The 144,179-nt window shown below is 43.6% G+C and overlaps 1 protein-coding gene across 1 annotated transcript; it reads right to left on the bottom strand.

Annotated features, from left to right (window-relative positions):
- Positions 1-62,100: 62,100 nt before the first annotated feature.
- CDC42EP3 (CDC42 effector protein 3) lies at positions 62,101-111,991 on the bottom strand. The gene is made up of 2 exons (XM_073672551.1): positions 111,516-111,991; positions 62,101-64,357 (listed from the first exon to the last, which is right to left on the bottom strand). The coding sequence occupies exon 2, from the start codon at positions 64,121-64,123 to the stop codon at positions 63,356-63,358; it is 768 nt and encodes a 255-aa protein (XP_073528652.1). The 5' UTR covers positions 64,124-64,357; positions 111,516-111,991; the 3' UTR covers positions 62,101-63,355.
- Between the last annotated feature and the right edge of the window lie 32,188 nt (positions 111,992-144,179).

Genomic DNA, 144,179 nt, shown 5'->3' with positions numbered 1-144,179 from the left:
CAACCTAATATGAATAGACATGTATTTTAGATTACATTTACTAGTTTGGGGGTTCTGTTAAAGCTTTTGTATTGGAACCTCCTTAAAGAAGCACTCCCTTCAAAATATTTATCCTCTTAATATATTGCAATCATCATATTATATAGCACTGTGTACTTACAATTGCTCATTTTGCACTTCTTCCAAGCTAATTCTTCTGTTTTCCATTAGGTCTATGACATCACGTAATTAAAAACTGAATAGCTGAATTCTTCTAAGTTCTATGTAGAAACAGGAGGTCAATTTTTCCTTGTACCAGTCATAAGTCACTGCAAAAGTCCCTGGTAGGGGGAGGAAAGTAGTAGCTGGATCAGGAGTTAAATAGGGAAATGATAAATGCAGGGACTAGTGTTGAGCCACCCCCGTAGTGTTCGAGTTCGGTTCGGTTCGTCGAACACCCGTGTGTTCGCCGAACTGTTCGTCGAACTGTTCGTCGAACACCTTCCAACACCGTTAAAACCAATGGCAGGCAAACAAAAACACATAGAAACACATAGAAAACACCTTCAAAGGTGTCCAAAAGCTGACAAACTACTCAGAAGACACAACTAACACATGGAAAAGTGACAAGTACATATAGTCATGCGAAAAGAAAAGAGGTGGAGGAGTAAAAGGAGGAGGAGACACAGATATAGGCATGTCATGCCCTTCTAAAATCCAAAAAGTGAGAAGCCGACACGTTCAGTCCGCTCCTGCCCGTGCCACCTCCGTGTCGCCGGGTTTGTGCCAGAACCGCGGTGAACCCTGACGGCCAGCCCCCCTCTCCCAATACTGGTGCCTGTCCGCTGGTGGGTCAAGCGAGCCCCCCTGTGGTGGAGGCAGCTCTAAGCTTTTTAATTTAAATTGTCTCTCTAATTTGAATGAATACACTTTAAATCCATTGATCTATTGGAGGGCAAGTCTCATGCCAGCAGCCGCGTAATTCCAGCTCCAGTAGCGTCCACTAAAGCTGCTGCAGTTAAAAAGCTTTTATAAGGATCGAGCTCGGCTGTCCACCGCAAGGCATCCTACTGCCAGTCCCAGCCCCTATGCCTTGGGGTGCCTCCTGATGCTCTTCACTGAGTATCCCGTTGTCTCGAAGCATTTCCTTTGAAAAAATTAAGTGTCCAAACTACAGGTGGTGTAGCTTGCTTAACAGCCGGGATAATCCGCTGACTAGCAGACACTGCTACTAGGCACAAAGTATTTCCTGGGCTAGATGCAGTTAAAAATTTGTAATTAGATACTCTCGTTGGATGCTGAGAAAGCATTCCATAGAGTCTCCTGGCACGCCATATATGATTCTCTTAAAAAGCTTGGGGTAGGGGTCTAGGGGACCCTTTTATAGCCAAAATCACGGCCCTGTATCACAATACGTCACCTAGGCTGAAGATAAATGGAACTGTAGCACCCTGAGGGCTCGGTTGCTACAGAGGTATTGCACCTCACCCAGAGGTGTGATATCTCACTCTCAGGTAAGGATGGAGTGTGGATCAGGACCCGACACCTGCATGCATTACACCACATTGCCGTGGGGCAGGGCGACCAATATGCCTCTGAGATGGGCACGACAGTCCCTGTCCCTGGCTGGAGTGGGGGGAGGGAACACTAAGGAAGGGGAACCCTGTAGTGCAGGAGCAGGGAGGAAGCAGTTCCTGGGTGCATTGAGAAGGGAGTATAAAAGGTGGGCACCATCTTAGTTCAGTGCAGAGAAGTCTGAGCAGAAGTGGCAGGGAGCAGGGGCTCTGCATGAGCTCTGCTCCGGAGGCGGGCCTAGTAACAGAGGCCCAGGCCTGGAAGAGGGAGAAGGAAGGAAGAGGAGCGGAGAAGGCTCCAGGAATGAGGAATGAAGGGATCCCAGGAGTGCGGACGGGCGAGTCGCCACCGCACGCCCGAATCCACCTGCGTGGAGGGGTCAGGCCAAAGGGGGAGACCGGTCCCCGAAACTAATGGAGGCAGGAAACGACCCTCAGCTAGAAACCGGAGGCTGTGACATTTTATGTGGCGCAGCCCCTCGCTACACCCGCTAGGAAGGCACCACATAGGGTCAGGGAAACTGGCGCCAAGTTTACCAAGAGGAGGCCCGAGGCAGCCTGACAGAAGGGTTGGTAAGAAAGGCCAGACAAAGGACACACAAAGGGGGTCCTGTGAAGCGCTCCAAAGTTATCTGGGAGTTGTCTGAGACCCTCACCTGGTGAGCACAGTACGACGTGGGCAGCCGTTACCTGCAGACGTGGTCTGGATAATAAGAACTGTGAGTAAAGGCCCTGGACTGCATCACTGACTCCGTGTCGTTACTGCTGCTGCCCTGCACCATCACCCCCATCCTCCGCATACACTGCCCTGAGGCTATACTCCTCCCGTGGGGAGTTATGCTACGCTCTGCTGCACCCACAACACCAGCCTCAGCGGTCTGCCCTGCAGCGGCGGTTCACTCTGACCGCAATCCACGGGTGGCGTAGTCGGACATTTAAACATCAAAACCACATAAATAGTTCCGCCACTGGTTTGACCAGCCTGAGCCACGGAACCGGGTCGCCGCCACGAAGACTACAACCACCAGCATCCACCAAAAAGGGTCCGGCTCCGGGTGTCCCAAGGCCCAGGGGGTGCATCAGAACATTTTCATCACCTTTCACAATCACCAATAGGACAAGGCAGGGATGTCCTCTGTCCCCTCTCTTATACATCCTAGTGACGGAGCACCTGCTCTCATCAATTCGCCATAACCCCAATATTAGGTGGATTGAGGTGGGAGGCACCGAGTACAAGTGCTCTCTATTTGCTGATGATGTCCTAGTATATATCACTCAATCACATATATCCATCCATGCTGTTATGGCTGAAATAGATCACTTTGTTACATGGTCAAATTTTAAAATCAATGCAGCGAAGTCTGAGGCCCTCGATGTCTCCCTCCCCAAATCCATATAGGATTCCATCCAGTCCAACTTTCCCTTTGCCTGGCCCTCACAGGGTATTAAATACTAAGGAATTCCTATTCATAGAGACCTCTCCCATCTATGTTATCTTAATTTTGGGCCCTTTATTGAACAACTCCATACAGACCACGGTTGGCAAGTTAGAACTGTAAGATTCACTACGTGAACCACTGGTGTTTTGTGGAAAAGCACATGTACACTGTGTTCCAAATTATTATGCAAAAAGTGTTTAGGAGTGATAAGGGAAGAATTTGTTTGTCAGTTAAACTCATTGATGGTGATGTGTGTCAGGGCTCTTTATATCACTGTAAGCAATTGCAGACACCTGTGCTAATTAGTTTGGCAGGCGTGTCCAATGAAAGGCAAGACTACTTAAGAAGGCTGTCTCACATTATTAAGCAGCCTACATTTTCTGCCAAAATGGGAAAGAAAAAGGATGTGTCGGCTGCTGAGAAGCAACAAATTGTGGAGTGTTTAGGTCAAGGCATGACTACAATCAACATTGTGCGATGATCAGGATGAAGTGTCTTGGCAATCAAGAAGTATGTAGCTGATTCACAGTACACACGTGTGCGTGCTGATAAGGGCAAATTGAGGACTCTTTCCTATAGGCAATTACGTCAGGTTAAAAGAGCAGCGGCAAAAAAGCCTTGTCATAGCAGCAGACAAGTTTTTGAAGCTGCTGGTGCCTCCAACGTCCCCCGAACAACAAGATGCAGGGTCCTTCAGAGGTTTGCAGCTGTGCATACACCATCCTGTCGACCTCCTCTATCCACTTCACACAAGCAGAAACGGCTCCAGTGGGCCAAACATTACATGAAGACTGATTTCAAAACTGTTTTGTTCACGGATAAGTGCCGTGCAGCGCTCGATGGTCCAGATGGATGGAGTGGAGGATGGCTGGTTGATGGACACCCCACGCAAACAAGGCTACAGCGCCAACAAGGAGGAGGTGGAGTAATGTTTTGGGCTGGAATCATGGGGAGAGAGATTGTCGGCCCCTTTAGGATCCCTGATGGTGCTAAAGATGAACTCCATAATGTATGTGGATTTTCTCAAACAGCACTTCCTGCCATGGTTCAAGAAGAAGAACCGTGTATTTCACAGCAAGATCATTTTTTTGCATGATAATGCACCATCTCATGCTGCACATAAAACATCTGCATCTCTGGCTGATATGGGCATAAAAGGGGACAAACTTATGGTGTGACCCCCATGCTCCCCTGACCTCTACCCCATTCAGAACCTCTGGAGCATCATCAAAAGGAGTGTCTATGATGGCGGGAGGCAGTTCACATCTAAGCAACAGCTCTGGGAGGGTATTCTGTCCTCATGCAAAACAATTGAAGCAGAAACCATCCAAAACCTGACAAATTCAATGGACGAGATAGTTCAGAAGCTCCTTTCGAACAAGGGGTCCTATGTGAAAATGTAACTTCACCTAGAATAAAGTTTTGAGTTGAAAACTGTTTGATTTCAGTTTCTAATAACCTGCTAATGCTTATAATTTCAAAAATGACCATTTTTTTGGTCTTTATTAAAATGAAAAGGTTGATTGAAAAGTTTGGGGGATCTAAGAGTGTGGCAACCCAGTAGTCATGATTACTTCGAATTCTGACAATATGAGGGTCATGTTGCAGGTAGTGCAGCAAGAAGGCACTTATGTGTCTTGCGCATCTCGGAGCCCCAAAATTATTTTCCGGGCTAGATGCAGCTAAAAATTATTATTAATTTTAAATCTGGTGGAGCTTAGTATAGATGGCCTAATAGGATCAGTGCTGCACACTGCTACAAAGCCCAAATTATTTTCCAGTCAAGATACAGATAAACATGATTAGTAATTTTAAATCTGGTGGAGCTTATTATAGATGGCCTAATAGAATCAGTGCTGCACACTGCTACAAAGCCCAAATTATTTTCCAGCCAAGATACAGATAAACATGATTAGTAATTTGAAAGCTTAAAACGGTTGGTAGGGTGATTTTAACCAATCATCAAGCTTTTACTCTCCCCAGGATGACACAGGGGTAGAAAAGTCGTTTCGGATCCATGATTTGTTCATCTTTATGAACGTGAGTCTGTCTACATTATCAGTGGAGAGCCGCGTGCGCTTATCTGTCAGCACACCACCAGCAGCGCTGAACACACGTTCAGACAGAACGCTGGCTGCGGGACATGACAAGATCTCCAAGGCGTAAGTGGCTAGCTCCGGCCATTTATCCAGATTGGAAGCCCAAAAAGAGCAAGCGTCCAGTGACACAGTCATGGCTTCAATGTTTACTTGGAGATACTCCTGTACCATCGTCTCTAGGCGTTGACTATGTGTCAGACTTCTTGTCTCCTGTGGCCTTGCAAAGGATGGGCTAAAAAAGTGGTGAAATGATTCCGCAAAATTGATGTTACCAGCAGATACTGTGGTTCTGTTACGGTTTGAGTGCTGAACACTTGACGGTCCCACGGTTGGCAAGTTGGAACTGTGAGATTCACTACGTGCACCACTGGTGTTTTGTGGAAAAGCACATGTAAGATTCTGCAACAGTCTCTGCTGATACTTCTGCATGCGTGCATCCCTTTCTATGGCAGGAATAATTTCTGCAAATTTACTTTTGTACCGGGGATCTAACAGTGTGGCAACCCAGTAGTCAGGATTATTTCCACCCTCACATGCCTGCCGCCTTGGTGCTGCCGACCGTCTGGACCTTGCAGATGTTAGCCCTTCCACATACAACTCCTCCTCCTCTACTTCCTCCACCTCCTCTTGTGCCACCACCTGACTCCGAATTCTGTTTAACATGTGCTCCAGCATGTAAATCACCGGAATAGTCATGCTGATAATGGCATCGTCAGCACTAAACATCTTCATCGCCATTTCAAAACTGTGCAGAAGGGTGCATAGGTCCCTGATCTGAGACCACTCCTCCAGCGTGATTTGCCCCACCTCTGGATCTCGTTGGCCCAGGCTATACATCAGAACGTATTGCACCAGGGCTTGTCGGTGCTGCCACAGTCGCTGCAACATGTGCAGAGTTGAATTCCACCGGGTAGGCACATCGCATTTTAGCCGGTGAAGTGGCAGGCCCAACGACTTCTGTAGAGATGTAAGTCGCTGAGCTGCGGGATGCGAACGGCGGAAGTGAGCACACAGCGACCGTGCCCTCTGCAGAAGGCCATCTAGTCTGGGATAGTGGGCTAAAAATTGCTGGACAACCAGGTTCAACACGTGAGCCATACAAGGCACGTGTGTGACATTGCCCCGGCGAAGGGCCGCACCCAGGTTTGCAGCATTGTCGCACACGGCCTTCCCTGGTTTCCGGTCCAGTGGAGACAACCATTCATGAAATTGGTTCTCCAGAGCTGACCACAACTCCTCAGCTGTGTGACTCACATTTCCCAGACATTTCAAAGTAAAAACCGCCTGATGACGTTGAGCCCTACTGCCAGCATAGTAAGGAGGTGTGCAGGATCCCTTCTGCGCAGTTAGAAAGCTTGTGGCATGACCAGACAGGCTTTGGGTGCAGGTGGAAGACCGAGAGGAGGTTGAGGAGGCAGAAGCAGTGGAGGAACTTTGACATAAAGAGGATTGACGCACAACTCGTGGGGACGGCAAGACTTGGACAGCAGCCCCTTGTCCTGCTGTCACCATAGTTACCCAGTGCCCAGTCAGTGACATGTAACGCCCCTGTCCATGCCTACTCGTCCAAGTGTCTGTGGTGAAATGCACCCTGTCACACACAGAGTTTCTCAAAGAAGCGGTGATGTTGTGTGCGACATGCTGGTGGAGCGCAGGCACACCTTTCTTTGAGAAGTAGTGCCGACTGGGCATCTGGTACTGGGGCACTGCGACGGACATAAGGTCTCGAAAATCCTCTGTGTCCACCAGGCGGAAAGGCAGCATTTCTGTAGCCAAGAGCTTGCAGATGGTGAAATTCAACCTCTTAGCTTTCTCATGGCTAGGAGGAAATGGTCTTTTACTTGTCCACATCTGAGGGACCGAGGGCTGGCTATTGTGCTTAGACGGGGTTGATAAGGGTGTCCCCGGCAAACTGCCGGTCTGTGAGGAAGATGCAGGCGGACATGTTAGGTTGCCTTGATCCAAAGGTGGTGCTATCGATGTCGGACAGCGCTCAACACCAGCTGGTGTTACCACCTCCAAAGAAAATGATGACCTGCCAATCACGCTGGCTGTTGCGGGTAAAGAGGTGGCAGGTCTGCGCCCCAAAACAGGTGTGACTGCTGTCCCCCCAGTCACAGAGGATGAAGAGGCCGCGGATGCACAAGATATGGCAGACGGTGGTTGGCTCGGCCGGCTAGGCCGCATTGTAGCACACTGAGCTTCCCACTGCAACTTATGCTTCATGTCCATGTGCCGGTTCATGCATGAAGTACTCAAACTATGTATTTTTTGGCCTCTACTTAGCTTTTGCTGACAAATGTTACAGATAACACGAGTTGGGTCATCTTTATCGATCTGAAAAAATGCCCAGGCTATGCAAGGCTTAGCACCCATGCGACCTGAAGAGCCACCACGACTTTTGGTGAGAGGCAGAGTTGTGTTTGAGGATGCAGATGTTGACGTGCTTCCAGTACTACGTCTCTGTCCAGGAAGGCGCAACCTGACCTCGTCGTCACTAGCATCTTCCTCCACCTCCTCTGCTGACCTCATCTCTTGGCTGACTGTGGGTTGACAGTAAGTGGGATCTCCAACCTCATCATCATCACCCTGTGCGTTATCACACCCGTCGTCCTCAGAGCCAACCTGTTCCTGCCCTGACAAAAAACTAAAGTTGTCGCTCCAATCAGGTATTTGAGTCTCATCATCGTCTTCCTCATTGTCTCCACCAACAGGAGTTACAGTTTGGGAACGAGGGTCTACATTATGGTCAGAACCTTCTGCGTCTGGTCCTGGATCCGACTCATAAAGATTCTGGGCATCAGTGCAGATTCTGGATTCACAGAAGCGCTGGAGTCGACCTCTGATTCCCAGGCTATAGTATGAGTAAACAGCTCTGCAGACTCAACCATCTGTTCTACCTCATACTCAGACGGGCAGCTGGAGATTTGGGAGCTGTGAGGAAGCAAGTGCGATTGGGGTGACACCTTTGAGGACTGGAGTATTTGTGATGTTGAAGTTGATGTGGAGGAGAGCCCACTTAAAGGAGCACTTGATATACGTTGAAGCACCTGCTGTTTTTGTGCCTCATCTGGAATTTGTAGCGATTGGCGTGGCCGTAAGAAAGGGATCTTATTACATTGTCCGCTAAAAGAAGTAGACATTTTAGTTTGGCTGGAAGATGGTCTTTCTTCTGCAGATGTTACTGTTGCTTTAACACCTACCCCACGGACACAACCTTTTTTCCCCTTCCCAACACGCCTATTCCCCTTTCCACCAGCAGCAGGCCTTTTTCCACTCATTTTGGTGGTTAACTAATTCACAACTCTGGAGTTGTTTGCGCAAAAAAACAATGGATGGGAACCGAGCAGAGCTGAGTGGCCAAACTGTGGTATTAGGCCAAAACCATTGGCTGGGTTAGATGCAGAAAAAAATTATATTCAATTTGCAACCTGATGGAGGTCAGTATAGATGGACTAATAGAACAAGTCCCACACACAGCTAGAAGCCCAAATATTTTTTCAGAGGTAGAAGCAGAAAAAAATTGCATTCAGTTTGCAACCTGATGGAGGTCAGTATAGATGGACTAATAGAACAAGTCCTACACACAGCTAGAAGCCAAAATATTTTTTCAGAGGTAGATGCAGAAAAAAAATATATTTAGTTTGCAACCTGATGGAGGTCAGTATAGATGGACTAATAGAGAAAGTCCCACACACTGCTAGAAGGCCAAATATTTTTTCAGAGCTAGATGCAGACAAAAAATTATTTTTAATTTGCAACCTGATGGAGGTCAGTATAGATGGACTAACAGAGAAAGTCCCACACACTGCTAGAAGGCCAAATATTTTTTCAGAGCTAGATGCAGATATAAATTATTTTTAATTTGCAACCTGATGGAGGTCAGTATAGATGGACTAATAGAGAAAGTCCCACACACTGCTAGAAGGCCAAATATTTTTTCAGAGCTAGATGCAGAAAAAAATTATATTCAGTTTGCAACCTGATGGAGGTCAGTATAGATGGACTAATAGAACAAGTCCCACACACAGCTAGAAGGCCAAATATTTTTTCAGAGGTAGATGCAGATAAAAATTATTTTTAATTTGCAGCCTGATGGAGGTCAGTATAGATGGACTAATAGAGAAAGTCCCACACACTGCTAGAAGGCCAAATATTTTTTCAGAGCTAGATGCAGACAAAAAATTATTTTGAATTTGCAACCTGATGGAGGTCAGTATAGATGGACTAATAGAGAAAGTCCCACACACTGCTAGAAGGCCAAATATTTTTTCAGAGCTAGATGCAGACAAAAAATTATTTTTAATTTGCAACCTGATGGAGGTCAGTATAGATGGACTAATAGAGAAAGTCCCACACACTGCTAGAAGGCCAAATATTTTTTCAGAGCTAGATGCAGATAAAAATTATTTTTAATTTGCAACCTGATGGAGGTCAGTATAGATGGACTAATAGAGAAAGTCCCACACACTGCTAGAAGGCCAAATATTTTTTCAGAGCTAGATGCAGAAAAAAATTATATTCAGTTTGCAACCTGATGGAGGTCAGTATAGATGGACTAATAGAACAAGTTCCACACACAGCTAGAAGCCCAAATATTTTTTCAGAGGTAGATGCAGAAAAAAATTATATTCAGTTTGCAACCTGATGGAGGTCTGTATAGATGGATTAATAGAACAAGTTCCACACACAGCTTGAAGCCCAAATATTTTTTCAGAGGTAGATGCAGAAAAAAATCATATTCAGTTTGCAACCTGATGGAGGTCTGTATAGATGGATTAATAGAACAAGTCCCACACACAGCTAGAAGCCCAATATTTTTTCAGAGGTAGATACAGAAAAAAATATATTCAGTTTGCAACCTGATGGAGGTCAGTATAGATGGACTAATAGAGAAAGTCCCACACACTGCTAGAAGGCCAAATATTTTTTCAGAGCTAGATGCAGACAAAAAATTATTTTTAATTTGCAACCTGATGGAGGTCAGTATAGATGAACTAATAGAGAAAGTCCCACACACTGCTAGAAGGCCAAATATTTTTTCAGAGCTAGATGCAGATATAAATTATTTTTAATTTCCAACCTGATGGAGGACAGTATAGATGGACTAATAGAGAAAGTCCCACACTCTGCTAGAAGGCCAAATATTTTTTCAGAGCTAGATGCAGAAAAAAATTATATTCAGTTTGCAACCTGATGGAGGTCAGTATAGATGGACTAATAGAACAAGTTCCACACACAGCTAGAAGGCCAAATATTTTTTCAGAGGTAGATGCAAAAAAAAATTATATTCAGTTTGCAACCTGATGGAGGTCTGTATAGATGGATTAATAGAACAAGTCCCACACACAGCTAGAAGCCCAATATTTTTTCAGAGGTAGATGCAGAAAAAAAATATATTCAGTTTGCAACCTGATGGAGGTCAGTATAGATGGACTAATAGAGAAAGTCCCACACACTGCTAGAAGGCCAAATATTTTTTCAGAGCTAGATGCAGACAAAAAATCATTTTTAATTTGCAACCTGATGGAGGTCAGTATATATGGACTAATAGAGAAAGTCCCACACACTGCTAGAAGGCCAAATATTTTTTCAGAGCTAGATGCAGATATAAATTATTTTTAATTTGCAACCTGATGGAGGTCAGTATAGATGGACTAATAGAGAAAGTCCCACACACTGCTAGAAGACCAAATATTTTTTCAGAGCTAGATGCAGATAAAAGTTATTTTTAATTTGCAACCTGATGGAGGTCAGTATAGATGGAGTAATAGAGAAAGTCCCACACACTGCTAGAAGGCCAAATATTTTTTCAGAGGTAGATGCAGAAAAAAATTATATTCAGTTTGCAACCTGATGGAGGTCAGTATAGATGGACTAATAGAACAAGTCCCACACACTGCTAGAAGCCCAAATATTTTTTCAGAGGTAGATGCAGATAAAAAGTATTTTTAATTTGCAACCTGATGGAGGTCAGTATAGATGGACTAATAGAGAAAGTCCCACACACTGCTAGAAGGCCAAATATTTTTTCAGAGCTAGATGCAGACAAAAAATTATTTTGAATTTGCAGCGTGATGGAGGTCAGTATAGATGGACTAATAGAACAAGTCCCACACACTGCTAGAAGGCCAAATATTTTTTCAGAGCTAGATGCAGAAAAAAATTATATTTAGTTTGCAACCTGATGGAGGTCAGTATAGATGGACTAATAGAACCAGTCCCACACACTGCTAGAAGGCCAAATATTTTTTCAGAGCTAGATGCAGAAAAAAATTATATTTAGCTTGCAACCTGATGGAGGTCAGTATAGATGGACTAATAGAACAAGTCTCACACACTGCTAGAAGCCCAAATATTTTTTCAGAGCTAGATGCAGAAAAAAATTGTATTCAATTTGCAACCTGATGGAGGTCAGTATAGATGGACTAACAGAATGATGCTATGCCCAAAAGATTTTACTTCACTAGGTGCAGTAAAAAAATTGGTATTCTATACACAGGTGGTATATCTTGCAACACAGATAGGCTACTCCACTGACTAACACACTCTGCAATAGGCCAAAAAGGATTAGCTTTGCTAGATTCAGCCAAATGCTGTGAAAAAAACTTGCACAGCACTGGCACAGACCTGCCTGGCAAAAACTGATAGGAACTGATGTAACCTAGTCCTGAAAAGAACTGCAATTACAATTAGTCTTTACTCCCACAATCTATCTATTTAAGAGCACAGACCTGCCTGATAAAAGTCGTAGGAAATGCTGTAACCTAGTCCTTAAAAGGACTGCAATCACAACTATTCCCTACTCCCAAGCTATCTGGGAGAAAATTGGCTTGAAATTAACAAGGCATAGCGCACACAGCAACAGCGGTGCCGTCTAACACGCAGCTGCAGCAGTGAGAAAATGGTGGCCACGGGGAAATTGGCTTGGTCTTATAGGGCAAGGACATGTGACATACACTGCCAATGACACATGCCCTTGCTTGTGTGAAAAAAAGCACTTCGCTCCATGTGTGCGCTGCTGATAGGCTGACAGATTGCACCTCCCCACTGTAAATGCGGGAAAGAGAAAAAAAAATGGAGATCTTCATTATTCCTGCAGAGATCCATCCCCTGCCCCTCCCCCCACCCCGCTGTACACTCAAACTGCGTATTAACATTAATTTTCATCATTACTGAGAAAAAATCCAGTTATGATTTTGGTGCACGAACAGTTATCGAACATAACCTCGAACAGCCGAATTTTTCTCAAATCGTTCGTGTTCGCCGAACGGCTCGAACACCGCCCAAAACAGCTCGAATTTGAGATTGGCGAACAGTTCGAGTCGAACAACGCTCATCTCTAGCAGGGACAAGAGACTTCCTGTTTCTTCATAGAGCAGAGAAAAGAGAAGAATTAGCTGGGTAGAAAAGCAAAATGAGCAATTGTAAGTGAACAGTGTCATATAATATGATGACTGCAATATATTAAGAGGATAAAAACTTTGTTGGCAGTGCTTCTTTAATTTACACATTTGTTTGAAAGTTAAAGAAGTTGCACAGTACTTTAGATTACCCCCCCAATGTATCCCCCCGGGGCCCCTAAGACTTTTTGTAATTACCTTACGTTGCTGATAATGCCTGTGAGCGGCCCTATCGGTGGCCGCTCACAGGCATCACGTGACCCGCGCTGATGTCACTACAAGTGAGGCGTGACTCAGTGCTGCGGTCTCCGCGGTTGCTGCTGGGTTGTGGGCGGGGTTACCCCCGTGTCACACCCAGCATCCACTGCACGCTTTCCCAATGAATGGGGAGAGGCAGAGCGCGCGGTGGATGCTGGGTGTGATGCAGGGTGGTAACCCCGCCCACAGCCTGACATCCACCTGTAAAGCGGAAGACAGAGACCCCCGGCTGCTGCCAGCACTTGTCGTGACATCAGCGGATGTCAGAGCCGGCGACAGCCGGGGGTCAAGTGATGCCTGTGAGCGGCCAGTGATAGCGCCGCTCACAGGCATTATCTGCAATATAAGGTAATTACAAAAATCCTTAGGGGCCCCGGGGGGATACATTGGGGGGTAATATAAAGTACTGGACAACCCCGTTAAGTACTATTAATGTTATAAAATAATACAGTGCAACTTTAAACAACAAAATTAGTGTTCTCAGCTGGAATTAAACACTGCTGAATATTTAGCTCAGATCATGTAACTAACAAGCTCAGAGTCCATTGTAAGCCTGTTTATTATAAGAAATGATATATCCTGTATGGTAAACATATTCATAATGGAATTTCCTGAGCTTTCATAAATGGTTCTCAACATCCTTACAGTAGTGGTCTGGAAAGTGGTTGCATTAGGTTCTCATACATAACACACCTAAATTTACTAAACTTGTTTTAAATAAATTGCTCTTTCTATGAGTATAGTTGCAATAAGAAAAGGGAAAACTGTTCAAGATATTGTAAAGACAAAAGGCAATATGGTAACTCTGAGATATTTACACGCAAAAGAAACTAGGCGATGACGATAAATATTTAGTACGTATTTGATGTTGTAGATGCTGCTTTTCAGCAGAATTGTTGCACAATAAATATGTCAAGTAAAGATGAGCTATTAACTTCGACTAGAACTGAATTGTACTCAAATTTTACAAAAATCTGCATTCACGAAAATGCTAATTTTTTGCAACTCACTTCGACGTGAATTCAGCAAAATGACGGCTGATGGCCGCCACTTTTCTGAACCATAACAGGCTATCATGTTATTAAAAACTCATCCGGTCCTCACCACATCTTCTGATTGCCTATGTTCGTGCTTAAATTCCTGTGCCTCTCAAAGTAGGCTGGGACTTCTGTTTTAAAAAGGGCCCCGGAGGTTTCTGTGCAAGCATGCAAAATGTCACAACGTAATAATGCTAGAATTCCTGACCCAGCAGGTGAAGCCTGGGGATTTCAGTGCAATAGACGATAATAAAAAAGATGCACTGAGTACCAGATGGATGTTGACAATGAGTGTAGGGGCTAGAGAGGTGAGTGGTGAGTTTGATATAAGTATTTTGTTAATGTTTTTAAATATTACGTTTATTATGCTCTGGGGTCAGGAGAGACCTTAATGCATCATAAGAGACATTCAATTCACGGAGAACCTTTAGAAATACAGTGGTGTGAAAAAGTGTTTGCCCCTTTTCTGATTTCTTAATCTTTTGCATATTTGCCACACTTAAATGTTTCAGATCACAAAACAAATTTAAATATTAGTCAAAGATAACATAAGTAAACACAGAATGCAGTTATTAAACAAAAGTCTTTATTATTAATTGAAAAAGAAATCCAAGCCTACAGGACCCTGTGTAAAAAAGTGATCACCCCCTCTTAAAACATAAATTAACCATTGGTTTATCACATCTCTGGGAAGCTGAGTGCAATTTCCCTTGTCACATACAGGCCTGATTACTGCCACATCTGTTGTCAATCAAGAAATCACTTAAATAGGTCTTGCCTGACAAAGTGAAGTAGACCAAAAGATCCTCAAAACACCTATGGAGAGATCTTAAAATTGCTGTTGGGAGAAGGCTCAAATATGAGAGTCCTGGTACAGTTTGCAAAATAAGAATGGTCCAAAATTCCAGTTGAGAAGAAGCTTGTTGATGTTTAGAGGCAGCGATTGATTGCAGTTATTTATTCCAGAGGGTGTACAACTAAATTTCAAGTTGAGGGTGCCAACAATTTCATCCAGCCCAATTTTGGGATTTGTGAAATTATGTCCAATTTGCCATTTTTTCTCTTTTTTTGTGTGTTGTTCCAATACACACAAAGGAAATAAATATGTGTATAACGTGTAATGGCAATAATTTTCTGGTGGAAATACTAAATTTTCTGGAACAACTTCGGTCATAACTGTGTGTGTGTATACAGTTATATGAAAAAGTTTGGGCACCCCTATTAATCTTAAGCTTAATGGTTTATAAAAATTGGTGTTTTTGCAACAACTATTTCAGTTTGATATATGTAATAACTGTTGGACACAGTAATGTTTCTGCCTTGAAATGAGGTTTATTGTACTAACAGAAAATGTGCAATCTGCATTCAAACAAAATTTGACAGGTGCATAAGTATGGGCACCTCACCAGAAAAGTGACATTAATATTTAGTAGATCCTCCTTTTGCAAAAATAACAGCCTCTAGTCGCTTCCTGTAGCTTTTAATGAGTTCCTGGATGAAGGTATTTTTGACCATTCCTCTTTACAAAACAATTCCAGTTCAGTTAAGTTTGATGGTGGCCGAGCATGGACAGCCCTCTTCAAATGATCCCACTGATGTTCAATGATATTCAGGTCTGGGGACTGGGATGGCCATTCCAGAACATTGTAATTGTTCCTCTGCATGAATGCCTGAGTAGATTTGGAGCGGTGTTTTGGATCATTGTCTTGCTGAAAGATCCATCCCCTGCGTAACTTCAACTTTATCACTGATTCTTGAACATTATTGTCAAGAATCTGCTGATACTGAGTGGAATCCATGCGTCCCTCAACTTTAACAAGATTCCCGGTGCCGGCATTGGCCACACAGCCCCAAAGCATGATGGAACCTCCACCAAATTTTACTTTAGGTAGCAAGTGTTTTTCTTGGAATGCTGTGTTTTTTTGCCGCCATGAATAACGCCTTTTTGTATGACCAAACAACTCAATCTTGGGCTCATCAGTCCACAGGACCTTCTTCCAAAAAGAAATTGACTTCTCCAAATGTGTTTTGCATACCTCAGCCGACTCTGTTTGTGGCGTGCTTGCAGAAACGGCTTCTTTCGCATCACTCTCCCATACAGCTTCTCCTTGTGCAAAGTGCGTTGTATAGTTGACCGATGCACAGTGACACAATCTGCAGTAAGTTGATGCTGCAGCTCTCTGGAGGTGGTCTGAGGATTGTCCTTGACTGATCTCACCATTCTTCTTCTCTGCCTTTCTGATGTTTTTCTTGGCCTGCCACTTCTGGCCTTAACAAGAACTGTCCCTGTGTTCTTCCATTTCCTTACTATGTTCCTCACAGTGGAAACTGACAGGTTAAATCTCTGAGACAGCTTTTTGTATCCTTCCCCTGAACAACTATGTTGAATAATCTTTGTTTTCAGATCATTTGACAGTTGTTTTGAGGAGCCCATGATGCCACTCTTCAGAGGAGATGCAAACAGGAGAACAACTTGCAAGTGGCCACTTTAAGTAGCTTTTCTCATGATTGCATACACCTGGCTATGAAGTTCAAAGCTCAATGAGGTTACAAAACCAAAAAAGTGCTTTAGTAAGTCAGTAAAAAGTAGGTAGGAGTATTTAAAACAAGAAAATGATAAGGGTGCCCATACTTATGCACCTGTCAAATTTTGTTTGAATGTAGATTGCACATTTTCTGTTAGTACAATAAACCTCATTTCAAGGCAGAAACATTACTGTGTCCAACAGTTATTACATATATCAAACTGAAATAGCTGTTGCAAAAACACCAATTTTAAGAAAACATTAAGCTTAAGATTAATAGGGGTGCCCAAACTTTTTCATATAACTGTATATATATACACTGCTCAAAAAAATAAAGGTAACACTCAAATAACACATCCTAGATCTGAATGAATGAAATATTCTCATTGAATACTTTGTGCTGTAAAAAGTTGAATTTGCTGTCAACAAAATCACACAAAAATCATCAATGGAAATCAAATTTATTAACCAATGGGGGCCTGGATTTGGAGTCACCCCCAAAATTAAAGTGGAAAAACACACTACAGGCTGATCCAACTTTGATGTAATGTCCTTAAAGCAAATCAAAATGAGGCTCAGTATTGTGTGTGGCCTCCACGTGCCTGTATGACCTCCCTACAATGCCTGGGCATGCTCCTGATGAGGTTGTGGATGGTCTCCTGTGGGATCTCCTCCCAGACCTGGACTAAAGCATCCGCCAACTCCTGGACATTCCGTGGTGCAACGTAACATTGGTGGATGGAGCGAGACATGTTGTCGCAGATGTGCTCAATCAGATTCAGGTCTGGGGAATGGGCGGGCCAGTCCATAGCTTCAATGCCTTCATCTTGCAGGAACTGCTTACACACTCCAGTCACATGAGGTCTGGCATTGTCCTGCATTAGGAGGAACCTAGGGCCAACTGCACCAGCATATGGTCTCAAAAGGTGTCTGAGGATCTCATCTCGGTACCTAATGGCAGTCAGGCTACCTCTGGCGAGCACATGGAGGTCTCCAAAGAAATTCCACCCATCACCATTACTGACCCACTGCCAAACCCGTCATACTGAAGGATGTTGCAGGCAGAAGATCGCTCTCCATGGCGTCTCCACACTCTGTCACGTCTATCACATGTGGTCAGTGTGAACCTGCTTTCATCTGTGAAGAGCACAGGGCGCCAGTGGCGACTTTGCCAATCCTGGTGTTCTGTGGCAAATGCCAAGCGTCCTGCACGGTGTTGGGCTGTCAGCACAACCCCCATCTGTGGATTTTGGGCGCTCATACCACCCTCATGGAGTTGGTTTCTAACCATTTGTGCAGACACATGCACATTTGTGGCCTACTGGAGGTCATTTTGCAAGGCTCTGCAGTGCTCCTTCTGTTCCTCCTTGCACAAAGGCAGAGGTAGCGGTGCTGCTGCTGGGTTATTGTCCTCCTACGGCCCCCTCCACGTCTCCTGGTGTACTGGCCTGTCTCCTGGTAGCGCCTCCAGCCTCTGGACACTACGCTGACAGACACAGCAAACCTTCTTACCATAGCTCGCATTGATGTGACATCCGGGATGAGCTGCACTACCTGAGTAACTTCTGTGGGTTGTAGAGAAATTAATTGTTAATCAGTGTTGCTTCCTAAGTGGACAGTTTGATTTCACAGAAGTTTGAATTACTTGGAGTTATATTCTGTTGTTTAAGTGTTCCCTTTATTTTTTTGAGCAGTGTATATACAGTACAGACCAAAAGTTTGGACACACCTTCTCATTTAAAGATTTTTCTGTATTTTTAAGACTATGAAAATTGTACATTCACACTGAAGGCATCAAAACTATAAATTAACACATGTGGAATTATATACTTAACAAAAAAGTGTGTGAGAAACAACTGAAAATATGTCTTATATTCTAGGTTCTTCAAAGTAGCCACCTTTTGCTTTGATGACAGCTTTGTACACTCTTGGCATTCTCTTGATGAGCTTCAAGTGGTAGTCGCCGGAAATGGTCTTCCAACAATCTTGAAGGAGTTCCCAGAGATGCTTAACACTTGTTGGCCCTTTTGCCTTCACTCTGCGGTCCAGCTCACCCCAAACCATCTCGATTGGGTTCAGGTCTGGTGACTGTGGAGGCCAGGTCATCTGGTGTGGCACCCTATCACTCTCCCTCTTGGTCAAATAGCCCTTACAAAGCCTGGAGGTGTGTTTGGGGTCATAGTCCTGTTGAAAAATAAATGATGGTCCAACTAAAAGCAAACCGGATGGAATACCATGCCGCTGCAAGATGCTGTGGTAGCCATGCTGGTTCAGTATGCCTTCAATTTTGAATAAATCCCCAACAGTGTCACCAGCAAAGCACCACCACACCATCACACCTCCTCCTCCATGCTTCACAGTGGGAACCAGGCATGTAGAGTCCATCCGTTCACCTTTTCTGCGTCGCACAAAGACACGGTGGTTGGAACCAAAGATCTCAAATTTGGACTCATCAGACCAAAGCACAGATTTCCACTGGTCTAATGTCCATTCCTTGTGTTCTTTAGCCCAAACAAGTCTCTTCTGCTTCTTGCCTGTCCTTAGCAGTAGTTTCCTAGCAGCTATTTTACCATGAAGGCCTGCTGCACAAAGTCTCCTCTTAACAGTTGTTGAAGAGATGTGTCTGCTGCTAGAACTCTGTGTGGCATTGACCTGGTCTCTAATCTGAGCTGCTGTTAACCTGCGATTTCTGAGGCTGGTGACTCAGATAAACTTATCCTCAGAAGCAGAGGTGACTCTTGGTCTTCCTTTCCTGGGGCGGTCCTCGTGTGAGCCAGTTTCTTTGTAGCGCTTGATGGTTTTTGCAACTGCACTTGGGGACACTTTCAAAGTTTTCCCAATTTTTCGGACTGACTGACCTTCATTTCTTAAAGTAATTTCTTGCCATAATACAAATTCTAACAGTCTATTCAGTAGGACTATCAGCTGTGTATCCACCAGACTTCTGCACAACACAACTGATGGTCCCAACCCCATTTATAAGGCAAGAAATCCCACTTATTAAACCTGTCAGGCAGACCTGTGAAGTGAAAACCATTTCCGGTGACTACCTCTTGAAGCTCATCAAGAGAATGCCAAGAGTGTGCAAAGCAGTCATCAAAGCAAAAGGTGGCTACTTTGAAGAACCTAGAACATAGGACATATTTTCAGTTGTTTCACACTTTTTTGTTAAGTATATAATTCCACATGTGTTAATTCATAGTTTTGATGCCTTCAGTGTGAATGTACAATTTTCAAAGTCATGAAAATACAGAAAAATCTTTAAATGAGAAGGTGTGTCCAAACTTTTGGTCTGTACTGTATATACAGTGGATTGTGAAAGTATTTGGCCCCCTTTAACTTTTCTACCCTTTGCCACATTTCTGGCTTCAAACATAAAGATATAAAATTCTAATTTTTTGGGGAGGAATCAACAAGTGAGACGAAATTTATTGGATATTTTAACTTTTTTAACAAATTAAAAACTGAAAAGTGGGGTGTGCAATATTACTCAGCCCCTTTACTTTCAGTGCAGCAAACTCACGCCAGAAGTTCAGTGAGGATCTCTGAATGATCCAATGTTGTCCTAAATGACTGGTAATGATTTGTGTTGAGCGAGCACTAAAATGCTCGGGTGCTCGAAGCTCGGGCCGAGCTCGCCGTGATACTCGGGTGCTCGATCCGAGCAACGAGCCCAATGTTAGTCTATGGGAGACTCGAGCATTTTTGCGGTGGCACCCCCGGCAGTCTTTTAAAAGCCTAACAAGTGCCCAAAACGATAGTGACAGTGCTCAAATGACATGGGGACAGCATGGGGATCGCCCCAGGAAGCATTTCTGACCCCCAGGTCACTGCTGTCAACAACGTGGTCAGAGGTATTATGCCACTTTTACGGGCTCACAATAAAACGTTCAAAAACGAAAGTGAAACTTTTTTCCTGTGAAATATGTTAAGGAACATCCTTTCCAGGGAAAAGACTTGTGTATAAGTTAAAATAAATGACCAAAAACAAAAATACTCCTCCATACCTTCGGCTATGTTCACAAGTAGCATTTTTTATGCGTTTTTGCACTTTTGTAGTGCTTTCAACTATGACAAATGCATTCACCGGGAAATGTCATTTTAACATTTTACAACCTTATCTGGCCATGTGCTGTGTGACACATGCATAAAGTGCTGAAAAGACATGGGAACAGCATGGGGAAGACCCCTGGAAGCATCTCTGACTCCCAGGTCACTGTCTAAAAGTGTGCCCATCATAAGTGATCCTTGCCGCATCAGAAGATGCAGACTTGCAACTATCCCCATGCAAGTTCTAGTCCCAGGGCAGTGTTCAATTGTACCTCCCCCATTCCTTGCAATACAAGCGCAAGTATGCAGCCTGCCACCCACCCACCCCCAGGCTGCAATACCATACTGCTTCCTTGCTTGCACTTGAAATTGGGCCTTTTAGGCATGTGGAGGCGGAATCTGGCCACCACGTCATGGCTGTGTTGGCGGCCTGGAATCCATACTCAGTCCCCAGCCGCCCGGCGACCGGGTGTCCATACTCGGTCCCCAGCCGCCCCGCGGCCGGGTGTCCACACACGGTCCCCAGCCGCCTGGGGGCAGCCGAGTGTCCATAAACGGTCCCCAGCCGCCCCTATTTCTCCTTGGAACATCCCCCCACACACTTTTCTTAGCCCGGCCTGCTTTAGACGAGCCCACCAGAGAACCAGACTCATCCGGTGGGCCCTGACTTCTCCTTCGGTGGAGTTGAGAGTGCCAAGGTGAGGAGCATGATGATGATCTGCTATGTTTTCTTTTAATGCAAGTGTAAGTGTGCAGCCTGCCACCCACCCACCCACAGACTGCAATTCCATACTGCTAGCTTGCACTTGAAATGGGGCCTTTTAGTTTGGAGGAGGCCGAAGCTGGCCACTACCTCATGGCTGCTTCGGCAGCGAGGTATCCATACTCAGTCCCCAGCCGCCCCTATTTGTCCTGGTGTGCCTTATACATAAGATTAAGCGCGTATACCAAAACATTACCTGTGCCCTCCCCAGTGCATTTAATGGGAAGGAGAGCCTATTCCGCTGTAGTGTGTGCATGCCAAACCCCTGTTCATGGTACATGCGAAGATGCCTCCCATCTTGCACCTGTCGTTGCAGACTTGCAACTATCCCCATTCAAGTCCTTGTCCCAGGGCAGTGTTCAATTGTACCTCTCCCATTCCTTGCAATGCAAGCGCAAGTATGCAGCCTGCCACCCACCCACCCCCAGGCTGCAATACCATACTGCTTGCTTGCTTGCACTTTAAATTGGGCCTTTTAGGCATGTGGAGGCGGAATCTGGCCACCACGCCATGGCTGTATCGGCGGCCTGGTATCCATACTCAGTCCCCAGCCGCCTGGTGGCCGGGTGTCCCCGCTTGCTCCCCAGCCTCCAGGGGGTGGCCGGGTGTCCATACTCGGTCCCCAACCACCCCTATTTGTCCCGGTAACCTTTCCCACACTTTTCTTAGCCTGGCCTGCTTTAGGGCAGCATTGGCCGAGCCCACCGGACTATCAGACTCCTCCGGTGGGCCCTGGCTTCTCCATCAGGGGAGTTGAGAGTGCCAAGGTGAGGAGCATGATGAGGATGATAGAAGTTAGCATCTGCTTTGTTTTGTTGTAATGCAAGCGCATGTATGTAGTAGCGGCTAGGCCTGAGGTGGTCAGCGTTTTGGCGCATATCCTACCTCCTCCGAGGATTGCTGGATGTTTTCCTGCTACTATCCAAGTTCTATGACTCCCGTTAAAACAAAGCTTCAGGTGATAAATGATGGATGAGGTAGTGGCAAAGGAGAAAGAGCAGGAGGAACAGGGACCATTCACATCAATATCAGGCCAGTCAACCAGAGATGTCTTGTAGGATATGTTTCTGTAACAAAAGGAGCAGTTCGGCTACACAGTTATAGGGCATACAGTGAGTGCAATGCCTACCAAAAATTTCGAGGCACTCCAATGTCCCTTGGAAATGACATAGAGGTCAGAGGGCGTTAACTAAACCTTTTTTTCCATTTATAGCAACTGGGTCTCCTGTGCACTGTTGGCCTAAGCAGTGAATGGAAGGCTTTCCAAAAATTATGAGGAACTGCAATGCCCCTTACAAGAGCCATGTGTGGCACCCCAGGGGTCTGGTCACCACAGTAATAGAGATATTATGTCGGAGAGCAAGTGGGAGGTTTCCTGGTCAGGATCACTTAAACATGCAACATCCTCCTGCCCCGGTCCTGGGAGGGGAGAATTCTGCCCTTATAAACTGGATCTGGGGTGGGGTTGAGTGAGTCAGAGAACAGTCAGAGTCAGAGTGAGAGCAAGGGAAAGTATCAGCAAGGAGCTCTGTAGGAGCTAGGAGCTAAAGACCGGGGGCTGGAAGCTGAGCAGAGCTCGCCCTGGCAGAAGACAATAGGAACCGGACACAGGAGTCCGAGGCTGTGAGGACTTATATATTCAGCAGCAGAAACCAGCCGGCAGGGGATTTCAGGTCCTCTGGCCATAGAAGCCTGGAGGCTCAGTCACAAGCAAGGGACCAGCACCGCCGTCGTGGAGCGGAGGCTAACAGAAGGCCCCAAGTCACCAGCCATACGGGTGAGCACTACACGGTACACTCAGGGACGTGGGCTACTTCTACCTGCTTACAGCAAGGTAGCCAGGAAGAGTGCAGACAGACGGGGAGGCCTACAACTCCACCTGGCCAGGGGAACTCCTGCTTGCTCACAGACTGACCAGGCCTCTTATGCTAGCCAGTACTCCCGGGAGGGTCTACCTTATAATCATCAGTAAAGACCCTGAACTGCACTGCAAAGACTCTGAGTCGTTCCTGCTGCGCTCGTGCACCATCACCCCCATCATCCACACTCACTGCCCTGAGGCTATACTCCTCCCGTGGGGAGTTATCCCATTCTCTGCTGCGCACACAACACCAGCCTCAGCGGTCTGCCTCGCAGCGGTGGTACTCCCTGACCGCAATCCAAAGGTGGCGCAGTCGGACAATTAACCTCAAAACCTAAGAAAGACTGCCACTGGTTTGACCAGCCTGAGCCACGGGACCGAGTCACCGCCACGGAGACTACAGACCCCAGAGACCCGGCACCGGGTATCCCACACACGTGTACACACAGCCCAGGGGGCGCGTCACATGCAGTACAGCATATTACAAACATAAGTCCCATTATTGGGGAGTGGGTGTCCCATAGTATTTGCTTATGCCTTGCAAGCAAAAGCTGCCAAAAATTAGGACGGAGCAACTTGCAATGCCCCTTACAAGAGCCATGCAGTACAGCATATTACAAACATAAGTCCCATTATTGGGGAGTGGGTCTCCCATAGTATTTGCTTATGCCTTGCAAGCAAAAGCTGCCAAAAGTTAGGACGGAGCAACTTGCAATGCTCCTTACAAGAGCCATGCAGTACAGCATATTACAAACATAAGTCCCATTATTGGGGAGTGGGTCTCCCATAGTATTTGCTTATGCCTTGCAAGCAAAAGCTGCCAAAAATTAGGACGGAGCAACTTGCAATGCCCCTTACAAGAGCCATGCAGTACAGCATATTACAAACATAAGTCCCATTATTGGGGAGTGGGTCTCCCATAGTATTTGCTTATGCTTTCCAAGCAAAAGCTGCCAAAAATTAGGACGGAGCAACTTGCAATGCCCCTTACAAGAGCCATGCAGTACAGCATATTACAAACATAAGTCCCATTATTGGGGAGTGGGTGTCCCATAGTATTTGCTTATGCCTTGCAAGCAAAAGCTGCCAATAATTAGGACGGAGCAAGTTGCAATGCCCCTTACAAGAGCCATGCAGTACAGCATATTACAAACATAAGTCCCATTATTGGGGAGTGGGTCTCCCATAGTATTTGCTTATGCTTTCCAAGCAAAAGCTGCCAAAAATTAGGACGGAGCAACTTGCAATGCCCCTTACAAGAGCCATACAGTACAGCATATTACAAACATAAGTCCCATTATTGGGGAGTGGGTGTCCCATAGTATTTGCTTATGCCTTGCAAGCAAAAGCTGCCAAAAATTAGGATGGAGCAACTTGCAATGCCCCTTACAAGAGCCATGCAGTACAGCATATTACAAACATAAGTCCCATTATTGGGGAGTGGGTCTCCCATAGTATTTGCTTATGCTTTCCAAGCAAAAGCTGCCAAAAATTAGGACGGAGCAACTTGCAATGCCCCTTACAAGAGCCATGCAGTACAGCATATTACAAACATAAGTCCCATTATTGGGGAGTGGGTGTCCCATAGTATTTGCTAATGCCTTGCAAGCAAAAGCTGCCAAAAATAAGGACGTAGGAACTTGCAATGCTGGCACCCTGGTGGTATAGTGGTGGTGGGGGCTGAGGATAAGGAGAAGAAGATAAAACAGCCGAAACGAGGAAGAGTATACCCATGTGTGGGTGTGAAGCGGTGCATGTGAATACACCTCCCGAAATAACACAGTGGATTTGACTTTATGTTACTCTGCTGTCATTTGGTGGTGATGAGAAGTCTGGCCCAATCCAGCCCTTGTTCATTTTGATAAGAATCAGCCTGTCAGCATTGTCAGTTGACAGGCGAGTGCGCTTATCAGTTATAATTCCCCCAGCAGCACTAAAAACACGCTCCGATAACACGCTAGCGGCAGGGCAGGCCAGGACCTCCAAGGCGTACAGAGCGAGTTCATTCCAAGTGTCCAGCTTGGATACCCAATAATTAAAAGGCACAGAGGAATCACGGAGGACGCTGGTACGGTCGGCAAGGTACTCCCTCACCATCTTTTGAAACTTTCCACTTCTTGTGAGAGTACCCCACGCCTCAGGGCCTGTAAGCTGGGCGGGTGTCAGAAAACTGTCCCAGAACGTTGACAGTGTTCCCCTGCCTCTGCTGGATTGGAGTTGCATCTCTCTCGCCTGTACGCCTTGGTTGGGCAACGAACTGTGACCTCTGCCGCTAGCGTGTTCAGATGGGAATTTTTTTAAGAGTTCTGCAGCAAGGGCCTTCTGGTACTGCCCCATTTTTGTAGACCTCTCCACCTCAGGAATAAGAGAGTGAAAGTTCTCCTTGTAGCGGGGGTCTACAAGTGTCACCAACCAGTAATGACTGTCACCTAACATTTTGACAAAGCGAGGGTCACGGTTAAGGCAGCGTAACATAAAGTCAGCCATGCGTGCCAGACTGGTAATGGGCAAGATTTCCGTGGCCTCACCAAGATGACGACTGACCATGCTCTCCTCCTCCTCTTCCTCCTCCCCCCTGTCCTCAGGCCACCCACGCTGAACCGACGGTATGACACTTGTACAGGTACTACCGTCTACAACGCATGATAGCAGCTCCTGTTCTTCCTCCTCCTCCTCCTCCTCCTCCTCCTCTCCCTCATTGTCCCCCAATGCACGTTGGGATGAGATGAGGCTGGGCTGTGTGTAATCGCCCGCTACGGCTTCTTGATCCATCTCATCATACTCTGGCTGCAATGCCTCCTCTTTAATTCTCTGCAGAGAGCGTTGCAAAAGACAGACAAGTGGGATGCTGACACTAATGATGGCGTCATCGCCACTCACCATCTTGGTGGCCTCCTCAAAGTTTGTCAGGATGGTACATATGTCAGACATTCAGGTCCACTCCTGAGGTCTTATGTGTGGAGTCTGACCTGAATATCGACGGCCTTGTTGCAGCTGGTACTCCACAACTGCTCTCTTCTGCTCACAAATCCTTTTCAACATGTGGAGGGTAGAGTTCCAACGTGTGGGGACATCCTACACCAGTCGGTGTGCCGGAAGCTGCAAACGCTGCTGCAACACAGCAAGGGCGGCGGAAGCTGCAGCCGACTTGCAAAAATGAGCTGACAGGCGGCGTACTTTCACGAGCAGATCTGGCAACTCGGGGTACGATTTAAGAAACCGCTGAACCACGAGGTTAAGCACATGAGCCAGGCATGGTACGTGTGTGATCTCACCTCGCCTCAGAGCCGCCACCAGGTTACGGCCATTGTCACACACAACCATGCCGGGATGTAGGTTCAGCGGTCTCAGCCACAGATCTGCCTGCTCTTTCACAGCAGTCCACAACTCACAAGCAGTGTGAGGTTTATCACCTAAGCTTATGAGTTTCAGCACAGCCTGTTGCCGCTTGGCGGAGGCAGTACTGCAATGCTTCCAGCTTGTAACTGATGTGGTGATATCTGAGATGGAGGCTGAACATGAGGAGGAGGAGGAGGATGTGCAGGAGCTGTACACTGTGGGGGCAACTCTGACTGACATAGGGCCCGCAATCCTCGGTGTGGGGAGGATGTGTTTCGTCCCAAGGTCCAACTGGGTCCCGGCTTCCACTATGTTTACCCAGTGTGCCGTCAGAGAGATGTACCGTCCCTGGCCACAAGCACTTGTCCACGTGTCCGTTGTCAGGTGGACTCTCCCAGTAACTGCGTTGTTGAGGGCACGGCAGATGCTTTGGGACACGTGCTTGTGTAGTGCGGGGATGGCACACCGGGCAAAATAGTGTCGGCTGGGGACAGAGTACCGAGGGACGGACCCGCCATAAGATTGCGGAAGGATTCCGTCTCCACCAGCCTAAAAGGCAGCATTTCCAACGCAAGCAGTCGTGAAATGTGCGAATTTAGGACTGTGGCCTGTGGGGCGTTAGCTGCGAATTTCCGCTTTCGTTCAAAGGTCTGGGATATGGACAATTGATATGGACAATTGAACGCTGCGGTGGGACGTGGACGTGGACGTTGATGCTGTTTCTTGAGAACTGCCATAACAAGTGAAGACTGAGAGGAGGGGGCATCTTTACATGCAGTATGGACAGGGGATTGCCTTGCACACACAACAGGGGGTTCTATTGCACGCACAACAGTGGAAGAAGCAGTGGTGACACCCGCTGACACTGGTCGTGGACCCTGGGTTTCGCCCCACAAAGTCGGGTGCTTTGCTGCCATGTGCCTGATCATGCTGGTGGTGGTCAGGCTGGTAGTTTTGTCACCCCTACTGATGCTGGCATGGCAGGTGGAACATATGGCCTTTTTGGGGTTATCAGCAGAGTCTTTAAAAAAATTCCAGACTCTGGAAGACCTACTGCTTGTACTGGCAACGTCCCTCGTGTTGGTGTTACGGGGAATGGTTGCCTGCCTTCTGTCTGCGGCCACCACACTGCTTCTTCCTGCCTGTTGGGGTACTCTGCCTCCCTCCCCCTGTGTGCTGCTGGCCTCACTCTGCATGTCCTCCTTCCACGTTGGGTCAGTTACTAGATCATCCACCACCTCCTCCTCTTCCACTTGCGCACCACGATCCTCCTCCTCACTTCCTGGCAATTGTGCCTCGTCATCGTCCACCTCTTGTGATAGATTGCCAACGTCGACGTCCTGTAGCCGTGGCTGTTCAAATATTTGGGCATCGCAACATGGGATCTCCTCTTCCACCACTTCAAGCGTATCAGGCGAGGGGCCCAAATATGGAAATGGACCAGTGAACAGCTCTTCAGAGTGTCCAAGTGTGGGATCACTTGCTGTCTGACGACACTCGGCATGGTGGGAGGAAGGAGGAGTATGCGGTCGAGACTCACGGCTACTAAGAGTTGACCGTGTGGAAGACAGACCGGAGGTGGTGGTGCCCAGGTAACTGGAAGTATTATCTGCTATCCAATTAATAACCTGTTCACACTGATCAGTTCTCAATACTGGTGTTGTTCTGTGCTTCCCTAGTAATTCGGTCAAGAAGTGGGAGCGAGAAGATGTGGCTGTTGGTTGTGGCACATTTTCACCTTGGCCACGGCCCCGTCCTCTGCACGAACCATCACCAGAACGTCCACTTCCACGTCCCTTGCCACGCGCCTTGCCCATTGTAAATTAAGTAAAATAGCTTACACTTGCACTATCAATGCAAAAAGGGTAATAAAGAGTAGATTAGAACCGTGGAAGAGGAAAACCACAGTTATTTAGAATGGAGGTTCTTAGCGCATAAATTGGCCAATTCATGTGTGCCCATCAACCGCTGCAAGGTGACCTCCCATCTGATGGGTACTACTCTGCCTACATGCATAAGTAAAGCTTATTGAGTAATAACACAGTTTAAATTAAATGGTTTTATTGTCTTTATGTATCTTGGCCATAATGGAGTGCTGCTGCGCTTTCTTTTTATATATCTTGTGCAGTTTCTGCAGCTTGCACCTGTTCACATTTGGGATGTGCTGATCAGTTTTTTTGACATATTACTATAGGAGGTGGGAACTGCCTCCTGTTTGACCTTGCACTCCCCCCATTTAACCAGCAGGTGATGTATATTCTATTCTACCAGCCCATTTAAATTGTAGGTGTTTTAGCCCAGAAGTGACATGTTCTGTCCAGAGTTATAGGCTTGTAGCCCAAGAGAGGCATGTAGGCAGAGTAGTACCCATCAGATGGGAGGTCACCTTGCAGCGGGTGATGGGCACACATGAATTGGCCAATTTATGCGCTAAGAACCTCCATTTTTTGTAAGTAAAGCTTATTGAGTAATAACACAGTTTAAATTAAATGGTTTTATTGTCTTTATGTATCTTGGCCATAATGGAGTGCTGCTGCGCTTTCTTTTTATATATATATATATGTATAGTTTTATATAGTAATAGGAAATACAGTTGTGTTCTTTCAGCTGGGGTGTGTTACATAACATTAGTGCCCATACGTGATTTTTAATCATGCTAAAACAAGGAATTTGGATATTGTGAAAGGGGGAAAGACTTCTATTACCAAGGGGATTTGGAATTCAATCATCTGTATGAAATGCTTGGAATGCTGTGCTGGTACCAGACCTGTGGTCAGATTCTAGAGAAATGCAGCCCTCATCAGTTGACTGATTTTGTAATCTCACTTAGCTTGTCCCCAAACATAGACAACAGATCAACTACATCAGAGAAACATACACCTTTGTATAAAAAAAAAAGGCCACATGTGAGTTATCAGATATTGGGTCTAGTTTAAAATAACAAGTAAAAACTTGAATCGTTTGCCCTCTTCTTCCAAAGACTCTTTGCAAATAGTTTTGCTCTAAAAATGAAAAAAATATTTCTCAGTGAGTATTCTAATTTAATTTCGCAAAACAAAAGAAAATAAAAGCTCAAAATTAAAAAGTGTTCTATTCAGAAATAAAAAAAAATTGGCTTGGTTGCTTTAAAATTGAACAGAGGGCAACAGTAATGCCTCCATAAATGGTATTTGGGATTCATTTCATGGCTCTCAAATATAGTGATTTCAATGAGGCTATGCATACTACTGTGTAAAAACAATGTGACATACATTTTTTTTATTTATTTGCAGAGTATGCATATTAAAGGTTAGTCCCATCTTTTAAGTTTGATATAAATACTTAGTGCTTATAAAGTTCAGAATAAGCAAGTTTGCAAATATTTTTTAATTAAAGCACCACTCCAGCATTTTTTTATATTTCATCGCTGGAGTGGTGCTACTAATTTAAGATCTTTGCATCTAGTATTATACTCACCACCTGCCGTCTTCAGCACTTCCCAGTGAACCTCTGGTTGAGCGCCAGAGGTAACGGTCACAAGCTCTCAATACAAGTCTATGAGAGTCAGATCAAGGCTCTCCTAGACCTCGTAGTGACCTCCAGCTCGCTCCAGCAAACACTGGAGCGATCTGGCACGAGTGGTGTGGATAAAAGATGAACACAGCGATGGGTAAGTATGGGACTAAGTGCAAGGATCTTACATTTGTACCATTCCAGCACTGTAATAAAAAAATGTTAGAGTGGTGCTTTGCGTTAAAATTTTCCTCCCGTCTATTGTTAACACAACTTTAAAACTTTATTCATAGTTCATAGTCAAGGGGACCAGTTAGTGCCACAGTCTAGCAGCAGCGAATGAGCATGGGCAATGTAAAGAGCTTGTAAGTCTAGTCAGTTTATAGCTCATAATCCAAGCCAGGGCCGGCTCCAGGTTTTCGTGGGCCCTGGGTGAAAGAGTTTCAGTGGGTCCCTTTAACACATACCACACTTCATGATGCATAGATATGGCAGAGAAATCGAGATGACGCGCCCCCAGGGCAATGGGGTACTCGGTGTCCGGGCCTAAGGATGCTGGGGGGGAATATGTCACGTCACAGTGGCTGGCCCGGTCCGTGGCCCAGGGCGGTCAACAAAAAGGGGATAGTTTATATGGGATTTGTAGTTTGATCGTGATGCCACCTGTGGTTTCTGGTAATTTGTACCAGCGCTGCTGCAGACCTCTGAGGCAGTTGATAGGCAGCTAGGATGGAACAGCTCCCCACAGGTGGAGCGGGCCTCAGGGCAGTGTAGAGTTTGACGGTGGGTGGTGAGGCTGGGGCTTGTAGTGCAGTCGGGATGGTGCAGCAGGAGGAGTAACTGACAGAGACAGGGAATTCGCTTCAATACCTTTACTGGTGCGGATGTCAGGTACGGTCCAGGGTACTCGGTAGGAAGGGTGCACTTCAGGACTTCTCCCCAGTGAGCGGGTATAAGGCCTACTGGTCCCTGTCTCCCTCTTTCAGAGCTCCTGGCCAGCCTGCAACTGGGCCTAGCTTCTGTGTCGTGTTGCTCTCTTTACCTGTCGCTTGGTAGTAGGACCTTTTTCTGGCAACCACTATCCCTGGACGCCGGAGCCTTCGTGGTTCCTGGTCCTGTAATGGGTTTAGCTTCAGGTCAGCCAGGGACTTGTAGTCCTCCTGGTATGCCGGTGATCCCTACTGGGTATAGAGGACCCTGTAGGTGCGGACCCGGTGTCCGGTTCGTGTCTTGGGGTGAGCCTATAATGCTCCTCTGCCCCCTCAACTCCATTCTCCTCTCCTTACTGCCTCTGGCCACACTCGGGGCCCTCAAATACAGCAGCAGACTTGCTGCATCTTCGCTGCTCTCAGCGTCAGCACGCTCTCTCTCAGACTGAGAGACTGACTGACTGCCTGGCTCCACCCTCCATATATATATCCCTAACGGGCTCCCTCTGGTGGTATGAGGTGGAAGGGTGGAGGTGTTTGTATGTAATGAGGGCCTCTTGTGGAGAAGTCTGTCCATGCACCCTTTTGAGTCCTGTGGTACCTGTGAACAGCAGGGTGCCACATTCCCCCCTAGTACAATTCAGTACTCCTGGACAGAAGCATTTTTTTTCAAAACAGGTAACAACAATAACAGTAATTATAATAATAATAATAAAGTTACAGTAAGTCCCGTAACCCGGTGTCCATTTCACCGAAGAAAGTGCGAAAATGAGTAACATGAGGGACCCGCCTGAAAACCCTCAACGTTGACCCTGGGCGTGGCTACAGAGCATAAGTGATCCAGGTGCTGGACCACGTCTTCGGCCACGCCAAACGGGTTTTTGTTCTGTGGTCTTATAAGGGGGCACTTTTGATGAGTGCAACTATTTACAGGGACAGTTTTTGGCTGCTCACAGTCCTCAGCCTACAAGTCTCTGTACCCTGACGGGTAACTACAGGCACACATTAATTTCAGTTTACACAATAAACAATAGGCAATACCCAACTATTTATAATGTAGGCACTTTGTGTTTATTCCCTAAATCTGGCAGGGATTTGTCCTTGTGTGCTGCGTGTGGATCTTCGTAGCACTGGGGTGATACTGGTGTCTGTGCATGCACTCTCTGCTAATCTATCAGGTGTACATGCTGGTAGATTATAAAACTGCCTCAATCTCTCTATGGGACTGGCAAGTGCACTGATTACTGGGCCTTCAGGCTCTGCTTAAACGGGTGACCCTCCTCTGACTGGGGACTCTTCCTGTTCCTGAGCAGGTTCCTCCAGGGCGCTCATAGGTTCTTCTTGTGGTTGATAGAAGTGTATTACTGGTATAATCACTGCTCCATCAAGTTGAGGCCAGTCCGCAGGGAAATCTCCTAGAACTGTGTGAAGCACATCTTCTTTGGGTTCTTCCGGTGCTATAGGAGGTACTTCTTCCTCCGTTGTCTTCAGTAGACCTGGGCACACCTTCAAGTGGTCTCTTGAGACTGTTGCGGTCGTTTTACCTCCATCTTTACTGATCAGGCAGGTTTTACTGTTGTCAAATCTGGAGTTTAGCACAGTGTAGGGCTCTCTTTCCCACTGGTCATCGATCTTGTGACCTCTTCTTTTCAGCTTTAGCACTATCTCTCCAGGTGCCAAGGGTTCTGATGGTGCATGTTTATTGTACTGTTCTTCTTGTTTTTGCCTTACTCTGTTTAGACTGTCTTCGACACAGGCCTGTACTCTCCTGTACTGCTCTTGCCGATTTGTATCCCAGTCTTCAGTGGACATATCTGCTGCAGGTTGTACCACTCCGAGTTCCAGGTCTATGGGCAACTTTACGGGTCTTGCTCTCATGACGTAGGCAGGGGTACAATTAGTAGAACTCACAGGTATGTGATTGTACAGATCTACAAGGTCAGGTAGTTTGTCTGGCCACTGGTTCCTTTCTTCCAAGGGTAAGGTTTTCAGCAGGTCTATGACGATGTTGTTCATTTTCTGACACAAACCATTGGTCTGAGGGTGATATGGCGTAGTCCGGATCTTCTTGCACCCATACAGATGACAGAATTCTTTAAACAGCTCGGCTTCGAAGGCAGGGCCTTGATCCATCAGCACTTTGTCCGGGTATCCATGGGGCTTGCAGAAGTATGCTTGGAACGTTCTTGCTGCAGTTTCTGCTGTCAGATCCTTGACAGGGGCTACCACCAGGAACCGGAAATAATGATCCACCATGGTCAGTGCATAGGAATAGCCTGACCTGCTGGGTGACAGCTTGACGTGATCCAGAGCGACAATCTCCAGGGACTGGGTTGTTTTGATGGACTGCAAGAGTGCTTTCTGGCTGCCGTAGTCTTTCCTTCTGAGGCTACAGGGCCCACAATTCCGGCACCACGTCTCTATAGAGCTCCGCATTCCAACCCAATAGAACCGGTCCTTCAGCAGGGTTTCCAACTTCTTCCAGCCAAAATGACCTGCTTGATCGTGGTAGGCCTGTAACACCATCTGGATATCTGTCCTGGGTACAACAATCTGCCACACCATTTCATGGGTCTTGGGGTTGACATACCTCCTGCACAGCTTCTCTCTGTAGATGAACAGCCAGCTTCTCTCATTCCACAGGTGTTTAGCTTATGGGGGAGCATCCTTCTCCAGGTGAGAACCTTCTTAGGTTATCAGTCTTTTGATGAGGCTGACAACCGGGTCACTGTCTTGAGTCTCCTTCCAACTGTGGTGGGGTAGAGGATTCAGCATCCTTCCATGATGTCTTCTGGAGGCGTGTTGCTCGTGGACCACTCCGCTTCTGTGGAAGGCAGGTAATTCAACTTCCTCTAAATCATCCACTTCATCCTCGGTGTCTGACTGGTGGGGCATCCTTGACAGGGCATCGGCATTGGTGTTCTTGTGACCTGCCCGATACTTGATGGTGAACTGATAATTCGACAGTCTGGCCACAGGGATTATTGTCAGTAAAGGCTGTGAATTTCGTTGAGGCTAGGTAATGCTTGAACCTTTCAGTGGTAGCCCAGACCAAGGCCAGGAACTCCAGCTTGAAGGAAGTGTAATTCTCCGGGTTCCTCTCAGTAGGGCGAAGCTTCCTACTGGCATACGCAATTACCTTTTCTCTGCCATTTTGCTTCTGGGACAACACAGCTCCCAGTCCCTCGTTGCTGGCGTCGGTGTACAGCAGAAAAGGCTGGCTGTAGTCAGGGTAAGCCAGGATTTCTTCACCAGTTAGGACTTCCTTCATTGATGCAAAGGACTCAGTCTACTCTTTGCCCCACTGGAATGTTCGACTCTTTCCTCTTTTGGACTGTCCTACCAGGAGGTCTTGTAGAGGTGCTACCTTTTTGGTATAGTCCTTTATGAACCTCCTGACTGACTGCCTGGCTCCACCCTCCATATATATATATCCCTAAAGGGCTCCCTCTGGTGGTATGAGGTGGAAGGGTGGAGGTGTTTGTATGTAATGAGGGCCTCTTGTGGAGAAGTCCGCCATGTACCCTTTTGGGTCCTGTGGTACCTGTGAACAGCAGGGTGCCACATAGGTATAGTACAAGGCCTAAGATTTCACTTACTTCATACATTACATGAGTGATATCTATTGTAAATTCTACAATAGCTCAGAAACCGGTGAATCCTCGCAGAGCGTGCCCCGGAGGAATTTAAAAGTTTTCATTTTAGACCGGACAGTATAGTACTCTATACAGTATTATGGGCACTTCATAGTTCTCCATACAGTATAATGAGCCCCATATATTGCTCCATACAGTATAATGAACCCCATATAATGCTCTGTACAGAATAATGGACCCCATATGATACTCCATACAGAATAATGTACCCCATATCATGCTCCATACAGAATAATGAGCCCCATATATTGCTCCATATAGAATAATGAGCCCTATACATTGCTCCATAAAGTATAATGTACCCCATATAATGTTCCATACAGAATAATGGGCCCCATATTATGCTGCATACAGATTAATGGACCTCATATAATGCTCCATACAGAATAATGGGCCCCATATACCGCTCCATACAGAATAGTGGACCCCATATATTGATCCATGTAGAATAATGGGCCCCATATACCTCTCCATACAGAATAATGGGCCACATATAATGCTGCATACAGAATAATGGACCCCATGTAATGCTCCATACAGAACAATGGGCCTCATATAATGCTCCATACAGAATAATGGACTCCATATAATGCTCCATACAGAATAATGAGCCCCATATAATGCTCCACAGAGAATGGGCCCCATATATAACTCCATTCAGTATGGGCTTAATATAATGCTCCATACAGTATGGGCCCTAAATAATGATCCATAGAGAATAGGCCCCATATTAGGCTCCATACAGTATGGGCCCTAAATAATGCTCCATAGAGAATGGGGCCCATATTATGCTCCATTGATAATGGGCCCCATTTAATGCACCATACAGAAGGGGCCCCATATAATCCTCCATACAGAATGGGCCCCATTTTATGCTCTATAGAGAATGGGTCCCATATTATGCTCCATAGAGAATGGGTCCCATATTGTGCTCCATAGAGAATGGGCCCCATATTATGCTTCATAGAGAATGGGCCCCATATTATGATCCATAGATAATAGGCCCCATATATTGCTCCATACATTTAAAAAAAAAATATCAAATACTCACCTCTCCCTGATGTCAGCAGGTCAGGACTCCTCAGCATCTTCCGGCTCTCTGCACTGTCAGAGCAGAGGGCGCACTGTACTGACATCATAGCGCCCTTTACCACTGACACGTCACAGTGTCAGAAGACATGGAAGACACGGGAGCTGTGGAGGATCAAGGAGAGGTAAGTTTAAGTACTGCGCTCTCCCGACTCACCAGCCACATAGCGTGCCAGGGTCGTCGACAGCGAGTGGGCCCCTGCTTGCTTAGGGCCCCGGCACGGCACTTGCCCGTGTGCACCAGGTGCTGACACTGGTCCTGATCCCAGCCACATCTCTCCAGCTCCACTGGGCTTCCCATGCTGCAGAAGCAATGTTGCCTCATGTAGTAACATCGCGAGATCCCATAGTTCAGGACAGTAGCATCACAAAGCTGTTGACCTGAACTGTCACTCATGCAGGAATGCCCAACCGCCCAGCAACTAAAAAGTCATATGGCATATATAATATGCAGTCAACAATCCTGTAGGAAGAGTGGGAAGGAAAGGAAAGAGTGGGATGTAGCGCTGGTTCTCTTCCTTAGTGAATCTGAGATTGCATGCTGTAGGGGAGTAGAAAAAAAAGCAAGAGGATAAATTTGGTTAGTACAGAGCACAAAGCACAGTTTTAACATCACACCAGGAAAAGCCTGTACAGTCAGAAGGTATTTACAGAAACCAGCAGTCGGAAGGAAAGTGACCCAAAATATACATGTAACAAACAACATTTCTGTCTGTGCTACATTTGTGTATACACTTGTAGAAAAAAATAATAATTACATTTTTTTGTACCGTTACCTACAAGTGCTTCTCACTAAATTAGAATATCATCAAAAAGTTAGTTTATTTCAGTTCTTCAATACAAAAAGTGAAACTTATATATTATATAGAGTCATTACAAACAGAGTGATCTATTTCAATGTTTATTTCTGTTAATGTTGATGAGTATGGCTTATAGCCAATGAAAACACAAAAGTCATTATCTCAGTCTGCAAAGGCTTCCGATGCGTTTAAAAAGCTCCCTTAGTCTGTTTCAGTAGGCTCCACAATCATGGGGAAGGCTGCTGACTTGACAGATGTCCATAAGGCAGTCATTGACACACTCCACAAGAGGGTAAGCCACAAAAGGTCATTGCTAAAGAAGCTGGCTGTTCACGGAGTGCTGTATTCAAGCATATTAATGGATAGTTGAATGAAAGGAAAAAGTGTGGTAGAAAAAGGTGCGTAAGCAACCGGGATAACCGCAGCCTTGAAAGAATTGTTAAGAAAAGGCCATTCAAAAATTTGGGGGAGATTTACAAGGAGTGGTCTGCTGCTGGAGTCATTGCTTCAAAAGCCACCACACACAGACGTATCCAGGACATGGGGTACAAGTGTGGCATTCCTTGTGTCAAGCCACTCATGACCAATAGACAGCGCCAGAAGCGTCTTACCTGGGCCAAAGAGAAAAAGACCTGGACTGTTGCTCAGTGGTCCAAGGTGTTGTTTTCAGATGAAAGTAAATTTTGCATTTCAATTGGAAATCAAGGTCCCAGAGTCTGGAGGAAGAGTGGAGAGGCACCCAATCCAAGCTGCTTGAGGCCTAGTGTAAAGTTTCCACAATCAGTGATGGTTTGGGGAGTCATGCCATCAGCTGGTGTAGGTCCACTGTGTATTATCAAGACGAAAGTCAGCACAGCCGTCTACCAGGGAATTTTAGAGCACTTCATGCTTCCCTCTGCCGCCAAGCTTTTTTGGAGATGGAAATTTCATTCTCCAGCAGGACTTGGCACCTGTCCACACTGCCAAAGGTACCAATACCTGGTTTAAAAACAACAGTATCACTGTGTTTGATTGGCCAGCAAACTCGCCTGACCTTAACCCCATAGAGAATCTATGGGGTATTGTCAAGAGGAAGATGAGAGACACCAGACTCAACAATGCAGACAAGCTGAAGGCTGCTATCAAAGCAACCTGGGCTTCCACAACACCTTAGCAGTGCCACAGGCTGATCGCCTCCATGCCACGCCGCATTGATGCAGTAATTGATGTAAAAGGAGCCCTGACCAAGTATTGAGTGCATTTACTGAACATACATTTCAGCAGGCCAACATTTCGGATTTTAAAAACATTTTTCAAGCTTGTGTTATAAAGTATTCTAATTTATTGAGATAATGACTTTTGTGTTTTCATTGGCTGTAAACCACAATCATCAACTTTAACAGAAATAAACACTTGAATTAGACCACTCTGTTTTAATGGCTCTATATAATATATGAGTTTCACTTTTTGTATTGAAGAACTGAAATAAATTAACTTTTTGATGATATTCTAATTTAGTGAGAAGCACTTGTACACAAGAATGCTTCACATGAAAAATACTTGAATTAGGGTATGTGCCCACGTTGCAGAAATGAAGCAGAAAATTTCTGCTTCATTTCCGCATGTCCTCTCCCGGAAAAACGCTTGCAGAAATTGGCAAGCGTTTTTCGTGCGTTTATGATGCGTTTGGGACATGCGGAATTGCCTTGCGTTTTTTATTGCATTGACAAGGCAATGCCGCATGCGTGTCCACAAAATTAATGGACATGCTGCGGATTTTTGAGCGCAGCATAAAAGCTGCAGAAAAATCTGCAGCATGGGTATCGAAATTGCGGATTCTCATTGGGGACCATGGGGGACGGATTAACAAGCGTTTCACAAGCGTTTACGCTGCGGAAATTCCGCAGCATATATGCTTGTAAAACGCTACGTGGGCACATACCCTAACATAGCTCAGATACATGAGAATTATACTACATGTAAAATAGTCAAAGATTCCACAAGGTTCTAGATCTTAGGGGAAAAAGGACATTTATTTACACAATTTGTTCTTCTCTAGATAGGCGTGTACATTACAGAACACATGTTTTTTTTTATACTACACTGTGGTCCAAATTATTCAAATAATATTTTCTCAGATTTTCCCAAATTACCTATATGAATTGCAGCCATTGTAATTTTCCAGTCAAATAACTATTATAGTACAATTGAAAGGTTTTTGTACAAACTGCCTATGATAACAGTATATTTTTAAAAAAATAAAAAACTCAAACTGCACTCAAAATGCATGTTCCAAATTATTATGCACAGCAGAGTTTTCAACCTTTTCATTTTAATAAACAACAAAAAAATGGTCATTTTTGAAATTATAAGCATTAGCAGGTTATTACAAACTGAAATCAAACAGTTTTCAACTCAAAACTTTATTCTAGGTGATGTTACATTTGCACATAGGACCCCTTGTTCGAAAGGAGCTTCTGAACTCTCTTGTCCATTGAATTTGTCAGGTTTTGGATGGTTTCTGCTTCAATTGTTTTGTATGAGGACAGAATACCCTCCCAGAGCTGTTGCTTAGATGTGAACTGCCTCCCGCCATCATAAACACTCCTTTTGATGATGCTCCAGAGGTTCTCAATGGGGTTGAGGTCAGGGGAGCATGGGTGCCACACCATAAGTTTGTCCCCTTTTATGTCCATAGCAGCCAGAGATGCAGATGTGTTATGTGCAGCATGAGACGGGGCATTATCATGCATGAAATGATCTCGATGGTCCAGATGGATGGAGTGGAGGATGGCTGGTTGATGGACACCCCATGCAAACACGGATACGGCGCTAACAAGGAGGAGGTGGAATAATGTTTTGGGCTGGAATCATGGGGAGAGAGATTGTCGGCCCTTTTAGGATCCCTGAAGGGGTAAAGATGAACTCCATAATGTATGTTGAGTTTCTCAAACAGCACTTCCTTCCATGGTTCAAGAAGAAGAACCGTGCATTCCGCAGCAAGATCATTTTCATGCATGATAATGCACCGTCTCATGCTGCACATAACACATCTGCATCTCTGGCTGCTATGGGCATAAAAGGGGACAAACTTATGGTGTGGCACCCATGCTCCCCTGACCTCAACCCCATTGAGAACCTCTGGAGCATCATCAAAAGGAGTGTCTATGATGGCGGGAGGCAGTTCACATCTAAGCAACAGCTCTGGGAGGGTAATCTGTCCTCATGCAAAACAATTAAAGCAGAAACCATCCAAAACCTGACAAATTCAATGGACGAGAGAATTCAGAAGCTGCTTTCGAACAAGGGGTCCTACATGCAAATGTAACATCACCTAGAATAAAGTTTTGAGTTGAAAACTGTTTGATTTCAGTTTGTAATAACCTGCTAATGCTTATAATTTCAAAAATGACCATTTTTTTGTTGTTTATTAAAATGAAAAGGTTGAAAACTCTGCTGTGCATAATAATTTGGAACATGCATTTTGAGTGCAGTTTGAGTTTTTTATTTTTTTAAAAATATACTGTTATCATAGGCAGTTTGTACAAAAACCTTTCAATTGTTCTCTAATAGTTATTTGGCTGGAAAATTACAATGACTGCAATTCATATAGGTAATTTGGGAAAATCTGAGAAAATATTATTTGCATAATAATTTGAAACACAGTGTAGTAATTGAAAGATTTTTAGTATAGTGTGATTGATCATAGACATTAAATGTAGAGCTGAGGAGGCAGAGGGTGAGACACAACAGAGCACACACTATTTTGTTTTATATAAATGTAGAAATTCTACAACTTTAGAGATTGCTTGACCTTACTAGTCCATCAGTGTCCTTTATAACTTAAACACATGAGGCCAAGTTGGCAGTATGTATGTCTGGAGACATTATAATATACAGAAACGGTAACAGTTTAATCTCTCAATGTATACACAATTAGCTTCAGAAATCTAAATAGCAGAAACAGATCCTAGCCATAAAGCTGAGGTACTTACCAAAACTGTTCCATGATGTCATTATCTAATAATGCAGATATATACCTATATTAGTACTGTTTAGTGAGTGTCTCAGCACTTGGTAGAATAGACACAATGGATACAGCACTTGGTAGTATAGATAAAGTACATTACAGGTTCATTTTTGTAACATTAACTCCTATAATGTTTATTGAAACTCAGAACTTTTTAGTCATCAAAGAAAAACTCTACAGTACTTTTAAGATATTATCATAATTATTTTATGTATCCTTTTGTTATTTTTTTTTCACTTTTCGTAAATCTGGAAACCATAGATGAACTGCTGTTAACCCCTTTCTGATGTGGAGCGTAATAGTACGCCCCACGTCAGATCCCCCTGTTTGGTGTGGGCTCCGGTGCTGAGCCCGCACCTTTCCAGGCACATGTCAGCTGATCTATACAGCTGACATGTGCCCGCTACAGTCGCAGGTGGAATCGCAATCCACCCACGGCTGTTAACTAGTTAAATGCCGCTGTCAATCTCTGAAAGCGGCATTTAACTCGTGCTTCCGGGAAGCGCACCATAGGCCCTGACCATCGGCGACCCCATCATATGATTGTAGGTCGCCGATGGGTAGGCATGACAACCCCGGGTCTGCAGGAGACCCCTGTGGTTGTCACTGCCAGATTGCTATGAGCGCCACCCAGCGGTCGGCGCTCATAGCAAGTGAGCAAATCTGATACACACAGGCAATCTGGTCATCTCCTGTGTGTAGCAGAGGGGATCAGATAACTGCCGATTCTACTCTCCTATGGAGACTATTGAAGCATGCAAAAAGTGTAAAAACATATATAAAAGTTTAAATCACCCCGCTTTCACCCTATTCAAAATAAAACAGTTAAAAAAAAAACACACATACACATATTTAGTATCGTCATGTTCAGAATCGCCTGATCTATCAATATAAGAAAATAATTAATCTGATCGGTACACGGCGTAATGAGAAAAAAATTCTAAACGCCAGAATTACGTTTCTTTTGGTTGCCGCAACATTGCATTAAAATGCAATAATGTGTGATCAAAACATTGTATTTAACCCAAAATGGTATCAATAAAAACGTCAGCTCGGCACGCAAAAAATAAGCTCTCAGCCAGCCCCAGATCACGCAACAAATTTTTTTTAGCAAACTTTGGATTTTTTTTGCAGCACTTAAATAAAAAAGAACCTATACATGTTTGGTATTTATAAACTCGTAATGACCTGGAGAATAATAATGGCAGGTCAGTTTAAACATTCAGTGAACGTGGTAACAAAAAAAAAAAACAACTGTGGAATTGCACTTTTTTTTCAATTTCACTTGAACTTGGAATTTTTCTCCCATTTTCCAGTACATGATATGGTAAAACCAATGGGGTTGTTCAAAAGTACAACTTGTCCTGCAAAAAATAAGCCCTCACATGGCCATATTGACAGAAAAATAAAAAAGTTATGGCTCTGGGAAGAAGGGGAACAAAAAACTAAAACACGAAAATGGAAAATGCTCCGGTCATGAAGGGCTTAAGTGCATTATTATTTTTATTGGTCAGTGAAGCTGATTAATACTTAACGGGAGTCTGCCATCCTCGAAATATTTTTAGACTAACCATATAGTGGACTTCACTCATAAAAATCATACTAGCAATATACCTGTTACTGGTAAAGCGCTTGTGAAAATAACTTTTATCCATATCCAAGTAAGAGGGCTTTGGTGAACCCATGGTGTGGCCATGATCTGGATACACCGGTATGCCCCTTCAATTTTGTCTTGATGACTGCTCTAGCTTGTGATAGACAGGACTCATTCCTCAAGTGTATGCTGTCCTGAATGCGCACTGATAATGGCATATTGAATTGATTTAGATTTCTGTTTTGTTTATTCATTTTATTCATTGATAGAAATGAACTATTAACACATACAAGCATTCTTACTTTGCTGCATTTTTTCTACTCCTGCCTACAACTTTTACACAGAAGTTTATATGCTTGCAAAGTCATGTCTAATTTGTGACCAAAAATCCAAAAGTTTTTTTTTAACCAGTGTTATGGCACAGCCCATCCATATTTTTTTTTACAGTGGAGCTTCGATTTCAGATGTATGTAACTTTATGGTATGCATATGTTTGGGCTATACATGTGGAATGAACAGAGCCTCAGACAAACAGTAGAAAGCATAGGGTGACACAACAACAATGTAAACTAGAATATACAGTATAGAACTGCATCTACATGTTAGCTTCATTATACTTTCATTTGACTTGCATATAAGTTACCTTTGAAGGTGTTCTGTGTATGTATGAAGTAAAATTGGAAGGATCTGACCTGTTACAAAGTTGGTGCGTAGTCTAAAGTAAAGTACAGTTAGGTCCATATATATTTGGACAGAGACTACATTTTTCTAATTTTTGTTCTAGACATTACCACAATGAATTTTAAACAAAACAATTCAGATGCAGTTGAAGTTCAGACTTTCAGCTTTCATTTGAGGGTATCCACATTAAAACTCGATGAAGGGTTTAGGAGTTTCAGCTCCTTAACATGTGCCACCCTGTTTTTAAAGGGACCAAAAGTAATTGGACAATTGACTCCAAGGCTATTTCATGGACAGGTGTGGGCAATCCCTTCGTTATGTCATTCTCAATTAAGCAGATAAAAGCCCTAGAGTTGATTTGCGGTGTGGTGCTTGCATTTGGAAGGTTTTGCTGTGAAGTAAACATGCGGTCAAAGGAGCTCTCCATGCAGGTGAAACAAGCCATCCTTAAGCTGCAAAAACAGAAAAAACCCATCCGAGAAATTGCTACAATATTAGGAGTGGCAAAATCTACAGCTTGGTACATCCTGAGAAAGAAAGAAAGCACTGGTGAACTCATCAATGCAAAAAGACCTGGGCGCCCACGGAAGACAACAGTGGTGGATGATCGCAGAATAATCTCCATGGTGAAGAAAAACCCCTTCACAACAGCCAACCAAGTGAACAACACTCTCCAGGAGGTAGGCGTATCAATATCCAAATCTACCATAAAGAGAAGACTGCATGAAAGTAAATACAGAGGGTTCACTGCACGGTGTAAGCCACTCATAAGCATCAAGAATAAAAAGGCTAGGCTGGACTTTGCTAAAAAACATCTAAAAAAGCCAGCACAGTTCTGGAAGAACATTCTTTGGACAGATGAAACCAAGATCAACCTCTACCAGAATGATGGAAAGAGAAAAGTATGGCAAAGGTGTGGTACAGCTCATGATCCAAAGCATACCACATCACATCTAAAACACGGCGGAGGCAGTGTGATGGCTTGGGCATGCATGGCTGCCAGTGGCACTGGGTCACTAGTGTTTATTGATGATTTGACACAGGACAGAAGCAGCCGAATGAATTCTGATGTATTCAGAGCCATACTGTGTGCTCAGATCCAGCCAAAGGCAGCCAAACTGATTGGTCGTCGTTTCATACTACAGATGGACAATGACCCAAAACATAAAGCCAAAGCAACCCAGGAGTTTATTAAAGCAAAGAAGTGGAATATTCTTGAATGGCCAAGTCAGTCACCTGATCTCAACCCAATTGAGCATGCATTTCACTTGTTAAAGACTAAACTTCAGACAGAAAGGCCCACAAACAAACAGCAACTGAAAACCACCGCAGTGAAGGCCTGGCAGAGCATCAAAAAGGAGGAAATACAGCGACTGGTGATGTCAATGAGTTCAAGACTTCAGGCAGTCATTGCAAACAAAGGGTTTTCAATCAAGTACTAGAAATGAACATTTTATTTAAAATTATTTCATCTGTCCAATTACTTTAGGTCCCTTTAAAAACAGGGTGGTACATGTTAAGGAGCTGAAACTCCTAAACCCTTCATCCAATTTTAATGTGGATACCCTCAAATGAAAGCTGAAAGTCTGAACTTCTACTGCATCTGAATTGTTTTGTTTAAAATTCATTGTGGTAATGTCTAGAACCAAAATTAGAAAAATGTTGTCTCTGTCCAAATATATATGGACCTAACTGTATGTAATTCCCTAAACAATAAATGGAGTGGTGGTCGATCATGTGCACCTTTATCTTATTTAACCCCTTCACCCCCAAGTCTGTTTTCACTTTCTTCACCAGTTTCAGTTTAAGCGGTAATAACACTGGAATGTTTCAAGATATATTGTACTACAGGATAGTGGTAAAATGTCTTCGATATGACTTGCGTTTATTTTTGAAAAAATCGAAAATTTTGAAAATTTTGCAATTTTCAAACTCTGAATTTTTTATGCCCTGAAATGAGAAAGATTTGTCACACTGAATAGTTAATAAATAACATTTCCCACATGTCTACTTAACATCAGCATAATTTTTGAAACATCATTTTTTTTTTGTTAGGAAGTTAAAAGGGTTAATAGTTGACCAGCGATTTCTAATTTTTCCAACAAAATTTACAAAACCTTTTTTTTTAGGGATCACATCAGATTTGACGTAACTTTGGGGGCCTATATGACAGAAAATACCAAAAAGTGACACCATTCTAAAAACTGCACCCCTCAAGGTACTCAAAACCACATTCAAGAAGTTTATTAATCCTTCAGGTGCTTCACAAAAATTTTTTCACAAAAATGTTAATTTAGACACAATTTTTTATACTTTCACAAGGGTAACAGGAGAAAATGGACCCCAAAATATATTGTGCAATTTCTTCTGAGCACAACGATACTCCATATGTGGAAGAAAACCACAGTTTGGGACATGGCAGGGCTTGGAAGGGAAGGAGCGCTATTTGACTTTTTGAATGCAAAATTTGCTGGAATAATTAGCAGACACCATGTCGCATTTGAAAAGCCCCTGATGTGCCTAAACAGTGGAAAACCCCAACAAGTGACACCATTTTGGAAACTAGACCCCTCAGGGAACTTATCTAGATGTGTAGTGAGTACCTTGAACCCCCAGGTGCTTCACAGAAGTTTATAATGTTGAGCCATGAAAATACAAAAATCACATTTTTCCCACAAAAATTTTTTAGCTCTAAATTTTGCAATTATACAAGGGTAACAAGAGAAATTGCAACATACAATTTTTTGTGCAATTTCTCCTGAATACGCCAATACCCCATATATGGGGGAAAACTACTGTTTGGGCTCACAGCAGGGCTTGGAAGGGATGGAGCACCATTTCACTTTTTGAATGTCAAATTTGCTGGAATAATTAGCAGATGCAATGTTGCGTTTGAAGAGCCCCTTAGGCGCCTAAACAGTGGAAACCCCTCACAAGTGATACCGTTCTGGAAACTAGACCCCTCAGGGAACATATCTAGATGTGTCATGAGCACCTTGAGCCTCCAGGTGTTTCACAGAACTTTATAATGTTGAGCCAAGAAAATAAAAAAATCACATTTTTACCCCAAGGTTTTTTAGCCCCAAATTTTGCAATTTCACAAGGGTAATAGGAGAAATTGCACCATACAATATATTGTGCAATTTCTCCTGAGTACACCGATACCCAGTATATGGAGAAAAACTAGTGTTTGGGCGCACAGCAGGGCTTGGAAGGGAAGGAGTGCCATTTGAAGATTTGAATGCAAAATTTGCTGGAATAATTACCGGACAGCATGTCACGTTTGCAGTGGAAACCCCCCAAAAGTGACATTTTGGAAACTAGACTCCTCAAGGAATTTATCTGGATGTGTGATGAGCACCTTGAACCCACAGGTGTTTTACAGAATTTTACAACGTTGATCTGTGAAATTAAAAAATATATATTTTTCCCAAAAAATGTTGTTTCAGCCCCAAATGTTTTCATTTTCACGAGGATAACAGGAGAAAATGGACCCCAAAATTTGTTATGCAATTTCTCCTGAGTACGCCGATACCCCATATGTACTTGAAAACTACTTTTGAGGCACAGTGCAAAGCTCACAAGGGAAGAAGAGCCATATTTTGCTGAATTGGCTTGAAGGTGCCCTGTCCCCTTAGCAGAGCCCCTGAGGTGCCAGAACAACAGAACCCCCTATAAGAGACCCCATTTTACAAGCTAAACTTCTCAATGAATTCATCTAGGGGTGCAGAGATCATATTGACACCACAGGAGAGTCACAGAGTTTTATACCATTGGGCAGTAAAGAAAAAAATAATTACATTTTACCACCAAAATTTTGCTTTAGCCCCAGATTTTACATTTTCCCACTGGGAAATGGGTAAAAATGGCACCAAAATTTGTCCCACAATTTCTGCTGAATGTAGAAATACCCCATATGTGGCTATACAGTACGGCTCAGCCACACGGCAAGACTCGGGAGAGACGGAGCGCTATTTGCTCCTGGAGCTCAGATTTTTCTAGAATAGTTAGCAGGCTCCTTATACAGAGCCCCTAAGTGATAGAAGAATTCCCCCTCAATTGACCCCATTTTAGAAATTATACCCCTTTGGGAATTTATCTACAGGTGTATTGACGATATTGACTCCATGGGTGTTTTCCAGAAACTAGCAGCAGTGGATGTTGCTGAGTGAAAATTGCAAACTGCTGTTGTAGTGACCAGTACTTTGAAGTGATCAGTTCATAGTAGTGACCAGTACTTTGTAGTGACCAGTACGTTGTAGTGACCAGTATGTTGTGCCCAGCTCATGTTTCTGGAGATATGCACCTGTAAATTAGGTGGGCTCTCATCGCTACAGAAATGCCAAACACGTGGATGCTAACTGCAGTTTAGGTACGCTGGTGCTCAGAAGGGAGGTGGCATTCAGATTTGGGAGTGCAGAATTCTCTGAAATTCTTTTGGAGGGAGAGGAGCGATTTCCCTTTTCCAGAGCCTTTGTGCTCCAAGTGTTGTGGAAGCTCCCTATATTTCCAATAACAGATGATGGACCTGAGTGGGGGCTTTTTTTGTGGATTGAGTTGAAGCTTTTATTGGTAACATTTTACATAACGTTTGGGATCACATTTATCCTGCATTCCATGTTGAGCACTTGCATTGTGGTTTCCACCTAAATCTCAGAGTGACGTGACGGATACATTGACTATAATGAGGCAGCAGAGCTACTCTGGAATCCATCTGGCCTCTGTTCAGCGGTGCCATTTTTTTCAGAGGTGCACAAAACTGTAGCCAACTGCGCTTTTATGCATGCCTAAAAAGACGGACACCGCCGGATCAAAGGCCAGACGAAATCCAAAGTGCACAGTCCACAGTGTCCTCCATCTGCCTCATTATAGGGAATCTTCCACCTGGAGTTCTATCTGAATCATGGATTTCAGAGATATACACAGAAAGCCAGGCGTAAGCGCTCAGCGTAGAACGCAGGGTAAATGTGAGCCGAGCATTACTGCGATCTTTGGTAGGCAGAATGAACAAATCAACAACAGGTGAGGAATTGGTTTTACTTATTTTTTGCACCATTCCTTGTGAGGTATAAGTGATTAGGTGACTTTATTCTTCGGGTCGGTGTAATTACAGCGATACCAGATTTATATCAAGTTTTTATGTTTGGCAACTGTCACACACTAAAAGTTTAGTTTAGTTTTTGCATCGCCATATTTTGATAGCTATAATTTTTCCATATTTCGGCAGACAGAGTCATGTCAGGGATTGTTTTTTGTGTGACAAGGTGACATTTTTATTGGTACAATTTTCAGGCATATGACATTTTTTGATCACTTTCTATTTCAATTTTTGGGAGGCAGAATGAACAAAAACCAGCAATTTGGAATTGTTTTTGTTTGTTTTTTATATCGTTCCATGTGTGGTAAAATTGATAAGACAGCTTTATTGTTCGGGTCAGTACAATTACAACGATACCACATTTATGTCTTTTTTATGTTTTGATGTTTTTATGTAATAAAAACTATTGTATAGGAAAAATAATTAATATTATATTATTTTTATTCCACTTTTTGTTCAGCGGTATGATGATAAAGCATCGTTTTTGCCTTGTTTATTTTTATTTTTTTTAACGTGTTCACTAAAGGGATTAACTAGTGGAAGTTCAATAGGTCGGGTCATTCTGGACGCGATACTAAATATGTGTATTTTTTATTTATATTTTTTTTCCATAAAAATAATTATCTATGGGTACAATATATATATATTTTTTTATTATTTTTTTAATATTTATTTTTTATATTTTTACAATTTTTTTTCACTTTTTTAAAAAAATGTTTTACTTTGTCCCACTGTAAGACTTTCCCTTTCTGTAGGCTGATCACTTGCATAGCAGGAGCATTCCTATGCTTTACAAACTGTCAGCGCTGCACTGACAGACAACCTTGTTGCATCATGACTGAGCATGATCCAGCAAGTTTGCTAGTTTTGGTGACCTGGATGTCGTCATGATGACATCGGGTAACTATAGCAACAATCAGGCCCTCACGATGACGTCGCGGGGTGCCGATCCAAGGGCAGAGGGGGCTTTCTCCCTCTGTCTGCCCTCTAAATGCTGTGATTGATTGATTACAGCTATTGGTAAGAATCGCATGCTATCATATCCCATTTCTCAAGCTCATTATAACACAGAAGAGACGCTGAATCCAACGATGTATCACTTAGTTTACTTGGTGCAGCGGTTCTAACACAATCAGAGCTTTTGGATTTAGCAATGCAGCACAGCTGAGAAAGCTAACCTTGCCCACACCAGGCTCTATGTGTACATAGCTAAAGACAGTGAGCTGCTTATCAGAGGAGGGGGTGGGGTCAGACTACCAGGCATGCACTGCTGTGTCCAGTAATGATTAGCTCCTGGTGCTAAGACAATCATTGCAAGTAAAAAAAACAAAGCTTGATAAGAGAGACATGGCTGAAATCTTTGTTTTAACCCCTACCTCAGGCTGTCTTCAAATTACATAGCAAAAAACTGCTGACAGATTCCCTTTAAATGCAAAGACTTGCAGTCATGCAATTCTGTTTTGCAGGGAGTCTACATTACAACACTATGAAGGAGTAATGTAATGCAAACATAGCTCTAAGACAGTAGTCACCAATCTGTGGTATACCAGCTTACAAACTACAGCTCCAAAGAGTATGTTGTCAACCGGATCTCCTGCTGTTGCAAAACTACAAGTACTGGAATGCCCTGACAGTAGGATATTGATAGGTCATGCTGGGTGTGACATACTGGAATAGATTTTACAGGTTGTTGACCACTGCTCTAAACTAACTTTCCTGTAGTAGACAAATAGATTAATGTACCATCCGTGTCAGACACAGAGAGGAGGGCCCCTGTGCAAGAATAGTAAGTATATGGGCTGTTTGCAGTCCATTATGTATCTCTGACAGAAGCTGCTTTGGAGGTGAAAATGGGCCCCCTTGCCTCTTGGGCCCCTGTGTACATCAATGTAATCCTGTGCTAGTGACACATATAGTAGAAATAACCGTTTGCATTGGTTTCAGTTGCTAGCAAGAATTATCCAATGTTTTAGATTTATTGGTAAAATAAATACAGAAAGTAACAAAATAAACATTATGTAGACAGTGGTTGTTGGAAACTTTATGAGTCTCTTCAGCTATTGCATTGTCTCTCTTCTAGATCAGAATGTCTTAACTATTACTTTCTCTGCAAGAGCATGTGGCAGTGTGTGGGATATAGCACTATAAAAGGTATGCTTATGGAGCACATTCCACTAACTCCACAATGTTCGCTTTCTTTTTACTATATGGCTTTACCTTTGAACAAAATTAGCATTTTATTGTGTCACCCCACAACAAACTCTTTTAGGCTAAGTTCACACGAACATATAAAAAAAAAAGATGATTTTTCCTCTGTTTGCAATCCGTCTGGCATTCGTTTTTACACATCGATAGTGAAAATTTACAAGACCAAAACAGTTTCCTAGGTTAATAATGTTAATAATGGCAATGTATCTGTAAAAATCGGACACTATATAGTTAATCCGTATGGGATATGATTTGTTTTGTGCACACATACACTCGAATAGGCAAGTCTCATCCAAAAAATGGAAGAAACTTGTGCATTCTGAGCTTTTTTTCACCTGGACATTAGGTCAGTGTAAAAAAAGTAATCTGAAAAGTCCAATTGAATAACATTAATTCGTGTGATGTTTTTATTATTACTATAGCGCTATTTATTCCATGGCATTGTACATGTGAAGTCAGTTTTTTCCACAGACAGCACTAGGATTGAAAATACAGTCATGTGAACATAGTCTCAGATTGTAAGTTCTTATGAACATGGTGTCCTCATCTCTGGAATCTTTGTGTACAAAATCTATGTGTTTACTATGACTATACATGTACATTATGTATCAGACCATCATCTTTTGGCAGACAACTGGCCTAAGAATTTTTCATGCCCATTTAATAAAAAATTAGATTTTCAGAATGCATAAACTTAACGCACTTTGAATGCACCTTTGCCTTTGTTACGAGCACGCTGCCTAAGTTTAGATAGGGCCGAGACCGATTTCATGAATTCTTTGGAATCCTGGGGGAACCGTTACTCAGGGCGACCATATACTGCAACTTCTCTCAGGCACATGATGGATTCACTTGCTGACCAAACGCATCTGACAAGAGTCTTCATGAACAGTTGAACAGTAGAGTTTAATCTAACACAGCCAGTACAATTTAACTCTTTGAAGCAACAGGCTTCCCAACAGTATAGTCTCTTAAAGCAGGCACAGTAACAACAGTCTATTCAGTAGCACAGTTCAGCACAGATCAAATCTCTTAGTAGCTCAATTCTATTCATACACAATAGCAGTGTTTCCACCAGCAGTCCCCGGTCCACAGTGTCACAGGCTTTACCTTCTAGTGCAGCTAGCTACGAGGGGGGGTTAGAACGGAAGGATGAGTCCAGTTCTCAGATGTGGTGTTCAATCCTTGCTTCTGCTAAACAACAGTTAACTCCTTTTCCCACTACTTTCTCCTGTAGATACCACTAGCAACCAAGCGGCAGTTGCAGTGAGAGAGTCACAGGGCCCTCATCAGCCTGGGGAAGAGGTCTTCATCCTTTAACCCCTTAACGACCTTGGGTCTTTCTGTTTTTGTGTTTTCATTTATTGCTCCCCTTCTTCCCAGAGCCAGAACTTTTTTAATTTTCATTCAATATGGCCGTGTGAGGGCTTATTTTTTGCGGGACGAGTTGTACTTTTAAACGCCATCACTGGTTTTACCATATCGTGTGCTGGAAAACGGGAAAAAAATTCCAAATGTGGTGAAACTTAAAAAAAAATGCAATTCCACAGTTGTTTTTTGGGTCCTTTTTTACCACATTCACTGATTGCTAAAAATGACCTACCATCACTATTCTTCAGGTCATTACGAGTTCGTAGACACCAAACATGTATAGGTTCTTTTTTATTTAAGTGGTGAAAAAAAATCCAAAATTTGCTAAAAAAAAAAAAAAAAAAAGACGCATTTTCCGAGACCCATAGCGGCTCTATTTTTCGGGATCTGAGGCTGGGTGAGGGCTTATTTTTTGCGCGCCGGGCTGGTGTTTTTATTGATACCATTTTGGGGTAGATCCAATGTTTAGATCGCCCGTTATTGCATTTTATTGCAATGTTGCAGAGACCAAAAAAACGTAATTCTAGCGTTTAGAATTTTTTTCTCGTTACGTCGTTTACTGATTGGATTAATTCTTCTTTTATATTGATAGATTGGGCGATTCTGAACGCGGCGATACCAAATATGTGTATGTCTTATTTTTTTATATATATATATTTTATTTTGAATAGGGCGAAAGGGGGGTGATTTAAACTTTTATATATATATATATATTTTTTTATATTTTTAAAAACTTTCTTTTTACACTTTCTGCTTGCTTCTATAGTCTCCATAGGAGACTAGAAGCAGCAGTTGTCTGATTGCTTCTACTGCATACAAGGGATGAGCAGATCGCTTGTATGCAGGAGAAATGCTCACTTGCTATGAGCGCTGACCACTTGGTGGCGCTCATAGCAATTGAGACATGACAACCACAGGCGTCTGCTGCAGACCCTGGGTTGTCATGCCCACCCATTGGTGACCCGCGATCACATGATGGGGTCACCGATGGGCGGGGCTTAGGAGTTAAGTGCCGCTGTCAGGGATTGACAGCGGCATTTAACATGTTAACAGCCGCGGGTGGATCGAGATTCCACCCGCGGCTGTTGCGGGCACATGTCAGCTGTAATAATCAGCTGACATGTGCTCGGTTCAGTGCGGGCTCACCGCTGGAGCCCCCGCTGAACCGGCCTTCCCGACCTGGTGCGTACTATTACTGACCAGGTCGGAAAGGGGTTAAGCTCGCTCTCCTACTCAGAACTGACACTACCCAGTCTCTCTGAAGCAGGCCTGGCCACTCACTCCTAGCTGCACCCTGTTAACCTTTCTAGTTGCTAGATACTTAACAACACCATGTGTGCTATCTACCCGTCACACTCTTCCCTCCTTTTTGAATGTCGTCCTCGACATTTGCCTTCTACCTGGTTACTTTAACCAGCCCCTTGAAGTTGTAGTAGTTCTCCCCTAACTATCCTTGGATAGTGTTCCCTTTAATTAAAGGTGAGGTGGTTGGACACTCTGGACACTCTTTTTAGCACTTTACAAAAGCAACACATTTACCCTATATAACTCTCTTGTTGGTCGTCCTCCTGCAAAGAAAAAGCATTTATAACCACAATTTAAACCAACAGTCGCTTCTTCAGCCAGAGCTTTTCGTACATCTTCAACCAGCTCTCCCTAACTACTGCTAAATATCCTTATCAATTTCAAGTAAAAAACAGTTCAAGTATAAACATTTGAAGGCTGCAACAGTTTTAAAATTAAGTGGCAGTCAACAAACACATATCAATACATTCAATGTTCCTGAGAAGGGTTGTGCCACTTAAGAACACAGTCCTTTGTTTCCTAAGGCACGGGGTCCTCGGTCCTTTTAGATAAGGACCCTGGAACAGGCAAAAGGGACAGTCCTTTAAAATAGGGGCAGAAACAATGCCCGTTTCTTGTAAACTATTAAGGCACAGTCCATAAAGTGCAATTGGAAAAACAGTTCCTGGACAAGATACGGCACAGTCCATAAGTTGAGAGTGAGGACTCCACAACTCACCTGAGGTGCCCGCATATCCAACAGGAGCAAATAAAAAAATAAGGCAAACAAAAATAAATTGTAGCTTGTCCAGCTATTTAAATAGTACTTTTCACACAAGGGCCTTTCCAGCCCAACAGGGAAACAAGAACAAAGCAACAACAATCGTCCCGTAACTGTAACAGTCCTTGATGGCTTACCAGCCTTTGAAGAAAGACCACACCCATGGACTAGGACCTGGTCACTTCCTGGGACAGGGAACTATCCCTTTTAACACGGCGTGCAACCAGCACAACTATGTGACCTACAGGAAGGGCTCAACTGTCTCAGGGAGAAGTCCCACAGTCTCTGTCCGTTTTCTCTTTTTTTTCTGGGGTTGGTACCACCCCACAATAAATGGAAATGGGGCTGCAGGTGGCATTAATAGTGGAGAGCTGCACTGAGGCTGAAGGAGATTCCTCTTTTCCGCAGAGGCAGCTGTCCCCTGGGGTGTTGCCTGTGGGGCAGATTCATTTTCCCAGACAGGCCGGGTCCCGAATCGGGGCCCAGTAGGGGTGAGGAAGAGCCCCCTTACCTGGCCCATGGCCCTTGGGTACTCCGTGTCTACCCAGTCGTCGGGGCAGTATTTTTCCATCTTGACTATGCGGGAAATGGATATAGCATACCAGCCCCGAGGTCTCCACATTTTCAAAAACTGCACCCTGTCTCCTGGCCAGAGACTCCGGGTTCGTCCAAAGGAGTAATCCCTGTCCACTGATTTCCGATTGACAAAAATGTCCAGACTATTACCTGGTTCCTGGATGAAGCCAAATCCTTTGGTTTGGTCAAAATTAATGACCCTTCCCTGGATCATACGGTCCTCCAGGCATTCCCTTCCGGGATACTCCCTCCAGTCCTTAGCATACTCTTCCACCCGTCTCTTGGTGGACCTGTTCCTTCCACGTGGCCAGGCGCTGTTGAAATTGTTGCTCCCTCTCCTCTTGAGATAGGGGAGTATCAGAAATTGCTTCCACCTGGCCAGGCTGAATGGCAACGGCAGCAGGTGGGGTAGGTGCTGCAAGTGGATAGGTGGCAGAACAGACACTGGTTCCCTGGTTTTTAGGACAGGGGGAATGCGAATGACTTCGGCTCCTTCCAGGCCCCCATCCTTTCACGGCCGTGGTAGTAGCCTCCAGCGAAGCAGGCAAGGTCGCAGTCGAGGTACCTATTGGTCGCGGCTCCTCCGGTAAGTCCGGCGCAGGACTGGGTGACGTGGTAGCAGGTGGTGCGGCGACCGTCGGAGCTCCCGATGTCAGTTACTGGTCCCGAGGTGATGATAGGATGGGTGCAGAATTCAACGCCGTACCTTGGCCTCCGATGTTGGAGAGGCCGCAGTATCATGCTGAGGTGTGGTCGCGTCCCAGTTGGACTCGAAATTCCTCGGTACCATGCCGCTGCAGATGAGAGGATGCCGGCCTGCGTCCGCAGCTGTTCCTCCGCTTGCTGCACACCACTGGGCCACTGCACCCTTTCTTGGCTCTGACATTTTGGCTGACACTGTGACTCACACTGCTCTCTTCTTGCCACTCCAGACTAGAATGGTGTTCTTCTGGCAAGAGAAGCTCTGGCTCACTTTTACTCCTTCCCCTCTGGGACACTACCTCACTGGCCATTGGTCTAGCATCTTGGTGGGTGAGATGTCTTTTCTCTGAAGGCAGCTTTCTCCAGTTTGTTCCACTGCCGGGGGCTTGCCCCTATTTGGCGCTCTTTTATCATACACTCCTACAAAATGGGATGTCTTTTTTCTTCCCTGCTGTGCTCTAGGGTGCCGTTTTAGCAAAGACAGTCGCCATTTATCTGTACATGTGCCAAATCTTGCATTTTTGCAGGTGCCTGGTTTTCTGTATTTTATCTCCTTATTTCTTCCCAGCCAACGCTGGCTGTCTTCCCTTTTCACTGGTATAGCAGGGTTAGATTGAGATGCTGTGCTGCTGTGTTTTTCAAGACACTTTGCCTCTTCTCCCTCTACATGCTAATTTCAGCTCAGGATTCCCCGTATGGGCCACCAATGTTATAATTTAGATAGGGGTGAGACAGGTTTCATGAATTCTTTGGAATCCTGGGGGAACCGTTACTCAGAGCGGCCATATACTGCAACTTCTTTCAGGCACATGATGGATTCACTTGCTGACCAAATGCATCTGTCAAGTCTTCATGAACAGTTGAACAGTAGAGTTTAATCTAGCACGGCCAGTACAATTTAACTCTTTGAAGCAACAGGCTTCCCAACAGTACAGTCTCTTAAAGCATGCACAGTAGTCGGCCCCTTTAATTTTTTCTTGGTCTGCGAGCACGCAGACGCAGCTTCTACTCTGCACGTGCAATGAAAGATTACATGTTCACACTGGCCAGTGCGTCAGGATGTACTTTGTGGGCCCTCTTCTCACAGAAGACAGCTTCGTCAGCCCCAGCCCCACCTGTAATCTCTATACCGCAGCCCCAGAGTCTTCTGTCATGACTATACCGCAGTCACAGCGTCTCCTATGATGACTATACCGCTGTCCCAGCATCTCCTGTGATGACTAGACCATAGCTCAATGTCTCCTGTGATGTCTATGCTGCAGTTCCATGTCTCCTGTGATGTCTATGCCGCAGCCCCATGTCTCCTGTGATGTATATAGTGCATGCCCCATGTTTCTTGAGCTGTATATACTGCATCCCCCATGTCTCCTGTGATGTATATACAACAACTCCAGTGTCTCCTACGTGAGGTATATACAACCGTCTCGGTGCCTCCTATGTGTTGTATATACAGCAGTTTTGGTGTCTCCTATGTGTTGTATATACAGCAGTCTCGGTGTGTCCTATGTGATGTATATACAGCAGCCTCGGTGTCTCCTATGTGATGTATACTGTAGATCTCCCACTGCTTGAGTTCTATAAATGTAACATGAGCAGCGATGGATTTCCCACTGTGAGGAGACTTGCAGTATAAAAAAAGATCAGTGTTCAGTACGACTTACTACTGCAACTTCTTTACAAAACTTATCACAAAGAGTCGCCTGTGCTCCAGACCAACAGAAATGTGGAAAAGCAGTTACGAGTAGCAACATCATCCATACCACCTAAAATCACAGCCGCACCAAAGAGAAGCAGTTCCAGCAATCACATTAGGGGGAGTTAATTAAATGTTTGACCAAATATAGCAGGGTAATTTTAAGTTCATAATTTTGTACGACCCCCGAAGAATATTATAAATATCCAAATGGCTCTTGGCAGAAAAAAGGTTCCCCACTCCTGTCCTATGTGATAGGAACTGGTGTAAAAACAGCACAAAGAAGACACAGGACTGATGTACATATGTGCCTCCTATGTGATGTATATATACCAGTCTCAGTGTCTCATATGTGATGTATGCACACTGATCCCAGCATATCCTGTGTGATGTACATACAGCAATCCCAGTGTCTCCTATGTGATATATATACAACAGACCGGTGTCTCCTATGTGATGTATGTACACCGGTCCCAGTATATCCTGTGTGATGTACATACAGCAGTCCCAGTGTCTTCTATGTGATATATATACATCAGCCTCGATGTCCCGTATTTGATGTATATTCAGCAGTCTCAGTGTCTGCTATGTGAATATACCGCAGTCTCGGTGTCTCCTAAGTCATGTATTTACAACAATTTCAGCGTCTATGTGATGTTTACACAGAAATATTAGTGTGATCCTGTAATTATACAGCAGTCTCTGTGCCTCCTATGTGATGTACAGTACAGACCAAAAGTTTGGACACACCTTCTCATTTAAAGATTTTTCTGTATTTTCATTGCTATGAAAATTGTACATTCACACTGAAGGCATCAAAACTATGAATTAACACATGTGGAATTATCTAAAAAAGTGTGAAACAGCTGAAAATATGTATTATATTCTAGGTTCTTCAAAGTAGCCACCTTTTGCTTTGATGACTACTTTGCACACTCTTGGCATACTCTTGATGAGCTTCAAGAGGTAGTCACCGGAAATGGTTTTCACTTCACAGGTGTGCCCTGTCAGGTTTAATAATTGGGATTTCTTGCCTTATAAATGGGGTTGGGACCATCAGTTGCGTTGTGCAGAAGTCAGGTGGATACACAGCTGATAGTCCTACTGAATAGACTGTTAGAATTTGTATTATGGCAAGGAAAGCAGCTAAGTTAAGAAAAACAAGTGGCCATCATTAAATTAAGAAATGAAGGTCTGTCAGTGCGAAAAATTAGGAAAACTCTGAAAGTGTCCCCAAGTGCAGTTGCAAAAACCATCAAGCGCTACAAAGAAACTGGCTCACATTTTGACCACACCAGGAAAGGAAGACCAAGAGTCACCTCTGCTTCTGAGGATAAGTTTATCCGAGTCACCAGCCTCAGAAATCGCAGGTTAAGAGCAGCTCAGATTAGAGACCAGGTCAATGCCACACAGAGTTCTAGCAGCAGACACATCTCTTCAACAACTGGTAAGAGGAGACTTTGTGCAGCAGGCCTTCATGGTAAAATAGCTGCTAGGAAACCACTGCTAAGGACAGGCAACAAGCAGAAGAGACTTGTTTGGGCTAAAGAACACAAGGAATGGACATTAGACCAGTGGAAATCTGTGCTTTGGTCTGATGAGTCCAAATTTGAGATCTTTGGTTCCAACCACCGTGTCTTTGAGCAACCCAGAAAAGGTGAATGGATGGACTCTACATGCCTGGTTCCCACCGTGAAGCATGGAGGAGGAGGTTTGATGGTGTGGGGGTGCTTTGCTGGTGACACTGTTGGGGATTTATTCAAAATTGAAGGCATACTGAACCAGCATGGCTACCACAGCATCTTGCAGCGGCATGCTATTCCATCCGGTTTGCGTTTAGTTGGACCATCATTTATTTTTCAACAGGACAATGACCCCAAACACACCTGCAGGCTGTGTAAGGGCTATTTGACCAAGAAGGAGAGTGATGAGGTGCTACGCCAGATGACCTGGCCTCCACAGTCATCAGACCTGAACCCAATCAAGATGGTTTGGGGACAGCTGGACCGCAGAGTGAAGTCAAAAGGGCCAACAAGTGCTAAGCATCTCTGGGAACTCCTTCAAGATTGTTGGAAGACCATTTCCGGTGACCTCTTGAAGCTCATCAAGAGAATGCCAAGAGTGTGCAAAGCAGTCATCAAAGCAAAAGGTGGCTGCTTTGAAGAACCTAGAATATAAGACCTATTTTCAGCTGTTTCACACTTTTTTGTTAAGTATATAATTCCACATATGTTAATTCATAGTTTTGATGCCTTCAGTGCAAATGTACAATTTTCATAGTCATGAAAATACAGAAAAATCTTTAAATGAGAAGGTGTGTCTAAACTTTTGGTCTGTACTGTACATACAAAAATGTATCCTAGTTTTATGTTACATGAGAAGTTACATAAATTCTATGTTACATGAGAAGAGATATGTAGTGTAATATACTGTACATCTGTGTTTGGAACAAGTTACTGCAGGTAGATGTTTTTTACAAAACTTTTAATCACACAGAGTCGACTGTGCTCCAGACCAAAGCATATCAGGAAAAGCAGTTAGTAGCAACATCTTCAACACCCCACCTTACATCACATTCCTCACTAAAGAGAAGCAGTTCCAGCCGTCACATTCAGACTTAACTGAATGTTTGACCAAATATAGCAGGATCATTTTTAAGTTGATAATTATGTATGGCCCCGAATGATGGTATAAATATACAAATGAGTATTGGCCAAAAAAAAGGTTTTCCACATCTGCTCTGCAGTATCTCTGAACAGTGCTCTCATCCCATTGCCATGAATTAACCCTTTCCTATTGCTGGAATGGTAACACATTTTTCCAGCTACAAAAAGCTATGGTCTATTTAAAAATAAAACAAAAACAAAAAACAAATAACCTACACCCTTAAATTTGGTTACAACTTTATTAAAAAGACTGTGTGCAACGGCATTCTTCATGTCAAACTTTTCTTATTTCCCTGATTTTCAATTCTGTTTGCATATATTGATTTGTACTTTCTTCACATTCTAGATTTTCCTAAGAAATGTTATGGGTCGTTTATCATAGCATCCTCACAAGTATGGTGCCTTTTGTTGCATGGGGGTCAGTGTATGGACAGAATATGCAGCACAAATACATTGGTCTTGGCCCATAAAATGATGTCTACACCTTCTCAGTTTCAGGGCAGAGTATAGTATTACATGAAAGAAGATAAGTCAATTTACAAGGGTCATTTATGCAGTATTTCTCCTGATGACCTCTTTGTTCACACCTGTTTCACATAATTGATGGGGACTTACTAGTATCTAGCCTTGACATTTTGTATGTATGTTATGCCAAAGGGGACCGTACATAGTTATTTTAGACCTGAAAAGACTGCAAACGGCACATGCCAGACAAATCAGAACTGAAGGCTAGGGATTATGTTAACCTGCCACAGTATTTGAAATACTGCACATGATCAGGAATCCATAGATTTCATATGTGATACAAAATGGATGTGATATACTTGATTCAGTGGATCTTAGTTGTGGTCTCCAAGTTTTTGACACTTAAAGGATTTAGCTATAAGGCACTTGAAGTTTACAGCTAAAAGACACTTTACACTTAAAAGGTTGATTTAAAAGTTTAGAAGGCTCCTTACCACTCATACTGGAAAGGAAAGAGTTAGGCTGTGTGCCCACAATGCGTTTTTTAAGCGTTTCCGCAGCGGCAAAAACGCTGCAGAAACGCTTAAAAAACGCATGGTAGAAGGCCTGCCATGTTCCCCAATGATAATTCGCATGTGCTGTGCACATGCTGCGGAAATTTCCGCTGCGGATTATCATTGCGGAAAAAAACGCAGCACTACCAATTATTTTGCGGAAGTGCTGCGTTTTCGCCGCCATTGACTTGCATTAGAATGCGTGCATTCTGCTTAACTAGATAAGCACATGCGGAATACATGCGTTCAATGTGCGGATGGTACCCAGGTCTAGAGGAGAGGAGACTCTCCTCCGGACCCGGGTACAATAGAAACTGAAAAAAAGAATAAAATAAAAAATAAAGATTATATTTACCTTCTGACGGCCCCCACTGCACTCGTCCTTTCATGGCGGCAGCTAGCGATGGACTGAAGGACCTGCGCTGACGTCATAGTCATGTGACGGGTCACGCGACGCTGACGTCGGCAGGTCCTTCAGTGTACCGGTGCTGGCAGCCAGGACGGAGGGAATCAAGACTGCGGGGGCCATCGGAAGGCAAGTATAGATTTATTTTTTTATTTTTTACCATTCTTTCGGTCACAGTATATAAATCCATGTCGTTTGCATGGATTTATATAGTGTGACCAAGTTGTCAAGCACTTTCCAAATGATGCTAAAATCGCTTGGAAAGAGCTTGTCAACCCGCATGCGGAAATGCAAGTGAGGAACGCTTCACTTCTGCATATCCCTGGCAGGAAAACGCATGTACAATCCGCATGTGTTTTTTCTGCCCGGGAGATGCAGAAACGCTCAGGAAAAAATCCGGAGCATTTCTGCATCGTGGGCACATAGCCTTAAAAAAACAACAAAGTAATAACAATAATCAATGAACCTGATATCTTTTGAACTTTTTAACTTAGTCACTTCCATAGTGCACACCCTAAAGGAAACAGTGCTCCTGAATACTGCATATGAATCCCAAAAAGTAGGGTGCAAGGCAAAATCTCAAATAGAATCACTATTCCTCCACTGCAGACAGAAACATTTAGAATAAAAGGAATAGACAAAGTTGTAATGCAATTAAATGTAAATCGTAAAAGGTAAAAAAGATAAACATACTACGTATAATATGAAGAGGATAAAAAGACAGCATTAAGAGGCAAGAACAGCACTCTTTTGAGAGTGGATTTATGATCACAAAGAAGGTCTCAAATTTTATGTAGTCATAAATCAGTTAAGAGATCAGAACAAAGAAGATAAGAGTTAAAAACTCTCTGTCAGAGCAAGCTCACAGATGAAGACTAATAGCGAAAGTGATACCATTGTTTGCTTATCTGATCCCATAGGTGCAGAAAAATTTCCGAGGCCAGATCACAACATTTGATGCAATGTTGTGATCAGGCCCTGAACCAGTGTCTACAAAAAATGGTGAAAAAGTCTGATGACAACTGATACATTTTTGCATGTTTTATCATCAACTGGAAAAAATGGTACCGATGTCATTAGTGTGTCATCAGCGTCAGGTCCGTGTATTTGTTTTTACCATCAGTGGTTTTCACAGATGGATAAATATATAAATAACAAATCTTTTTCTATCCTTTGCAATGTTAAATACGGACAGTACACAGATGCCATATTGTTGCCATCAAAAAAAAGCCATCAGCTCACCAAAAATAGTGAAATGTCCATGGATTCAAGATGTTGACCAATGCACGGATCTTCCAGACCGGTATCCATGAGAGGACAAAGAATAGGGGGAAAATTGGTGGAATCCGGCATGGAACCATTACAGATGCAATTGTGGTGTCTTTTGAGGCTGCATGTCCTACTTTGGTTCGTTTTATTCCGGTTTTTAACGTAGACCCAATAAAATTAGATTTTTAATGGTTTCGATGCTGGATTTCACAATTCCAGCCCCCTATCCGTTGTCTAACTCATTTTGCAGCCAGCAAAAATGCCCCTGATGGTGTCCATATCCTTTAAACGTTATTGCATCTTGTTTAATGATATATCAATAAGATTTTAGTCTAAAAAAAATAAATACTGTCCACACACTTTTTCTAATTTATGTAAAGGAAATTTATTTACCTTTAATATTTAACATTTCCTAAATATAAGAAATGCATTTAAAACGTTAATGGAAACAAAATGACAAGTGCTTTTTATTTGTGTTCATAAAGTGGCGGTGTAAATCCAACAAACACTGTTTATGCTATTGCAGATGAGCTACTATACATAGTATTGGTTGTATTCATAAAGGGAAACTCAACACTAAAATAAGAGGGCCTAAAAAGACACCCAATTATGTCTGATACATACAAAGTAAAATAATGTGAGAAATTATACTGGTGTGGTAGCACTTTTGATCTCATACGCAAAAATCGCAAGAAGTAATATAATATCATCAATGCAAAATATTATATTTCATTTTTTGCCCAACTATAAATTAGAGTTTAGTTTCCCTTTTACTAGCTACAATCTATAAATACTGACTTCCAACCAAGCAATTTAACTATTTATTGTAGGTACTTTATCAATGTGTTAAAACTAATGCTTCATTTACAAATGTAACATTGAAGCTTTAAGCAACTGAAGGACTTAGATAAGAAATAAAAAAAGATGCACGATTCCTTGAACACTCACAAAAATATACAATAGACCTGCAATGAAAAATCTGCAAGCAATACAAATGGTGATGTAATATCTAAAAAATACAAACTTTGCAGTAAAAATACAAAGGCACATGAAAGGATATTTGAACAGAAATAACTTATGATAATTGCAACAGTTCATGTAGCTTAAAGCTTGGCATCATAAATCCTAAACGGAAATTTAATGACACTTATTGCTAAAGCTGAATTAGCATTTGAAATATATAATAAAATGTGACATTCATTGACATGAATAGAAAAGTATAAATTAAGTAAAATTAAATGTCTGCATCTGTATGCAGATATTCAATTTTCCCCCAATTATGTTACGTTTGTAAACATATTCTTGTACAAACCTGGGGTAGAATCTTAAGATCCATAGATGTCCTTATATTGGAATAGTCCACAGAATTAAGGGATGGATAGCATTTATAGCTCTCATACAGAGGGATTAGAATATGAAAAAAGCTATGTTTCGCTGTCAAGCCCTACAAAAGTCTTGCAGCCCAGGGGATATGGAATTTTCAAACAACACATTAAAATGGGAAAACTGACCTTCGTATTTACATAAGATTTAAGAACAGAAACAGAATCTTTCACTTCAGTATTGCTACTACTAATCATGAAAAACATGCCCCGTGAAAATATATTCAAAAATGTAGACCATTATTGAAGCCTTGCTTTTTTTCTACGTATGTAGAATAATTTATATGTACCATGTGTCTGATGTACACTGCAAGTCAATTATTTCATGGTTTATTCTTGTCCATTACATGAAGAACCTCATCCAAAAGAGAAGGGCCCAAGTCAAGCTGCAGAGTTAGAAGAGATCCTGCCAAGTCAGAAAAAGATTCGTCTGATTTTAAATCAGTATTTTCAATTTCACAAGGACTATGACTATCTTCAAACAAGTCAAGCCCTTGCCAATCACTATATTGTTCAGAAAGACTAGATGAATGGCTTGACCTTCCATTTGTAGAGCATGATGCAGAGCCACTGACCTTCCATGAACTTCCACGGTCAAATTGGTGCTCACTTTCGTAAGGTTCACACTTTTCCATCAGCTTTTCCTCTAATACTGGCTCACAGCTAAGTCTGGGTGACTTAGAAGGGCTGTAAGAGTCCCTTTTTGAGTTAAAAGTCACAGCAGATAACAAAGGCAAGACCAAGGCTTGTGAACCACCAATTGTTGGTAAAGAGATTGCATTTTTAAGAACAGGTGAAGATGTGTCAGAAAATATTGAGTCACAAGTGCTGTTTGCCCTCATAAATTCATTCTGTCCATTTAAATGACTTCTTGGTCTTCCTTGGTTTCCTGGCAATAGTTCATAATTACCTTGAAGAAATGAGATATCACCAAAGACGTCATGTTGCCCATCTTTACCAATGTGTATAGTGTGCCGAAAATCTCCTAATGGGGGGCTGATCAAGTCTGAGGACAATACATCCCTCAGTTTAAATTTTTTACCCTTTTTGTTGTTTCCAGCCTTTAGATAAATGGGTGTCTTCGCAGGCATCTTGAAACGGTCTAAGGAAGCAATGCACAATAAAATGATCCAATTTAAAGTTTATGTTTCTGTAAAAAGAAGTCACATTCTTGGCCCTGCTGCTTTAGAAGACAATCTCAGCGACATACTCTAGATGTAGTTGAAATTCCGATAATCTCAGTCCTCTGGACAAGCTTGAGATCTTCTGGACACAACTGTCAGCGATATGTGTGATGTATGTGTTCTTCCGTAAATTAGAGAATCCTACAAAACACAGAAAACAATACATCAATAACACATTTTTCACAGTTCATTGATTTTCTTTCAACATATCAATTAGTGAAAAATCTGATAGTTCCACTCTGCAATTTTACTTTCTGATGTGGATTTCCTCCACTAAGCCACATGAAAGAAAATGGCACAAGGTCATGTTAGCCTATTAATGGTTTCACTGCTATATAAATCAACATTTTTTTTTTAGCTTATCAGATTATAATTTTTGTACCAAATTTTTTTTAGTATCTTGGGAGACTTTTAAATATATACAGTATGTGTGAAGTAATTACCAAAGCAATATATAGAAATGCTATATATCAAAGGGTTATTCTTGTTCTAACAAGTTATTGCTAATCCAAAGGTAGGTGATAACAACTAGATTGAGGGGGATATTATTGTTCAGACTCACACTATTCACTGGAAGGAGAACATGAATCCTACCTTTTGAATACAATGTTGATTGGTATGGTCACTACTGTTCTAGTGTAAGCAACTGGAGGAGACAGCCTGGTACTCATGCAGACCCATAAAAATTGAATAAAGGAGCATGCACAACCCCTGCCTTATTTGAACAATTGGTGGGGGTCTCAGCTATCAGACCCACAGTGATCTAGTAGTTATCACTTATCCTGTGTGTTGGTTGTAACTTGTGATACCTGGAATATTTAAGTTTGTTATATATAGGTGTTATATGTAGGTATTTATTTAATTTAAAAATTTGCAAACATAAAGAAAAATGCCATACAGATCTTTGTTGCATACCATCCAACATTCAAATGCTAAAAGTAAGTTCACAGATGCTCCAGAAACAGCACTGAGCCGTCTCATTTACGCAAATTTTAAAACATTGCCTGTTCTAAGGGATAGTTTGCAAGACGCTTGCAAAAAGTGACACTGGCTTAGTACACCCCATGCAAAAAAAGTGTCACTGGAATCCACATTATGAGCATCATGAATACATTGCTTAAAACTTTCTAGAAGCCACTGCAGAATTTTCATTTTCTAAAGATTATCACATGGAGGCACATGAAAGATCTTTGTCATTTAAAGGGGTTGTCCGGTCTTAAGCTACAAGTCTGTAGTCACTCAATGTGACTGCACATTTGTGTATCCTCACATCGTGTCAGCGCTGGGAGCAGGTGGTTATGTGACAGCAAGTATGCGATTTGAATGCTTCTGGCCACATTCCTACTACACTATATCCGGCCTCGCTAAATACACTAGCATTAAGCAAGGCCGCGCATGTCTAGACAGCACGTGACCGCATGTATGCAAATCATATACTTGCGGTCACACGCCCGCCGCGGGCACTGAGGAATCCTCACAGCATACATTATGCGCAATGTGAAAATTCACAAGTCTGCAGTCACACAGAGTGATTGCAGACTTGTAGCTTAAGACTGGATAACCTCTTTAACCAAGGCTGGTTAATATGTCCAGGGTGCTGCGTGTCAAGGTGTCACTGATAAGACACTTTATCTGGTTACGATATTTAGATACATGGATAAGGGTCTGTTTACGTGGACCACTGGCGGCACTAAATGAATTTTGATAGGTAATCCTTTACCAATCGGCGGTCATTTAATAGCCTGTTTATATAGGAAAACCACAGTAAATTATGTAATAGATTACTCAGTGCGCATTGACTGCCATGGTTCTCGGCAGTGCTTGTCATGTTTACACAGGATGATTTGCTTCAAAAAATGATGATCATTTGCACTGCACAAAAGATCTTTTCACCCGATGAATGAGTGTTTTGTCCCTTCATCAAGTGATTGGTAGCCTGTTTACACTGAAAAAATTATTGTGAAACGAGCATTCTTAAGACGGCTCATTCCTGATTATCTTTTAAGGTAAATAGAGCTTAAGACAGCAAAGAAAATCATAATGACAACCAAATATTACAATACACTATGTAAGAGAATTTATCATCAAGACAGCGTGGTTGATGCTTCCTGCCCTTCTCAATGGACAGCCAAATTCACTTGATTTGGTGCACATACTACTAATGACAATTTAATTAATTGCCATATAATAACACCCTCTGAGGCTTACGAATAAAAACCTGACACTGAATTAAACAGCTTTTCAAATAGGAAGCACTAAATCCAACATGTCAATGAGCTGTTTACTGACATATTGAGGGAACCTTTTTCTGTGATCTAGTGTAAATGCAGAAACACTTTTTTTAGGAATAAAGAAAAGCTGTACTTCAAACTGAAAGTATAAATGAAAAAGTAGTGGTACACTTTTTTATTTTAGTTATTAATTATGAGGGCATCTTCAGTGCACAAAATAAAAAACATACTGTCACTTTCAATGAAATTTTGCTTTAGTCCCACGATAGCACAAGATGAAATATGGAACCAATGCGCAGCATCACACATATCATGTGTGTGTGGCTCCTGTCTTTTCACAGTGTAAAGCAGAATGATCCACATGCTACACTGATGTATGATCTTGAAGAGCAAGCGCTGTCTCAATTAGACGTGTGCGGAAAGATTTATAGGACTTTGTCCAGCCTGCGAACCTTCTACCTGCCAGCATTTCTTATGCTTCTTTTGATTAGTAGGCCCAGAGAAACAAGACCTTGGTCCTCAAATTATTTTTCATGAGCTCTTTACATCTTGGCTGTTAGAAGTGGATTGCACTTCACAACAGGCATATTGTGCAGCAAGTTAGACGGCAGACATGCACCAATAGTCCGATTAATCATTGGCGATTTCTTGAAGTTTCATCTCTTTTTTGGTCTTGCAGTATTTTTTTTTTGCGCCAAATTCTTCAAAATCGTACACGTGGTTCATGAATTTGGAGCAAAATTAAAAATGCTCTTTATTTTTGTCCTCAAGTGGGTCTTTTCAGCACCAAAAGTCGCAAATCCTTTAAAAAGTTCCAAGTTTGTCTAAAAATCTGGTAAATTGAAAATTCCAACAGAAACATTACTCCAGGCAGAGACTTGAGTGAGATGTGCCCAAAAAATACGACATTTGTGAAAAGTCGCATTTCATGAATCTGTTTGCAACATCTGAATAAGAAAAGTTGTCGAGGGAAAAATAAAAAAGAAAGACAACTTAAAAAAGGCGTAAAACATATAGCAAATAAATCGCAATACTAAAGACACTAAAAAGGAGCAAATTACTCCAGAAAACAGAAGAAACAGCAATTATGGATCAGGACCTTCATTTTGGAGTGAATTTTCAGGTCTAACTAATATGTTATTTTAGTAAAAAAGTACTTAGCAATTATGTTTGCAGTTGCATTGGCCATCAGATGAGCTTAAGTTCATTGTAATGACAGTGGCCAATAAAATATATTTTGTGGAACTACACAAATACTTTAAAATCCAGTTTCCTTGTAACCTACAGCCCCATAACTGCATTATAAGTGCTGTTACTCAATGTATTTATTGCACCTAAAGCCGTTACATAATGAATTGTTCTTGCAGAAATAAAAAGATTAAGAGGAATGATGATGGCTGAAAATTCTTGCTATGTTGCTCTCCAAAGTAATCTTTCTCCTGGTATGAAAACAGCTCTGAAAAATGGGAGGAAAGCGCCTGTGAAATGAAATAATGCTAAAGATTTATCCCAGTCCTGTAAGTGCTAAATCATCAGAAAATTGGATTCTGGGAGCCAATGATTATACTGACTATGAGCTTATTACAGGAATCACTGAATTTTCAGATTTTATAAGACATTGACAATAACTATCTTTCTACACTATGTATATACTAAAGTATTATGTCATCTTTATTGGAGGGAAAATCAATTTAATTTTTAATAACCCTTCCACCTACTCACACAAGATCTGGTAATGTTCATTACATGTCATATCAAAATCCACATAATGCTATGCATATGCATAACATATTACACTGTAAGGGACTATCACACTCTAAGGCTATGTGCCCACGTTGCATTTATGAAGCAGAAAATTTCTGCTGCATAAATGCAAGTCCTCTCCCGGAAAAACGCATGCGGAATTCCGCACGCGTTTATCGCGCTTTTTTCGCGCGTTTATCACGCGTTTTCCACATGCGGAATTGCCTTGCGTTTTTTATGCATTGGACAAAGGCAATTCTGCTTGCGGAAACGCAAAATTAAATGACATGCTGCGGATTTTTGAACGCGGCATAAACGCTGCGGAAAAATCCGCAGCATGTGCATAGAAGTTGCGGAAACCCATTGGGGATCATGGGGTGCGGGTTACCAAGCGTTTTACAAGCGTTTCCGCTGCGGAAATTCCGCATCAAAAACGCTTGTAAAACGCTACGTGGGCACACAGCCTAAGGCTGCGTGCACACGTTACGTGTAGATTTGTCACACAACTTGAAGGGTTTACTGATGCCAGTAAAATGCCATGGTGCAGATTTATATCTGCACCATGTCAATTCTTTTACCGTTTTGCTGCAGATCTCACCCATAATAATAAGTGGGGAAAAATGTGAACCTAAAATGCACATAAAAGATGCAGCAAAAACATGGGAAAAATGTGCATTTTTGCTGCTGTGTTTTTCCTGCCAAGAGATGCAGAAATGGTGCAGAAATGTCTGCGCCAAATATTTAACGTGTGCACATAACCTAAGTGACAAGTAACCAAAGAGCAAAACACAGAAATACAATAGGTCAGTTCACTTACAAAGCCTTAAAGGAAATGTGTCTAGGGAATGATCTATTGTTTAAATTAGGTTTTTACGTGAAATATATTTAAAGGGAGTTTCTCACCTTAAAAACACTATTTAAACTAACCACATTGTCAAATAGTGGACTTAGCCCCTATAAAAATCCTACCTTTTGGTGTAGCAAACATTGTATTTGATTTGCATAAAAGTAGTTTGATATGCAAATAAGAGTGTTCCCTGGACCCTTCCTGTGACAACAAAAGCTAAGTGCGCTATTCCAAAACTCAATTATCATGCCTGGCCACTTCTCCATATGTAGATTGACAGCATTCACTTGAACAAAGTGAGCGCTGCCTGATAAGGAAGCTCCAGCATTCAGTGTTAGGGCAGGAGTGAGTGCAGCGCTTCCACCTCTCTGCTGCGGCTGCTCGCTATACTGTTAGACCAGTCATTGTACTGAGCGGTCGCAGCAGAGAGGTGGAAGCGCTGCACTCACTCCTGCAGTAATTCTGTGTCCTCCAACGCCAGAGCTTTCTTTTTAGGCAGCACTCGCTCTGACCAAGTGAGGGGGAGGAGGCCAGGCATGGTAATTGAGGGTTAGAATAGCGAACTGCGCACCTGTGGCCACGTCAAGGTAGCACCAAACACCCTAATTTGCATATCAAACTACTCTTTATCTACAGCAAAGACAATAGCCCATATTCATTAATACCAGCATGACCAACGCCAGTCTTGATCAAGAGGAGTGTTAAAATCAGACGTTCATTATGAGACGCACGCATCTTAATAAATCCGTCGCGTCTGAAAAGTGGCGTTCACCACAAAGGGACTGTAATAAGATTTCTGGCATAACGTACATCATGAATTAGATGAGCTGATTTGATGACGTCAATATCATTGTAATGGACAACCCCTTTAAAGTCCATCACTGTAAACTAAAGGCATGAATTTACGGTAGAAAAAGTGATGATAATGACACTATAGATAACTATATTCAAAATCATTACTTATTAAACAGTGTTATTGTATTTTTATGTTTTATGGCCCAGGGTATGATGATCTCAGAGAATCTATTCACTAAGAATATACCCAGACATCAAGTGACAACTGCAGCCTTTCTACATCACTGAAGAAAGGATTGAAGAATGTCTCAGAAACAGCTGTGTCCTGCAGCATCCTCACAGATAAAGAGAGGAGTGCTGGATGCTTCAGTAACAACTGCTGACTATCTGCAGAGATCTAGATAACATTGCTCCATATCCCTGGGCAGTTTTCTGGCTGAGGGTGCGCAGTGGTGATTACCAAGGATTACAAGTGACAAGATGAATGGATATTTAGTATGAATAGAGATATAGATTGCAAAGATTCTTTAAGAACTTGTTTGTCTCCTGGAAGATACAGAAAGCTTTCTTCTCAGTCATGTGTTCAGCGGTTAAGCAAACCAAGAAAACACTCGATAACAGGAGGAAATTACAGAATTATGAAAATAAGCATGAAATAATATAATGGATATGTGTGCACACCCATGCAGCTGGGCGTAATATGTCTCTTTTATTTAGATTGGATAGCAAAGAAGGTTTCTTGGCACTGTCACCTTAAAAAACAGGGGGTCCACAGTTCAAATCTGACCAAAAAGCAAAATCAGGGGTCGTACACTACTCCGATAAATCCTTCCTAAATATTTTATTCCCCAAGTGTAAAATAAAAATAACAGATAATCACCTTGTGTACCGATGCCGTTCCAGCTAAGTCGGAGCTGCGTCTCTCGGCGCTCCTGTAACATTGTTCTGCCACGTGAGCCCTGCAGCCAATTAGGGCCCATTAAAGGGCTACAATTCTTACTCTTCACTCGGACATCCGAGAGAAATGTGACAACTATGGTCCATTAGTGGCTCATGAGGCATAACAGTGTGACATGAGCATCCAGGAGAACCAGTGCAGGCATTGTTAGAGCAGCGCCCATGCAGGAGATGAGTATCTATTATTTTATTTTACACTGGGTATAAGGTACTAAAGTAGGGGTTATCCAAATAGTTTGGAACACCAGTCTTATGGTAGGGAGCACAGGAGTAAAATGCACCAAAGAAGCATATTAATGAATTTGGCACATTTTTTCTACTTCCATAGGCCAATGCTAAAAATGTACAAGAACTGGCAGGGACTGGCATACATTTCCATCTTAAATTTTTGTGGCATAAATTATGATGAATTTGTCAGACGCTTGACCACTGCTTATCTCATCATACCTCTTGCCCGCTTTTCAAAAAGTTGACCAGGACTAGCATTAAAACACTCAAAGTTGTACAATTTTAGCATAATTTTGAGTTTCACAAAAAATTAGCAAAATTACAAGCTGTTTAATGCAGAATTTCGGGCAATAATTGCTGGATGAATTGGGCTCTGAATTTGTTGGTTCTACACATTCTTCCCATGCTCTAAAACATACTGATAGATTATTTGGTTTACTATGAAACTGGCCATAGTATGGACGTCTGATAAAGGGAAAAATTAGATTGTGACTGATTATGAGGGGGAAAAAAATGTATTAACAATGCAAATCAATAATAGGTACTACAACAGTAGCACTGAAAAATGTTACAAGGGTTGTTTTTACATTGGATACACATTACTTTTATTTCTTTTTTTTCAGTCTGAGACATTTTTAAACATAATTTTTTTCCAATTGACAACCATTTGATGCTGTTTTTTTCGTCATTTAAATAGATTTGGCTTTTTAGATCATGGCTCTATGCTAAGCAGACATGACGCTGCCCACTAGAGAAAGAACATCAGAACTGGAATGAGTGGGTTAATTCTGTGTTGCCAGTATTAATAATGGAACCAGTATTAATAATGGAAAAAGAGGACGTTATCCAGGAATGAGATTTATTAGTCAACACGTTACAAAGTTTCAAACTTCTTTATCAGGACAAACCACAGTGACTGTGGTTTGGAACTTCGAAACGCATTGACTAATAAACAGCATTCCTGCCGTCCTCTTATTCCATCATTAATACCGGCAGCGCAGAATTAACCCACTCGTTCAAGTTCTGATGTTATTTATGCCGTGGGTCTGCAGCAGCCTTAAGCCTTTACAGTGATTGTGGTCACACCACCACACTAGGTGAGTACTATTGCATTAGGTCTCCCCATTTTTACTCGGATAAAACCCTATTGCGCATATTGTTATTCCAGCTCTCTACCTCGCTAGAAAAAGAAAACTTCTAATAATAATTGTTATGCTAAAAATGACCATCATATTAAATATTTACTGTGTATATGGGCCTTAACAAAATAGACTTCATTATTTCAATTGCTGTCCATATTTAACTTTCTAAATTTTATAGTGATGAGCGAGGAAATCTGATTTGCATCAAAGTTATTCGATGCAAATAGAGTATACCTTATTATGCTCTGGGTCTTTCCTGAGCATAAAATCCGGGTGTAAAAAAAATTATATATATTTACCTGTCAAACCCTTGAAGCTCACTGCTCGATCCTCCAATCCCATTGTGCGTCAAGATAATGAAGATGGGCAAAGAGGATGTCGCACGTCAATGAAAAAAAAAAAGGAGGGACAGAGGGGAGGACAAGACAGTGGGCTGCAGCATAGGTGGAACATGTAAGTGGTGAGTTACCATTTTTTAAGCATGTTTTTCAACCTTCTTCAGGTTGTCTGGGTAACGGTAACCATTTTGTTGAATTTGCACAAAGAAAATCTAAAAAATAAAATCAGGTTCAGGAGAATCCAAACTTTTTTTTTAAAATTCGAAGTGAATTCAATTCACCTCAAAAAATGTTCTTATGTCTAACAAATTATCATTGCACTAGAATCTTAGAATGGTAGAGTTGGAAGGGACCTCCTGGGTCATCTGGTCCAACCCCCTGCTCAAAGCAGGATTCACTAAATCATCTCAGACAGATGTCTGTCCAGCCTCTGTTTGAAGACGTCCATTGAAGGGGAACTCACCACCTCTCGTGGCAGCCACTAAAGGGACAGTGGAACTCAAAACAGCAAAAATACCTAAAAGTTACAAAGAGAGCTGGTACTCACCCTCCCTAGGTCTAGAGCAGACTCCCCGCCACTGCTCCGGTCTTGGTGCTTTAGTTGCAGGGGTGACGTCATGTCGAGAGCTAGGTTGCAGCCAATCACTGAGGTCAGCAGCTGTGCCAAGGTAGATAGCACGAGCCGCTGAGCTCAGTGAGTGGCTACCATGGTGATGCGCTCTGTAGACATGACGTCACCGCTGCAGCCAAATCACTGAGCTGAGACTGGAACATTGCCAGCTCTAGACTCATGGAGAGTACCGCCTGTTTGTTATTTTAAGTATTTTCTAGCTATAGGGTCTATTTTCCTGAAAGTGCAAAGCCCCTTCAAATATTATAAAATATTGCATGTATGTCATAAAATGTCATGTCATTCTATGTGTCTATTGTGTGTCTGAGTAATATATCGGTTATGATACATTTTCAGTAGCAATTTCTGCTGCCAATAAAATACACAAAGTAAAACTGTTTGCTAGTCTTATAAATATGCCCCTAAGTTATAAATGTCTGCTATAATTATCTAAACTTCCTGTAACTTCTAATTAAAAAAAAAGGTTTCACATACGGAATGTGCTGTTAATTGGTGAGTTAATTCCAAAAATGCAGCAAAAGTCTCCTTTATATGGTTAATTATGATGTTGTAGCTATACAGCCAGTGATTCAAATGCTAAAAATGTTTTAATAACTTCACTTGGCAAATGTTACCAATGTCTCTGGAATAACAACGACTACAATTCCTGGCATGTAGACAAACAGACCTTCAGTTACTGCTTTCTTTAGAATACTATGAGAATATGAGTCATATTCCAGTTTTCATTCTTCTAATTCATTCATATTAAAATGAAAACCCCTGGATATTGTATTATGGCACACATTAAAATAAATTAAGTGGATTGTTTTAAGATAGGTTACAGGACTTGAAGGCATGCAGCATGGTATTCTAGGAGCTGGAGTTTTCCCACACTGGCATTGGTAGCTTTGTCCACAAAAGCCAAGTACAGACATAAAGTACCTCGCTATGACCTGCCAGTCAGGGGCGGACACATCATTAGTGCAGCTTGTACAGTCGCACAAGGGCCCAAGAGGTAAGGGGGCCACTTCTACCTTTAAAGCAGGTGGAATTGTGCATTATGATGAGTTATTGGACAGCAAAGGGCCCTTATATTGTTCTTGGACAGGGACCTCTTCTGTAGGTATCTGCTTTTGCAGCTTGTTAGCATGTCCATTTAGAAAAAAACATTTCAACAAAGTACAGGAATAAAAATCCAAATTGTCCAATCCATTCTTCCAATAAGTGACAGCTGGACTCTTAACAAAAGGTGACCATATACTTATGATAGTGGTCAGCCAAATGCTTAATTGACCAACAGCTATCTCTTTTGACTACCCCATACCCATGCATGTTCTGCACAGTTAAGTGTGCATATGTTTTCAATGCAGAGGGAGATGTAAGCCACTGCAGACACCTCTAGCAGAAAGCGATCACCTGGGAAAATAAATACATTGTAATTTGTAATTAAGCAACACCTCTAGGGAGGTCCCTATGCCGACATTGATGGGTCCAGACAATTTTAATCTAATGTGTATGGCTTCTATAGACATGAGATTGAAAGATCAAATAAAAATCAACAGAACTGGATGACAAAAATCATGAGTACGTGGCTAATTTAAAGGGTTATTCTCATTATGATGAATAGTAAAAGAATCCTATTTTATTTAAATGCACTTGCTTTTAACTTATTTACAGCAGGGTTTATATTCATTTTGCTTCTTGTAGGTTTTTCCTATTCATGGCCATTGTCAAACACGCATTTATGTGCTGCATGTATACCAACTGAAACCAAGCTAAAGTTTTGTGTTTTTTCTTTATATTTTTTGCATTCTGTGCAAACCAGAGTGTGGCCTCCCTCACTAGAGCTGGATAATACATTTAAAAAGTTTCCCTTGGCTGATGTTCACAGTTCCGGACCTGGTCCTTTGTCTGCCCTTATTCACACACTGAGGTCAACTTTGACCCATGGTAAGGTTTTTAATATTAGACAGTGTAGGACTTTCTAGAAATGGGTTCACCTTGTCGCTGTGGGATACTATTTTTGATCAAAAACAGTGTTACTAAGAACCCTATTTTATTTAAATGGACTTGCTTTTTATCTATTTACAGCAGGGTTTATGTTCATTTTGCTTCTTGTAGGTTTTTCTGAATAGTAAAAATGTCAGGGTGCTTCTAAAAACATGCAGCTTTCCAATTCACATTATTAAAAACCCTCTCCAGTCTCAAGAATGGAGGGATTTTTTTAATTTTACTGTGTGCTCACTAGGCTACCAGCGACTGCTGCGGTCTATCAGTTGTGGCCAGTCTTGTAGGCAGGGAGTGCAGTGCTTACATGCTCTTTTCTATAGAGTTTATAAGCACAGCTCTGCAGCTAGCAGAATTATCGGATCTGGCGAGCTCCAGTGTCACTGCACTCCTCCAATGCTGCAGAGGTAAGGCCGTCTCAAAGAGTGCACAGGTCGGGCTGGCAGCGCAATAATGCCACTGATATAAGCAGGAAGCAGGGGAGCTATGCGCTACAGAAACAGAAAGATGTGAACAATCCTTTGAAGGGTAATCCGAGACCTTGAACCTTTCACTACATTTTTCATATTGACGTGGACACACAATATAATAATGGCTGCAGGGCAGAATAAAACATTTTTGTTATTTTTCAATTTTGCCTCTACATAGTTGAGATATTAGCAATCAAAGTACTTGGCACCTATTCAGTTAACATTTGTTAAGTCCAAGTGGGTGCTATTAGATAGCGACATCATACAGGAAGACACATTGCACCCCCCAGTGAAAAATATCTAACAACACCCACTTGGACTCACCAGAAGTTAACTGACTTAGATGTCAAATACTATGATTGTTAATATCTACAGTACAGACCAAAAGTTTGGACACACCTTCTCATTTAAAGATTTTTCTGTATTTTCATGACTATGAAAATTGTACATTCACATTGAAGGCATCAAAACTATGAATTAACACATGTAGAATTATATACTTAACAAAAAAGTGTGAAACAACTGAAAATATGTCTTATATTCTAGGTTCTACAAAGTAGCCACCTTTTGCTTTGATGACTGCTTTGCAAACTCTTGGCATTCTCTTGATGAGCTTCAAGAGGTAGTCACCAGAAATGGTTTTCACTTCACAGGTGTGCCCTGTCAGGTTTAATAAGTGGGATTTCTTGCCTTATAAATGGGGTTGGGACCATCAGTTGTGTTGTGCAGAAGTCTGGTGGATACACAGCTGATAGTACTACTGAATAGCCTGGTAGAATTTGTATTATGGCAAGAAAAAAGCAGGTAAGTAAAGAAAAACGAGTGGCCATCATTACTTTAAGAAATGAAGGTCAGTCAGTCCGAAAAATTGGGAAAACTTTGAAAGTGTCCCCAAGTGCAGTTGCAAAAACCATCAAGCGCTAAGAAGAAACTGGCTCACATGAGGACCACCCCAGGAAATGAAGACCAAGAGTCACCTCTGCTTCTGAGGATAAGTGTATCCGAGTCACCAGCCTCAGAAATCGCAGGTTAACAGCAGCTCAGATTAGAGACTGGGTCAATGCCACACAGAGTTCTAGCAGCAGACACATCTCTTCAACAACTGTTAAGAGGAGACTTTGTGCAGCAGGCCTTCATGGTAAAATAGCTGCTAGGAAACCACTGCTAAGGACACGCAACAAGCAGAAGAGACTTGTTTCCGCTAAAGAACACAAGGAATGGACATTAGACCAGTGGAAATCTGTGCTTTGGTCTGATGAGTCCAAATTTGAGATCTTTGGTTCCAACCACCGTGTCTTTGTGCGACGCAGCAAAGGTGAACGGATGGACTCTACATGCCTGGTTCCCACCGTGAAGCATGGAGGAGGAAGTGTGATGGTGTGGGGGTGCTTTGCTGGTGACACTGTTGGGGATTTATTCAGAATTGAAGGCATACTAAACCACATGGCTACCACAGCATCTTGCTATTCCATCCGGTTTGCGTTTAGTTGGACCATCACTTATTTTTCAACAGTACAATGACCCCAAACACACCTCCAGGCTGTGTAAGGGCTATTTGACTGAGAAGGAGAGTGATGGGGTGCTACGCCAAATGACCTGGCCTCCACAGTCACCAGTCCTGAACCCAATCGAGATGGTTTGGGGTGAGCTGGACCGCAGAGTGAAGGCAAAAGGGTCAACAAGTGCTAAGCATCTCTGGGAACTCCTTCAATATTGTTGGAAGACCATTTCCGGTGACTACCTCTTGAAGCTCATCAAGAGAATGCCAAGAGTGTGCAAAGCAGTCATCAAAGCAAAAAGTGGCTACTTTGAAGAACCTAGAATATAAGACATATTTTCAGTTGTTTCACACTTTTTTGTTAAGTATATAATTCTACATGTGTTAATTCATAGTTTTGATGCCTTCAGTGTGAATGTACAATTTTCATAGTCAAGAAAATACAAAAAAATCTTTAAATGAGAAGGTGTGTCCAAACTTTTGGTCTATACTGTACGTAATGAAGAGGCAATATTATTAAAAAACTGAGATGTTTTAGGCTATGTGCCCACGATGCAGAAATGCTGCATATTTTTTCCGCTTCTACCTGGCAGGAAAAACGCATGCGGATTTTACATGCGTTTTTCCCGCCAGGTAGAAGCGTTTGTCAAGCGTTTTTGCATGCATTTCTGCATGCAGGTTATCAAGCGTTTTTCCAAGCGATTTTAGCATCACTTGGAAAAGTGCTTGACAACTTGGTCACACTATATAAATCCATGCAACTTGTATGGATTTATATAGTGTGACCAAGTAATAGTTAAAAAAAAAAAGAATAAGAATGGTAAAAAATAAATATTATACTTACCTTCCGATGGCCCCCGGTCTCCATAGCGATGCGTCCGGTGTGTTGTATCGGTCGCGGTGGTGTGAAGGACCTGCGATGACGTCACTGAGTCATGTGACAGGTCACGCAACCGCCGACCTGTCACATGACTAAATGACGTCATGGCAGGTCCTCACACCACCGCAAGCCGTACAAGAGACCAGACGCATCGCTGCGGCGGCCAGGGGCCATCGGAAGGCAAGTATAATCTTTACTTTTTATTTTAAATTCTTTTTTTTACAGGTACTATGGTACCCGGATCTGGAGGAGAGTCTCCTCTTCTCCAGACCCGGGTACCATCCGCACATAGAAACGCTTAATATCCGTGTGTGCAAAAGTGCTGACACGGATATTAAGCGTTTCAATGCAAGTCAATGGCGGCAATTACGCTGCGTGTCCGCAAAATTAATGGACATTCTGCGTATTTTTCCGCAATGATAATCCGCAGCGGAAATTTCCACAGCATGTGCACAGCACATGCGGATTATCATTGGGGACCATGGGGCACGTATTACCAAGCGTTTTTGAAGCGTTTTCGCTGTGGAAATTCCGCGGCAAAAAACGCTTGAAAAACGCATAGTGGGCACGCAGCCTTATTCTGCTCTGCAGCCACTATTACATCGTGTGTCAAGTTTTCAACATAACAAATTTGGCGAAAAGTCTTCCTCATTTATCCAAAATGTCTATAAGAAAAATTGTCTTTGCAGCCCACAGCAATGAAGCTGACTCGCCCCCTGGGCCGAGGGGCACCCGGAGCCGGGCTTCTGGGAGTTGTAGTATCCGTGGCGGTGACCCGGACCCGTGGCTCAGGGTGGTCAGGCCAATGGCGGTATTTTGTGGGTTTTAGGTTAATTGTCCGACTACGCCACCCGTGGATTGCGGTCAGTGCGGACCGCCGCTGCAAGGCAGACCACTGGGGCTGATGGTGTTTGCAGCTGAGGTAGTGTGACTCCCCACGGGAAGAGTGCAGCCCCAGGGCAGAGAATGTGGATGATGGGAGTGATGGTGCGCGGGCGTCCCAGCACTAGTAGTGCTGGTGCAGCGATGAAGCACAGAGACGTGGGGTTGCAGTTCAAGTTCTTTACTCACAGTTCTTTATGTCCCAAGTCATTCCGCGGGCAATGACTGCCCAAGCCGTGCTGCGTCCACCAGGCAGGGGGCTCGGTCAACCCCCAGGCAATTCCAGAGTGTGTCACAGGACTCCCTTCTACTCCTTTCTCTGGCCGTGCCCCACCAGTGACACTACGTCTGTCCAGCTCCCGCGGGCCTTCTCTTGGGAGGGCTTCGTGCTCACCTCCCTGACCCTATGTGGTATACCTTTCTAGTAGGTGTAGTGAGGGGTCGCACCAAGATATGATCGCGACCGCCGGTACTTGGCTGAGGATTAGTCGCCTCCACCAACTTGGGATCCGGTACCCTGTTCTGCCAACCCGTCACCCGCAATCTCCTGGGCCTTTGGGGTTCCTTCTGCCTTCGTGTCTCTGGGCCTCTCTTAGTGCTCCGTTCCTTTCTTCCTTTCCTTTCTGTTCCTGTCTTTTCCGCTGGCTCTGGCCTCACAGGCTAGGCCCTCCTCCGGAGCAGAGCTCCACAGAGGCCCTGCTCTGTCACTTCCTCTCTCAGACTGAACACTGTTCTAAGATGGTGCCCACCTCTTATACCTCCCTCTCTGTGTATGAGCCCAGGTGACTTGCAACCAATGGGCTCCTACCTATGCCCAGAAACCCAACCTCTATCTGCTCCTACATCATTGGGTTTTCCTCCCCCCTCCCCACTCCAGCCAGGGACAGATGCTGTCGTGCCTGCACTTCTGTCTAGTGGGAGCACCGTTGAGCTGTCCCTCGGAAATGGGGTGTGTGTGATGCATGCAGCTACTGAGTCTTGGTCCACACTCCATCCTTACCCGGGAGTGGAATATCACACCTCTGGTTTGAGGTGCAATACCCCTGTAGCGGCCGAACCCTCGGGGCGCTACAAATCCACCTAAGTGCTGAACTTACTAAGGTTAGATTCATACACTGGGAGATGTATTATCATCACTTATATTTTGGATCCTAGAGTCTAATCAACCTGCTAAGTCAAGGAAAACTGCTTAAAAAGATTTTTCAAGGAACATATAATAATGGTTTATCTGAAGTATCCAAGGGTCAGACTCCAACCAACCACATATTAATGACGTCTCCTAAGAAAAAAAATGTGCATGTTACTAATTCTGGATTTTGAAGATCTGAAGTAGTCATTTGCTATTAAAGGAAAAGGAAGTAATTCTTTCAGGATATGATTGTATCTACAAAACTGATTGAACTTCCTCAGTGGTTGACAACCAGTTGGTGACTTCACCCTTTGTCAAAGCCTCACATTACTATTTGGCAAGAAACCAGGAAATGACCAATAGCTATGAATACAAATGCCCACAACCCTCACTGACTGAGATTACATCACAAAGCTGACAGTAAAATTACTTCCTATCCAACTCCAGGATGTGTTTAATGATGACCAAGAAACGACACTTGCTCTGAGTCATTTTCCTCTTTTAAATTTTATACATTTTTTGGAACCTAATACAACAGTAAGAGTGCAGTTCTCAGACCAATCTTTAAACATAATGCTTTAATCCAGAGCAGCATTCAGCTGATCTGTGGCACTGCTATCAAGAATGAATGGAGAGGAAGTGTACATGATTGACCACTACTCCATTCACATGGGGCTCTTTAGTGCTACGTTTCTCAGGTTGGTGGGATTCCCATCGCCATTGTTTGGACCAACAACAACTGGGAAGTTATACCCTATCCTTTGGATAGGGGATAACATTCAACCTTGGTGCATCCCCTTTAAATATTCTATTAATTTCTTTTTGGGTTATCGTGGCCCCCTACATGAGTAACAGAAGTTATTTTCCAGCTTCTAATAGCAAACATTACAGTACATTACATGTGGTGTCATCCACCTTACTAAAGATCTTGTCTCTCACAAAAATCTATACTGTTATTGAAAATTATTCTTTATATTATGAAGATTTACGGTATATATATTTTATGGCTTGTGGAAAATGTGTTTACTTGTACTCTGTAGATTCTATAATACCTGTGGTAGCCATTGAGTATGTATTTATTAAAGGGGTTGTCTCATCACAGACTGTGAAAAATTGCTAAGATAGGCCATACATTTATGATCTCGTGCTCCTGGGCCCCAATGCAAAATCTAGATGAGGACTCCTTCCTACTAATTCCAGAGGTTGCAGGACACTGGAACGTAGGGGAGTCCAAAAAGTTTCTTTGGCCTATATAAGAAGTCCAATAATATTAAAAATCAGTGATAGTCAGATGCCCTGTAGAAGATTTTGTATTGGGGCCTATAAGATTCAAGTTACGCCACTGTACTGACCACATATGTGGCAGAAAAACTTAGGGGCCCTTCAGGTTCCAAGTGCAACTTCTAACTCTTGAATTCCCTACTATTACATCTCTGCTATGACTCCAATGACTGCTAGACCAAAGTGCAGTGGTGCTAGGAAAGCACAGTTGCACTTCTTTTCTAGGAGGTTCTAATTGGCTTTTTCCAGCCACTTCATTCATGTGATTGGTGGGTATCAAAGTACTCAGACATTCTAGAAATATGTAACGGATGTCTGTGATGCAACAACCCGATGGTCCAGTGGAAAAAGCTACATAAAGCACACAATTATAACACAAAAAAATCTATTCGACTGTGATTGTAACAATCTGAATACATTCAGGAGCCGTGGATCTGTCAATGTTCACTGTGAGGACAACTATCAAATTTGATGATCACCTTCATGAAGGTCAACTCCACTTGACAAACACTTTGCTGATCACTGCTGTCTGCTATATTTCCAAAAAAATACAATTATTCAGACAACAGACCCAGAGGCATAGATAATTGTGACAAAGTATCAGAAAACAAACTGGAAAGCTTAAATCTTCCTTAGAGACTTAGCAGTTTATAACAAGATTAGTAATAACATACGGAATTTATGTTGCCATAAGAAAAAGAGCACAACTTGCAAGACTGAGCAAAGGAAGTATAATTTACAGCTTAGCTTCAATAACTAATATAATCCGCAGCATAACACCCCCATAATTCTTTTAAAACTTGGCAGGACAAAAGCTGTGGAACACAACTAAACAATAGAGTTAGACCAAAACTTAAACTTTACAGCCAAAAAACAGTCAAAGCACTTTTTATCTAAACAAAATATATTACATTTTTATAATATTTAGTGACTTGTCAAAGTAGAACCATTAATAGAGACACACTGCAGGTTAAGTCAGAAGGAAATAGTGTATTTATTCTTGAAGGGAAGTTCATCTTGATGTGAGCTGGTTTATTGTTATCTTGAATTCACCACTCCGCCTGCTTTAGTCACATTTGATTTGCTTGATTTAAAGATTTTGTCCCACTTGTACAACCTCACCTCTAAGTGAAGACCTTCTGCGACTAAAATAATCATGGGGGGTCCAGCAACTGATGCGGAACTGAACAGGTGATTATTGAAATGATCAATGTGATAAATAACAAGGGCTAACTTCGGCACAAAATATGATCCAGTAGGGTAAGTAAAAGTGGTGCTTTATTCAGTACATCCAGACAGGTGTATACAGATACATATCTGACGTTTCGACCAGAATCAAGTCTTTATCAATAGAATAGAATTTCTGGAAAGCTGAGGCACCAAAACAGCAAATTCTTGGTAAAAAAAACGTGTTCTTTATTCCATGTCAATTAAAAAATGAAAAGGAAGACACAGCAGGCAACGTTGCGGCCATAATTGACTTATCAAGCCAAGAGAAAAATTCATACAGCTTTTTTTCTCTGGGCTTGATAAAGCCCAATTAAGGCCGAAACGTTGCCTGCTGTGTCTTCCTGTTCATTTTTTAATTGACATGGAATAAAGAAAAAGTTTTTACCAAGAATTCACTGTTTTGGTGCCTCGGCTTTCCTGAGCTTCTATATAGCTTAATGACCTAGTGGGAGGCCTTGCAGAGTTAAGCATAACTGGTCAATGGTGCATATCAATTTAACATTGGACTCTACAAATTAAATAGTATCATGAAATTAATATAACGAAAGGACAGATGGTGACTAAATACCATGAAGAAGAAGTATATGCATATTGTGACATATATAAACACATATGTACATACCGAAATGTGTGCAAGGCGCATGCACGCCCATATCTATAATACACAGGTATGCGGGTGTGAATATATATATATATATATATATATATATATATATATATATATGTGTTTATATATGTCGTATTACTTATATACGGTACTTTTTTGTTAGACACAGTCTGTCCTTTCATTATATTATTCTCATGATATTGTTTTATATGTATTCAGATCTTAATAAGGACCGATATTCTGGTCGAAACGTCGGATATGTCTCTGTATACACCTGCCTGGTCGTACTTAATAAAGCACCAAATAGTAAACTTCTATTTTGTATTGAACAGGTGATTATGTTCGGCTATGTTCTCACTTCCAATTTGACAATGATGTAGAAAATATATCTGTAACATAACTGATGTGAAATGGAAGCAGAGGGATAACATTGATTTTTATGGGGTCTATTTGGGTTCCGTTATGTGTCCATTTTCAGGATGTGAGAAAAAGCGCATCATGCAGAACTTTTTCTTCCATTCTAAAAACTGACACATAACGGAACCCAAACAAGACCCATAATAATCAATGGGGTCCCAATGAATCAGTCATGCAGCCAATCCACTTTTTACCTTATTTTGTCCTAAAACAGAACAGAGAAACAAAAAAGGAAGTGTGAACTTAGTCTAATGCATAATTGTGCGGAGGAGGCCTCAAGAGCTGCAGCTCTGGTTAATAAAGGAAATCATGAGCTCAAGGAGCCTAGGACAGAAAGGCATATGGGCATGCGTTATCTTGATGGGACAGCCATTAGTCATACACTCTGCTCTTTGAGTTAGCATTTTTCCAAGAAGAATGCAAGTGGATGTGTTTTTTTTTTATTAAATCACAAACATACTTGTTCTTCAGTAGAAGGATTTGTTTCCAGCATCTAAAACTAGCTACTATGTAATATATTATTAAAGTTAAAGTAGACAATAGGATTTGTTCCCAATAACCAATAGTCAGATTTATCACCCATAGCTTCCACAGTAGATATGGCCAATACATTTTATTCATTTAGCAGAACACTCTTATAGTGTCATAAGACGGGAGTAGATGACTTTCATCTGTCTGAAGCTTTGTCTTGTTCAATAAAATAGAACATTACTCGACTGCCCAAAGCCTATCAAAAGGAGAACAGTACTTGTATCTCATAGCATAATACTGTGAGCACATGTATTTTATCAGTAGGTCAACAGTCAGTTATACTCTACAGGATCCATTTCCACCAGCTAAGCACTCAAGTTCTGCATCCCATCACGTACTCCACTCAAGTTTCTAAATCTCCTACGATATGAAGATATTTATATAGAGTCAGTTTCCTGTTTGTCAAGCAGCTTCAAGTAGAAGTATCCTAGTTATCGAAAACAGACAGCAATATTATACAGAATTACTAGAGCTGTGGAATAAAAGAAGACAGTAGCTAGGACAAGATGAATTTTAGAGGATGTAGTAGCTTCCCATGCCTTACTTGTTATCAAAGCTTTTTTCTTTGTTTTAAAATAATTACCGGACCAGTAAGTGGTCAAGCATTTCACCCACATTTAAAGTTATCCCTTGTCCATAAATTAGAGGATAACTCCCTGATCACTGGGAGTCCAACTGCTGGGAGGACAGTGCTCTAAAGAGCCATGTCTGAATGGAAAGGAGGATGAGTATCTCCCATTGAGAATGAATAGAGCAAAGATTCACATCAAGAAGTTTTCTCTGAGTCATCTAACTTACAAACTCTTGAATTGTTATTATTTAACTAAATATTGAAGTGTCCTTGTCTGTCAAGTGTTAAAAAATATCAAGACATTTCAAACATGATGAGCTAGATAGAAAAGCTAGATGACAACCAGAAGATGTAATGGCAGCAATAGTTCCAGTCACTTAACTTTTTAAGAAACATTGGAATAGATTTCAATATTTCTGTCAACTCGTTAATTACTGCTAAAATGTTCATTGTTTAAAACTAAAACTTTGATAGTGGACATTCATGTTAAATAACTGCTGACATAATGCAAAAATATGTTTTAATTAATAGTTAGGATAAGAATTTAGGGGTCTGATGATAGAGACATTTCAAGCTTCCATTTCAGCCCCACAAATCTTAAAAATATAGTTTTTAACTAATCATTAAAAAAGGAAGCTTGGATCTTGTCTAAACATGCTAAGAACCTTGATGAACTTTAATCCTTTTCTTCTCATCTCTGTTCATATACATCTTTGTAGCATTTACAATTATTGACTGTTTTAAATCTTCTGTTATATACAGGGTGGTCCAAAAGTAGGTGGACAGAAAGTGTAATAAGGTTATGAAGGGGGAGATTTATCAAACATAAAGTAAAGCGAAACTGGCTCAGTTGCCCTTAGCAACCAATCAGATTTCACTTTTCATTCCTCAAAGACTCTTTGGAAAATGAAATGTGGAATCTGATTGGCTGCTAAGGGCAACTGAGCCAGTTTCACAGATCTAGTTTTCACAGATAGATCTCCCCCAAATCTGTTTTCTTTTCAGATAATTCAGATAACACAAAATGGCAAATAATTTAAATACAGATCAAAGAAAATGGATTTTAACAGAGTATTGGAAATCTCAAAATGCTGAAACCGTTAGAGCAAATTGGGTTGAAACATTTGGTACTCAAGCCCCAAAGAGACAAACCATTTACCACATTCGTGACAAATTCAATGCCACTGGCTCAATCCTTAATGCTCCAAAAACTGGTCGACCCAAAACAGTCTGTACAGAAGATAATAAACAACTTGTTGCTGAAACATTTGTTCAGAGTCCAAAAAAGTCCACCAGAAGAGCCTCTTTGGAATTGGGAATTTCACAAGCTTCTATCATGCGTATCCTGAAATCTATTGGGTGGAAAGCTTATCGTTCATGTCTAATTCATGGTTTATTGGAGGATGATCCAGACAGGAGTCTGCAATTTAGTGAGATTATGCTTAACAAAATTGAAGAAAATCCAGTAATTTTAGATAACATTATGTGGAGTGATGAAGCTTCTTTTAAATTATCCGTCCATATTAACAGACGTAATTGTATTTACTGGTATAATGAGAACATTCATTTAACATTAGAGCAACAACTAAATGAGGCTGATGTCAATGTTTGGGGTGGTATTTCAAGTTTTGGTGTTTTAGGACCAATATTTTTTGATGGAACAGTCACAGGAGATAAGTATCTCGAAATTCTAATGAATCAAGTTGTTCCCCAGTTACAGCAACAGCCTAATTCAAATGACCTTTATTTCCAAAAAGATGAGGCCCCTCCACATTATTCAAGAGTAGTCCGCGAGTATCTTGATGAAACATTTCCTAATAAATGGATTGGCCGAAGAGGCCCACTTGATTGGCCGGCAAGTTCACCAGACTTGACCCCAATGGATTTTTTATTTTGGGGAGTACTCAAGGACAAAGTTTATAGTCAAAAACCAAAAAGTGTCAGTGATTTGAAAAATTACATAAGAGATGCATTTCAAGAAATTAAAACCCAAGAGCCCTGTGCAAAAAAATTTGTTGAAGCGTAAGAGGCGACTTCAAAGCTGTGCAAATTGTAATGGAAAACAGTTTGAGCACCTGCGTTGATAAAATTTAAGGGCTTTTGTATTATTATTCAGAGTAAAATTTAATTGTCAATGTTATGATTGTGTTAGTAAATATAATTTTATATATAAATCAAAATAAATTTTATTATTTTCTGTCCACCTACTTTTGGACCACCCTGTATTGTCATCTTGTGCTTTATTGTACAGTATGTAGATTTAATACAGTAATTTAAACTTTTTTTTAGTTAATACTTTGTAAGCTTATTAGTAAAGTTACAATGGCTGATCACTTCAGCTATTATAAAACAGAAAAAAATGTTTACTGCAAACTATAAATTTCATTTTTAATGACAGATGAGGGGATATTATTACTTATGTCTGAAGCATAAATTCAGTGGCACTTTTCACATGTGCATGCCAAATATAATGGCCAAACTGAAAGGGTTATTCTCAAGTTGTCTCTTGAAACTTTGAAAATCTCCTTACTTTCTGTTTTTGGCAGGGTGGGCTATCCTCCTTGATTGACAGTTCTGGAGAGCAGCAGAGGTGTAGTATTAGTAGAACTATAAAGCTCAATATAAGTTCTGCTGTAACACATTCAGCTATCAGTGATTTGCTGTGAGGTCTTCACTGTTATCACTGTATTTTCATATGGGAATAAATGGGTTATGGAACAGCAACATTTAGTATTTACTCACAGTGGGTGCCAAGCCTACATCCAAGTGTCCAATTTGTTTCATAATCCAAGGCTTGAGAAAGGTTCTATGAACTGAAGCGTTGCAATTTGGGTTTAATAAAGTCCACCTTTTTCAATTGTGTATGTTAGTGCTGCCTTCTTTTTATAATATGTATTTTCATACAGAGATAATAGGGTATTTGAGCAAGCACCCGGCTCAGGACAGTGAGAGCTGTGATGCTGGACTTGGGGGATTGTGATTACACAGAACTAAAAAGAGCCCTATTCAAAAGGTGGGTTGATCAGCCTCCAATTTACATGGCAAATAAGATTGGGTGTTTATCCCACTGGAGCAGACCACATTGCTCCCTAGTTCGTCATAAAATTAATAGTGTATAAAGGAACAGCCCAATAATAATCACCATTATCCATGGGCAAAGGGACCCAGTGGTGAAAAAGCAGTGCATGTAGAGGACTGTCACATCGCATTTCTCTACATACAGTGCTTTTTGTATCACTGGGTCCCTTCCACAATGGATAATAGTAATTTCCACACTCTCTCTCTGGACAGCCCAGGGATTCCTTCCCTTCATATACTGGTACATGATAATTTTTAGGCTTCTTTGTCCAAGAGAAACACCCCACACATATCCCATTTATAGCTTGATGAAGGGTACATCACCAAAAATGTTGCTATACTTCCCCACTTCGCCTTCCGGTATCATTTTTTAAATATGAGGGAATAAAATAAAGAGCATTCAAAAACGTTCCTTGCTGTGCCTACTCTTGGTGTGCTATTTCTTTATACACTAATAATTTTCTGATAAGAGCCCTATCAAAAGTTGAATGGAAAGGGGAGGAAGGAGGAGGGAGGGGAGCAGCTAACTGCTCTATAGAAATCAATGGGCTAGAATGAGTTGACTGGGATGGTAGGAGTTAACTCCTCATCTGGAATGTAGCTATTGCACATACTTAACTAGGCTCTTCTGGCCAGGATACATGGAAACAAGCTGTACACTGTGTATGATAAAAACACTTAGAGCAGGAGAACGACAGCAGATATAAAAAGAAAGTCTATAGCAAATTTGATTATTTTCATGCTGTCTAACTAATTAAAGCAATTTAATAACTTGAGAATGCTCCCTTTAATGTGAGCCTAGCTTAAAACATAACAAAAACAGTCTAGGATTGCCAAATATGAATACACCATTAAAGAAAACATGACCATTGGATTTCGTTTATATGTGCAAATCGGGCTAGATATAATCAGCCCCTAAATTAACTCGGCTGCTTAATTCTAAGAGTTTCTGAATGCTGTATAGGAAGTAAGTATCGTGGATTGTGGCCTCATTTCTCACTCTAAAAGAAAGTACTTAAGTTATTGGTGTCACAATTACAACTTTAAGTCCTATTCTGACTTAAAGGGGTATTCCCATCTCCAAGATCCTATCCCAATATGTAGTAGGTGTAGTAATAATAATAATATTAGCAAATACCTCCAATTAGAAATGTAGTATAGTATTTTTGATTCGCTATGTCTCTTTCCTCATGTGCAGGCAATACAGGACCTTAGGAATCTACGGTTACGACCACTAGCAGCTAGCTAACTAACTGTCACTTTATCAGTGGACGTAACCATGGATCCCTAAGGTTCTGCAATGCCTGCACATGAGATAAGTGGCATAGCGAATCAAAAATACTATACTACATTTCTAATTGGAGGTATTTGCTAATATTTTTATTATTATTATTACTATACCTACTACATATTGGGATAGGATCGTGGAGATGGGAATACCCCTTTAAGCTATTGTGCTCAGCAATTAATCAGTCTAGTCACAAAGTATCATGTAGAAGATATGCAATTTGCATCTTCAGGAATAAAGAGGACCTGAACTCTATAGCGCCACCTATTGGAAGCGGCAAAATAGGTGGAGCTATAGAGTTCAAGTCCTCTTCATCTCCGAAGAGGCAATTTGCATATTAAATTTCCCAGAGGAGCATTGCACGGCGAATAAGCCTCCTTACTTTGGCATGCCAGAGCCGGTATGTCACTCTCCACATGGAGAAACATTACAATGTAGAGAAGTACGGTAATTTGAAGCTCCTGGTGCGAGTCTGAATCTAAAACAGCGCCCTTGAGGGAAGGGCATAATTTATAGTACTGATGGAACAAAGGAGTAAGGGGCCCACTCAGGTTCTGGTACACATCCTTGGATTTTATATATGGGTCAACTACAAATATACTACTTTTCTTTTGCGTTCCCTTTGCAAGCCCTAAATTTTGTGAATACTATTACATGCAAACTCTAAAATATTTTACACTGGATCACATTTTTTTTAACATTTATAAAATAGTCCTGTTCACATTTAAGCAGTAGAGCAATTCATAAAAATGTTCTTTGACATATGCCATAACTCTAACAAGAATTCTAAATTATGGTATGTGGTGCATAAACTAAAAGCAAACGCAGTGAACATATGAGTATCCAATGAAGTGTTATATTTTATTCACTGTCAATCAGACATACCTCAGCTTCAGCTATCCAAATGTAGCAAATCAAAAGGATAAAATGTTCACTTATAACTGATGTATCCCTGTCACAAAAATTGAAATGACTCCTGGAAAATTAATAACGTTCTATAAAATGTATTAACCATTAAGTCCATTATTCCTCTATTCCAAAAAGAAATAATGAAACTCAGATGTGATTTATGATAAGCTGAGCAAACAGAAAATACAGCATGTCCAACGTAACACAGCCAAGATATGTTATACTGTGTTATAGCTGATGCGTGGCCAGTGAAATTTCCTTATATAGTAGCTTTACATGGGATGACTTAGCTAGACCCTTCACTCAGGGGCTTTGTAACATTAACAAATACCAGGTGTTGCCCGTATATAAGTAACGCTCAATGTTTACCGTCTGAGTTGTTAGATTTCTATACATTAATGACATCAATCCATAAAACATGATTTTACCTTACAAGATTATTCACTGTGTGTATTAAATCTGTGAGGGGTTGAAGTATAAATTCACCAACACGTACATGAAATCCCCTTCACATCTCCATTATTGGGATTGTACAATTACAAGAAGAAGCTATGTGGAAATGCAATACCTTCCCTAAATTCCAGTCAGCTCATCAACGCACGCCAGCAAGTCATAAACTGCGTCCTTAGGCAGAATACAGTCCTCGGTAAACAGCAACTTGCACTCTGTTGACATATTTGAATGGAAACTATAGGGACCTTTAATATGAGCTGTGCATTTAGTAAAGGGGAAAATTAAAAAATAACAGTGAATCCACACATTAAAGGCAATCTGTCAGCAGGTTTTTGCTATATAATCTGAGAGCAGAATAATATAGGGCAAGAAAGCCTGATTCCAGCGATATGTCACTTAATGGACTGCTTGGTGTAGTTTTCATAGAATACCTGTTTTGTCTGATGTAGCAGTCTTCTGCTCAGTGTATAGCCCGCCCACACCCGACAGCTTCCTGTGTACACTGTGCATTGTGGGCAAGCTACTACCCAGTGGTGGTGGCATTGTTGTACAGATTAGCCTGACTGCTGGTCACGTGAGCTGTAGTCCGGTAGTGATCATCTCCTGCTGATAAAACTCTGTTTGCATTGAAATTACAAAACACAGCCTAACAAGGGACACATCCCTGGAATCAGGGTCTCGTGCCCTATATTATGCTACTCTCAGATTAAATTAAAAAAAAAAACCTGATGACACATTCCCTTTAAAGTGATTGCAACAAAAATATTACCTCTTCGATTTTTTTTTCTTGATAATTTAACATTAGAATGGGCAAACTACATATAGTAAATGGGGGCCAAGAGCTCCAGCAAACTACAGGCTAAAGGGACTGTGGTGATCACTGCAGCATTACAGGTACATTTTTTTACTTAAATGTATTTAAAATCATTTTTGCAATTGAGTTTTATTAAAATTTTTGCATCATTAGGCTTTTACAGGCTCTTTGCTTCCTGGAAGGTTACACTTTGATGTGGTCTATAGTCATAAATCAGCTGAGAAAAGCTAAAAAAAGAAACATAGAAAATGTACAAACTCCCTGTTAGATCTTCACAGTGGACTAACTGACAGATTCACAGTTAACTCATTATACAGCCAACAGTAGACTGTGCAACACAGAGGTTAGAGAAAGTAAAAGGCTCAACATTTTTAGTGAAACCTAATTGCAAAAATGATTTTTAGCCCCAAAAAGATGTACTTAAGTAAAAAAAAAAAATTGTCCCCAGAGAAGGACAACCCATTTAAGTTTGATGGTTGGAGAGGCCATAGATATCTGATCAGTGGGGGTGTCACTGAAGTATTCCATGTTTACTCATGAACAGTGGCTTGTCCAGACAAGAGGTTCTGCGCCTGCCACTGAAGATGCTTTATTTTACATGAATGAGACTCAAAGTTAAAATTTGCAGTAACAACAGGGCTATGGAGTCAGATTCGGAGTTGTGGAGTTGGCAGAAAGGTACGAAATACAACTCTGGCTTTAAAAATATACATATTTTGGGTGTTACTAAAATTGTACAATTAATTTATTAATTTTTCACAGAAATGTAGAAAAGTTTAGAAGTGTTCATATAAACATATTTTATGATCTTCAATCTAAGGCCTCTAATTATCAAAAAACAGGTATAACTAGTGTATTTTAGTATTTATAGAAAAATAGAGGAGATGCAGTTGGAACTTAGGCTTACCGACTCCACAGCCCCAATGAGGATGCATTTACATTATGTGCAGCATTAAACGACAATAGGTACATATTTACCAATTTATGGTCATTTTAATAGCTAGTTTAGACAGGCAGACAGCATTTAACTTGCGCACAGAACATTTAGTATTAGATTGTTCAGAGCACATAGGCTGCCATTGTTCTCAGCAGCACAGGTCCTGTTTACACAGAATGATGTGCTGCAGAGAACGATGATATTTTAAGCCAGCCAAAAGATTATTTTGCTCATTTGTTGGGTAACCCGCAGCCCATTATTGGGAAAAGAGACTTCCCCTTCCTAGGGAGACTTTTTCCCAATAATTGTGTAGTGTAAATGCCCAGGCACTTGCATGCACATATGCACCTGTGTAAATAGTCAAGTGGACTTGGGGCTTGCAGAAATTGCATCTCCCTTTCATTGTGGTGATCAGCAGGGGTTTCAGAGGTTAAACTAAGGGTAGGACAAATGTTGAATTCCAAGAGAGTACCCTGTCATGTACGCTATTGTGGCGCCCCTGCGGATCCAGTTGCCACAGAGGTACTGCATCTCAGACAGAGGTGTGGTACCCCACTCTCAGGTAAGGAGGGAGTACTACCCGAGACCCACACACCTACATCCAACACTACACCACTCCAGACCAGCAGGAGGGGCAAGGTGCACTTGGTTACTGCTGAACCCTGTCCCTGGCTGGAAGGGGGGGAACCAAGAGAGGGAGAACCCTTGCGCCTGAATTCACGCTGACGAGGAGGGATCAAGCATCAGTAGGGGACCAGTCCCAGCCTAGTGGAGTACTTTAGGTCTCAGCTAGCAAACCGGAGGTTGCAGCATTTCAGGTGCTGTAGCCACACGACACTTAATCGCCGAAAAGGTGGCCATAGAGGACCAAGGGGACAAAGAGGACGTTGCCCGACAAGGCCCACGGCCACTGGCTTGGGACACTGGGTGTGAGGCGCAGGGCAGGAGGGCGAGAGCCAGCGCAGAGAGACAACCTGGTGAGGTACACAGAAAGGTGTCCCGTTCAAGTGCTTCCAAGATAGCTGAGAGTTGGCTGGATCACTTCCCCGGAGGACACAGGACGACGTGGGCAGTTATAACCTGGCCACTGTAACTTGGAGCAGTTTAACAACTGTAAGTAAAGCCTGAAGACTGCACCCACTGTGTCCTTGACTATTTACTGCGTCACCAGCCCTGCACTACACTGTCCCTGCCGGCAACATCTACCTTTAAAAATCATCATATACTGCCCTGGAGCTTAGCTCTGCCCGTGGAGAGCTGAACCAACTCTGCTGCGTCACCATCAGCCCCAGTGGATCTGCACCGCAGCGGTGGCCCCATATAGCCGCATACCACGGGTGGTGTCAACATTATCCCAAAAACTTTATTGCCCTTTTTCTTTAATTATTTGACCACCCGGGGCCACAGACCGGGTCACTGCCGCCGTGACTACCCCAGAAAAGGACCGGCCCGGCTACCGAGTACCCCACGGCCCCAGGGGGCGCATCACTATTAACCTGTGGATATGGGGTTACTCAGCAGGTTAATAGCGTTCTGACACTGTGTGGCGCCGGCACTGAGAGCCCCACTGCCAGGAGGAAATTAACTCTGTTCCCCGGGAAACGTTCTACTTCCAGTCGTAAGGGTGGTGTCCGTATGGTTTCAGTCACCGCTCAGTCTATAGAGAGTTGCGTCTGTAATCGTGCCCACGGCACTGACTGACAGGTAGCTGTAATGCTGATCATGCTGTCAGTCAGTGCCAGGGGCGCAGTTACAGCTGCCACTCTCTATACATTGAGAGGTGACTAAAACCGTGCCAGCTCCATCCCTATGACTGGAAGCTGAACGCTGCTGGGGGAATAAAGTTAATTTCTTCCTGGCAGCGGGGCTCGCAGAGCCGGTTGCTGCATGGTGTCAGAATGCTATTAATCTGCAGATTAACCCCATTTTTACAGGTTAGTAGTGTTATTTTACATGACAGGTTTCCTTTAAGTAAAAGAGACATTGGATACCAAAGAAATCTTTCTTGATGCCAACTCAAACTCTGCTTGCAGTAGTCCCTGGTGGAGAGGAGACCTACAGTAATGGTTCTGGTAGCCACTTATCTAATCATACTACAAATAAACAACCAGACTCATCATGTGATTGGCTAAGAAATATTTCACATAAATTAAAGAGACTGAGCTCCCTTAAACCAGTGACATCAAACAGGTACCTAAAACATTTGTCACAAAAGAATGGATATGCTTTCAAAATCAAGCTACCTAAATGGCCTGCATCATAAATAGGGCAGAACACGCAATCATTAAACATAAGACGCTATATTACTTCAAAGCATGAACTCATAAAACTTGAGATCAGAAGGCCAGCACCGGCACAGTCTTTATAGGAGGCAGAATTGTCAGTGAAGTGCTTGCTGCCATGTGATAATACCTGGAATTACACAGAAAGCTCTGGTGTTGTATGATACACAGAAAATCAGGAAGGATGTAAATGTGAGTCCATTGTCACCGGTCAGCTCAGATACGTCAGCTTTACTTCCCATTCACATTATTCCTAGAGGATGTTGTTTAAACTAAACAACATCCGTCAGGAAATCCTGTGTTATGTTCACAAAAATCAGTGTTTACCGAAAAACAATGACATCCCATTCCTTAAACTGTGCGCGCAGCAGAAAGTCGTAGATTTTCTGATGGATGTTGGGCGTCAGGTGTTCTTATGTTCTTGGAAAGATCTTTGAACAAATTATTAAACAACATGTATGTAAGTACATGGATAAGAATGAAGTGATTAACCAGAGTCAGCATGGGTTTGTAACTAACAAGTCATGTCAGACTAACTTAATTTCCTTCTATGACAGAATCACTGACTGGGTGGATCAGGGAAATGCTGTAGATATAGTATATCTTGACTTCAGCAAAGCATTTGACAAAGTATCTCACACCATCCTTATTGAAAAAATGACCAAGTATGCAATGGACCAGGCAACTGTTAGGTGGATTCATAACTGGCTTAGTGATCGGACTCAAAGGGTGGTTGTAAATAGCTTCACATCCAGCTGGATGAATGTCTCAAGTGGGGTACCACAGGGCTCCGTCCTGGGACCTGGTATTGTGCAACATCTTTATCAATGATTTAGATGAAGGAATTGAGGGTAAACTGATTAAATTTGCTGATGACACAAAGCTAGGAGGGATAGCTAATACTAGAGAAGAGAGAGAGAGGATTCAAAAAGACCTAAATAAACTGGAGCAATGGGCAGCAACCAACAGAATGGTTTTTAACAGGGAAAAATGCAAAGTACTACATCTGGGCAATAAAAATGAAAAAAGCATATACAGAATGGGAGGAATAGAGCTAAGCAACAGTACATGTGAAAAAGACTTAGGTATACTAATAGATCATAGACTGAACATGAGTCAACAGTGTGATGCAGCAGCAAAAAAGGCAAATACAATTCTGGGATGTATTAACAGAAGCATACAGTCTAGATCACGTGAAGTCATTATCGGTCTTTACTCCTCTTTGGTCAGACCTCATCTGGAATACTGTGTACAGTTTTGGGCACCACATTTTAAAAAAGACAGACAAACTGGAGCAAGTTCAGAGAAGAGCGACCAGAATGGTGACTGGTCTGCAAACCATGTCCTATGAGGAACGGTTGCAGGATTTGGGAATGTTTAGCTTGCAAAAAAGAAGACTGAGAGGAGACTTAATAGCTGTCTACAAATATGTCAAGGGCTGTCACATTGTAGAAGGATCATCTTTATTCCCATTTGCACAAGGAAAGACTAGAAGCAATGGGATGAAACTAAATGGGAGGAGACACAGATTAGATATTAGAAAAAACTTTTTGACAGTTAGGGTGATTAATGAGTGGAACAGGCTGCCACGAGAGGTGGTGAGTTCCCCTTCAATGGACGTCTTCAAACAGAGGCTGGACAGACATCTGTCTGAGATGATCTAGTGAATCCTGCTTTGAGCAGGGGGTTGGACCAGATGACCCAGGAGGTCCCTTCCAACTCTACCATTCTATGATTCTATGATTCTATGGTTTGAAAATAGTGCTCATCTTACACAGCTCCCAAATAGTCAAATATATCTAAAAGATAACAGAACATTATAAAAAAAATCATTAGAATCTAGAAATCAGCAGAACACATACTGAAGAATTGCTCCCTTGTTTATACTTAGATCAATGTGGCTTCAATAGTATCAGCAACAGAATACTTTGCATTCACTTAATAACAGGCAGCTATTCTAGTTTAGCATAAGGCTAAGTGCCCATGATGCAGAAATGCTGCAGATTTTTTCCGCTTCTCCCTGGCAGGAAAAACGCATGCGGATTTTACATGTGTTTTTCCCGCCAGGTAGAAGCGTTTGTCAAGCGTTTTTGCATGCATTTCTGCATGCGGGTTATCAAGCACTTTTCCAAGCGATTTTAGCATCACTTGGAAAAGTGCTTGACAACTTGGTCACACTATATAAATCCATGCAACCGGCATGGATTTATATAGTGTGACCAAGTAATAGTTAAAAAAAAGAATAAGAATGGTGAAAAATAAAAAATAAAGATTATACTTACCTTCCGATGTCCCCCGGTGTTTTCTCCGCTCCGTCTGGTCTGTTGTATGGGTCGCGGTGGTGTGAAGGACCTGCGATGGCGTCATTGAGTCATGTGACAGGTCACGCGACCGTCGACCGTGACCTGTCACATGATTCAATGACGTCATGTCAGGTCCTGACACCACCGCGAGTCACCCAAGACACTGCACGCATCGCTATGGAGACCGGGGGCCATCGGAAGGTAAGTATAATCTTTATTTTTTATTTAAAATTCTTTTTTTTTACAGGTACTATGGTACCCGGGTCTGGAGGAGAGTCTTCTCTTCTCCAGACCCGGGTACCATCCGCACATTGAATCGCTTCATATCCGCATGTGCACATGTAGTCATGTGGATATTAAGCGATTCAATGCAAGTCAATGGCGGCAATTACGCTGCGTGTCCGCAAAATTAATGGACACGCTGCGTATTTTTCCGCAATGATAATCCGCAGCGGAAATTTCCGCAGCATGTGTACAGCACATGCGGATTATCATTGGGGACTATGGGGCACGTATTACCAAGCTTTTTTTAAGCGTTTTCGCTGCAGAAATTCCGCTGCAAAAACGCTTGAAAAACGCATAGTGGGCACGCAGCCTAAGAGGGGATGTGGCAATGTAATCGTCATTTCATTTCAGTTTTATCTCAGGTTTTGTCTGTTAAATGATCACCATGTGAATGCACACCTATACATTGCACTTATACCAACATATGATTCGGCTCAATATTTTGGGTTTTGTTTTAGTTTTTTGAATGCAAACGGGGGAGTGGCTCCCCCTTTTTAGGCTAGTCATTTTATTTATACAGCTTTACATGGGAATGTGTCTGAACAGTCGGGACCCAGTCCTGCTCTACCCTCATTTATTTAGATGTCTGCTGAGACATAGTGAGGTAAACTACAAGAGTTAGGGACTGTCTAGATAGGGTACACCTTATCATGGTGGGATGACTTTTATGCTTTTTTTTTTTAAATGAAAATATATGACTGTTATGTGCTATTATAATACTACTGGGTTCTATAGACTACTATGGACTAAGGCAAAGGAGTGGTGAATGGCATGAATGTTACAGTCTACAATTGTCCTATGATGGCTCTTGTTGAGCCATGGCCAAATCTTAAAATGCTTGGTGCTCTACTACTTCCCCCTTGTTCTTATCTGCAATGTTCTGCTATTGTCCAGCAGTTCTCGGCTGAAGCCTCACTAGACACAACTACAAAGAGCTATCAACCAATTATTATTAAAGCTGGTGGAATTAAAATCCTTAGGGCTGCTCTGCCAGTCCAATAACAGGCCCAAGAGTTTTATGACAGGCAGTGCCTACTTCTCCACAGATTGTCTAGGCTGCTATAAATGGCAACCTACAATTCGCTTACAAATTCAAGCCAGGTTGAGAATATCAATTTTTCGATGCCCTGCAAGTTTGTTATCAGATTACATCTGAATTTAGCAGTTTCTCCTTATATGAAGCATATTAAACGTTTATTTATTCTCTATTGTATTAGTGTAACAACACTTTATTCAGTTCAAATAGTAGAATGAAATAATCTACCACAATTAATGCCTGGGCACTCAAAGTGGTTGAATATTTTGAAATTCAAATTCGCCAACTTCAGCAAATTTTTCCTAAAAATTAGATTTGTCTGGAATCTCATGTACCCCAGGTCTCCTAGAACTGTATCCAGCCTCTTTCAAAAATGTCAAAAGTGACCTCCACATATAAGGCTATATGGATGGTATCCTTTTTTCTATTACTAAGCAGTGAGCTATGACGTCCTCTCACTAAGCAGATTCACCTTAAAGGGAATCTGTCGCCCCCTGGGACTTTTCAGACTGCTAATATGGGCATACAGGTGATAGAAATGTGATTCTATACTTACCTGTATGGCCCATATAAGCGGTCTAGTTGTTGTGTAATAGCAGAAATAATTTAATAAGAAAGCTAAGCTTCGCGTCTCCCAGACACCAAGAAATGCCCGCCTACTAGCCCTATTTCCATACTCACCCTACCTCCCCTGCACTTCACAGGGTCCTGTGATGTGCAGTTCCTGGCCGGATCCCGCTCCTGCGCTGTTTCCTCTGTACGGACGGCGCTCTTCTCCCTGCCGTCAGTGTAGTGTTTTGCAGCAGGGAACTTGTGCGCAGGGGCTGGGAAGGAAGAGTGACTCACTGGCGCCTGCGCACAAGTTCCCTGCACACTACAATGAGAGCAGGGAGAAGAGCGCCATCCGTACAGAGGAAAAAGCGCAGGCGCGGGATGCGGCCGGGTACTGCACATCACAGAATCCTGTGATGTGCAGGGGAGGTGGGGTGAGTATGGAAATAGGGCTAGTAAGCCGGCTATTCTTAGCGTCCGGAGGACGCGAAGCTTAGCTTTTTTAATAAATTATTTCTGCTATTACACAGCAACCAGACGGCTAATATGGGAGATACAGGTAAGTATAGATTCACATTTCTATCACCTGTATGGCCATATTAGCGGTCTGAAAAGTCCCAGGGGGTGACAGATTCCCTTTAAAATAGTTGCTGCGCTACATTCCCTGCCTCGGCTTTCATACAGGTTATAATGGACTGTGCTATACTACAGTATGTGATGTGATCGCTGCAAGACAATATGGGAAAGCCCTGCTGATCACGCCCAAGGTCCTGTGAGCCTTCTAAGTCTGATGAAATCTTCTGCATTGTATTCTGTACTTTGAATAACAAATTGTTAAAATTCACCAATTCCAGGGAATTTTCTAAAATTCAACATGAATTTGATTCATATCGAACAAATTCACTAATCTCTACTGGGCACCGTCTATTAAATGTAGTGATGCAAAACAAACATATCATGTGAACTTTCACGTGCCTCTTTATCTTACTGAGACATTTCCCATTTATTAGATCATAAACTGCAACTATTCAGACAATGAGCATTACTATGCAAATGAACAGTAATTAAAATACAAGACATTTCTTCTACTTTCCAACCCTTGCTCAGCAGCAAACCAGCATCACACACCTACTCCTCCCTCTTACTACAATGAATAATTTCATGTGCAATCACATAAACATGTTTATGGCACCTATTAAGTCACCAACCTAATGATTAAAGGCACGCAGAAGGAGATTAATATCTGCCAACCGAAATTACACAACACTCTGCAGGTGAGAGAAAAGTTATTACTGTATTCCAGCTTCTTTCGAGTTTCATGGGGTGAACAGGGCGTTTTGATGTATGTGATTGGTGCTCGTGAACAGAAGGTTACTAAAGTGCTTATTGAGGATGGACAAAGAATTACAGCAACTTCTATATATGCCGTGTTATTGAAATGATGGGGAACTTTAACATCAAGGACCATTTCGCTACATAGCGCACACAATCTCTAAGATACAAAATACTAACCTGTGTAACGATTCTGTACATAGGAAGGATCGTGTGCATGCATGAAAGTGCTGCAGAATATGCTGGCACTTTAGAAATAAAATTATTATTCTTAATATACAGTCTGTCCCGGCAGTGAAGTGATCACATCATACACAAAAATTAAAGTCATACATTGATAAAGCATGGCCCCATATCAATCTGTACAACTCAGACTGTACACAGTCATAATGTGGCTGGATATGTAAGGCCTTAGAGCACCGCTTCAGCATTTTTTTTATTGCAATGCTGGAGTGGTGCTTCTAATCTAAGGTCCCTGACCTTACTCTAATACTTACCGCTGCCGTCTTCACCTACTATCAGGGCTGCTCCAGTCAGTCTCCAGCAATTTGTGACCTGCCAGATCACTTCAGTGTTTGCTGGAGCGAAGCGAAGGTCACTTTTCAATGCAAGTCTATGAGAGCCTTGTTCTGGCTTTCATGGACGTACATTGAGTGCTAGTAACCGTTACATCTGACTTCCGGCCAGTCAGAAGTTGGGGTCACAAGATGGCGCCACGCAGGGCTGTGGAGTCAGAGTCGGTGTCCATTTTGGTGGAGTCGGAGTTGGTATAAAATGGACCGACTCCAACTCCTAAAATATATAATAAATTGGGTACAGTAGTTCAATGCAGTTTGTGGGGAATATTTTTCAGAAGAATTTGGGAAAGTTATGAAATGTCCTATAAACGTGTGTCCTATTCCTGATCTAAGGGTCTAGACTTTTAGCTGAGATGAATCTGTGCTACAGTAAATTTATCACTTAAACATGAGCCATGTATGAGGGAGTCGGAGTCACAGAAATTGAGGAGTCGGAGATTTGGCTTACAGACTCCACAGCCCTGGCGCCACTGGACCGGAGTGGTGCCTATAAAAGGTGAAGAGGCTTGCAGGTAAGTATAAGGCTACGGTCAAGAACCTTAGATTAGAATCACCACTGCAGCACTGAAAAAATATCCCTCTGGAATGGTGCTTTAAACTAAAACCCATGGAGAACACAGGATGGCACCCACAGGAGTGACATACACTATGCTGATATAGAAGTCTATGGGGTGGATTCTCATGGGACCTACAAGATCTCACAAGCAGTAAATATGAATCATATCATTAACTGTTTCTTCACTTTCACCTATAGGCTAGCACCTATAATCTGAGTAAGAAAAAACACATCTAGATTACGGGTAAGCAACTTTTGGCACATGTGCAACAGCTGGAACGTTAGTCATGTTTGCCTGGCACACTTGGTAACAATCACATAAAATTGTGCCTATTGGCCTAATTGCGGATGGGCAGAGTTTCAGCCACAGCAAAGGACAGACTATTTTGAATTTGCAAACCACAAAGTCCAGCTGCTGCTGCAGCACAACCTTTGGTTGGCCAATGGCCACAACATTTTGAAGGTTTACCCTGCAGCCCATGGCCAGTGATTTGACTGCAGTAACAGTCAGACTGTACTAGGATGGCAACCTTTACCAGATTTATCGGGTGGGTATAATACTAGAGTAACAAGGTGCATAATGGCTAAAAAAATTAATAGTAGTATATATTAAGCAAGTGTGGTTGATAAAGTGTGCAGAGCCCATACATGAAGGAACACTGCACCTGGCATCGTGGCTACATTTCTACCTTACTAAGTAGCTACATTTAGGACCTAAATAATCTAAATCTGCCCGGGTGAGGAATTACATATAAAACATTAAATTACATAAATCCAGGAGCCTAATGTCTTTAAGGTGTCCAAATACAATTGTAGGAAATAACAACCACATAGGTTACAAACACAATTGCCAACATATCCGTAGCACAAGGCAGCTGGCCCAATATCCCCAATATCCCAACATGTAAGTCCCATAACAGTTTGGTGTATGTCTTTTATATAAGAAGACATGAGTACTTCAGCTCTATAAATCTGCACTTCGTGCAAAAAAGGCTGCCAAGCCCTGATCCAGACTGTATATGTGGCACCCCAGGGGTCTGGTCTCCACAGTAATAGCAATGTTATGTCTGAGAGCAGGTGGGAGGTCTCTTGGTCAGGAATCCTATGCATGCCACACCTCCTGCCCAGTCCTGGGAGGGGAAGAACTTCCCCTATATAAAACTGGGGCTGAGGCAGGGTTAGTGAGAAGAGTAGAGAGAAGAAGAGGAGCAGCATAGGAAAGAAAGATCAGGAGCTCTGTGGGAGCAGTGCTAAAAGGAATCAGGGGCTGGCAGCCGAAGAGCTCGCCCTGATTGAAGAGTTACCACCGGACCCGGAGTCCGAGGCTGTGGGGATTAACCCAGACCCAGCAGCAGAAACCGCCCGGCAGGGGATTTCAGGTCCTCTGGCCAAGAAACCCGAAGGCACGGTCACACGCGTGGGACCAGCACCGCCGTCGTGGAGCGGAAGCCACTAGAAGGCCCCGAGTCACCGGCCATACGGGTGAGCACCACACGGTACACTCAGGGACGTGGGCTACCTTTACCCGCCTCTAGCAAGGAAGCCAGAAGAGTACAATTAGTTGGGGAGGCCTACAACTCCGCCTGGCCAAGGGGGATCCCATCTGCTCAAGGACTGACCAGGCCCCGACCGCTAGCCAGTACTCCGGGAGGGTCTATCTTTGTCACCAGTAAAGACCCTGAACTACACCGCATCGTCTCTGAGTGGTTCCTGCTACCCCCATCATCCACGTCGGCTGCCCTGAGGCCATACCCCTCCCGTTGGGGGTTATACCATCTACGCTGCACTATCCTACCACCGGCCTCAGCGGTCTGCCCTGCAGCGGCAGCTCCATAGCTGCATTCAACGGGTGGCGTAGTCGTCCTACATCTACTGCTAATATACTGCCACTTAGTCTGACTCCCTGGGCACGGACCGGGTCACCGCCACGAGACTACTACCCCCAACAGGCCCGGCTCTGGGTAGTCCCCGCGTGCGCAACGCTACACCAAGTAGGCCCAGGGGTGCGTCAACTTTTGGCGTAGTCGGCAGGATTTCGTGCCCGCAACCACCGGGTACTGCGTGCCTGAAAAAGACTGTTCAAACTTACCAGTGGTGAAGTTTTCCCGCCATCCGGCGCCATTTTCAGCCTTCTTCCCGCCTTCCGTGGAGTTTTCCCGCCGTTGGACGCCATCTTGAAGACGCCGCGCGGGAAGAAGAGGGGCGTGGACTCCGAAAGCGCGCGAGAACTGAAGCCCCGCCTCACATCCGGACGTTGCGTAAGGTCCTGGAAGGAGCCCAGCAGACGCCGACGTCACAGGAGCGCGACGGAAGGTCCTCAACCCTGACGATCCACTGCGGAGCCGCGGCCTACGGAAGAGGATCATCGCAAAGTAGGCCACGGTCCACTAGGGGGGGAGAAAGATGTCGGATACGGAGGAGAGCTTCACTGCCTCAACCCCCGCCGGTGCCACCGCTGCTGCAGTCATGCCTTTCACCATGCCCTATATCCCGGGAGCAGCCTGGCTACCCCAGTACTCAGGGGAGTCACATACCCTGAATGACTTTAGAGAAAAGCTGGATAGCCTCTTCCAGGTGTACCCCCTCACAGAAGAGCAAAAAGTGAGCATCCTGGTGGCCCAACTAACCGGGGCAGCCCAAAGGGAGGTAAAGTCCTGGCCACCTGGGAGGAGGACTGTCGCGGGGATACTAACCCGGCTGAGGGACACCTTTGATACCCGCACCTCAGCCGAGATTAAGCTTAGATTCTATGGGTGCAAGCAGCGAGCACATGAGAGTATAAGGGACTATGCACTAAACCTACAAGAGGCCCTGAGAGCCATTAAGCAGACCGACCCTGACGGCGTGGGAAACGAGGACAGGCTGTTGACCGAACAATTTATAGAGAGACTATATTGCAATGCCCACCGAACCCAGTTGCGGGCAATGGCCTTACAGGATCCTCATCTGGACTTTGCACAGTTCAAGGACAGAGCCATCCGGGTGCTCCGAGAACCGGCACCGGGTGGCGTGGTGACCCACAGGCGCCCTACTACCGCTTACCACCAGGAGGCGGCGCCCTTGTCGACAGGGCCTGTGGGAGCTGACGCGCAGGCTTTGAACAATGACCCGGCTCCGGACCTGCACCATCAGGTCCAAGAGCTAGCTAAAAGCTCAGTCTTTACAGGTTTCCACTCCAGGGAAGATCCAGCTGGCATCCGGACCGGAGGACATCCCGTGGCGTCGACCAAGGAGGACCCCACCGGCCAGAGGAAGACCCAGCGACCGATACAACGAGGACGGACAACCCATCTGCCGCCGCTGCAATCAACCCGGACATATGGCAAGGTACTGTCCTTTAAACTGGCACAACCTGGGGTAGAGGGCCAACCCCCAGGAAAAAGATCACCAGGCCCATCGAGCTGGCGCGACAAATATGTGGGAGGACGTCCAGTCTTGCCTGTGGTACTGGATGGCATCCCTATGAGTGCCCTACTTGACACCGGGTCACAGGTCACCACCATCCCGTACGTGCTCTTCAAGCAGTACTGGAATGACTCGGATATAACCCGCTACCCTGACGACGACTTGAGTATCATCGCCAGCAATGGTCAACCCGTGCCACAGATCGGATTCAAAGAGATTACCATTAAAATCGGTAGAGTCGAACTGGCAGCACAGGGACTGATCATTGTGGACATTGACAAGCGCGAGAGTCACCCAAAGATAACTCTAGGAACTAATGTGATTGAAAATTGTCTTGCAGAGGTGATTTTCATTTTACAGCAGGTTGCCAAGAACGCAAGCTCCGGCCAGCAGCGAGTGCTCCAGAAAGAGATCCGGGCACTGATGCGACGGCAACAGGTGGAACTCTCCGGCGGTGAGATTGGTAGCGTAAGAATGTGTGACCCTTTCCCTATTGCCATACCCCCGAAAAGTGAAATGATGATTTGGTGCCGGACAGCTATTGGTCTGAGAGGTAGAGATTACCAGGCCATGGTAGAGCCAGTCTACTCGGACAGTAGGCCCACCATTTTGACAGCCCGGGGGGTAGTTGATGTACGCCATGGGAGGGTACCCGTTCGCATAATAAATATTGGGAAAAGGGAAATATACCTGCCCCGGTATGCTACGCTAGCCAAATTATATACTATCAACCAAAATTCTATACAGTCTGTGGAACCCTTGCCTCCATCTCACCCGGAGGAAGGTAACGGCTCTACGAAAATAATGGAGGATTGGTGTCAGCAACTACATTTGGGTACTGACTCCACTCCCTCCCACCAGAAACAGGGAGTCTACCGGGTGGTTCAAGAGTACGAAAGAGTGTTTAGTAAACACCCGTTAGACTTCGGGCGAGTCAAGGGGGTAGAACACCACATCCCCACGGGAGACCATCCTCCCATAAAAGAGAGGTATCGGCCCGTACCCCCTGCACACTACCAACACGCCAAGGGGATGCTTAGAGACATGAAGGAGGCTGGGGTAATCAGGGATAGCTGTAGCCCCTGGGCAGCTCCACTAGTCTTGGTCAAAAAGAAAGACAACACCATGAGAATGTGTGTAGATTACCGAAAAATTAACCGTATCACACACAAAGATGCGTACCCCTTACCAAGAATAGAGGAGTCTTTGGCTGCTTTAAAATCTGCTAACTTCTTCTCCACCTTGGATCTCACTAGCGGGTACTGGCAGGTTCCTGTAGAGGAGGCGGATCGGGAGAAGACCGCATTCACCACCCCGATGGGACTTAGCGAGTTTACCTGCATGCCGTTTGGACTCTGCAACGCACCAGGAACCTTCCAGCGATTGATGGAGTGCTGTCTGGGACACCGGAACTTTGAGACGGTCCTGTTATACCTGGACGATGTCATCGTCTATTCCAAGACCTATGAGGACCACCTGAAACACCTGGCGGAAGTGTTCGAAGCTCTGGCAAGTTACGGCCTAAAGGTGAAACCCTCCAAGTGTCACCTCCTGAAGCCAAAGGTGCAGTACCTGGGACACGTGGTGAGTGCTGACGGAGTGGCTCCCGACCCTGATAAGATCACCGCAATTAAGGAATGGCCAAGCCCCTCCAGCGTAAAGGAAGTGAGGCAGTTCCTCGGGTTGGTAGGCTACTACCGAAGGTTCATTCCCGGTTTCACCAAAAAGGCAGCTCCTATGCAGGACCTCCTGATAGGCCAGTCCAGGAAGGCCAAGAACCAGAAGCCACCCTTCAGATGGGAGAAGCTGGAAGAAGAGTCCTTCCGCAAGCTGAAGATGGCCCTCACGGGGGATGAAATCCTGGCGTACCCTGATTATAGCCAGCCCTTTATCCTCTACACCGACGCCAGTAACATCGGGATAGGAGCCGTACTGTCCCAGATCCAGCAGGGGAAAGAACGGGTAATTGCTTACGCCAGCCGAAAACTGCGACCCACCGAAAGAAACCCTGAGAATTACAGCTCATTTAAGCTAGAGTTCCTGGCAGTGGTGTGGGCAGTCACCGAACGCTTTAAGCACTACCTCGCTTCTTCCCGGTTCACCGTGTACACGGATAACAACCCGTTGACACACCTGGACACTGCAAGACTCGGTGCCCTAGAGCAGAGATGGATGGCCCGCTTGTCCAACTATGAGTTTACCATCAAATACCGGGCAGGACGCTCCAATACCAACGCAGACGCCCTGTCCAGGATGCCGAACCTACCGGACGTAGGGGAAGATTCAGAGGAACTGGAAGAAGTTGAACTCCCCGCGTTCCACCGTCATGGGACTATCCAGTATTCCCACCGTGTAAGGAGTAAGCAATCCGCTACGTTCAACCCGTTACCTCATTACAACTGGGCGGAGACGCAAGACAGTGACCCTGCCGTCCGACTGGTAAAGGAGATGCTGACTCGGCCAGATGCACGCCTTGACCCAGACGCTCCGGAGGAAGCCAAGCAACTGTGGGCTGAGAAGAGTCGACTGTTCCTTTATAAGGGAAAGTTGTGCCGCAGAATGGTTAACTCCCGGACACATGAACTAATCTGGCAAGTAGTGGTGCCAAGAAGAGACGCAGCTATGGTGATGGAGGCATACCACGACGGAGCTGGGCACTTCGGATGGAAGAAGCTGGAGTTCCTGCTGCGCGGGCGGTTCCATTGGGTAGGCATGAGAGGAACCATCGAGAGGTGGTGCAGAGACTGTGGCCCATGCAACTTAAGAAGGAGGGACCGTGCCAGCCAGAAGACTCCCCTGCGGTCCATCATCACCAGACAGCCGTTGGAACTGGTAGCCTTGGATCATGTAAAACTGACCCCAAGCAGAAGTGGCTACGTCTACGCGTTAACCATCGTGGATCACTACTCCCGGTTCTTGGTTGTCGTCCCCGTCAAGGACTTAACGGCTCACACAGCAGCTATAGCCTTCCAACAGCACTTCTGCCGTCCGCATGGATACCCGGAGCAGGTGCTGACGGACCAGGGGCCTGCCTTTGAAGCGGAAGTCTTCCAGGAGTTCTGCACCCTGTATGGCTGCCGGAAGATTAGAACAACACCCTATCACCCGCAAACTAATGGACTTTGTGAGAAAATGAACCAGGTGGTGATAGATCTTCTGAAAACATTGCCCCTGGAAGAACGTAGTCTGTGGCCTGAAAAGCTGCCCGACCTGGTGGACCTATACAACCACATCCCTGTAGGTTCCACCAACTGTACCCTGGCTTACCTAATGAGGGCAAGACCTGGTAAGCTTCCTGTTGATCTGGAGATGGGAGTCCTGACACCCGAGGACACTTCACCAGAAGCAGACTGGGACACAGAGAGGCAGCAGCAGTACCGGAAAGTACAGGAGAGCGTGGAGCGAAGTCTCTGTCAAGCTAGGGAAAGACAAGAGAAAACTTACAACCAGTATGCTCCCGCTGTTCCCCTGGTGCCCGGAGAGCAGGTCTTGAAGAGGAAAAGACGACTCCACAAGTTGGACGACCAATGGGAGAAGGACCCGTACACCGTATTGCCCTCAAGCCACGACAACCCGAAGATCTGTACAATCAGTAAAGACGGAGGAGAAACCACAGCCATTGTATCCCGGGATCACCTAAAGAAGTGTCCCGAACAGCTACGGAACCCTGAAGAGGAACAAGAAGACCCTCGACCCGTAGAGGAAAGGGAAGATATGGTTAGTACTGTGCTCGGAGACTTCCCTCGGTCTTGGACTCAAGTCAATGGTGCTGTTGTGGTACCTGTCCTCACGTTCCTCCAACCAGCATCCCAAGGACCTACGGAGACACAGGTGGAGCTGGAAGAACAGCCCGTCCAGGAGGCAGAGGACCCCACACAAGCAGACCAGGAGAATCAACCCTCTGCTTATAGTGAGCCTGCCATACCCCTAGTGAGCCAAAGAGTCCGTAGACGACTGCCCAGTTTACCCTTGACAGCTCCTATACCCTGTAGCTCAGGACCAGTCAGCCAGCTCCGTAGGTCCACTAGGGTCACTAGAGGCCAGCTGCCCATACGGTGGAGGATCTAAATGTTCAAGCTATCTTATTAATGTTTACCTGTTTATTGTTGCTTGTGTATAATTATGTGTTTCTAGTTATTTATAGGAGTCTTTGGTGGATTTACCGGGAATCCTTTGTGTATATAGTTGGAGCGTAACCCAGGACGGACTGAAAGACTGTTAAGGACTCGGGGCAGGACAGACCCCTACCTGGTTACGTCTCCCTGTGTTGGTGAAATGGACACCCTTGTTTTCCTCAAAAACTGCACCCGGTTGCGGACACGCCGTGACCATCCTAATGTTTTTCTTTATTGCGTTGTTTCTGTTTGTAATATGTTATGTTACAAAAGTATGTTTAGTCCCGAAGTACTAACTTTCACTAGGGGGGAATGTGGCACCCCAGGGGTCTGGTCTCCACAGTAATAGCAATGTTATGTCTGAGAGCAGGTGGGAGGTCTCTTGGTCAGGAATCCTATGCATGCCACACCTCCTGCCCAGTCCTGGGAGGGGAAGAACTTCCCCTATATAAAACTGGGGCTGAGGCAGGGTTAGTGAGAAGAGTAGAGAGAAGAAGAGGAGCAGCATAGGAAAGAAAGATCAGGAGCTCTGTGGGAGCAGTGCTAAAAGGAATCAGGGGCTGGCAGCCGAAGAGCTCGCCCTGATTGAAGAGTTACCACCGGACCCGGAGTCCGAGGCTGTGGGGATTAACCCAGAACCAGCAGCAGAAACCGCCCGGCAGGGGATTTCAGGTCCTCTGGCCAAGAAACCCGAAGGCACGGTCACACGTGTGGGACCAGCACCGCCGTCGTGGAGTGGAAGCCACTAGAAGGCCCCGAGTCACCGGCCATACGGGTGAGCACCACACGGTACACTCAGGGACGTGGGCTACCTTTACCCGCCTCTAGCAAGGAAGCCAGAAGAGTACAATTAGTTGGGGAGGCCTACAACTCCGCCTGGCCAAGGGGGATCCCATCTGCTCAAAGACTGACCAGGCCCCGACCGCTAGCCAGTACTCCGGGAGGGTCTATCTTTGTCACCAGTAAAGACCCTGAACTACACCGCATCGTCTCTGAGTGGTTCCTGCTACCCCCATCATCCACGTCGGCTGCCCTGAGGCCATACCCCTCCCGTTGGGGGTTATACCATCTACGCTGCACTATCCTACCACCGGCCTCAGCGGTCTGCCCTGCAGCGGCAGCTCCATAGCTGCATTCAACGGGTGGCGTAGTCGTCCTACATCTACTGCTAATATACCGCCACTTAGTCTGACTCCCTGGGCACGGACCGGGTCACCGCCACGAGACTACTACCCCCAACAGGCCCGGCTCCGGGTAGTCCCCGCGTGCGCAACGCTACACCAAGTAGGCCCAGGGGTGCGTCATATATGTTCTAGCTTTCTCTGTTATGCTTTTATATTTCTGTTCGTTGTGAAAATAATAGTAATGTCGTCAAATATCAGCAATATACTCGTCTAAGGTTGTGTAAACACAGACTAGATAATAATTACACACTTACACACTTTCATGAGCAATATTTATATAATTGCAATAGTGCTGGGCATGCCGATGGCAGAGACCATACATAGACTGTGGCACCTCCTTATAAAATGCAGAGTGTCCTAGATGGAGGACATATCAGTATACAGAGCTGTTCTAGGCACAACGCATTGCAGTATACCATCCACTGGCAGCCATGTACTCAGCAGACTAGAACCTTTGCATTTTCACTGCAGTATAATTATGACAAAGATCAGCATTATTCACAGCTGAATTATTTTACTCCGCTCTATTTTATTTCACTTGAATGCTCAAAATGCTGAAGCTTGCAAAGAAAAATACAACTATCATTAAATCTGGACGGTTAGAGCCTGTCAGCATGTGCTCAATGCAGCATGTAGATAAGCTTTGCTAAAATCTGATCCCTTCTTCTATTTTTACCCTGATCCACTCTTTAATTAAAGTCATTGCAACATCTGCAATACATGAATGCCAGTGTTATCTCAGTTCTATGTGCCAAACCATACAAAACACACAAGAAAAACACAAGTCATCTGGTGGAACAGAAATTCTTGAACCGAAGAGGGCGACACTGGATGCTAATATATTTTGCTTTAGATCAGTTACTACCCCTTCCAGATCATCATTGGTAATTAATTAACCTACTGCTGACCATCAAGTTAAAAAACATGTTAGATAAATGGTCAAATAAATAAAATATCTATCTATATATACACATATACATATATATACACACACACACACACATCTATATCGCTCTATTTGTCTGGATCGATAGATAAATATAGACAGAAATAGGTAGCTAGATAGATAGATATTTTTTTTCTTTTTAAATTAAACAATCCTTAAGAAAAAAAAAATGTTAGAAATTGTAATGATTCCAGTGATATTTTTCACACGTTCCTCTCCTGACAATCCAAGAGCTGCATGTTCAGTGTGCCTCAGTTAATTATTTATTCCAGATAAGTCGTATTGCTACATATATATCACCATGGTGATTCGTATTCAATGAAATTTTAAAATACCATAGATATCCCATCATTTTGAGATTGAGAAAAAAAATTGGGAGCAACCCTGCAGGTTTAATACACTATATGGATTTTGCAGGTCAAAATCACACTTGCAATGTGCCTTACAATCCTCAATGTATTATTGCAGATATTTTGATTTACCGGTACATGTACACTTCAGCCTAGATTTTATGCTAAAGTAGAAAGGACAAGAACTACTGAGATAGATAGATAGATAGATAGATAGATAGATAGATAGATATGGGATATAGATAGAGATGATAGATAGATAGATGGATCCCTTTGTGGATCTGGAATTGATTTCCTGTTCTTTCTGTGGATCAATAATGAACACATTCACAGTATAACACAACACAGGACAATCACATTAAAATGAGATTTATGCTGAACAGATCAATGGAAAGGGTGAGAGCAGATGTGCCTTATACATGCAGTCATGGGCTAGCAGTGCTCCTTATCTGCAGGGAGGGGGTCACACACATTCACAATATACATGCCATTATTTACTTACAGAGCTGTGGGCACTGTCTGGAGATGGCTTCAACCTCCTGCTGTTTCTTGCTTAGCACTTGGGTATCTGTCTGCCCCTCAGCAGATCTAGAGTCTCCTTCCAATGTGGATATGTGGGTCATACAATGTATCCAAGTGCAGCAGCAGCAGTAGACTGCTAGTCTGGAGGAGCTGGAGGGAAGGGGCCGCTGCTTGTTGTAGCCACCTCCCTTCTCTACACGAGCACCAGCATCTCTTCACCTGTGACAGTTCTTCTGCAGTCACCTCCCAAGACGCCTTCCAGATGACTCCTGCTCCTGTCAGGATGTGAGCTTATTGTGTGAGGGAGGAGAGGAAGAAAAAGCACATTGCAGGGGGATGTGTATATCAAAGGCGTTGCAGTTGCAGGCACTAGTTTTCCAGGGAGCGGTTGATGTAATGAAGATGCTTGGGGTCTGGGTGGTGTGGTGATGGGATGGGCTGCTCGTATGGGTGGGGTGGCTGATCTGACATTGCTTGGCAGGGTGAAGGAAGGAGGAGTCACTAGAGGATAGGGCAGACTTTGTGCTAATTGACTGCCCTTCAGCTTCATGCTTCTGGGGGCTTGTGATGACAGATTGTCTGTGATCGCTGGTTTAACACACACACAGTACTGTAGGGCCATCAGTTTAGGATGAAACAGTGCAGTTTGCCTATGGCTCAGAAAGATTATTATGACCAGTTGTATGGACAGTACATACCAGGCTATGAAATCACATCAAAGCACTTGTCTTATAAAATACCAGAGCACAAAAAGGGCCATGGAAAAAAGCCTAAATGCAGCCCAAAATCTAATACTTTATTAATAAAAACAGGATAAACAGTACATCATATAGTATGACATAAGAGCATGGTGCGGTTTATTAGCAGGGAAAGCACCACATGGGAAGCCTATGTCAAATGTATGTATTCAGTGAAACCTGGCTCAGCCCTTCTGACACAGCTTCTCCAGCTGCACCCTCATATGGTGGATTCCACCTTTCCCACACCCGTCCCCCCTCCCCCACCCCAGCAGCGAACATGGTGGAGGAGTAGGTTTTCTCCTGTCTGATTCCTGTGCCTTCACCCAAATGCCACTACCGCCCTCCGTTACTCTCCCCTCTTTTGAGGTGCACTGTGTGTGCATCTACTCCCCCTCCATCTGGCTGTCATTTACCGTCCCCAAGGTCAGCCACCACCTTTCTCGGCCATTTCACCACCTGGCTACTTCACTTCCTTTACACTGACATCCCCACTATCATCATGGGCGACTTCAACATTCCCATTGACACTTCCCACTCATCTGTTTCTAAGCTTCTATCCCTCACTTCTTCCTTCGGCCTTGCTCAGTGGTCTTCCACAGCCACTCACAAAGATGGCCCACACTGGACCTCATCTTCACCCGCCTCTGTTCCCTATCTAACCTCTCTAACTCACCTCTCCCTCTATCTGGCCACAACCTACTTACATTCTCTTCCCTCTCCTCTCCAGGTCCACAAACCCCACTCCACAAACGTGCACATTCTCGCAGAAATCTCAAACACCTTGACCTACACTCACTCTCTGAATCCCTCCTCCCTCTTACATAATAATCATAAGTTCCTTACACGATGCAGACGTTGCTGCTGCTTTATATAACACCACAACTGCTGCAGCTCTCGATTCGGTCATCCCTCTCACACAAACACCAAAGCTCGCACAATCAATAGGCAACCCTGGCACACCAACTGGACTAAATAACTGTGATGGGCCTCCAGGGTTGCTGAGCGGAGATGGAAAAGGTCCCTCTCCAACGAGCACTTCATCGCATTCAAACAATCCCTCACCATTTTCAAGTCCACACTCACTGCAGCAAAACAAATTTAATTCTTATCTCTCATATCCTCCTTGTCTCACAACCCTAAACAGCTATTCAACACTTTCTATTCTCTCCTCCGTCCCCCCGTGCCTCCTCCCTCTCCTCTCAGCCGAAGACTTTGCCTCATTCTTCAAGCAGAAGATTGATACCATCAGACAAAGCGTTTGCCTTAAGTCCCCACAGCCCCTCCTCATATCTACCGAACCTTCCTCCTCCAAAACCAGCTTCTCCACCATTACAGAAGATCAAGTTTCCTCTTTACTCTCCAAATCACACCTCACCACCTGTGAACTCGACCCAATCCCGTCCCACCTAATCCCTAACCTTTCCACAGTCTTCATTCCAACCCCAACCCACCTCTTCAACCTGTCACTAACAACTGGCGTCTTCCCCTCATGTTTCAAACATGCCTCAATCACACCCATACTCAAAAAGCCCTCCCTCGACCCATCCTCTCTGTCTAGCTATCACCCCCTATCACTCCTCCCCTATGCCTCAAAACTACTGGAACAACACATCCACCTTGAGCTGTCCTCCCACCTCTCCTCCTGCTCCGTCTTTGATCGCTTACAATTAGGCTTCCGACCACACCATTGTACTGAAACACCCCTGACTAAAGTCACCAACAAACTACTAACCGCCAAATCCATGCGTCACTACTCTGTCCAGTGGACCATTCCCTCTTACTACAGACTCTCTTCTCTTGGCATCACAGACTTGGCCCTTTCTTGGATCTCTTCATACCTAACAGACAGGACATTCAACGTCTCCCACTCACACACCACCTCCTCATCTCACCCCCTATCTGTCGGTGTCCCCCAAGGTTCAGTCCTAGTTCCCCTGTTCTTGCCTATCTACACCTTTGGCCTGGGACAGCTCATAGAGTCTCAAGGGTTTCAGTATCACCTCTATGCTGATGACACACAGACACTACCTCCCTGGACCCGATATCTCCTCCTTACTAACCAGAATCCCACAATCTCTGTCCGCTATCTCATCCTTCTTCTCCACTAGATTTCTAAAGCTTAACATGGACAAAACTGAATTCATCATCTTTCCCCCACCTCACTCAACCCTCCCAACTGACCTATCAATTAAAGTTAATGACTGCCCACTCTCCCCAGTAACACAAGCTCTCTGCCTCGGTGTAACCCTGGACTCTGATCTCTCCTTCAAACCACATATCCAAGCCCTCTCCTCTTCCTGCCAACTCCAACTCAGAAATATCTCCCGGATCCGCACATTCCTCTGCAAAGACTCTGCAAAAACACTAGTGCATGCCCTCATCATTTCCCACCTCGACTACTGCAACCTCCTGCTCTGTGGCCTCCCTTCCAACACTCTCACACCCCTCCAATCTATCCTAAACCCTGCTGCCCGACTAATCCACCTGTCCCCTCACTATTCCCTGGCCTCTCCTCTCGGTCAATCCCTTCACTGGCTCCCCATTGCCCAGAGACTCAAGTTCAAGACCCTAACCTTGTCATACAAAGCCATCCACAACCTGTCTCCTCCATACATCTGTGACCTAGTCTCCCTGTACTTACACAACCTCCAATCCTCATGAGATTTCCTTCTCTACTCTCCTCGTATCTCCTCTTCCCACAATTGCATACTAGACTTCTCCCGTGCATCCCCCCTACTCTGGAACTCTCTACCCTAAAATATCAGACTCTCGCCTACCGTGGAAACCTTCAAAAGGAACCTGAAGGCCCACCTTTTCCAACAAGCGTACAACCTGCAGTAACCACTGCTCCATCATACCGCTGCACGACCAGCTCTACCCTCACCTACTGTATCCTCACCCATCCCTTGTAGATTGTGAGCCCTTGCGGACAGGGTCCTCTCTCCTCCTGTACCATTCGCTGACTCGCTTTGTTCAAGATTATTGTAAGTGTATTTGCTATGTATATCCCTTTTCACATGGAATAAATGGCGCTATAATAATAATAATAATAAAACCATGTGCTACATAATGGGTGTCATAATGATACTAGAAAAAAGTGTCCCTTAAATTGCTCCAGTGTCATCAAGGTCTAAGGTTAAATCCATTAATGCTAACTTACATGGAGGCCGATTCCCAGCGTGTCCCTGTGGCACCAACGCACCTTTCATCCTTCAGGGGGAAAAAGAAGGACACGGCCCCTGACGAAGAAGGGTTAAACTTGCGTTGGGGTGACAGGGATATGTCTCCAAGAGATCATCTGCTGCCTGACATGTCTAGCAACGACACTTTAATAGAGAACACAAAAGTCATCAGGAAAGAAAGTGCTTTTGTGTGTGGATCAGATAACTGCCGGCCAAACGATCGACCAAACCATCGTTCCCATCAACTGCAACATCTACAAATTTGTATGTTCTCCCCGTGTTTGCGGGACTTTCCTCCTGGTACTATGGTGCCATCCCACACTCCAAAGACATACTAATCAATAAATAATAATACTGTAAGGTACATATACACTGGCCAATAATCAGGAACTGTCTATGTTAAAGAGAATCTGTCAGCAGGTTATTGATACCTCATCTGAGAGTAGCATAATGTAGGAAAGAGACCCTGATTCCAACAATGTATCACTTAGTTTACAGGGTGCAGCCATTCTGACATAATCAGAGATTTTTGCAGCAGAGCTAAGAAAGCTAAACCCGCCCACACCAGGCTCTGTATGTGCAATGCTAATCACAAATGATAAAACCTCCACTATAAGTAAAAAACACCACACACGCAGCAGATCGCTCTCCACGGCGTCTCCAGACTCTGTCACGTCTGTCACATGTGCCTGGGTGAACCTGCTTTCATCTGTGAAGAGCACAGGGTGCCAGTGGCGACTTTGCCAATCCTGGTGTTCTGTGGCAAATGCCAAGCATCCTGCACGGTGTTGGGCTGTGAGCACAACCCCCATCTGTGGACGTCGGGCCTTCATACCACCCTCATGGAGTCAGCTTCTAACCATTTGTGCAGACACATGCACATTTGTGGCCTGCTGGAGGTAATTTTGCAGGGCTCTGGCAGTGCTCCTCCTGTTCCTCCTTGCACAAAGGAGGAGGTAACGGTCCTGCTGCTGGGTTGTTGCCCTCCTATGGCTCACTCCACATCTCCTGGTATCTGCTCCATGCTCTGGACACTGTGCTGACAGACACAGCTACCCTTCTTGCCACAGCTCGCACTGATGTGCCATCCTGGATGAACTGCACTACCTGAGCAACTTCTGTGGGTTGTACTGTAGACACCGCCTCATGCTACTGTACCTCTAGGGGTGAGAGCGATGGCAAAATGAAAAAGTGACCAAAACAACAGCCAAAAAGGATGAGAACAGAGAAATGGTCTGTGATCACCACCTGCAGAACCACTCCTTTATAGGGGGTATCTTGCTAATTGCCTTTCATTTCTACCAGTTGTCTATTCCATTTGCACAACAGCAGGAGAAATTGATTCACAATCAGTGTTGCTTCATAACTGGACAGGTAGATTTCACAGAAGTGTTACTGACTTGGAGTTACATTGTGTTGTTTAAGTGTTCCCTTTATTTTTTTGAGCAGTGTATATATGCCCCATTATACTGCGTCCTCACAGTGTCCCTTTTTCTGTATACTGCCACTTCTCCATGCTTCGCTCTCACACTATCCCTGATTCTTTATACTACCCCCCTCTCCATACTGTACCCTTACACTATCTCTCACTTCGCATACTGCTTACCTTTTCATACTGTGCCCCCACGCTATCGTTTTTTTCTGTATATTTTCCTGCTCCATTCTGCTCCACTATCCCACTTTCTGAAAACTGTTCCTCCATACTATGCCCTCACACTATCCCTGCTTCTGTATATTGCCCCTCATACTGCACCCTGACATTGTCTACCCTTCTATATGCTGCTGCCACATATTGGCCCCCACACTGTTATTTTTTCTTCTGTATGCTGCCCCCATACTGTGCCCTCACTATCCCTCCTATATACTGATACTCATGCTGTGCACTCACACAATCTCTCCTTTTGTATACTGACCCCTCTTCCATATGGTGCTCTCACACTATTCCTCCTAACATATACTTTCCCCCCATACTTTGCCTCCACAGCTCTCTCCTTCTAATTACTACCACCCCGAAACTGTGCCCTAACACTCTAGAATACTGAGCCCGGCCTATACTGTGCCCTCACACTCATTTATACAGTAAAAGTCCCTTGTATCTTCATTTCCAATGTAGAGCGCTTACCCCTCTCACATGTTCACAGCTTGTGCTGTGCTGGAGAAACACAGGCGGAGTAATGAGGTGAACTCATCGCACTGAAGCTATGTAAGCAGCATGATCATGTCTTTGCACATCGGGGCCAGGAGGTGATCATTGCTCCTCTGCCCCTACAGTGCTGGCAAGCTCGCATTTTCTTATCTTCATTTGTTTTTGTGTTTTAAAGGGAATCTCTCACATTTTTTTGATTTGTAATCTGAGAGCAGCATGATGTAGGGGCAAAGAAGCTGATTTCAGTTATGTATGACTTACTGGACTGCTTAGTGTAGTTTTGATAGAAACCCCGTTTTCTCTGCTGTAGATGTAGCAGTGGTTACAGAGCTGAGCTGTTTATAACCCCAACCCCACCACTGATTGGCAGCTTCCTGTATACACTGTGGATTGTCAGCAAGCTGTCAATCAGTGGTGAGGACGGGGTTTCACAGATTAGCCAGACTGGCCTGCACATGAGACGTAGTCCTTTAGTGATAAACTTCAGGTGATAAAACAGTGATTGTATTGAAACTATAGCAAGTTGCTGGGTAAGTGACGCAGCCCTGGAATCAGGATCTCTGTCCCTACATTATGCGGCTCTCAGATTAAAGGGGTTGTCCACTACTTTATATGATTCCCCAATGTATTCCCCCAGGGCCCATATGTGTTTCTCTAAATACCTTGTGGTACCTTTTCTGCTTGTGAGCGGCGCTATCACTGGCCGTTCACAGGCATCACGTGACCCCCGGCTACAGCCAGCTCTGACATCCGCTGATGTCACGTCAAGTTCCGGCTGCAGCAGGGGGTACTCACTTCTGCGTTCCACGGTGGCTGCTGGGTTGTGGGCGGGGTTACCCCGCACGTCATACCCGGCATCCACCACACGCTTTCCCTCTCCTCATTCACTGGGAAAGCGCGCAGTGGTGGGTGTGACTCACGGGGTAACCCTGCTCACAGCCCAGCATCCACCCCCGGGAGCGCGTCACTGATGTCACGCCTCACTTGACCTGACATCAGTGACGGGTCACGTGATGCCTCTGAGCGGCCAGCGATAGCGCTGCTCAGAGGCATAAAAGGCACCGCAAGGTATTTACAAAAACACTTCTGGGCCCTGGGGGGATACATTGAGGGGTTCATATAAAGTAGTGGACAACTTCTTTAAATAGCAAAAGCCCACTGACAGATTCATGCTTTAGCATGAGTGCAAATGAATGCAGAGACTCTTCACCCACCCGTTCAATAGATGGGATAATAAGATTTAAAATAAAATATATTTAAATATTTATTTTCTTTTATCCTGGCTCCACCCTCCGCAACTTATCATCCTAGTTTGAAATATGACTATAACCTGCTTTTATGGATTATGCTTGTTTATGTACAAAAGTATATGAGTCGATTCTCACGTCGCATGTATATATTGCATCCGCAGTGCTACAAGTTCTGAACTACCAAGGAGGCCTCGTTCAGACGTTAGGTTTTTTTTATGGTATGCAAAAAAATGGTTAGATTTTCATTGGTGTATGGTCAATGTGTCAGTTTTTACCATCAGTATTTCATCTGTGATTTTCACATATGAAAAAGATGAAAAAACGGCATTCTTGTGTGGTATTGGATTTTTCATGGAACCATAGACTTTTATTAGTTATTTTGATCCATGACTGGGATCAAAAATGGATATTTTCCTTTGATCTTTTTTATAATTTTTATCTTGATCAAATTTTCATCATGTTTGGTTTTTGTGTCTGTTTTTGCCGTCAGTGATTTTTTTGAAAGAATGTACAGCTTCTCTAATCCATTACAATGATAAATATGTAGACGGATTGCACATGGATGGCTTCTGTGTCCGTTCCCATTAGCTTGACTGGGTGATTTTCATCCTTGACTTGGATTATAAAAAGATGTTTCAGTAATTATATGAGGAAACACAGACTGCAAAAAACACAAACATGCGAACAGCACCACAGACTAAAATGGGTATGTGTTCTGTTCTTAAAAACCCGAATAGAACAGGAATTTGAAAAACAGATATCAGAATATGTGCACAAAAAATAAGAGACACAACGTTTTTGATCCGAGACACATTATTTCTGTTAATGTTGATGATTATGGCTTGCAGCCAATGAAAACACAAAAGTCGTTATCTCAGTAAATTAGAATATTTAGTGAGAAGCACTTGTACATGTCTTATCTATGTTTTTCATGGATAGAATATGTGGTGGGTCACATGGCTTTTTGCGGATTGTGTGGTCTGCAAAACAGAAATGAAGACGTATCTGTTTTTGATTCCAGTCGTTGATTGCACACATTGTCATCAGTGTGCCTTATGTTCTTAAGGCCTTATTCAGACGTCCGTGAATCAAGTATAGGTGCTTCTCACAGAATTAGAATATCATCAAAAAGTTAATTTATTTCAGTTCTTCAATACAAAAAGTGAACCTCATATATTATATAGAGTCATTACAAACAGAGTGATCTATTTCAAGTGTTTATTTCTGTTAATGTTGATGATTATGGCTTACAGCCAATGAAAACACAAAAGTCATTATCTCAGTAAACTAGAAAAATTAACAAAATACACCTGTAAAGGCTTCGTAAGCATTTAAAAAGGTCCCTTAGTCTGTTTCAACAGGCTCCACAATCATGGGGAAGACTGCTGACTTGACAGATGTCCAGAAGGCAGTCATTGACAAACTCCACAAGGAGGGTAAGCCACAAAAGGTCATTGCTAAAGAAGCTGGCTGTTCACAGAGTGCTGTATCCAAGCATATTAATGGAAAGTTGAGTGGAAGGAAAAAGTGTGGTAGGAAAAGGTGCACAAGCAACTGGGATAACCGCAGGCTTGAAAGGCCATTCAAAAATTTGGGGGAGATTCACAAGGAGTGGACTGCTCCTGCAGTCATTGCTTTAAGAACCACCACACACAGATGTATTCAGGACATGGGCTACAAGTGTCACATTCCTTGTGTCAAGCCACTCGTGACCAATAGACAACGCCAGAAGAGTCTTCCCTGGGCCAAAGAGAAAAAGTCCTCTTGTTGCTCAGTGGTCCAAGGTGTTCTTTTCAGATGAAAGTAAATTTTGCATTTCGTTTGGAAATCAAGGTCCCAGAGTATGGAGGAAGTAGAGTGTAGAGAACACAATCCAAGCTGCTTGAGGTCTAGTGTGAAGTCTCCACAATCAGTGATGGTTTGGTGAGTCATGTTATCTGCTGGTGTAGGTCCACTGTGTTTTATCAAGACCAAAGTCAGTGCAGCTGTCTACCAGGAAATTTTAGAGCACTTCATGCTTCCCTCTGCCGACAAGCTTTTTGGAGATGGAGATTTCATTCTCCAGCAGGACTTGGCACCTGTCCACACTGCCAAAAGTACCAATACCTGGTTTACAAACAACAGTATCACTGTGCTTGATTGGCCAGCAAACTCGCCTGACCTTAGAGACCTGAGAGAATCTATGGGGTATTGTCAAGAGGAAGATGAGAGACACCAGACCCAACAATGCAGACGAGCTGAAGGCTGCTATCAAAGCAACCTGGGCTTCCATAACACCTCAGCAGTGCCGCAGGCTGATCGCCTCCATGCCATGCCGCATTGTTGCAGTAATTCATGCAAAAGGAGCCCCGACCAAGTATTGAGTGCATTTACTGAACATACATTTCAGTAGGCCAACATTTCAGCTTTTAAAATCATTTTTCAAGCTGGTGTTATAAAGTATTCTAATTTACTGAGATAATGACTTTTGTGTTTTCATTGGCTGTAAGCCATAATCATCAACATTAACAGAAATAAACACTTAAAATAGATCACTCTGCTTGTAATGACTCTATATAATATGAGTTTCACTTTTTGTATTGAAGAACTGAAATAAATTAACTTTTTGATGATATTCTAATTTTGTGAGAAGCACCTGTATGTGTTCTTATCATCATTTTCACAGATAAATCACCTACCTATTATAATTTATGGTGCTATCCACATATCCGTGTTTTTTTGAAGACCGTGTGTCTACATAAAAAAATCACAGAGAGAGATACTGTATGTCCATTTTTTAGAGTCACGGATCAAAATTACCAGTAAAAATCACTGGCAGCACAATCAATAGGAGATGCTTTGCAATTTATTTATTTTATTATACGTGAATACACTGATGAAAATCTGATGAAAAACACAGATGACACTCGGACCCTTTTTTACTTACGTGAAAAACCACTGACATCTGATTGTAGCTTAACATTGTAATAGGTAGGAGAAGATTTGCAATCTATTTATTTATTTTTTCATGTGAAATTAAATCGCTGATGAAACACTAATGGAGAAAACTGTGAAAACTGAAACATTGATGAAGATCGGAACATTTTTGCATACCAGTAAAATCACTTACATCTAAATGAGCCCTAACAGACAGCACATGCATGTTACCTGTGTGCAATCTGTGTGCTGTCTGTATTTAATATTATAATGGGTAGGAAAATGTTTGCAATTTTGTTTTTCTATTGGCATACAATACAATCAATAATGGTAAAAATGCACATATTCACCAAACACTGATGGAAATCTGATCCAGTACATTGATAAAAATTGATGAGTTTTTTTCATGTATGAGAAAAATTAGGACTTTTGAATGAACCTTTAGGATTAGCCCTATTCAAAATGCCACTTGTGTCAACATAGCCTTAGATTAAGTTGATACATGAAAGATTTGTTGCTGAAATTGAGGCAGCCGAAAATCAGTTCAATACATCAGAATTGTTTGAGGTTTTTTGCAGTATATGTGTGGATTTTCATAAATGTTGAACACTATATATTTTGTTGCTTATATCGCCAGCATGTTCCATCGAGCAGGGCGGAGATTATCATCACTTATGTCAGTCAGTTTTCCTAGTGGAGCTCACAATCTCATTCCCTATCATACACATACCACAAGTTCCAACTTCAAAGGAAGTCAATTGATCTGTTTGTTTTTGGAATTTGGGAGGAAACAGGTATAGCTATAGGAAGCCCAGACAAACAGGATATGTAGAGCTGTGTGTGTGTATATATACACTCCTGTGAAAAATTAAAGCATCAATATTTCCAAATTCATTTTGAAATGGAAATAATAGCATTGTTTTGCTGTTTTCAAATTGTTTTACTGTTTCTTCTTTCGTACAGTAATGGGGTTTTGGGAGGATGGAGAGGAGGCTTACATCACCTTTTGACCCAAGTTTTGAAATGTTCCCTCCATTACGAAAATTGATTTCATGGGGTTAAAATTGGGGGTCCTTTTTGTGTTTTCCCCCCCAAAATGAGGGTTGAGGTGCCAATAGTGCCACTAAAATTTGGGGCATGCCTTACTACAGCATTACACACCACAATCCATGCTGACTGTGTCCAAAATACCCCAAACCCCCCCCACACACTTTTATGAGGGGGGTTAAGAATGTTTTTACCCCTTGGTGGCTTTTGACAGGTAATCTGATGATTCAATTTGGTTAGAATGATCAGTAGAGGTGAGGAGATGAACATAATGTTTGCCTCTTTGCATAACATGACGTTTTAGGGGGTAAATTCTAAGGGGTTACACATGCAAAACCCCTGAAAATGGGGATAAACATTCTGATTTCTTGACAAGCTTCCAGGCATTTTTGGGCGCATTGGAAAGCATATTGATTCAACTAAAGTTATCATTATCACCCCATTTTCAACCCTTTGGGGAGGGTTTGAGTTTAGGGGTGCACCGGGTCATTTTTATCCTAGGCAGTTGAACTTGACAGGACCACAAATAATAGGCAATCAACCATCACTGATGAGATTTTCAAACCAATCCATTTGACAGTTTCAGAGAAAAGTCGACTTCTTTGGAATTGTTCTAGCCACTTTCCAATTTGGGGTGTTTAGAGGGTTGCAGCCCCCAGAATTGATTTAAAAACAGCAAAACAATTTCTGTATCATGGAATTTATTGTCTGGCCTACAGCCATGAAAAATTTTGTTTCAATCCGGCCATTGTTTCCATTTCAAAATGAATTTGGAAATATTGATGCTTTAATTTTTCACAGGATTGTGTATATATAGTGTCGTATTTGTCAAAGTGCAATGCTGTAAAACCTGGCAGTTCGTCAGGGCAGTTCAACAGGTAAGCCATTCAAGATATTCAAACAAACTTGTTTCTAGTTCACTTGTGCTGCAAAGAATGGAGAGGTCTTTAATTATTATCGTAGGTACACTTCATCTTTGAGAGACAAAATCTAAAAATAAAAATCAGAAAATCACATTGTATGATTTCTAAATAATTAAATTGCATTTTATTGCATGAAATAAGTATTTGATCACCTACCAACCAGCAAGAATTCTGTCTCTCACAGACCTGTTAGTTTTCTTTAAGAAGCCTTCCTACTCTGCACTCATTACCTCATTGCACCTGTTTGAACTTGTTACCTGTATTAAAGACACCTGTCCACTCACTCAATCAATCACACTCCAACCTTTCCACCATGGCCAAGAACAAAGAGCTGCCTAAGGACACCAGGGACAAAATTGTAGACCTGCACAAAGCTGGGATGGGCTACAGGACAATAGGCAAGCAGCTTGGTGAGAAGACAACAACTGTTGGCACAATTATTAAAAAATGTAAGAAACACAAGATGTTAATATTCCTTGGTCTGGGGCTCCATTCAAGATTTTGCCTTGTCGGGTAAGGATGATTCTGAGAGAGTTCAGGAATCAGCCCAGAACTACACTGGAGGACCTGGCCAATGACCTGATGAGAGCTTGGACCACAGTCTACGCCGTCATGGATTAAAATCCTGCAGGGCACGCAAGGTCTCCCTGTTCATGCCAGCACATGTCCAGACCTGTTTGAAGTTCACCAATGACCATCTGAATTATCCAGAGGAGGCATGGAAGAAATTCATGTAGTCAGATGAGACAAAAATAGAACATTTTTGTATCAACTCCACTCGCCGTGTTTGGAGGAAGAAGAAGGATGAGTACAACCCCAAGAACACCATCCCAACCGTGAACCATGAGCTTCATTCTTCGACCATGGGTCCTAAGAAAGTGAGTTGCCCTGTCAGTTGCACTTTTGACCTTTTCTTGTGAATCATTTTCTTTGGGTGGACTTTATTTGACTGCATGCTGCATGCATTTGACATGCGGATGTATATAGGATAATGGTTATTTTTTGGTTTATGCTTCTGCTATTTTTTCTGTGGCAGCATGTTATTTCACATGTGCAGCAAGCTACAGTATGCTGCACTATTATGTGCACTGTCTGACTCTTTGGAGTGTTGGCTTTAGGGTTGAATATTTGCTATATTGATATGTGGCCCTTTGGTTACTTGCTTTATTTATTTAAAAAAATAAAGATAAATAAAAAAAGTACAGCACAATAGTTTATTACACATTTAATAGTTTTTCATACTGTACATTGCTGTATTTGTTATTAATAAAGTTAATTTTTCTTATTTAAAAACACCTAACACAAAAAATTGGTGTGGCTTTTGGGGGGCTCGAACGGATTAATAGCATTTCAATTCATTTTAATGGGGAAATTTAATTTGATAATCGAGCAAATTGAGTTAAGAGCTCGGTCACAGAACAAATTAAACTTGTAAGTCAAGGTATTACTGTACTTAATTAATGCATTCAAAGCAACCAGTACCTGTTTGCTTTTGCTTTAAGGCCCCGTCACACTTAGCGACGCTACAGCGATCCCGACAACGATACAACCTGTCAGGGATCGTTGCTGCGTCGCTATGTGGTCGCTGGTGAGATGTCAAACAGTCAGATCTTCCCAACGACGCAGCAACGATGCGGCGACCCGTAACGATCTGTGTAACGATGCACGCCTATGTGTTTCTGTGTCTGAGTCGTCAACAAGGTCGTTGGTAAGGTGTCAAACACACCGATACATGCTACCCAGCGGGACCTCAACGATCAAAGAAATGTCCTGACCATTCCGACACGACCAGCGATCTCACAGCAGGGGCCTGGTCGCTGCTAAGTGTCAAACGTAGCGAGATCGCTACTGAGGTCGCTGTTGCGTCACAAAACTTGTGACTCAGCAGCGATCTCGCTAGCGATCTCGCTTAGTGTGACGGGGCCTTTACGCTGTTAGGAGGTGCTGGTCTGTTTTTGTCTCTTTGTAGTATGCATTTGGAGGTGTTGACTGCATCCATTGCTGTCTCCCATCAGTTAAAGGGTATGTGTAAATGGCTGCTGAATTTATCAGACCAGTTACATCTGCAAATTGCGGATGTGATTGGCTCACTGCGCCCATTCGCGCAGCATAAATGTGCAGGAGCTGTCTGCTATTTACATGCACTAGTGTGGTCTGTAAATTAGACCAGACTACAGCATTCTGCAGTTTAGGGATTTAGGTTAAGGTCTATGGTCGTTGAATGGTGATTTGTGCTATAGACGGCAATACTGTGTTGCTGTATGTAGCATAAGCAATGAGATAATCGCAGGTTCAAGTTCCCCAGGGACAAGAAAAGACTAAAAAAATTTAAAGATTTTTGCCTCCATTAATAATAAAGAAGATCTTTTAAACAAAACACATGTATTTATTATCACCGCGTCCATAAAACTTTGATGTATCAAAATATAAAATTAACTAATTCAATTGGCAAAAAATATTATGAGAAAAAAATTGAAATGCCAGAATTGTGGGGATTTTTTGTCGCCACAACTCTGCAAAAAACTCAATAAAAAGTGAATAAAACATCATATCTACCCCAATAGGTGTCAATAATAATGTCAAGTCACCGTGCAAACAAAATGCTCATTTAGCTGCATGGACTGAAAATTTAAAATGTTACATGTCTGGGAAAATGGCGACACAAGCAAATTCTTTTTTTTTTCAACACTTAAATGATACTGACCTGGAGAAATCATATTAACAGGTCATTTTTACTGAACAATGAATTCCATAAAAACAAAACCCAAAAACTAAATGCAAAAATGCATTCAAAAGTGCAACTTGTCCCGCAAAAAAAAAGCCCTCATATAGCTATGTGGGTTTAAAAGGAAGAAAGGTACGGCTCTTGAAAGAAGCAGACGAAAAAACAAAAGCACAATAACAAAAAATCACTTGGTCATTAAGCAGTTAAAGAAACAGTTGTAGAATTGGTTTTGAATACAACTATGGTTACCTCCTGAAATTCCTTTTTTGGGTGGAAATATCATGTAAATACTAAAAGATATACAGAAGCACAAGCTAAGGTTTAAAAAAATTATGTTCTAAAAAAACGACATTGTTGCTGAACTAAATTACTGCTGCTGAGTGTGAAAGTATCTTAAATGTAATTGAGAAGTGAGAGAAAACGTGATTACATGTGTTAGTTAAAAAGATTAAAAACTTTTCTTTTTTCTTTTGGTACGCTTTACAATGTGACCAAATTTTATTTTAATATATACCCATTTATAATACTAAGTATAAGCGTATAATTGAATCATACTTTAGTGCAATCTATAAAAAGATATAATGGCAGAGTGTTGCCTGAAAGGTTATAATTTACATGATGAGAGTCTGGTATTTTTAAACTACGTTTTGCCATAACTTCCAGCACATGCATGACAAGTGGTAGGTGGAGCAGTCTTTCCTTGACTACAGACAAACAATAAATCATAATGCGGATATTTGGATGCTATTTTCTGGTGTTCTCCATTTAGAAAGGAAAGAGCTCTTATGTATTCTGCACTGCTCAGATGTGTTCTTTCAAACTAAAATTTAAAGGGAACCTGCCAAAGAAAAATTGCTGTTGACCTCCATTAATGGGAATGAACTTTATTCCTTCTGGCAGCCTTGGGCTTTCAGTCATAAAGGCACAGCCGACTCTGATTCGGTCACCGCTCAGTACATAATGAGTGGCAACTGTAACCACGCCCCAGCACTGACTGACAGCCTGCTCAGCATTGCATCAGTGCTGAGCCTGCTATCAGTCAGTGCCAGGGCGTGGTTACAGCATCCTTTCACTTTGTACTGAGCGGTGATTGAAACTACGCCAACCCCGCCTTCATGACTGAAAGCCTGAGGCTGCCAGGAGGAATAAAATTAATTTCCTCCCGGCAGCAGTGTTCTCAGTGCGGAGGCTACACGGCTTCTGAACGCTATTAACCTACAGATTAATTCTATAGCTGCAGATTAATAGTATTCTTTTCACACTACAAGTTCCTTTTAAATCACAGCCATGTGCAGTAGTGCAATTATGCATTATGATGTATAATAAAGTGGCCAAGATAGTGTAGTATAGGACATTATCAAGAATAATGTAGAGCAGGGGTGTCAATCTTATTTTCACTGAGGGCCACATTAGCATTATGGTTGACTTCAAAGGGTCACTTGTAATTGTAAGGGCTAATACAGATATTCATGCAACATGGTTCGAGCACAGACTTGCCAGGGGCTATAAGACAGCTGTCCCTGGATAGTATGGGCTAAGAGAGCTGTCCCTGGGTAGTAGGGCTAAGAGAGCTGTGCCTGTGTAGTAGGGCTAAGAGAGCAGTTTCTGGGTAGTAGGGCTAAGAGAGCTATTTCTGATTAGTAGGGCTAAAAGCGCTGTCCCTGAGTAGTAGGGCTAATAATGCTGTCCCTGTGTAGTGGAGGTAAGAGCGCTGTCCCAGGGTAGTAGGGCTAAAAGAGCTGTCCCTGGGTAGTAGGGCTAAGAGCTGTGCCATACTTCAGAATGCAAGATGGACTGTTCCTTATGCTAAGTACTGGCTTCGTCTGCACTGATTCAAAAATGGAACCACACAAAAGTGCTGGCTGATTGTGACTCGCCCCGCTGGGCCGTGGGGTACTCAAGACTGGGTCTCTAGGTTGCGCGGTGCTGATGGGGGTAGTAGTGGCAACCCGGTCCCGTGCTCAGGGTGTCAAGCTGAAATGGTGGCAGTCTCTTTATATATATAGACATGTGAAAGTCCGACTATGCCACCCATGGATTGCGGTCAGGGATAACCGCCGCTGCAGGACAGACCGCTGGGGCTGGTGTTGGTGAGCAGCACAGGAATGGTATAACTCCCCACGGGAGAAGTGTAGCCCCAGGGCAGTGTAGGTGGATGTTGGGGGTGATAGTTCCGGCCGCGATAGTCAGAATGCAGAATCCGCTTAAACAGTTCAGGGTCTTTATTGTAACAGGTGGTAATGACCCAACAGCAGTACCGGCTAGAAGGGGGCCTGGATGTCTGAGAACACTCGGGAAGCCCCTCTGGTCAGGGTGAGGGTGTAGGCCTACCGTACTCTCTATGCTCTTTCTGGCTAGTTCCCCCTTTAGTGGTAAAATAGCCCACGTCCCTGAGAGTGCCGTGTATTCTCACCCGTATGGCTTGCAACTTGGGCTCCTTTTACCTCTGGCCTCTCTTGGCTTTGCTGGTCCCTTCTGTTGTGGCGGAGCCTCTGGGCTTTTTAGGCCAAAGGACATGAAATCCCTCACGGATTGGTTCTCTGCTACTGGACTTAGAGTCTTTACAGCCTCGGACCCCAGGGTCCGGTAGATTATTCTCCCTTTCTGCCAGGACAGGCTCTCAGCGCCGTACGTCCCTGGCTAGCAGTTCCTCCACTGCCTCACGACCTCCTCAGCTACAGCTGAACTGTCCCTCCTTCTCTGGGACTAGTCTCACTCCTGAGCTAGGTCGTCCAGTTCTCCCTAACCCTGACCCCAGTTCCAGCTTTTATAGGGGCAGCCAGCTCCCCCTACTGGCCTGGGACAGGAGGTGCTGTATACTAATTGTCCCTAACCAGGGAACCTCCCTCCTGCTCTCAGACACAGCCTTTATTATTTGTGGCATCAGGCCTGGGGTGACACATTTGCATTATTTGTGGTCACTTGTTTTGCTGGTTGACAGCCTGCACTGCATTGTCTTTTTGTGATGGCTGACTGTGTTCACTTTTTGTGCTGGCTGACTTCTTTCACTGTGTTTACTTTTTGTGATGGCTAACTGCATTTACATTTTGTGCTGGCTGACTGGTTTCAATGCGTTCACTTTTTCTGCCGGCTGACAGCGTTCACTGCACTGGTTGACTGTGTTTACAGCATTCACTTTTTCTGCTGGCTGATTGCATTCATGGTTTGTGCTTGGTGAATGCGCTCATCACATTCACCTTTTGTGCTGACTGACTGCATTCACTATTTATGCTGACTGACTGCATTCACATTTTGTGCTGACTGACTGCATTCACTGATTGGGCTGGCTGACTGCATTCACTGTTTGGTCTGGCTGACTGTGTTCATGGTGTTCACTGTGTGTGTTGGCTGGCTGCATTCACTTTTTGTGCTGGCTGGCTGCATTCACTTTTTGTGTTGGCTGGCTGCGTTCTCTGCCTTCACTGTTTGTGCTGCCTGACTGCGTTCTTGGCTTTCACTTTTTGTGATGGCTGACTGCGATAACTGTGTTCACCGTTTATGCAGGCTGACTGTAATCACTGCATTCACCTTTTATGCAGGCTGACTATAATCACTGCATTCATCTTTTATGCTGGCTGCCAGCGATAATTGCGTTCACTGTTTGTGCTGAAAGCTATCACTGCGTTCACCTTTTGTGCAAGGCTGACCGATCACTAAGTTCATCATTTGTACAGGCTGACTGAGATAACTGCATTCATTGTTTGTGCAGGCTGACCTCTGTTCACAGCATGCACTGTTCACTGACAAAGATGGCACCTGCTCTTTGTACTGGCGCTGCCCCATCTATTGGCTGCATATTCTCTGGCTGCATCTGCTCAGATTCCAAGATCACATCAGCTCATTGTGCCGGCTCCACACCTTCTCCTAAGCACTTAATGTGTCGATGCAGTACTTAGTAGAGGGGGTGGCGTCAGCACAGGTGGCGGCTGCCATCTTAGATTTTGAGCTTTGGCGCACACTTCATCACTGTTCCAACCGGCTCTCCACTTTTCCCATATGGAGAGCTGGTCGGAACAGTGTTGAAGTGTATCCTGGAGCGCAAAATCTAAGATGGTCTCGCAGTCTGCATAGAATGACATGGCAGACCAGATTTGGCCTTGAGTTTGTCACCTATGATGTAAAGGCTCTTGTGTATAACTATTTTATTTAATGAGCAATTTTAGGGTTTGTAATGTTCGTTTATTCTTCAACTCTGGTAAGATTTTACTATTGCACATCACATTTCCCATGATACCACTGACATTGCAGAGTGGGCAGAGTCTCATCAGCAGAGATAGATCAGTGACACTAAACTGCTCTCATGTCCTCTCTGCAGAGTATTTGGACCTGGTCAGGAATAGCATACACCAAATTCATTAAGAGGCACAAGCCACTTAGTAAATTTGATACAAATACGCCTCGCCAGAAATGCTACTCCAGTCAGGCTCTGGAGCAACATTTCTTGTGTAAGAAATGCTGCCACTTTCAATAAATAAGACATGCGAGCATAGCCATGCCCCTTTCCCCCTCCCACCCCCCACTCCACACAGTTTGCAGCTGGAAACTGGCATTAAAAAGAGAAAAATTTGGAAAATGTGCAGCTTTCCACGTTGCGCTAAATTTTTCCATCCATTCAAAGTATTTTATGCTAATTTTCTGGCAAAAACACTTTGATGAATCAGCCTCTTAATGTGCTTTATATAATGCAGTTTTGCATGATTCTACTGCCTTCTGCTTGTGATAGATTTTTCTCCTAGCTTTTACAAGAAGCAGTGGAGACAGGCTGACACTGCATCTCATAAAGTCCATTAAAGGGGTTGTCCACTACTGAGCAACCCCCTGCTAATCAATTCAGGACCCTAACAAGTCCACTGCAGTCAATCAGTGGCCATGGTTTGCTCATTGATATTCCATCAGGGCGGACATCCGGAATAACAATGGCTGAAGCCAAGCAGTGGCTGCTAATTGGCATCCAGCGGACACGTAACAAAACAACGTCATGTCATCCCGGGCCGGCTCCAGGTTTTTCTGGGCCCCGGGCGAAAGAGTCTCAGTGGGCCCCTTTAACACATACCACTATTCATGATGCACAGATACCGCAGAGAAATATATATATAGTACAATGCAAATGTGGCACCCTGCTTCCACAGGTACCACAGGACCCAAAAGGGTGCATGGACGGACTTCTCCACCAGAGGCCCTCACTTCATAACAGACACCTCCACCCTTCCACCTGATACCACCAGAGGGAGCCCTGTTAGGGATATGTAGCACCCCGAGGGTTCGGTTGCTACAGGGGTATTGCACCTCAACCAAAGGTGTGATATTCCACTCCCAGGTAAGGATGGAGTGTGGACCAGGGCTCAGTTAGCTGCACACACACATACACTCCTCATTTCCGGGGGACAGCTCGACGGTGCTCCCATTTTATTGCAGGCACAACTGACCATGTCCCTGGCTGGAGTGGGGAGGGGGGAGAGAACCCAGTGGTGTAGGAGCAGAAGGGGATGGTTTCTGGAGCATAGGAAGGAGCTCATTGGGTGCAGGTCACCTGAACTCAGACACAGAGAAGTAGATAAAAGGTGGGAGCCATCTTAAGTTAGAGAAGAGAGTGTGGTAGAGAAAGAGAGGGAGCTGACAAGGAGCTGCGGCTCAGCCTGAGCTCAGCTCCACGAGGCAGGCCTAGAGAGAAGGCCGGGGCCAGAAAGAAGAAGAGGAGAAGGAAAGAAGGAGAAGAGACAGAGGAGTGGAAGGGCTCCAGAAACAAGAAGGCAGAAGGGACCCTAAGAGAGGAGAACGGACAGCAACCGTTGCAAACCCGCCTCATATCGGGTGAAGGGTCAGGCTGTGGAAGGGTACCGGATTCCCAAGTTGGTGGAGGTAAATCATCCCTCAGCCAAGAACTGGAGGTCGTGATCATTTATTGGTGCGACCCCCCGCCAAACCTGCTAGGAAGGCGCCATATAGGATAGCGGGAAGTGTAGGCCAACGCTTACCCGACACGGTCCGCGGTAGCTGGACAGAAGTTTGGTCACTGGTGGGGCACGAGAGGCCAGAGAAAGGACAGAAGGGGGTCCTGTGCCATACTCCTGAATTGCCTGGGGGTTGACCGAGCCCCTCACCTGGTGGACGCAGCACGGCTTGGGCCGTCATTGCTGACAGAAGTGACTTGGATATCAACTGTGAGTAAAAGACCCTGGACTGCATCATTAGACTCTGTGTGATTTATGCTGCGCCTGCACAGTCACTCCCAGCATCCACTTACATTGCCCTGAGGCTACACTCTTCCCGTGGGGAGTTATCCTACCCCTGTGCTGCACATTAACACCAGCCTCAGCGGTCTGCCTTGCAGCGGCGGTTATCTCTGACCGCAATCCACGGGTGGCGTAGTCGGACATTCAAAACACTGATAAATAGACTGCCACACAATTTGGTCTGACCACCCTGAGCCACGGGATTGGGTTGCCACTACTACCCCCATCATCGCACAGAAGCCCGGTTCCGGATACCCCACGGCCCAGGGGGCGAGTCAGATATATATACTGGAGGGTGGAGTCAGGTTAGGAGAGTGTGCTGACACTTTAGATCAGTGAAGGAGCAGCACGTCTGCTGCTGTGTTGAGGGCCCCAAGTGTGGCCGAGGCAAGGAGAGAGGAGTTAAGGGGGCAGAGGAGCATCTGAAGCTCACCCCAGGACACAAGCCGGACACCGGGTCCGCTTCTACAGGGTCCTCTACACCCAGTAGGGACAACCGGCATACCAGGAGCATTCCAGATCCCTGGTCAACCTGAAGCTACCATCATTTTACAGAACTAGGAACCACGAAGGCCCCAGCGTCCAGGGATAGTGGTAGCCAAAGAAAAGTTCTACTGCAAGCAGACAGGTGAGAGAGTGAAACAGCATAAAAGCTAGGCCTAGTTTCAGGCTGGCCAGAAGCTTTAGAGAAAGGAAGAAATGGACCAGGAGGCCTACTACCCACTCACTGGGGAGAGTCCAGAAGTGCACCCTCCTAATAGGTACCCTGGACCATACCTGCCATTACACCAGTAAAGGTACTGAAGCGAATCCCTTGTGTGCGTGTCCGTCATTTCCCCTGACCCGACCGGGCCACCTCTCACCTGCATCCCTGCCATCAACTCTGCCCCGGGGGCCCACTCCGCCTGTGGGGAGCAGAAACATCCCAGCTGCCATCCCATCACCCCCGGAGGTCTGCAGCAGCGCCGGTACTCATTACCGGGAACCACAGGTGGCGTCACGAGACAAAACTGTTAACAATCCCCTTTTTAAAGAGTGACCCCAGGGTACGGACCCGGGAGCCGACTGCCGTGACATCCCATAGAAAGTCAAGGGCCAGGTACCGAGTTTCCCCCCATATACCCCCCCTGGGCGAGTCAGCTCTTCCTGGCGTCGCGAACAGGATTTCGTGCCCATTGCCACCAGGTATTGTTTGCCGTATTTGAACTGTGGTGAACATCGCCGCCATTATCGCGTTGCCACGCGGGAAGAAGAGGGCGTAACCACAGGAACCAAAGAGGCGTGACCGTTGGTAGCGTGCGACGCTCAAGCCCCGCCTCGCGCTCTGATGCAGCTCCAGGAAGCGTCAGGTCCTGGAAGGAGACCGCTATCTGCGGAGCTGCGGCCTACCTGATGAAAGTAAAGAAGGTAGACTACGGTTTACTGGGGGGGCACAACCATGGCCGACGACCAGATGCTCAACTCGCTCCCGGAGCTGCTCAGGCTTTCTGACGTGAGGTGTAATAACAAGTCCCTGTGCCCTGGGCCTTATGGACCAGGTACGTATTATTACGTCTTGGCGATCGCGGGTGCCAGCTGATTCTGACAGCTGACACCAGGCACTCAGCGATCGCAGCATTTAGCGAGCAAGCACAGGGACAGAAGCCCCACTGCTCTTGGATCGGAGACCCCGTGACGTCATCGCAGGGTCCCAATTGTTGCCATCATGAGCTGATGTCGTCATGACGACATTCGGGTCACCAGGCACCAGCAAGTTAGCTTGATCATTCACAGTGCATGATCAAAATAACTTGTGTCTGCAGCACTGGCAGTTATGAGGTATAGCAGTGGTCCTGCACTGCTATACCTAATAACTGCAATCAGAGTGCTAAAAGTGAAAGTCCCAAGTGGGACTAAGTAAAAAAGTAAAAAGAAAAACGAAAATCAGCGAGTTGTGTCCTGTCACTCACTGAGCTCAGCGCAGCTCCGGGGGTCGCTCATTGAAGCGAGTCATTCTCCCTGGCTCCTCTGCTTGAGCGGTCAGGTGGATTACAGCATTACAGCAGGAGACATCTTCGGACAGGTAAATATAAAGTTTTTTTATTTTATTCTTATTTTTACACCTGGATACAGCAGGAGCAGAATACTACTCTCATCATTGTCCCTTGCTCACTCTGATTGCAGCGCAAGCAGGGGACAATGATGAGGACCCGGCACTTGGGAACATCGCTAACTGTACACTGATTCCCAGGCGCCGGTACGTGTCAAACTGATGACACACGGATGTTATAGTGGGAAGTAAATGTATTTATTATACAAATGTGTTAAACAATCTGTTAAGAATCTGCTAAGTTTAACACACACGGTCATCACGTGATTCAACATTTTACACTCCTTCCCTAGTTTTAATTAGGGCTCAGACAATCCTTATCAGGATGATTTCACATATAGTACTTTTGTGTAAAAAAACCTATGCCGCCAGATGTACTCTTGAGGTCAAAAGGCAACACACTTTTTGCAGCACAAAACATCAGTACAAAAACTGATTACTGTGAGCTTAACTACATGCAAGGTTTATATCACCAAACATAATGCCAATCATCAGATGTGTCACATCTACACCTGGACATGCTCCTGCCACCAGGTGCCACCATATTAATTTTTTGGGTGGCACTTGTGATGGAAGAGACATCATGACAAGAATCTTTGGGTGGCGCAGGCTCTGTCCAGCCAGAGATGCTAGTATTGATGGGACCCTGTAATGCTGACTAGTCTAGCTGTGTCTTTGTGTGCTAACCAGCTGTAGTAATCAGTTTCCTGCTGTGGATAGTATGACAGTACCACATCCTATTTAAACTCCCAGCATACTGCTGAAAGATGCCAGTTACAGTTACCAGTTACAGTTTCCACTTTCCTGGTTAACTCTTGTTTCCCAGCGCTTACTCAGCCTTTTTGTACCCATGCTTGACCAAGGCCTGTGTTTTGACTATTTTTTGCCTTACAATTTTGGACCAGATTCTGACCTCTTGCTACTGACTCTCCAAGGGCATAATCCAAGGGGCACTGCTTAAGTACAGATAACTGTATATTGGTTAAACGGTAAAGGAATGGGTTCCACTGGAATCTATAATGTGGAGTCATTTGCGTGAAGCCTGTGAGTTGAATCCCTATTAAGAGCTGACAACTTTCCACTGACAGAGCCCCTCCATTATAGACTGATGTAAAGCATGCCTTCACTGTTTTCAGGAGCAGTGGAAACATGTTCTCTGGAGTAACAAGTCTCCTTTCTCTATATAGCAGTCTGATGGACTAGGCTGGGTTTGACAAATGCCAGGAGTACTTGTCTGACTGTATTGTGTCAATTGTAAAATTTAGTGGAAGAGTGATAATGCTATCAGGTTGTTTTCTGGTGTTGGCCATTTTTCTTGGGAAAATTGTATGCTTGCAACTTTGTAGGTACAGTTTGGAGAAGGCCCTTTTCTATTTGAGCATGACTGTGTCTCAGTGCACAAAACAAGGTTCTTAAAGGTATAGTAGGATGAGTTTGGCGTGGAAGAACTTGACTGATCCACACACAAACTTGATCTTGACCCCAATTGACTACCTTTGGAATCAACTAGAACAGAGATTGTGAGCCAGGTCCTCTCATCCAACATAATGAATGGCAAAAATTCCTTCAGATACACTGAAAAATGTTGTAGAAAGGTTTTCCTTAAGAGTGGAAGCTGTTTTAGCTGCAAAAGAGTAAACCAGCACCATATTAATGCCTATGGATTTAGAATGTTATGTCATAAAAGGTACACTACTTTTATCCATATTGTGTATATATAATATGTAAATTTGCAATACTTTGGGCAAACTATAAAGAAAAAAAAGGTCAAAAGCTGCTTCTGAGATCTAAAATGAGCAAAATGAGAAACAGCTGATTTTGTAGCTCTGTCATCAGTCCTTGACGATGATAAATCCATTTTCTGTATATCGGATAAAATCTGCCATTCATTTTACTAGCAATGGCATGCGTTACTGAAAAAAGTCTATTCCAAAGTCTTCGTGACATGCAACATTTTTTAATGTGAAACCATTAGAAGTGTAGATTTTTTTTCTTTTCTTTATATGTTACTTGATTATTATTTTTATTTACTGTGTCAGTTTTTACAAATCTTAGTTTCAAATTAATTAACTATCCATTGGAATTGAGATGGATACAAATTGTTCATGGAGCACCAGCATACAGTAATCAGTCTTTGACAAAGCGAAGCAACGTATCAGGGACGTAAATACTGTATTTTCTCTACATTCACTTGGTGCACCGATTTTTGCAGATGACAACATGGAAGTATTTAATGGTATAACGGTTCATGTATAGTGATGAGCGAGCATACTCGCAAGTTCTCGGTACTCGCCCGAGCATCTCAGTACTCAAGATGCTCAGAGCTCGCCGAGTACTTGCGAGATGCTCGGGCGGATGCTCGGGTCCCCTCCCTGCATGTTTGGCGCTCTTTAGCGCAGGGATTGCCTGCCACTCATTTTAATGCCGCAGCCATGGTGGTTGTGGCATTGCAGTGATTGGCTGGCTGCACAGCGTCATCAGGTCTATATCAGACTTGGCGCCTCTGTGCTCGTCACAGTCACTCCGGAATCAGGCTGAGTAGGGAGAGGTGCTGCTGAGCTAGGGAGAGATTTGGTTGTGTATTAAGTAGTGTAGGGAGAAAACCAGTAAATTACACATATCCATTTTAACAAAAAGTCCTTCTGAGGACTTATCTATCTGCAGAGATATCAGGCAGGCAGTGTATATAGGCAGGCATGCAGTGTATATAACAGACTGCAGTGCCCATAGCACAAGAGGCTCCATTCCAGTTCTGCCTTCTGCTGCTGTTAGATATTTCTAGAAATAGGCCCAGGTCTCAGGAGCCAGGAACAATTTTTTTTGGATCTTAATCTTCATTATTTGCTTCAAAAACAATCCAGAGAACACCGTTTTTCTGAGCCATTTGCATGTTGGCACTGCAGAATACAGCCAGGTCCTTTCCATCAGCGCTAAAAATCCAGCTATTTAAAACTGTGTTTTCTCCATCACACGGATCACATATACATTTTCAGAAAATACTGCCATTTCTAACTTCCATTAAAAATTTGTTTCAGTGTGTCAGTCAAGCAATTGACCCCAGTTTGCTGTTCAAAATAGTTACCTACAGGTCAGGTATTTAAAACTGTGTTTTCTCTGTCACACGGATCACATATACATTTTCAGAAAATACTGCCATTTCTGACCTCCATTAAAAATTAGTTTCAGTTTGTCAGTGAAGCAATTGACACCAGATTGCTGTTCAAAATAGTTACCTACAGGCCAGGTATTTAAAACTGTGGTTTCTCCGTCACACGGATCACATATAAGTTCACTCCAAATTCAGTCATTTGTAGTGTGCGTGGAAGATATTGTCTTCCATTTAAAATGGGCAAGGCACGTGGCAAGGGACGGGGAAGTGGACGTGATGGTGCATACAGAGGCCGAGGCCAAGGCCGTGGGCAAGCTGAAATTGTGCCACAACAAACACCCACATCTTATCGCCCGACCTTCCTGTCCCAATTCCTGCAGCACACCACTATTGAACCCAGAGCAGTGTCAAAAGGTTGTTGGTTGGATAGCGGATAATGCTTCCAGTCTCTTAGCCACCACCACCACCACCACCCAGTCTTCCACACGGTCAAGTCTCAGTAGCCGTGAGTCTGGACTGCATATTCCTCACCCTAATCCTCCTTCCTCCCACCATGCCGAGTGCCCGGAGACAAATGATCCCACACTTGGACACTCTGAAGAGCTGTTCACTTTTCCATTTATAGATTCTGGCCTCTCGCCCGGTCCACTTGAAGCGAGGCAAGAGGAGATCGCATGTAGCGATGCCCAAATATTTGAGCAGCTACAGTCACACGAAGGCAACGGTGGGAAAGTGTCACAAGAGGTGGATGATGATGAGATACAATTGCCAGAAAGTCAGGAGGAGGACCAGGGTGCGGAAGTGGAAGACAAGGTGGTGGATGATATAGTAACTGACCCAACCTGGCAGGAGGACATGCAGAGCGAGGAGAGCAGCCCACAGGGGGAGGGAGACTGAGTACCCCATCAGGCAGGAAGAAGCAGTGTGGTGGCCACAGACAGAAGGCAGGCAACTGTTCCCCGTAACACCAACATGAAGGAAGTTGCCAGTACAACTGTTAGGTCTTCCCGAGTCTGGTTGTTTTTTAAAGACTCTGCGGATAACCCCAAAAAGGCCATTTGCACCACCTGCCAGGCCAGCATCAGCAGGGGTGGCAAAACTAGCACCCTGACCACCACCAACATGATCAGGCACATGGCAGCAAAGCACCCGACTTTGTGGGCCAAACCCCAGTGTCCAAGAACAGTGTCTGTGTGTGGCACCATTGCTTCTTCCGCTGTTGTGCATGCAAGCCAATCCCCTGTCCATGGTGCATGCGAAGATGCCTTCTGCCCTGCACCTGTCATTGCACGCTCTCAAGTAGCAGCATCAGGAAGCACGTCCACGTCCTTGTCCCAGCGCAGCGTTCAGTTGTCCAACGCCCCACAGGCCACACTACTAAATTCTCACATTTCACGACTGCTTGCGCTCGAAATGTTGCCTTTTAGGCTCGTGGAGACAAAAGCATTCCGCAACCTGATAGCAGTGGCCGTCCCTCGGTACTCGGTCCCCAGCCGCCACTATTTCTCCCGGCGTGCCATCCCCGCATTACACAAGCACGTGTCCCAAAACATTAGCCGTGCCCTCAACAATGCACAAGTGCTTTTTTTGGAAGGGACGGTACATCTCGCTGACGGCACACTGGGTTAACATAGTTGAAGCCTGGACCCAGTCGGACCTTGGGACGGAACACGTCCTCCCGACGCCAAGGATTGCGGGCCCTAGGTCAATCAGGGTTGCTCCCACGGTCTACAGCTCCTGCACCCTGCACCTCATCCTCTTCAGCCTACTCCTCCTCTTCAGCCTCCATCTCCAAAATGACCACATCAGTCACAAGCTGGAAGCACTACAGCACTTCCTCGGCCAAGCGGCAACAGGCTAATATGCTAAAGCTAATATGCTTAGGTGAGAAACCACACAATGCTGAAGAGTTGTGGACAGCTCTGAAAGAGCAGGTAGATCTGTGGCTCACACCACTAAACCTACAGCCAGGCATGGTCGTGTGTGATAATGGCCGGAACCTGGTTGCAGCTCTGAGGCGTGGTGAGCTCACACAGTACCATGTCTGGCCCATGTGCTTAACCTCGTGGTTCAGCAGTTTCTCAAATCCTACCCGGAGCTGCCGGATCTGCTTGTTAAAGTACTCCGCCTGTGTGCCCATTTTAGAAAGTCACCTACAGCTTCCGCCGCCCTTGCCGTGTTTCAGCAGCATTTGCAGCTTCCGACTCACAGACGGGTGTGTAATATCCCCACGCGTTAGAACTCTACACTGCAGATGTTGGGAAGGATTTGTGAGCAGAAAGGGCAGTTGTTGAGTACCAGCATCAACAAGGCCGTCGGTATTCAGTTCAGACTCCACACACAAGACCTCAGGAGTGGACATGGATGTCAGACATATGTACCATCCTTCAAAACTTTGAGGACTCCACAAAGATGGTGAGCGGCGATGAAGCCATAATTAGCGTCACCATCCTGCTTCTCTGTCTTCAGAAATGCTCTCTGCTCACAATCAAAGAGGATGCATTGCAGGCGGAGCACGATGAGATGGAGCAAGGAACCATACAGGGTGATTACACACAGCCCAGCCTCATCTCATCCCAATGTGGATTGGGGGACAATGAGGAAGAGGAGGAGGAAGAACAGGAGCTAGTTTCATGCGCTATAGACGGTATTACCTGCACAGCTGTCATACCGTCTGTTCAGCGTGGATGGCCAGAGGACAGAGAGGAGGTGGAGGAGGAGAGCATGGTCAGTCATCCTCTTGGTGAGGACACGAAAGTCTTGCCTGTTAGTAGACTGGTACGCATGGCTGAGTTTATGTTATGCTGCCTTTCCTATGACCCTCGGGTTCTTAAAATTTTTGGAGACAGTCATTACTGGTTGATGACACTTCTATACCCATGCTACAAGGAGAACTTTATATCTCTTATTCCTGAGGCAGACAGGTCTACAAAAATGGGGCTGTACCAGAAGGCCCTTGTTGTGGAACTATTGAAAAAATTCCCATCTGAAAATGCTGGCGGCAGAGGTCACAGTTCGTTGGACAACCAAGGAGTACAGGCGAGAGAGACATAACTTCAATCCAGCAGAGGCAGGGGAACACTGTCAAAGTTCTGGGAGAATTTTCTCAGTCCCTCCCATCGCACAAGCCCTGAGGCGCGGGGTACTCTCACAAGGAGTGCAAAGTTTGAGAAGATGCTGAGGGAGTACCTTGCCGACCGTACCAAAGACCTCCGTGATTCCTCTGTGCCTTATAATTATTGGGTATACAAGCTGGATATGTTGAATGAACTGGCTCTATATGCTTTGGAGGTCCTGGCCTGGCCTGCCCCCAGCATAACAATATTTTTAAAAGTACTGGACAACCCCTTTAAACTACATGAGTGGCAATAACATTGATAGCCACTGATAGCGTCGCTCACAGGCAGAAACAGCACCAGGAGGTAATTAGAAAAAAGCTTCTATTTATCATTAGAAAACATTGGCATATTTTTAAAAGTACTGGACAACCCTTTTAAGTACATAATGTGGAATATCTCATAGTAACGTAGGTTGAATAAAGACCTAGGTCCATCTAGTTCAACCTTCCTCCCCCAATTGTACTACCTACACTAACACTGCACTAACTTACAGAGACTAAGCCTCACAAATGTATTATTACAATTTTTATTATTGCTGCACTATTACAATTAAAAATGAATCAGTTTATAATTTTTTTTTAGTTAGTTTTATATTTGTATTACTCTAATGATTCTAATAATGGTATTGCTAGAATCCATAAAATCCCTAAATAAGTTGATCCAGAAGAAGGCAAAAACCCCAGGACACATTCAGCCAATTTGCATCCCTGGAAAAATTCCTTATTGACCCCGAAAAAAGGCGATCAGCCCAAGAACCCTGGATCAAACCTAATTATGATACTAGTTATGTAATTACTATTACCGTATTAAATGTACTGCTATAAGTGTAATATTTTGTCTAACTTAACTGTAACCCACAATGTAATGTATACCGAGGAAATCATCCAGCCCTTTTTTGAAAACTGTCATAGTGTCTGTCTTCCACTACTACCTCTTATGGTCGGGCATTCTCCAATCCGACTGCTCTGACTGTAAAGAACCCTTTCCTGTTTAGGTGCCAGAATCGCCTTTCTTCCACCCGTAATGAGTGCCCCCTGGTCCTTAGTATGATCTTTGTAAGGAATTAGTCATGTGCTAGTCCTATGTACTGACCACACATATATTTATACATGTAAATGAGGTCCCCTCTGAGGACATAATTTTTCTAAGCTAAACAAGCTCAAATGTTTCGACCTCTCATCATATGAGAGGCCTCCATCCCTTGTAATAATCTAGTTGCCCAACTTTGAACTGACTCTAACTTCTGAATATCCTTTTTAAATGTGGAGCCCAAAACTGGATCCCATCACCAGTGATTTATAAGGGGGTAACAATACGTTGGGATCGGGGGATCTTATTTATCTTTTTATACATCCTAAAATCCTGTTTGCTTTGGTGGCTGCTGCTTGACATGGAGTACTGCTGTTCAGGTTACTTGTAACCAGAATACCCAAGTCCTTCTCCTGTTCTGTCATCCTGAATATCCTCCCATTTAATGTATATGCAGCAATAGGATTACTTCATCCTAGGTAATCCTGAAAAAAATGAATCAAGTTTTGTATAGCACACTTGTGTTAAATACAAACGAGCAAATGATAAACAATAATTAAAAAAAAAACAATGGGAGGGAAAAATAGAAAAACATAAAGCCTGCTGTGACACTGGTATTGGCACACTTTACATCAATTTAGTAAGGAAATACATTGTGACTCGCCTATGGTAAATCACAAAAGAGATTCACCTGTCGATTAACTGTCGGTGCCGATGTGACATGAATTAGCCAATGAATGATGACTTCAGTGTTTTAAAATGCCACATGGTAGGCCCTGTTCTATTGTCACAATAGTGAAGACAAATGAGCTGTCTGAGGGCATCAGAACTGCTATTATTAGCAAACACAAGACTTCCAATGGGTATAAGGCCATCTCCAAAAACGTTGGCATCCCAGTTTCAACAGTGTGCAATGTTATTAATAAGTTTGCCAAGCATGGAACCGTCAAGAACCTCCCTGGACGTGGGGGAAAGAGGAAAACTGACAAGTGATGTCTTCGAATGTTGGTGCGAATGGTGGAAAAAACACCACGTCAAACATCCAAAGACCTGAAGGCAACCTGAAACAGTCTGGGTCATGGTTTCAACAAGTACCATACGCCGCACACCAAACCAAGCAGAGCATTATGGGTGAAGGCCAAGGAAGAAATCATTGCTGAAGAAAATACATAAAAAGGAACGACTGATCTTTGCCAAAGAGTACCTTGACAAACCACTATCCTTCTAGGAAAATATGCTGTGGACAGATGAAACAAAAATAGTGCTTTTTGGCAAAGCAAAGCAACAGTTTGTTTACAGACGGCGCAATGAAGCTTATAAGGAAAAGAACACCTTACCAACAGTTAAGCAAGTGGAGGATCCATAATGCTTTGGGGTTGCTTTGCTGCGTCTGGTACTGGAGGCCTTGACTGTATCACAGGAATCATGAAATCTGAGAATTATCAAGAGATTTTAGAGCAAAATGTCCTACTTAGTGTAAAGAAACTTGGTTTGAGTCAAAGATCATGGGTCCTCCAGCGAGACAATGACCCACACATCTAAAAGTACATAAGAATGTTTGAAAAAAAAAAGACTTTTAAAATGGCCAGCAATGAGTCCTGATCTCAATCCCATTGAAAATCTTTGGGGTGAACAGAAATCTGCCATTGGGAAAAAGAACCCTTCAAACATTCAAGAGCTTGTACAAACTGTAAAGGAAGAGTGGGAGAAAATTCCAGCTGAGAAGTGCAAGAAGCTTATAGATGGCTACAAGAAACATTTGGAGGCTGTCAGCAATGCCAAGGGGTGTGAAACTAAGTATTAACTAGGGGTGCCTTTATTGATGCACATGCTGTTTATTCTGTTTCTTCTTTAAAACTGCAACACGGAAGTTGAAAAACAATGTTTTATTGTTGTATTACTTTGGACCACAAATTAAAAAATCCTAAGGATATAACTTTGGTCCATTTCCATTTATTTCTGAAGAAATGGTACAGTCTACAAAAAAATGAAGGGGTGCCAAAAATGGTAAGCAGCACTGTATGTATTGGCACTTTTACAGACATAGAATTAGAAATATCCTAACTGGAGAGTGTTTGGAGGGTTAGAAATGGACACTGTATAGAGGATAATGATATAAAAAAGAAATAAAGAGAT

This window comes from Phyllobates terribilis, unplaced genomic scaffold (genome assembly GCF_046119375.1).
Source record: "Phyllobates terribilis strain yellow unplaced genomic scaffold, ASM4611937v1 Scaffold_3__8_contigs__length_932513732, whole genome shotgun sequence".
Lineage (NCBI taxonomy): Eukaryota > Metazoa > Chordata > Amphibia > Anura > Dendrobatidae > Phyllobates > Phyllobates terribilis.
This window is presented reverse-complemented; position numbering and strand designations above follow the sequence as displayed.

Excerpts from the sequence above, each read along its gene's own strand:
- CDC42EP3 (XM_073672551.1), bottom strand. The coding sequence starts at position 64,123 with ATGCCTGCGAAGACACCCATTTATCTAAAGGCTGGAAACAACAAAAAG.